General features: G+C 41.9%; 1 protein-coding gene across 6 annotated transcripts; it reads right to left on the reverse strand.

The window, feature by feature from the left end:
• Positions 1–1,662: 1,662 nt before the first annotated feature.
• Positions 1,663–81,226, reverse strand: RAB2A (RAB2A, member RAS oncogene family). 6 transcript variants are annotated; one of them, XR_012157203.1, is made up of 9 exons: positions 71,190–71,290; positions 64,361–64,432; positions 56,734–56,801; positions 33,535–33,617; positions 29,995–30,087; positions 23,248–23,359; positions 9,751–9,819; positions 2,187–3,284; positions 1,663–1,873 (listed from the first exon to the last, which is right to left on the reverse strand). XR_012157203.1 is itself a non-coding variant. In XM_073331080.1 (9 exons), exons 3-9 carry the CDS (start codon positions 58,223–58,225, stop codon positions 3,189–3,191), a joined length of 597 nt encoding a protein of 198 aa, XP_073187181.1. In that variant the 5' UTR covers positions 58,226–60,177; positions 61,241–61,779; positions 64,361–64,436; the 3' UTR covers positions 1,663–3,188. The 6 variants fall into 6 exon arrangements, 5 of the variants coding, with proteins under 5 accessions (XP_073187181.1, XP_073187180.1, XP_073187179.1 ...); XM_073331080.1 differs by lacking the exon at positions 71,190–71,290 and adding exons at positions 58,150–60,177; positions 61,241–61,779 and having other exon boundaries at positions 1,663–3,284; positions 64,361–64,436; XM_073331079.1 differs by lacking the exon at positions 71,190–71,290 and adding an exon at positions 80,881–81,226 and having other exon boundaries at positions 1,663–3,284.
• Between the last annotated feature and the right edge of the window lie 33,443 nt (positions 81,227–114,669).

A 114,669-nucleotide genomic window follows, 5' to 3' on the forward strand; every position in this document is an offset into this window, starting at 1 on the left:
CTTTAAGTGAGTGTTCCTAGATTCCGGGAGATTGGTTACTATTCACATTAGGAATGATACAGAAAAGCCTAGAAGTTTCTTGAGGGAATTTGCCATCCTGAATTTACCATTTCTGTACTCAGCAGTATTTTTACTCCATATTGTAAGTTACGAGAGGGACAGAAACAGTTAGCAAGTTGCATAATAGTGTACCTTGATATGACTTTTCCATTGCTAGTAGTGGCTTTTCATGAGACTACAGCAGCTGTGTAAGTCCCTGATGTACACAAATATTTAAATTCCATTGTCATCCAAGCAATTTCCTGGCCATAAAAATGCAGTGTGTTTCTTGAATGCAACTAGGAAATTAGACAAATTATCACAGCTAGTAAGGTGTAAATAAAGTTGTAATATTTGCCACAGAATTGTCATAACCTTGGTAAAGTGTGCCGTGTAATTACAACCACCCTAGTCCAGCCTGCTGCTGGTGGGAGTGTTGAATATCCACGAAAAAAATTGGTAATTCCTCAAAACACAAAAGCAACAAAAGGATGCAGATGGTATGTTACAGTGAAAAGTATTTGCTTTAAAGATAAGTTTCACACTAAGCTGGTGGCCGAAGTAGGGCAGCAGGACACCCCCCAGGAACTAACATTAGGCCTGTTCTAGCTCCTCCTTGAAAGCACCAGATTATGACCAGTAACAGGACTAGGACAGCAGTGGATTCTGTAGCAGAACTCCTACTACATTCTTCTACTGGAGTAGGATTAGCAGCATGATCAAAGTCAAGATTTTATTCCAATCTGCAGACTTCTGAACAATACTAGTATAGTCTGAAAACTAAGGTTGGCTCTCTGCTAGAGACGCTCAGATTTCCAATTCTATAAAATGTAGAGTCCACCAAGCCTTCAGCAGGTGAAATGGTTGTCAGATGCTTCTTTAGTTCTACCCCAAAACCTATCACTCATACAGGACATGATCACCCCCTGCCCTTTTCCTGGGGGTGAGGCTGTATTGGAGAAGGGGAAGCTCTTGTCCATTAGACTTCTTATACTGACAATTGCTATGGCCAAGGAAGGCTGGCTCCAATTTCCAAAATGGCCTGAGTTTACTATGGAGCACTGTATTCCTTTCTCACAGCTCCAGGATCAAGCACTTTATCTTTGCAGCACTGCCAGCCCCCAATATCCTGGGCTCTTGGCTCACATAAGGTAAAAAAGACTCTTGGCTCACATAAGGTAGCAAGTTGTATTGCTAGACTACCACTCAGATCCAAGGTAGATTTTTATTCTTAGCTTTGTTTTTACCACCACTACCCACCCATGTAACTGATTAGAATGGATTCAAGCGGTGTAGCACCATACTCTTCAAACCTCTGAGTCAGCACAAGGGAAACCCTTTTGTTTTTGTACTTTATAAATGTTTCAAGTTGTACACAGTTTTGGCTTCAAATGATGTTATATTACAAATAATTAATATTCATAACAGATAAATATTGAATTACATTATAATGGTCTCACAATGTTCACTAGTTGAAAATATAGGTGAAGGATATAATGTATTACAGACAGATTCCAATACTTCTACAACCATAACTGGGTAGGAAGAGGTCTAAAATTAGAATCGGTGATGATCATTTGCTCATTAATAACACCCCCCCTTTATAAAAATTGCAAAAGATACTTTTATCTCACATACTTTTAAACTTTATTTAATCTCAGAACCATTGCTATGTTACACTTCTCAGAGTGAGCTTTATCACTTTTGATGTTAACGTTCCCTTTTGTAGCTTGACAGTAAGTGTGGATGAATTGAGGGGGGAGTCCACGTCCCCAGATTTATGCCTCAGTCTCTGCTGGTCCATTAAGACAAAACTTGTGGCTGAAATTCTTTCCTTTAGAGAGATATATGAAGCGTGAGCTAGCATCAGTGTCACCCCTTTATTTTTGAATGTATAAATATGAAAAATAATTGGAAGTTTTCCTCATTTGCAGTCAGACCAATATTAATATTCTGCACTTTAACAAGTTTAAATACTTAAACACAGAATTTTATTTTGCACTGTTAACTATTTCATTATGAGAAAAAATAAAATAAACCACCATATTGAGTAAAGTACCAAAGCATTTCCAGTTTTGGCTTTTATCAAGATTTTCAATCTGGCAGATTTATTGTCACACCCCTTTCACAACAGACAAGATGCTTACCATATATTTAGGATTACAAGTTGCCACTGAAAGAAAACTTTACACGGTCACTGTACAACTAGGTTGAAAAACTGTCCTGCATGAAAAATATACTGAGAAATCAAGCGGTAAACAAGAAAAAAATATAAGAAAAGATCAGTCTTCATAATGTGCCATCTTAAAAGGGTATCGATTCCTCCTGTATTTTTCATTCATTATACTGTGTTTTTACCTACAGTATTCATTAAGGCAAACTGCTAATCCATTTCTGAAGAGGTGCTGTGGAAATTGTGGACAAACAGCAAACATTTGGCATTAAAATAGTTAACACATATGTAGCTTCCAGTAATATACATTAAGCATTTTTCTTGGACTTGAAGATAATGGCAGGAGAGGATGAACATGCTAACAATGTCAAAAAGGTTTAAAATTCAGCATCCAAGCAATTTCTAATAATGTTTCTGTAGTTTTCAAGCTCTAAATAGTATAGAATTTATGCAAATGCATTAAAGAATTCTAGCTTGGCAAATACACCCAAGCAGGTTATTAAACTATATATACAGAAAGTAAATGATAAATACAGAATTAAAAGAGTCCTTCTGCTTTTCTTTATAGCCTTGAAAATTGACAAAAACTTGGACAGCTCTACAATATTAAACATTAGGTAACCACAGTAGTTGGAAACCTAACTACACAAACTGATTAAAATACTCAGATGACTTCGTAGTGTTTAATACAATTCAGTTTGTAGTCAAGGGCACAAGACAACATTTAACAAAAATAATCACATCAACTGAACTAGAAATCAAATGTAAATAGATATGAATACAATCTCCAAAATCTGTCTTTAAGTGAACATTAACCATTTATTCAAAGTTATACAAGAAGTTGAAGGATAAAGTCTTCTTCTGCCGCATGAAACCAACTTACAATAGTTTCATGTCTCAGTTGAGCTGCAGTGGGGGGAGGGTGAAAGAACAAGTTAGTGGGCCCTAGTCGGGCAGCTAGAAAGTAAAAATAGGTTCAACAGCAGCCTCCACCAGCTTGTTGTCCTCCCTGATTGCCTGCAAGTGTTGCATTAGTGGCAGCGTGCTGAGGTCCAATTTTAATACCGTTTGCCTGAAATAAAAAAGTTGAATACACAGCAATTACTATTTTAAAACGTTTTAATATGCTGGAAAAGACTAAAATTAGTCCATTAATTTTTGTTTATGCACATGTCTAAAAGAAGTTCTCCTTTTACTTTCATATACAATAAACCTCAGAAAAAACTCCTATTTAAAACTGTGCCTGGATACAAATAAGGAAGTAAAATTAAGGGAAAGACGTTTTCCTTCTTGTTTCAGTTTTTCTCCATTTCACTGCTATAAAACAGAACTCTGCCTGTTATCAAACTGTTAACATAAACACACAGGAAGAATAGTATTTAAATGCTATTCCACATAAAGTAGCAAACTTTTAAAAATACATATATACATTTCTAATGCACACTTAAAAGAGATGCAAAACCTCCACTGGTTTAATACAATGTACAACTTTTCCTCTCTAGACAGCATTTATTTCCATGTTGAATCAGCTGTACAGGCTAAGGGCATACGAGTGTTCTGTGTCATCAATAATTTCTATGATCCCCAAAGACATGGCAACTTGCCAAGAACCCACACACAGCGTAGCTCTTTCATTCATCAAACTCACACTTGTATCTTAACCCTCACTCCCTCAAGTGGATTTTACCTAAAAATACAGCACTTTGAGAAAAGTAATACAGTAGCTTCAGAAATTAAGCTCTTAAGGAAACTTTGCGTCACAGTAAATCTCAGATTTATAGTGCTTGGCAGTTGTTCTGCAACAGTAGTAGCCTTGGGGTTTCTGGCACTAGCTCAGTATTGACAGCAGCTGATGTGGTTTCTTTTCGCTCTTTGACTCCTCTTTAATAAAAAGCATGCCCTATGGCTCATTGGTTTTGCCCCCTCTGGGCTGGTAGCAACTTCTTGAGGAATCAAGGAGCCAGACTTGGCATTAAGCCAAATAAATAGCACGGACTGTTGGCTCTTGACAGCATATTGCAATCAAAGCTCCATAAGGCACAGTAAAGCAGTCAGCTAGTATATGAAACTCGACAGATACAATGAGCATGCCTCTTCAGACGCCCTGATTACTGTCCAATTTATAAAGCATCAGTTTCTAACTGAATGGCATCTCCTTTAAACCAACTCAAGATTTTCTGCTATATTAACCCTGAAGAATTTTGAAAAACTGAACAAGCTGCATGAAAAAAAGGATATCAACATAATGAAATATTAATTAAAATTTACAAATAATTTTTGAGACGCTGGGATCTTTGTTTTAAGAACCTATGCTTAAGACTGAAGTCCTATTTAGCTACAGGTCACACAGTTCAAGCAGCTGGAGTGGTAGTGAAGCTTCTCTCTAATGCCTTACTAATAACGTCTATTACTATAACTAGAAATAACTTTTTACTTTTTAAGCTTCCATGTGCTGAAACAACTTAATGCAGTTCTGCTAATTCCTTTGTGCCATCATCCCCAACAGTTCAGTGACTTTCATGTCCATTAAAAGCAGTCAGAAAATGACTAGAAAATGAAAGCCCTATCCACAGAACAGGTACAGAATGGTTGGTGGCAGTGCACAATCCTCCATGTGGTTCCAACCAACTGGCCTTAGCACTGATCTCAAGGGACATCTCTACGGGTGAAAGAAAGGCTATGTGCCAAGGACATCCCAGACTGCCAACAAGGGTGCCAATTAGTGCTGATTGTGCTGCTGCTTTGTGATGTGGACATTAGTCCACCGAGAACGTGACTGATCCCACCAACTTACTTCAATAGGGCAATGAAGAGCTATATTAGATGATAACTTTGATTACTAACCTGTACTGAATTTGAACCAGTGATCAGATGTGAAAGGCTCTCTCTCCCTGAGCTACCCAGAGCCCTCTCACATAGTCATATTCAATATAAGGGCATATGATGTACTTGAGAATTTAAGGACATACATCACAGAGATCTACTCTGAGACAGTACACGTTGATCCAGAGAAGAAATTTTCAGTTGTTCCAAGACATACGGGTTTTTTTGGCTTTAAGAATTTCTTTACTACAGAATAAGAACAAGCCATAATCTTTACTTTGCCTACAGAAATTCCTAACAGTGGGCAGTATTTTACTCCCTATAGTAACCAGCTATGTAAATCTGGATTATTTAGTCATATTTCATGTAATTCTCAAAGTTAATTCTTCCCCCCTCAGTCTGGGAATACATGTAATTACTGGACAATTATAGGAAGGTGCCATTTGATTTATAAAAATCTAAAGAATCAGTTTCAGTGGTGTCACCCTATCTGGAGTGAATGGGTGTACTTGCTAATCCCCTGGTTGGTGGAAATTTTGATAATATGTCATCATGGTCAAGCTGGATATCATTCAAAAACCCTTTCTCCCACGAACACAATGGTACCAAACATGACAACCCTAGAATAATTCTGTAGATAACATTTGAGAAAATGTTTAAAAATCAAAGCTTTTTAAATTATACTCTAACAGAGGTACGTCAAACATGCAGGCCTCTCAAAGTTAAATTGTTGCTCTCGACTAACAGTACTCTGTTATCAGTTAATGCTCAGAACATAATACCTGATTAAATTTTTTAATGTCACAGATTACTATAAATGGAAGAAGTACCTCAAATTTATTTGCCATTATTGTTAAAAAAGAAGCAGCTCAGTGGTATTGATTATCAGCTTGGTTTATTATGCCAAAAGAGTTGTAATGAGTAAGGCTCCATGTTTGTCACGGATTCTGTGACTTTCCATGACCTCCGTGACTTCTGCAGCAGCTGGTGCGCCTGGCCCGAGGGCCGCCTGGCCACCTTGGGCAGGCCCCGGTACAGGTGCACTGGTCACTGCTGGGGCAGTCTTGGGCTCTCCCGCCCCCCAGCAGCAGGAGTTTGGGTGTGGGGCACTCAAGGCTGGGAGATAGGGTGCGGGTCAGTGCTTGGGGAGGGGGAGGGAGGGCGCCTCGCCAGAAGGGTAACAGGAACTCCCCATCCTCAGCTCCTAGCTCCATGTGCTGCCTCCGCCCGCAGGCACCGCCCCTGCAACTCCCATTGGCCGGAGTTCCCAGCCAATGGGAGCTGCAGAACCAAGGCTTGGGGGGGAGGCAGCACATGGAGCTAGGGTCGCTGCTTCCCAGGAGCTGGGTCGGGAGTCTGCCCCACCCCACTCCCACAGGCCATTCCCCCCAGCCCCCGTGGGGCCCCCACCCCAGGTTTTAGTTAGGGGTATATAGCAAAAGTCATGGACAGGTCACGGGCCATGAATTTTTGTTTACTGCCCGTGATACAGCCATGACTTTTACTAAAAATACCTGTGACTAAAGTGTAGCCTTAGTAATGAAGTACTGGTTAAGAAGTCAGCATCCAGCCAGAAATTACTGGAATCCGTCCGGAAACAGTATGCACATAATTATATAACATAATTAATTACATTCCTAGAGTAATTTATTACAAAATCCTTGTTTTTACTTTGGTCTTGATAATTTTTAGGCATCAATTGGGAGACGAAGAGTAGCTGACTCTTTGGAGAATACCACTGCAGAGTTAAACACGATGCTCGGTGGCACCTTACTATATAAGGCTATAAGAAGTGCACCCATAAACTGAATCTGACAATGTTGGAGAGGAAGTACGTTGAGCAACAGGAAAAAGTTGAGGATTCTGGGACAAGTGTCAGCTATGGGCGAGACACCTAATAGTAGGTCCCAAAACATACATTTTGAGAACAACAACTGCTTCTTCTGCAGTAAGCTCAAAGGCAACCATTAAGCACGTTTCAACAGGTGAGAAACTACATGAAGCAGTCACTTTTAGCAAGAGCACTGCAGGGAAAGTAAAGTGGGTACATTGACCCAAAAGACACCCACGTACATGACATTGCATATCACATCCTACGCCAGAAATGTATGTAATGTGTTACACCAAGCCTTACGCCAGTAACGTATACAATGTGTTATGTCAAAAGGGCAAAGCAACAGAAACCAACACTGATTTTACGACTGCAAACTGTGCGACTCAGCTCATAAATTGCCTCAAAAGCGCTCTAATGGATGGGAAAGTGGTGGTGATGGCCAACGCAGAACTAAGTACAGTGTGCTTTGAAGGGATTGAAGAGGAACAAATGCTTAGCAGAAAGGCTCTTAAACTTATTGAAGATGAACTGTGGGATATGGATGTAGCTTTTTCAATCCTATCTGCAGAAATGCATCATAGCACCACAACTTTTTGCAGCTTTTAAGGATACCAAAAGCAGAAGAAAGCACTGATGTTAATAGTAATATTAAGACTGTTTGCAGCTGCTAAATTTATATGGAAAACTATTCTGTCCTGGAGTATATGGGAGTTTCAGGGATCCATAATGGAGGACAAACCTAAAAAAATATATATATATATATACTGTGTGACCTGTTCTACCTCTTTAAGAAGTGCATCAGTAGTTTCAATGACTTCAGAACGAGTATATTAATAAGCAAGAATAGCACAAGCCTCATGTACATGTGTTTGAGTGACAGGCAGGTTTCCAACACATGCATGACAACTGTGAGACATGTAGTGGTAGATTACACATAAGTAGCTGTTGGTTTATCAATTCATTCCAAAACAGAGTACTCCACCTGGAGACTGCAATTGAAAATTAGGTTCTTTGCCATCTGCTGTATCTTAAAAGAAGTCCAAGTTCTCAACAGCACTAAATATAAAACTATCCTAGACAGGGTCTGGAGGAAGACACAATTCTTCATTCAGTTCCATGTGGCAAAGGTATCCTTTATGTCAATGTGATGGTCTGCTATTAGAAGTGAATTAATGGGGTCAGTCCCTTCCTCAAGAGCTATCTGAACCAGCAAAAAACTCGGTCCTTGAAGGAGCTTACTAACTTCATAACTCAGTCATTTTCCTATCAAGATCCAAAAATTCTGAAGCCAAGAAGTCCAGTTTTCAATGAAGTAGCAGTTACATAAACTACAGTAGAGCTTTCTACATTCACTAACCTTGACCTCACTTGGTTTGTGCAAAAGTCAGATGCACTTCAGAGGCAAAAAAAAATAATTGAGTATGGTTTCAGTTGAAGAGATAGAACACACCCTCAAATGAGTTGGAAACCCAGGACACAGCATACCACAACATTCCAGGAGAAAGGTACATTCTCCAATATGGTCAGCCTTTAATACAACATTACAAATGGTGCCAGAGCAGAAGACCCATGTATGCATCCTGCCAGTCATACCTGCTAGTTAACATTCTTTATGCAGCTGGAACACATGAACAAATATATCTGCATAACTGAATCAAATATGTCATGACACTAGACATGGTCCTTTACAGGTCTGTTCAACAGCAAACAACATCCTGTGATGATCTTTGTGGATGGTGGAGTCTATGTCCTGGTGAACTGTACATATTCTTTACAGCGATACATATAATTGGATCCTTTGTTGATGGCACTGGTGTTCCTGAGATCTGGGGGGGATTCTGAACAGTGATAGTACTGTAAACCAAATTCTTGAAAAGAAAATGATGTGACGCGCTATGGAAGCCCACAACTGAATGCTTGTTGCCCTTCAAAAATGCTACCTACATGTCTTCTTTGACAAGCATACTGATGTGTCTAAAGTAATTTCCCAAAGGGTTCAGGACTTGCAAGACCAGTTCCACAAATCCAATGTACATTCTGCTCATAATGATCTATTGAGCATGATGGAGAGCTGCATCATCATCATCACAGAACAGATGAAGCAATTCAATGAGGTTGAAATGATGACAAAGCCAACTTTCGGGATGGTGCAGCAATACATGTAGATCAGTGGTTCCCAAACTTGTTCCGCCACTTGTGCAGGAAAAGCCCCTGCCGGGCCGGTTTGTTTACCTGCCGCATCCGCAGGTTTGGCTGATCGCGGCTCCCAGTGACCGCGCTTCGCTGCTTCAGGCCAACACTGTCCTATCAAAATTTCCACAAATCGGAGGACGAGGAGCTGGGAGGGCGGTAAGTCCCCATGACATGCCACAAAGGGCAATATCATTGAAATTATGATTCTGTAAGATTTTTATAAATCAAATGACACCTCTCCCTTATTTTTCCAATCACTAATTTGCCCACGGAATGAGATTTTACTACATTATGCTCCCACACCACCTCTTCCACACTGGACAGCTCATGTAGTACATCTGGCACATTAACATGGTCTCCCCATTTACACAGTGGAAAATTATCTTTGAAAGCAGATGACACCATATGGGGAAGTGAATGGAAGTGGATTTTCTTCTCCCTTTTGGGGATTTATATGGTTTTGTGATGTTTCATCAATGGATAGGGCCACTTAATTCTAATCTGTTTAAATCACAATAGTAAGAGAATCTATATAAAAACGGGATGTACAAATGTTTTACTGCAGTGTGTGCAGAATACTGTAATACACGGGTTACCAAAAGTGATCCAAGGTCTTGTAAGTTTTGTGCTTTCTAAAAAAAATAAAGTAACTCACTAGAACATGCTATCAGAATACTATAAATGTTACCTCATTATTAATATCAAAGACTCCTTCTTGGATTTTCTCATAGATTTCTTTTGCTGTATTAATAAATGCCTGAAATGGAAACAATATACAATTAGATCATATTAATGAGACAAAACAAATATGGACATAACAAGATACTCTACAAAGCCCAATACTCACATGAAAGGTCAAATTCTGCTCCCACTAAAGTCAGTGGGAGTTTTACCACAGATCTCAATAAGGTATGAAGATTAGGGCTGTCAAGTGATTAAAAAAATTAACCATGAGTAATCTCACTGTTAATAATAGAATACCATTTATTTCAATATTTTTGGATGTTTTCTACATTTTCAAATATATTGATTTCAATTACAACATAGAACACAAAGAGTACAGTGCTTACTTATTTATTTTTGATTACAAGTATTTGCACTGTAAAAAACCCAAAGAAATAGTATTTTTCAATTCACCTAATACAAGTACTGTACTGCAATCTCGATCATGAAAATTGAACTTACAAATGTAGAATTATGTACAAAAAACTGCATTCAAAAATAAAACAATGTAATATTGTAGAGCCTGCAAGTCCACTCAGTCCTACTTCTTGTTAAGCCAATCACTCAGACAATCAAGTTTGTTTACGTTTGCAGGAGATAATGCTGCCCGCTTCTTGTTTACAATGTCACCTGAAAGTGAGAACAGGCGTTCTCATGGCACTGTTGCCGGCGTTGCAAGATATTTATGTGCAAGATGTGCTAAAGATTCATATGTCCTTTCATGCTTCAACCACCATTCCAGAGGACATGCGTCCATGCTGATGATGGGTTCTGCTTGGTAACAATCCAAAGGAGTGCGGACCAACGCATGTTCATTTTCATCATCTGAGTCAGATGTCACCAGCAGAAGGTTGATTTTCTTTTTTGGTGGTTTGGGTTCTGTAGTTTCCACATCGGAGTGTTGCTCTCTTAAGACTTTTGAAAGGCACTTCAGATTCTTAAAGCTTGGGTCAAGTGCTGTAGCTATCTTTAGAAATCTCACACTTGTACCTTCTTTGTGTTTTGTCAAATCTGCAGCGAAAGTGTTCTTAAAATGAACATGTGCTGGGTCATCATCCGAGACTGCTATAACATGAAATATAGGGCAGAATGCAGGTAAAACAGAGCAGGAGATATACTACTCTAGCCCAAGGAGTTCAGTCACAAATTTAATCAACACATTTTTTTAATGAGCATCATCAGCATGGAAGCATGTCCTCTGGAATGGTGGCCGAAGCATGAAGGGGCATACAAATGTTTAGCATACCTGGCACGTAAATACCTTGCAATGCCGGCTACAAAAGTGCCATGCAAATGCCTGTTCTCACTTTCTGGTGACATTGTGAAGAAGACAGTAGCATTACCTCCTGTAAATGGAAACAAACTTGTTTGTCTTAGCAATTGGTTGAACAAGGAGGAGGACTGAGTGGACTTGTAGGCTCTGAAATTTTACATTTTTGTTACATAACTGCACTCAAAAACAAAACAAAGAAAATCTACATTTGTAAGTTGCACTTTCATGACAAAGAGATTGCACTACAGTACTTGTATGAGGTGAACTGAAAAATACTATTTCTTTTGTTTATCATTTTACAGTGCAAATATTTGTAATAAAAATAATGTACACCTTGATTTCAATTACAGCACAGAACACAGTATATATGAAAATGTAGAAAAACACCCAAAATCTTTAATAAATTTCAATTGGTATTCTATTGTTTAACAGTCCGATTAAAACTGCAATTAATTGCGATTAATTTTTTAATCGCAATTATTTTTTGAGTTAACTGCGATTAATCGACAGCCCTAATGAAGATCATGTCCATTAACACATCCGAAATAGCATGTATCACACACAGCTTACAAAAACAGTGTTTTTTGTAGTAGCATATGTAGCCCAAAATCTGTCGTCCAGTAATTACTGAGAAAAGTGGTTTTTAAAATATGTATAAATTACTCTTAAATAATTTATTTCTGACCCTTATGGACAGATAATGTGGCAGATGGTTCTCCCATCCTTAATATCTTTGTAATATTCCATTCTAGATTAGAGTGCTTAGCAATGTAAAACTACAGGGTGCTTACAATATGATGTAAGGATGCTCTGCCTGTTGTACAAAACCTTATACTATCATTTAATATTCACCCAATTTTAATTTTTTTCTCTTAATTAATCTTTTACTTGGGAGGCTACAGGCAGTCATCTGAAGAGTAAAAAGCCAAAGACCTGGGCTTTTTATACTGTCTTCAGAAAACGTATCTTTGAATTCAAAGTAACGATTTAGCTATACTACACTTAAGGTCAGAACTAACACATTAGTCAAATGAAAGGAAGTTACTGGAGAAAGATTAGCATTAGTATTGAGATACAAAATGTAATCTTGCCCTATTTAGCTTTATAGGGCAAGTAACTCTTGAAAGACAATGTATAATTTAAGGTTTGATTGACAATAGATAATATCTATAATCAATATTACAAATCAAATTCTCTTCAGATTGAAACACCATCTCTGTATAATCATAAAAGGGATTCTATCTTCTGCACAAGCCCACCACAGCTGATGTGGATCTAATTCAAATATAAAAAAGTAAACAGGGTTCATGGAGAGGAACAAATCATACCTTTCCTCATTTCTACACTGGAAGCATTTGACTGCTGAACTTGCCACCAGAGCTTTGTTTCCTAATTAACAGGACTGATATGTTTTCACCTTTAAAGGCCTTACAGCTCCCCAGAGTAATCAATCTACTGCAGCTCAATTACTGCACCAAGCACACACCACAGCCAGTGAAGGAGACTTGAACGACTGCAGCAGGAGCGGAAAGATATGAATATGCATAAACTCTAAGTGGGTGATCGAATCATCACAGAGGGTCATGAGAATTTGCAGCAAAATAATGAGAAGAATTAATCATTGCAGATTCACAGGCACTTAGGAAGAGAGTACGTTTTTCAACCGTGTGTTAGAGTTGAGGAGGAGAAGAAACTGGCTTTCAGCCAACTACGAATTGATTCACATTCCTCAGAAATTGAAGTTTTCAATATAAAGAAGAAACTTATCTTTGTTTCTGATAACGGACTAATTATTGCAATGGCCCTATACACTGGACTAATTGAAAACTATGGTCAAAGCTTGTGAATTTCACACAGCTGGAAGCTCTTATGTGGATATTCACTTGTTTCCATTAAACTAGAACATTAAACAGAACCATGAAGTCCTGAAAATGTGTTATGATAACTTCATGTAAACAAGCACTTAACAATTGGCACATACAAGACGACTAGTCCTAGAAGTCACTGTCTGAGCATGCCTACCTCTTACTGTTAATTCTATTAAAATAAAAGGTAAACTATCAAAATAAGTTCCAAGGGCTTTGTTTATTTTAGACAAAGAAAACGGCATTGTAATTTATGAGCATAAATGTTACAAAATACAGTGGTAAGTCTCTCTAAAGAAAATATAGGTATTTCAAACTTAATATTCAGCAGATAACCGTTTTAGGAGTACTTCAGTCACTCATATGAAATAATCAAATGTAAAACATTTTTGTTCAGTGACCTTGGAACCCGGATCACAACCAGGGCTCCTACTCTTCAAGGTACTTAAGCATGTGCCTAACATTAAGAATGCGAATAGTCCTTTTGACTTCAATGTGACTACTCATGTGCTTCATGTTAGGCACACACTTACTGAACTGAGGCCTACAAAAGTGTGTGATTAACAATGGTAGGAAAAAGTAATAAAAATATTCTAATTCAACTGGTTATCTTTAGAAAACTTAAGTAACAGATTAACCACTTGACACCGGTGGTTCTGCAGCACCAACTATTAGTGGTAATGCACTGTGCATTAGCCTGCTGCACTGGGAAATAACCACTTCTATGAAGTTATATATTAACTTTAATCCTGATTTCAAAAAAAGTTGGATTTTCATGTACTATAACAATACTTGGTAAGTTTACTTTTTAAAATTTTCTTCGCTGGCACTGATTCTGAAAGAACTAGTCAGCTATGGAAGTGAAACACTTCATATCTACCACTAAAAAATAAAGAAACCTACAATTTTCAGTTAATTTCCTAGAAATTCATACTTTAAGTCAGCCCATGGTTCAAACCATCAGGAGACTTAAAAATATGAGTCTTAAGAAAACTAACTAAAAATTGTAGTTGACTCACATTAAGAGCTCTATACCAATTTCAGGATTCTATAGTGCCCCAATTAGCAAAAGAAAGTGGGTGAATTCAGCATAACTGACTTTCTACCAAAAGTCATTTATATGCTGATTGTACTATGTGAAACATTCGATATATATTTTGAAATTTCATGTGTTTATGTGACCTCCATTTAACTAAAATGTCCCACCACTATTACAAAAAATAATTACAACCAGGGATCTCCTTGTGCAAGTTTAAGCCTCAGTTTTTCATCTTCATAATTAAGCATAAAGTGATCAGTGAGATTATATGAACGGTGTTAGATCAGTCTGTACTGGAAAATTATCTGGGGGTGAAAATAAAAATAACATATCTCATGAATTTATGGAGCACACTGACCTTCTGATTCCCTTAAAGCAAACACACATGAATGCTTACTGGATAAGCAATATGAGAGCAGTATTTCCAACAATCCAACTCACCTCAATAATCATCTAGGATATCAACTGCAGTAAGTATCTACACTACCAAACAAGCAAGACAGGTAGCCTTTGCTCACTGGACCCTACCACTAACAAGCAGGAAGAATGAACTCGCTCTGCCTGTTACTACTGGGAGTCCAGATCTGGAGTAAGTGAATCGCTTGCATGCAGCTGTCTTAATACTTCACGAGTCCACAAATAAAGAAGAATCGATTCCTTGAGATATCTTGAGGTTAAGGCAGTAGACTGGGACTCAGGAAATCTGGATTTTATTCCTAACTTTGCTGCAGGCTGAGACACACATTGGTCAGGTCACTTAAAAGAGTGGCTTGCTTTTCCAATTTGTAAAGTGGAGATAACATCACCTCTCTACCCTAGAAGTTGATGGCAAGGCTAAATCCTGCATAGTGTTTGTGAGGGTCTCAGATGCTAAGATGAGAGCTACAGAAAAGCCTATAAATAAATGAATCAATCACTGCTGATTTTTGAAGCTTCATGAACACAAAAGTAGTGGAAAAATTAAACAAATACAGCAATAAAAGGAAACAAACTCTTCCTTTGCTTAAAACTAAAAAACATCAAACTGTTTTCTGTTCATGTAACATGCTGCCATCTGGTGGCCACATTAAAGTTATCAATTGTTAATTCAAATTTTCAGCTGACCGGGTCAACAATCTGAAATACTGTCAAAAAATTTATAGGTAATGTGCTATAACAATTTGAGGATAAATAATCAAGAAAATTTAAAAATAAGTTGGAATTTTAGTTAGCCAGAAATAAATGTCAGATATGATATTCATCTCTATTCAGCCAATTCCTGGAATTAAATGTTCATTCTTATTTTCCACCATTAAATAATAAGATGCAATTGAGCACAGACTGTCATACATTAATTCTAAAACAAACTAAAGGGTGTGCTTGGAAGCAGAAGTGAAGCTAAATATATCTTCATATTAGAAACAGAGATAACTTGTCAGTGAACATGCATCTAAGCATTGTCACTACAAATCTTAAGTGTCCCCTATTCTTTAAAAAGTGAATTTAATATGCCTACTTATGAGGTTTAAGACCCCTAATGTTAGCATGGCGTTCTGCAAGTTATATAAACTAGAATCTCTGCTAGCCAAATCAAGATGTTTAATAGCTGTTTATTACTCTCTGATTAAAGTTTAAAAGACATATCCTATCACCCAACCAAGCAAACTTAACTGGCAGAAGTGCAATATAGTGTGCTTTTAAAAAATAAGTTTACTTTGGAGAAAGGTTGGTCTCTGAGAACAGTTCAGTTTTGTTCAGAGTTTGTCAATTTCCCCCTCTTTTTAAATAATATGCATCACTTCTTAATGGAGAGTTTCTAGGGCCACCTTCCATCCCATTTGTTATCAGATATTATCCTTGTGGAAGCTACACTAATTACTTACATGGATAATTAATATTAGAAAAGAGTAAGTTTTTTTTAGCTTCCTTTAGTGCAATTTAAGAGCTGGAAACAAGAACCAGCACCATGTGACTAGTCAGTTCTCCACTATCAATCTGATAATTACCCAGGTGATTGGTGCCAACATCTGAGTACCTGGGTTAGCCCAGCCTTAGTATGAGCATTCCCACAGCAAAGTCCTCTCCATGTTTCTGTGTCCTTACTGTTTCTACACTTGGTTGTGTGTGTCTGGGGCATATGCAATGGTTTTGTGTGTTGAGATAGTCTAGAATTCTTTCCAGTCAACTGTCAGCTGCAGGAGAACTTGCCTGTGCCCTTGGGGGAGGGGAAACGGTGTGAAGGGCAGTGGAGGACTGGCATTTGCCTGCATCTCACTGCAAAGTGGGCATGTGCTGGCCAATGCTAAAGCGCAGTTTAGGCTTTAACCATACCCCCAGCCATGAAAGCAAGCATGGGTTCAAAACACAAATGAGCACATACCTGAAAGTTGTGTGTGTAGACAGAAGGAAGGTTTGGGCAAATACAGGAAGGAGCGCAGGCTAAGCCTACCGTGTAGACATACCATGAGACTTAATCCTACACAACTAATCCACTAATAAGACGTTACTGATTCAAAACCATTTCTGAAAAGCTAGAACTCAAGGTCTATCCCTTTCCCTTAAACAACTCCTTAATATTAACTTCTTAACACCCTCAAGAGAGAGACAATCCTTTACCTTGGGAGACTTCAATATCCATATTGACAAATCACTTTGCCATTAAATTCTATTCCCACTGGACACCGGGTTCCTCATAGTTTATCTCCAACTCCCCTACCTACTCTAGGAGGAATATATTCCATCTAACAATATCAAATGTTATTCTCATCTTGTCCATCAGCAGTAACTCACTCATATTTAACTAGGGGGGAGGGAAGGAGGAAGAAGGGTACTACCTTAGGATGAACAGTCCCTTTATTGTCCCATAAAATAATGGAACCTAGAATCTGACATCTCCATAATTTTTTAAATATGAATTTAGTACTTGTGAAGACAGTTGAAGCAGCCGCTCTGGAGCCACAAGTACCCATAAAATATGGCCAGCATAGACAACTCTTCAATAAACTTCCCTATTCTACCCTGTCAATGTGCATCAACTCTGTCCCAATATATTTCACCAGAGTGGAAAGACAGTTCAGTCCTCATGACCATAACCTCATGACTGCAACCTCTCTCCCTGCACTCTCCACAAGTGTACTCTACCAAAAGGTGGCGAATGCAATTCATGTGATGACCCTAATAGGAAGTACTGACCATTAATTTATTTCACAGTAGCCACCGTGCAGTAGTAAGATAGTAGCAACTTTGGGATATTAATGAATTAGGTTGTGTTCAAACTAACAACCTAGATTTTGTATGTGTTACTAGGCTACTGAACTATCCATTTCTCCCTCACGGCCCTGCTATTTGTCTCCCAGTGAATCATCTGCTGATCCCTCATTTGCAGATACTAACCCACCATTCAATAGGTCAATAACTGCTGTAAAGCTCTATCCCTTCTTGGGCTCTGCTAACTTTGTCCCTCTTCTTCCTCACCACCTGATCATGGTAACATGGAGACAGGGGCATGAGACAGAACGTACTGTTCATCATTACTTGGGATTGCCCAGTGCACTAACCAATGATTCTCTTGGGAGCAGAAACCCAGTCTCTTGAAAGTTCAAGGTCCAGTTGGTGTGAGAGACTCAGTATGTTCAGAACTAATCTACCCTAACATTTCTCTCTCCATTAGGTGCTAAGAGGAATTTGTTACTTTACCTTTTAAAAGGAGAGGATATTTAGTTCTTATAAAACACTTTTTACCTATAACTCTCAAAAAGTTTCAAAGCAGGGTAAAGCATTATCTCCATTTTACATATGAAGAAACTGAAACACAGAGAGGTGAAGCAACTTGCTCAAGATCACACAGCAGGTCAGTAGCAGACCAGGAGATATAATCAAAGTCTCCTGATTCCTAATCTAATGGACCATGCTGCTTCCCATTAAAATGAGACTATTACTGCTTACAGCCAACACCAACAACTCAACCTGGTGCTCCCTTTATCCAAAATGTTTTTGTCACCTATTAAATGCGTAATGCCATGCTAATTCAAGATTATGGCTGTACAGTGCACATTCAAGAAATATATAGGTTGAAGTTAAATTTTACCCCTTTGTACATGTGCATTATATACATGTTCACACACAAAGATCACAATACATATCTAAGATAATGTGATCAAGAATTGAAAGATCCAGTTGTAATGCATGTATAAGGGAGGAAAAGTTAAGGATTCACAATACAATTTAACACCCAACTGTATGACCTTAATGTGGCATTAGTGCATCTTTCTTTCTTTTTCAAAAAGGAAAAACAGAAAACTCCCCGGCTCTATAACTAGACAAAGGACAACTAGTGCATTAGTATAGTGGACTAACTGTGCATTTCCATACCTATGTAAATATCTGCTATTATAAAATAGCATAAGCATCTCCCAATCCCTCTTGCCAGCTTCCTAGGACACTTTTTGTGCCCTCAGTTTTTAACTGCTTTTTGTCTTTTAAATTGAGCTACGGTCTGTAAAATATATGATGTAAGTTTAAAATGCAAAAAGCCTCCACAAACTGGGATACAAAAAAGGGTCTAGTGGGCTGGCAGGTGCTTATGCTGCTTTAAATATTTCTTAAATTGCATAATTCATATACCTATTAGCTACATAAATACATGGCTTGTGGGTTTTTTTTGGATACTTATAGCACTAAGATCAGGGTTCCCAACCTGGAGGTTACAACCACCCTGTTCTTTCCATATTGCTAAATGGGAAGGGACAGAAGGCAGGGGACCACCTACATGGAAAAGATAGTGAACCACCTCTGTAGGGGCTATGATAGCTCTTGGCATAGTTATGGTTAATTAAGTAAAAACGTATCTTGGTTCAATAGTCATTTTGACAATGTCTCTGATAGACAAAAAGTAGAAAGTAGTATAAATGTGTTTTGATGCTTATTTGATGAGAGTTAATTTGGAAATATTCGATGTGTAACAATCCAGACACTTAAAGAAGTTAAATATGGAAAATCTGTTAGGTCATCACATCCATCTCCCTGTCAATGCAGAACTGTTCCAAACAGTACATATACTAAGGCATTTTATAGTCCAAATTTATTTTTCAAGCAATGATGTTTCTTTCCACTATTCCCTTTGGAAAAATAATCTGTAAGTCACCATTAAGATAAACATTCCTGATATCTGACCCACATGACTTTTGCTTTGTTTCATCTCATTAATTCTAGTTGGATTATCTTCAAATACACGTAAACTATCATTTCACCACCTTTCGGTTGTGAAGTCAACTGAAGTCAATGGGAGCTTTGAGTAAAGAGGGCTAGCAAGACCATGTCCCTCTAGTTCTTTATAATTCCTTCCTCATAAATTAATCCCTCCAGGCCAGAAATAACCTCTTTTTGGACACCCTCCAATTTCTTGACATCTTTTTGTTACTGACTGGTATCCAGAATTGAATGCAGGTAAGTGCAGCCTCAACAATGTTTTATGGAAAGCCATTATTCACCTCACTTCTTCACAATGTGACACCTTTTGCCTGTGCAGCTCAAAACAGCACTGCCTGCCCATCCCTCAACGTAAAATCAAATTTTACTTGTGTTCACCATCTCACCTAGGCTTCTTTTAGCATCATGCTTTCTTAAGTATTTCCCTCATTTTTCCCATACCCATTATCTCGTGTGTTATAAGCCAAAGCTCGTTATTTCCTGCTTACAGTTTTAACTTCTCTAGATCCCTTTGATTATTTCCTGTTCATGCCACCTCTTAACTTAGTACTGCCTGAAAAGATAATTAAAAAGTGCTCTTTACCTCTTTTAGAAAACTCTGCAAAGCCTTCCTATTTCATAAAGCTTTCCTATTATAACTAGGGCTGTCAAGCAATTAAAAAAATTAATCATGATTAATCTCACTGTTAACCAATAACAGAATACCATTTATTTAAATATTTTTGGATGTTTTCTACATTTTCAAATATATTGATTTCAATCACAACACATAACACAAAGTGTACAGTACTCACTTTATATTTATTTTTGATTACAAATATTTATGCTACAAAAAACAAAAGAAATAGTATTTTTCATTTCACCTCATACAAGTCCTGTAATACAATCTCTATCATGAAAGTTGAACTTACAAATGTAGAATTATGTACAAAAAAAACCTGCATTCAAAAATAAAACAATGTAAAACTTTACAGCCTACAAGTCCACTCAGTCCTACTTCTTGTTCAGCCAATCGCTCAGACAAACAAGTTTGTTTACATTTCAGGAGATAACGTTGCCCACTTCTTGTTTATAATGTCACCTGAAAGTGAGAACAGGCGTTCACATGGTACAGTTGTAGCCAGCGTCACAAGATATTTTGATGCCAGATTCATATGTCCCTTCATGATTCAACTACCATTCCAGGGGACACGCGTCCATGCTGATGATGGGTTCTGTGCAATAACAATCCAAAGCAGTGTGGACTGACATGTTCATTTTCATCATCTGAGTCAGATGCCACCAGCAGAAGGTTGATTTTCTTTTTGGTGGTTTGGGTTCTGTAGTTTCGGCATCGGAGTGTTGCTCTTCAGTGATTTCTGAAAGCGTGCTCCACACCTCGTCCCGCTCAGATTTTGGAAGGCACTTCAGATTCTTAAACCTTGGGTCAAGTGCTGTAGCTATCTTTAGAAATCTCACACTGGTACCTTCTTTACATTTTATCAAACCTGTAGCGAAAGTGTTCTTAAAATGAACATGTGCTGGGTCATCATCCGAGACTGCTATAACATGAAATATATGGCAGAATGCAGGTAAAACAGAGCAGGGGATATTGAACTCTTTGGGAGAGAATTGTGTCACAAATTTAATTAGCACATTTTTTTTAACAAGCGTCATCAGCATGGAAGCATGTCCTCTGGAATGGTGGCCGAAGCATGATGGGGCATACAAATGTTTAGCATATCTGGCATGTAAATACCTTGCAATGCCGGCTACAAAAGTGCCATGCAAATGCCTGTTCTCACTTTCTGGTGACATTGTAAATAAGAAGCGGGCAGCATTACCTTCTGTAAATGGAAACAAAACTTTTCTGTCTTAGCGACTGGTTGAACAAGGAGAAGGACTGAGTGGACTTGTAGGCTCTGAAGTTTTACATTGTTTTGGTTTTGAGTGCAGTTATGTAACAAAAAAGAAAATCTACATTTGTAAGTTGCACTTTCAAGACAAAGAGATTGCATTACAGTACTTGTATAAGGTGAACTGAAAAATACTATTTCTTTTATCATTTTTACAGTGCAAATATTTGTAATAAAAAATAATGTACACCTTGATTTCAATTACAACACAGAATACAATATATATCAAAATGTAGAAAAACATCCAAAATCTTTAATAAATTTCAATTGGTATTCTATTGTTTAACAGTGCGATTAAAACTGCGATTAATCATGATTAATTTTTTTTAATTAATCGCATGAGTTAACTGCAATTAATTGACAGTCCTACTAAATTCACTAGGGACCATCAATAGCCTAATTCTGTTCAAAAAAGTGAGATGATGTCTATTTTATGAATGCATGCTGTTTATTGTTCATGGTACCATTATCCCCTAGAGGCTTATTGATCTCAATATTTCTTCCATTATGTTACTAGCAACTGAAATTGGATTTCCTGGATGGTTATCATCAGGCTCACTGCCCCAAAATTCTTCTGAGGGATTACGTGGGGATGGAGAAGAATATCAGTGTCACACTACTTCCCCCACATTCTTCTAATGCCTCCCCATTTTTAGAAATTCTTGCCACTGATGAGGTAAATACATTACAAAATTTGCTTATCTTGGGATGCACATACTCTATACCAGCATATTATGAAGATATGTCGGCTTAGTTAAAGCTGAGCAAGTCTTCACTTATAACCCTCATTTAACACTCACCCTCATACCCAATTTTGCCACTGTGAAACCAAGTCACCTGAAATTTCACAGGCACTGAATTTGCACCATTGTGAAAGTTTCAGTAAATTTAAAGTTTATTTTGGTGAATACATGTGCCTTAGACCAGTAATACTCAAAGTGGTGGTCCGCGGACTGGTGCCGGTCCGCAAGCCATCGGCTGCCGGTCTGTGCGCACATTGGGAAAAAAAATTGCCGGTACCCCACATCAGATAGCTTGAGCAATACTGCTTTAGACCACATGAAACATTGACCAGTCTGGGAAAATATAAGTAGGAGCCTGTTCAGTGACTCTAGATGTGAGCTTGACTCATACAAAGTATGGATCCCTCCAGCAGGCAGAGAGAATTTATATCTTACATAGCTCAGGAAGCTTGTATTCAACTTCCCTAGACAGAATTGGACTACTTCTGATTGCAGCACATGAAAGCCCTATGCCTCAACTGGGAGTAAGAAGGCTGTAATTCTATTTCCAGCTTCCTTTTACGAGAAGTAGTTTTACCTTGTTTTTCCTTTTGATATCTGACAGCTAATGGGCAACAAATCCACTATCAAAAGTGAACACAGTATGAAAAGTGCCAAAATCAGACTTAACAGTCAGAAATACATACTAGAACAGAAGAGTCTGAGCATCGTCCATCTTGCCCAGTATCCTGTCTCCAACAACGGCCTATATCAGAACTTCAGGGGGAACATACTGATCAGGACAAGTATAGAGTGATCCATTCCCAGCTTCCACTCCCAGATTCTGGTAATCAGAGGTTTAGGGTCATCACTGACCATCTTGGCTACTAGCCATTGATGGATCCATGAACTTATCCAGTTCTTTTTTTAACCCAATTATACTCTGGGCCATCACTAAATCCCATGGCAATGAGTTCCACGGATTAGCTGAGAGTTGTGTGAAAAAGTACTTCCTCTGGTTTGTATTAAACCTGCTGCTTATTAATTTCATCGGGTGACCAATGATTTTTTGCTAACAAAAACTCGAGAAAGAGGCATATGGCAAACTAGGTTTACGACACTCAGTATTTTGACACTATATTTGAAATGCTGTAAATGTACATCTTAGCTTTCTTAAACTGATAAATATCTGTCAATTCTTGTAGAAAGGTAGCATAGCAGGAAAGTTAAACACTGCAATCTCAGCAATTTACTCAGTCTGATGTGTCCACTACATTTTACTGAACTTTGTCTCAGAATATTAAAAAAAACAAAATAGAAAAATGAAGAGTAGGGTTCAAGTCATATTTCTAAAAGGGAGAGTAAAATGAGATTCCAAAAAATTTCAGGATAAAGGAGTGGGAAAATATGTTAAAAGATTAAAAGCTTAAAACCAACTGTTTAATTAAAAGGTTATCAAGAACAATTATAAGAGCAGTTACCTCCTCGACATTAGAAGCAGTTTTGGCAGATGTCTCCATAAAAATAAGTCCATGCTCTCGTGCAAATGCTTCACCTTCTTCTTTTTTCACTTCTCTTCTAGACTCTAAGTCACTAAGATGACCAAAGAAGAGACAGAGTTACTTACCTGGACAAGTAAAAAGACTCCAGAAGCAGTTTCTTTAGAGACGTACCTCACATGGCTTTCATGTGCTTCCCATCAAGGGAACTATTCATATCTATCAGTTAGATCTTTACCTCAAATAAGATATGCAGTAGTGGTACCATAAGGGATAGTCATACCACATCTGTTTGAAGTAATAAGTTATTTTTGACCCAGACTTTAACCATAGCATGAACCGTAATAAACCAACTTCCAGAAGGAAAATATAGGGGAGCATGCATGCATAGACACTAACTTCAGAGAACTATTGTTAGAGGCAAGTATCTCTCCTCTCAAATGTAGCATCATCAATTGATCCACCCTCCAGAAATTTAAACTGGTAAAAAGCATGTATTTATACAAATAAGAGACTTTTTGTGAAATAAAAAGGGACCAGTCATCTTCATTTTCTGGTTCACATGCAGTAACACAACATTGCCATGTGGGGTTTGCAAATGAAACAAAAGAAAGCTTATATTCAGACAAAAAATTATTACAAATCATAAAGAGAAACATTTCTAAATGATTCTATGTTGCCCTAAACCTTGTTTCTTACAAAATCTAATTGTTGGTCTTGAAGTTGCATACCCATAAAGACTCCTTTACAACAGACAGGTGAGCTTGAGTGATTGATATACAAAACTACTCGTTTTCGACTTCCTCAGAAGTTTAGGTGAAAATTTATTATTGTAGGTTAGGAAATAGTGTATTTGGATTGGACAACTAAAAAAATGACATCATATTTTGTGAGTTACATAAGGTAATTGTAATAGCTGGGGCTATTTCATTCTTAACTCGGATTTTGTTACATGTGCAGAGTGATATATTTATTTCCTGTCCATTCTGCTTACCTTCATTTTGGACAGGAGGGATTACACTTTCAAAAAGTTGTACCTAAACTGTGCATGCAAAATATGTATTTGCAAACAGCGTTCCAAGTAAAATAGCTAACTGTAAACTGAACAAACATTTAAAAAGATAAGATCTTGTAGTGGTCAGCCACAGATATTAGTGCCATATTGACTTTATAATGACAGTTCTCATGAACACAATGTATACCAGAGTGAAGTATCTGTATAATATTTTATTTACATGTTTACTTTTTAATCACAGCAACTGCACTTCAATTTTGCATCATAAGACAGGTATCTGGTATTTTGATGGTCTTGTGTGAATATAACAATTTTGACTGTATACTTTGGCTTAGTATATATACTATGACTATAGCTGCATTTATAAAAGATATTAAGAGATACTGTGTAATGAATAACCAATTTATTTGAGCATAAGCTTTCGTGAGCTACAGCTCACTTCATCGGATGCATTCAGTGGAAAATACAGTGAGGAGATTTATATACACACAACATGAAAAAATGGGTGTTATTGTACACACCGTAAGGAGAGTGATCACTTAAGATGAGCTACTACCAGCAGGAGAGCGGGGGGGGGGGGGGGGGGGAAGAGAACCTTTTGTAGTGATAATCAAGGTGGGCCATTTCCAGCAGTTAACAAGAACGTCTGAGGAACAGTGGGCGGGGGAATTAACATGGGGAAATAGTTTTACTTTGTATAATGACTCATCCACTCCCAGTCTCTATTCAAACCTGAGTTAATTGTATCCAGTTTGCAAATTAATTCCAATTCCGCAGTCTCTCTTTGGAGTCTGTTTTTGAAGTCTTTTTGTTGTAATATTGCGACTTTTAGGTCAGAGATCGAGTGACCAGAGAGATTGAAGTGATCTCCGACTGGTTTACGAATGTTATAATTCTTGACATCTGATTTGTGTCCATTTATTCTTTTACGCAGAGACTGTCCAGTTTGACCAATGTACATGGCAGACGGGCACTGCTGGCACATGATGGCATATATCACATTGGTAGATGTGTAGGTGAACGAGTCTCTGATAGTGTGGCTGATGTGATTAGGCCCTATGATGGTGTCCCCTGAATAGCTATGTGGACACAGTTGGCAACGGGCTTTGTTGCAAGGATAGGTTCTTGGGTTAGTGGTTCTGTGGTGCGGTGTGTGGCTGTTGGTGAGTATTTGCTTCAGGTTGGGGAGCTGTCTGTAGGCAAGGACTGGCCTGTCTCCCAAGATTTGTGAGAGTGATGGGTCAACCTTCAGGATAGGTTGTAGATCCTTGATGATGTGTTGGAGAGGTTTTAGTTGGGGGCTGAAAGTCGCAATATTACAACAAAAAGACTTCAAAACCAGACTCCAATGAGAGACTGCTGAATTGGAATTAATTTGCAAACTGGATACAATTAACTCAGGCCTGAATAGAGACTGAAGTGGATGAGTCATTACACAAAGTAAAACTATTTCCCCATGTTTATTCCCCCGCCCACTGTTCCTCAGACGTTCTTATTAACTGCTGGAAATGGCCCACCTTGATTATCACTACAAAAGGTTTTCTCCCCCCGCCCCCGGTAATAGCTCATCTTAAGTGATCACTCTCCTTACAGTGTGTACGATAACACCCATTTTTTCATGTTCTGTGTGTATATAAATCTCCTCTCTGTATTTTCCACTGAATGCATCCGATGAAGTGAGCTGTAGCTCACGAAAGGTTATGCTCAAATAAATTGGTTAGTCTCTAAGGTGCCACAAGTCCTCCTTTTCTTTTTGTGAATACAGACTAACACGGCTGCTACTCTGAAACTAGTGTAATGAATATGACTTAAGAAAAAAATTTTCATCATATTAAACATTTGACTCAAAGTTTGGGGCAAGTTAGCAGGGTGTTTGTTCTGGAAGACCTGCCCTGATAATGACTTTGAGGCTTGAGCTAATATGCATATGCAGTGTGTCTGTCAGTCAGTTGAGATCTGCAAGTTTCAAAAGTGGTCTAGAATTTGTAGGCTATTTTAAAATGTCCTTACAATTAATGTGTTAAAACACAAATGCAGAACAAAGCTCTAAATTTAAGTAACCATTTCAAATATTCATGCAAATATCTGACAGAACAGGTTGCTGCCTTGATATTACACACCCACCCACACGCACGCACCCCTGCGTGTGCATCATTATAAAAATAATTATAAAAACTGAAAATTCTCCTGTACTTCGTTTTCTTAACTTAATGAGTTAAGGCTTCTTTGTTTCCAACTTAATCTTCCTAAGGAGATGTCAGAGTTATTCCCCAAAATTCTACTTATTCACTTTTTTGAAGAGCTAAAGTAAAGGAACATTTCCTAAAATCTGAGGAGTGGGGAGGAGAAAGGGGTAAAGAAAAGAAATGCTGGGTATTAAGTCTCAGCCACTATAAGATTAACCCATGACAGCGTTATGCCAGTTTTAAACTACTACAACAACTCCATTGATTTCAATGCAGTTGCACCAGTTTAAAATTGGAGTAAGCTGAGGGGTGAATCCAGTCCAAACCCACTATTTCTCAACTTTTTTTTTTTTTTTTGAGGGGGGGCAGGAGGTAAAGTCTTATCTGTATCTTCTGGTACCCCAGGTTGCAATCCTATCCCTACCCACCCATTCCAGTAATTTAAAGTATTTGGTCTTGTCAGAATAGTATAGCTATAATGGTTTGCCATTATTTCTTCTTTTGAAAGGATTAAGTGATAGGAACTGTATTGTTTTGGTGCTTTGTTATTGTGCAGATGTAACAATGCAGTTTGCACTGTACAGTCTTATTCTGACTATATTATTTGCACATACTTTATCAAATGTTTACAATGAAACATCAATTTAAGCAATATCTTGGATTGTGGTGTTAGGGACACTTACATATCTTAAGTAATCTTCCCCATTACCAGAATTCAATAAAACAAAACTACTGCTGTAGTATATACATTTTAGCTGGGTGTATTTTTTCCTTTAAAGCGTAGTGAAATCTAAAGAAAAATTAGAAAGGTTGTTTCTTGGAGATTACTGCTCCTTTTGCTTCAGGATTGTAGCTTTCTAAAGGCATTTAAAAAAATCTCACCACATTGTAAAGTAACAAAGTTATGAGATTTCTGTACATTAACAGATTATGTTTAAGCAATAGGAGTTCTAAGTGTGATATTAATTATTGTGGCACGCAAACTAACAGATCATCACACTCCTAGTTGTGTGTTATAGTAAACATATCAGCATAACTGCAAAATAATACATTCAAAATATGCAGTATATCTTAGCAGAAGAGAAACAGATGAGTCCCCTAGCAGCTTGGGAAAACATGCTCATGGTAGCCTTCATGCAGGAGGTCTTTATCTTGCTGGTCGGTGGAAAAGGGATGCTGCCCCTTTAAGGGATCTCCCTACAATGGGTGGGAAGGAGGCAGAAAGTTTACATGGATGGGCAGGAAGCAGCTGAGGCCAGGTCAGGGTCAGGTCACTGGTTTTCCTGCTGATGAGATGGGGGTTATTTATACCCCAGGCAGCTCCAAAGAAGCACTTTTTACCAGGATTGAACTGGTAGCACCCATCCACAACTATGCAAAAGGACCAGGTGTTTTTCTCATGACCAGCTGTGGGGATTGCAATATTGACCCTTTTCTTTGGGGGCTGGGAAGGAATTTTTTCCTCACTGCCGGACTGGCTGGGACAGGATGTTCTCCTTCGCCTTCCCCATCAGCAGGTCTGGGACCCAGTGAGGTAAAGCACGGGATTCATGGCATAATATTTTGCAACACAGTACATAAAACTCATGGCAGATGTCTAGTGCAGGTCTTTGGTATGCAAGGGATATGGCTATCTGATAAAATGGACTGGAAAAAGGATTTGATGGAAAGCATCCCTTACGGGACCTGAGAAAGGGGTTTTAGGGCTCCTATGACTTGAACAGCAGGGAGCTGATCTTTTATAGCCTCCATTTCATCTTATATGAGGTGACAGAAGAAGGGTCCCAGCAATGGGATGGCTGGGACAATGTTGGGTATTACGTGGAAATTATTAAGAAAATGATGATGACCTGCACTGTACCGTTTATTGCCAGGTACTCCCAGATATTTTAAGTGAATGAAATTGCAGCCTACCACATTTATCATCTCTTGTCTTTCTTCTAACACGGCTGGACAAAGAGAAAATGTATTATGCAAACTGATGTGGTATTTATATCTCAAATACACACAATACAGATCTAATTTGCCACAAGATATGCTGTTTCCCCCACGGCCATATTTTAGCTCACATGACCGGAAGAATGTGTGACCACTCATTTAAGTAAAACAGGTGTAGTTTGTACATTTCATTCAGTAATGTTAGCATTTGCCAGTTTGACTACTCAATCCATTTCACTGGCTAATGGAAAATTGTCAGTTAGCCATACAGTCCTTTTCCAAATTATATGCATTATGAAATTTTTAGGCAGCTTTCACAATTACTTGACTTCAGAGCATGTTAAAAGTTAACTTTACAGGGAAATAAGATTTCATGGAAAAATATTAGATGAATGAGCCAGATTGTGAAATGAGCTGGTAGTCAGTTCAATTGAGTGGACAGGTATCCACATTACAAAAATCACCATTACAACTGACACCTTTGTAGAATTGCTCAGGCATGGAGATAGCTTGAGCTCAGACCAGGAAAAGGCAACTATAATATAGCTGACAGATCACTTAAATCCTGAAATTCTACCTTCTCCTTTAGTATTTGAAATTGAAGTTCCAGATTTTTACCAAAAAATCTGTTTGCTAATATGTTTTGTCAGTTTGCTGAATCAAAATGGTAGAAAACTCAAGATGAGAGTTGATTTAATAATTGTCATTGTTCTAAAGACCTAAGTTCCTAAGTTATGTTCAACCGTTTCAGAATCAAGAGAGCATTTTTAGTACATTTGGATTGCTTTTGCTGAAAATTAATAGGCTAGGTGTTGAAAATGCAAGTAAGTAGGATAAAAAGTATATCGGTATCTAAGGCCAGACACAAAAAAAATAGGTCTAGATAATCAGTTACTGTCAGTTTGTTGCAAACATTTTTTATTTTTCCAACTAGTTTATAGAGATGTACAAGCTTTTTAAAAATGTAACCAGATCTACTTTAGTTTCACTTAGTGAACACACTTTTCATTTTGGACAGTGTGTGTGTCTTTTTAATTTTTTCAGAAGAAATGTGCTTATGAAGTGAATCACATAGTATGAGTTTTGAGTTTTATATATAAAAATGCTTCTTCTCCCCCTCCTCACCATTCTTTCAGGAAAAGGCACAGATTTTTGTCAAATTTAGGGAAAAACTGTAACCACTCTGGCATAAACATGCAAAAATTTGCATTTCCAGTAGTATTAGAAACAGAAAGAGATGCATATAATCTTAGAAGATTAATAAACAGCATCAAAAACTAAACCTAAACAAATTACTGGATTTTGTCTTTTTAAATTAAAATGACTTCTGAATGATCTAGCCAGAGCAGGAGTGCATATAGCTCATCCACGTATGAGGTTATTACATCCAGACTATTTAAAAAAGGGTTGGGTTTTTTTGTGCACTGAAAAATCTTTATGTTCATTAAAGATTAAAAATGATCTAAAATTACTACATTGATTACAAAGAACCACAAATATCAGAGGAGAACTATTACCTAAACAAGCAGGTCATAAAGCTTTATTACCTGAAAACTCATTAGCTTCTATTTCATAAAGGTTTATTTTTACCTTTTATTTCCAATAAGCATAATGACCATGTTGGAATTGGAATGCTGGCGAGCATCTTCTAACCAGGTTGTCAAGTGATTGAAAGTATCTCTCCTGAGTTTGAACAAGAATGAAAATTAAGAGTGATGCTTCAAGAAAGAAAAGTATTTGCTCAAATGCGATCACCCACAGATTTTTCTTTAGTAATTTACTTCAGTGATAAAATATCTTACATTAAGTTCACACACAAGCCAATATCCTGTAAGCATAATCAAAGCTCAATATACTCTGTGACACATAAGACATAAAGGGTGAAATCCTGGCCCCGATGAAGTCAATAGCAAAGCTTCCACTGACTTCAATGGAGCCAAGATTTCACCCATATTCCGTGGCAAGTACATCTTGGCAGTCTGAAAAATAAAATAAAGTTTTATAATAGCATGAAATGCATTGAAAAGGATGCAGAAAATGAAGATTTGTTAAACTAATATATATGTATTGATTGTGTTATTCATGTAATTTTAATGAAGATTTCCAGTTTGAGTTATGCCACAGGCTGCTGCTCCATTTTGCTGCAAGATCCACTATTTGCCATACCTCCCTCTTCCTTTTCTTGGCCACAAGGAGTATGGGAGGTTTTAACTGCATCTTTCCTTCTTTCTGATAGCTAGGATGTTATCAGCTTAAAGGAGTCAGGGGTAAAGGGATGGGTGAAGGAGGTGGGTGATGGGAAGGAAAGCTCATCAAGTTCAAAGACACCTCAAGTTCAGCGTTCCAGGGTTTTTGTTGTTTCATTATCAGCAGAGAGAGTCAGCATGCAAGGTTCAGAGTGCCAGTCAGAAGACATGCTGCCTCAGAAGCTCCACCTCATGACTCAAGCAGTGAACTCACTGAGCTCTAAAACATGCCTGCTAACAACAGCTAGCCCCCTGGGGGAAAGGAACAGGCAGACAAGCAGCAGTAAACAGTGAAGCAAGGACAAAATGGTGGTTGTCTTCACCTAAAAATCAGCAAGTTTGCTACTAAGTAAGTTCAAACAAGATGCTTTCACCAATATAACTGTAGATTTCATGACTATAACTTTCATTAAGAGTAATCAATAAAAGGCTCCACACATTGTAAAGAATTCTTCTAAATTACCTAAATAATTCAAACTTTAAAAACAAAACACACCAATGCAGTGGATACAATAGCAACTGCTACAGTCAAGATAAAAGATTTCTATTCTACCCCCCATTTTCTGGTGATCAATTTTCCAGGTTTAGTGTCTGCCTAAAAGAATATATATTTTAGGAAGTTTAAGTTTTAAAAATTTTACATAGTCTTCACTCTCCTTGTACTAAAACCCACCCCAAAAACAGTTTCTGCACAAAGATGCTTGTTCCATTATAAACAAAATCACAAAAAAATTACAACTCTTTTTGAACAGATGTACAATTGAGGCTGCAAAAGATGAAACTTAGAATGGAAATAGCCCTTATTGAGAAAGCTGCTACCTATTCTGATGAAATTTGTTTTAACTCAGTAGTTATAATCCTTGAAAAAAAATTATACACTGCACTTTTCACCTTTTTGTTAGCTTGTAAATGTGAATAAGTTAGATATGTAATGAAAAACTGTAATGAAAACATGCATGAACCACGGCAAGGATTCGGCAAACGTTGTAAGGTGCAAAGGGAGGTCTGCTGCACACTTTGAAAACACTAATGCTTTAATCCTGAATTCAGAACCTCATGTCTACCTACACAGTTTTCAAGCCAGGAGCAGGGGCTAATGGTGTAAGCCCTTCAGAAGCCTCCGATGTGTCTTAGGGTATGTCTACACTGCAACTGGGAGGTGTATAGGTTGACTTGACAATGGACGCAGAGAGCAGCGGTAAAGTTCTGCTTTCAGCATGAACTCTGGTATTTTCTTAGTGTTTACCCGTGCAGCTGCAACAACTTTTAAAAGATCTTGTGCAGAATTTCCTATAGGGCTGTCATAATATTAAAAAAAATAATTGCAATTAATAGAAGCTTTAATCATATTGTTAAACAATAGAATACCAATTAAAATTTATTAAATATTTTTGGATATTTTTCTACATTTTCAAATATATTTATATCAATTACAACACAGAATACAAGTGTGCAATTCTCACTTTATATTATTTTTATTACAAATATTTGCACTGTAAAAAAGATAAACAAAAATTGTATTTTTCAGTTCATCTCATTCATGTACTGCAGTGCAATCTCTATTGTGAAAGTGCAACTTACAAATGTAAAATTATTTATTTATTTGTTTTTACACAATTGCACTTACAAATTAAGTACAGTTGTGCAGTGTAAAACTTTAGAGCCTACAAGTAGAAGCATGAAGGGGTGTACGAATGTTTAGCATATCTGGTATGTAAATACGTTGCACTGCCAGCTATAACAGTGCCATGCGAATGACTGTTCTCACTTTCAGGTGACCTTGTAAATAAGATCTTGTAAATAAGAAGTGGGCAGTATTATCTTCCATAAGACTTGTTTGTCTTAGCGATTGGCCGAACAAGAAATAGGACTGAATGGACTTGTAGGCTCTAAAGTTTTATGCTGTTTTGGTTTTGAGTGCAGTTATGTAAAAAAAAATCATTCTAAATTTGAAAGTTGCGCTTTCAGGATAAAGAGACTGCACTACAGCACTTGTATGAAGTGAACTGAAAAATACTATTTATTTTGTTTATCTTTTTTACAGTGCAAATATTTGTAATAAAAAAAATAATAGAAAGTAAGCACCATACACTTTGTATTCTGTGTTGTAATCAAAATCAATATATTTGAAAATGTAGTAAAACATCCAAAAATTTTTATAATAAATTTAAATTGGTATTCTATTAACAGTGTGATTAAAACTGTGATTAATCACAACTATTTTTTTAATCTAGTTAATTTGTTTTTAGTTAATCACTTGCGTTAACTGTGATTGACAGTCCTAATTTCCTAGTTTTCTGGGTTAAAAAAAGAAATGGGCAAAAGAAAAGCTACTGACAAGCACTTTACTCTCCCTAACTTGGAAACTCCATTGGTTTGCAATAAATGAGCACACAGCATATGTAAATTCCATAATTGGAAATTATTTGATTATACATCCTGCGGGGCTTCTAAGGATATACTGCATAGGAGACATGATTGCAACACATGCAGGTATACCTGAGCTAGTTTTGATTGTGATAGCTCACTAAAAATAGGCGTAAAGTTGTGGCAACACAGATGGCAACAAAGGTTAGCCACCCAAGTACAAGCCCACCTAGGATCCCAGGTGCATACGTGTTGTATTTGAGGAAAAAAAAGTAAATCATGAAATTAAAGACCATATGGTACAGAGATAAGGTTCAACCTTCACTTGACATTTCTTAACTTTTCAACATTTAAACCAGGTGACATTAATACTCCATTTATTACAGTTTTTGCGTGGCTTGTATTTCAGTTTATTTTACTCACTGACATCTAAACGTATCAATAACATTTCTACAGACAAAAAAAATCTAATTGTACATTCTAAAATATTTCTGATGTCCTTCAGTAAGTTTCCCACCTTGTAATGTCATATACTAGTAAAGCCCCTGCTGCCCCTCTGTAGTATGACCTTGTGATGGAACGGAAGGACTCTTGCCCTGCCTGTAGGAAAACAAAGTACAGTTATTTCATTTATTAAATTACCATCTGTGACGAAAGCTACCAACTTATTAATTACATTGAGGGTTTTTTTGGGGTGGGAGTGGGGAGGGCTTGGGGAACAAAACCTCACTAGTTCTGGAAAGAAAAAAGTCACATATAAGAAGATGACTACAGCAGAATGTCATTAATAAAAAAAGAAAGAGAGAGAAAGAAAGATCAGGAACAAGACCTCTAAACCTTTTTTGGCAATCCCTGACAACCCAATTTACTGAATGGCTTCACAATACATGAATCATTATTAGAACACAGAATGGACTCCTAGCAACTAAGCTCTGAAGACAAATTTGAAAGGAAGCAAATAACCCAGAGCTTCACATTTGAATTCAATAACCCGCTCCCTGGGGCAGCTGTTGACACTAGAATAAATAAAGCCCATTGTAAATAAATGATGAATGACATCTTTACGCCCACCATCTGCTGGTGTAAAGGTTGTTGGAAGGCCAAGGATGCAGATTTTATCCGTTATATCATAAACTGCAGCCAGCTTTCAACAGTCTTCAGATGGAATTCTTTCAGTAATCATTTTATTATGAAAAACAGAAAATGGTTCAGAATTTAATTTCATATCATTCTGCTCTCCACTTAATCAGTTTCCTTTCTATTTGATATATAATGCTTGCCAAAAGGCAACAGGATGTAAGAGTCATCTTCATACCCACTGGTGAAACAAACACCAGAGATCCTGCATATATTAGGCAGTTTCTCTTTTTTGTAGATAAGAATTTCTGTTACAAAGGTATCTCTGCACAAGTGATGTGGCCCACCGATTGATATTTGTGGTCATCGTGAAAGATTCTCCAGTTTATTTTTACCCCTTTGCGCAGACCAAAATGTCCCTAACCCCTTGGGAGTGTCATCATGCAGCTTTCAGAGAAGATTCACCTGTACTATTTCTATTTGTAGAGATCCATTTCTGCATATATGACAGTATTAAATTCTTCAGGGCAAGGGAACTAATGACAAATGTAGTTAGTCAACTGTACAGTAAGTAAACAATTTACAGAAAGTTAAACAGGTTCAGTGGACAGAAGAGTAGGCCTAATCAAGATTCAGCTCCTGGAAAATGCAGAAATTCACAGCAGCAGACTCTGAGCTCCCTTCCCCCATTTCCCAAGAGAAATGCTCACCAGCATCTGACAACCATGTTATTATAAATACTGAGATGTGAAACGTTCACCTCTAATTCTAAGCCACATAGTACAATATGTCTTCCAGTGATGTCAGAAAATGCCACTGAGTAGGATTAGGACATACTAACGTTTATGTGGAGAAGGCCCCACAGGTAGTAAAATATTGTTACTCAGTTGAAATTAAGATAATGATTTTTGAAAAATGAAAACAATATTAAGCATACATGATATTTTATCGAAAAAGAGAGGCTTCTGCCAGATATGCCTACTGGATCTGCAAGGAACTTACTCCCATTGAATAAGCTTATCTTCCAAGAAAGGCCCTCTTGAATCAGGAAGAGTTCACTAGCAAGAGTGACATAGGCCATATCTACTCTACAAAAGAATCCATAATATTAAATCTTTAAAGAAAACAAAATCAAAACCCACACACATTGTTAAGAATATTTTGTTTTAGCAGAGTTTTGCTGTGGTGTACATGGGTTTCTCGAATAACATTATGACCTTCCAGGCTAACCAGTAACAAACAGTTTATTAAAAGCTTATGCCCTAAGCACACTGGGGAAAACACACACACACAGACACACACTTAAAATTATACTTTTTAAATTGCTTTCTTGGAACACTTGTATCAAACAGAACTCTAGCCACTTTTCAGGTGCTATGCCCACACATACATCTTTACAAAGTTAAAAACTGCTACTCTCCGTACGCTGTTCAAGTTTATATGTACTACAGACAGGATGCCAATAAGGTTTTACAACTCTGTCCTTAGTTCCAAAACCCAGACGCTCCATGAATTCTACAAATATAATTTTTGTTTTTCCGAGCAAGTGAATAGTTTTCAAACTCTCACACTGGTAAAAAATGGGTTACTTACTGTAACTGATTCTTCGAGATGTGACGTAGACGTTTATTCCACTGAGGTGTGTTCGTGCCAGTGTGCCGAGTAGGAGACTTTTGCCTAGCAGTGCCCTTTGAGGAGTAGTGCTTGCACCACATGCCTGTAGCTCCTCCCCTGGCTATATGAGGTGGTGCCACTCTGATCCCCCTCAGTTGCTTCGCACCAAAAGCCTGAGAGGAGACTCCACACAGATGGATGGAGGGTGGGTCATGGAGTACATCTTGAAGAACCACAGTTACAGTTAGCAACCATTTATTTTTCTTTGAGTAGATGCAGGCGTGTATTTCAACTAGGTGAGTTGCGAGCAGTACCCGAATCCAGAGAGGTTTGGAGTTTATTGCAATTGGAAGGGCAGCCCTGCAATCCCTACACCTGGATCAGCATGGAAGATGCAGAAATAGCATAATGGTCCCTAAACGGATGCATGGATGACCACGTGGCTGCTCAGCAAGTGTCCAGTATGAAAACGTCACTGAGGAACGCTATTGATGTGCTCTTGTGGAGTGAGCCCGTGTGCAATGAGGAGGCATAGCCAAAGCTATCTCATATGCAGCCTTGATACAAGACAGTATCCATCTAGAGATTGTCTGTGCAGAGATCGCTTGCCTCTTCATGCGGTCTGCATCTGCCACAAACAAGCAAGGAGAAACACAAAATGGTTTGCTCCTGTCTAGGTAAAAGGCTAGATATCCCCTGACATCCAGAGCATGAAGGCATTGTTCTTCTGGGGAAGAGTCCATCTTAGGGAAAAACACAGGTAAATACAATGCTTGATTCAGATGCAACTGAGAGACTGCCTTGGATAAAAATTTTGGGTGTGGTCATCACATTATCTTGTCTTTGGGGAAATGAGTATAAGGTGCCTCAGCCATTAGGGCCTGCAACTCTCACACCATTCTTTCCAAAGTGATAGCAATCAGGAACATGGTTTTCTGAGACAGGAGGGAAAGTGGGCAGGCCGCAAGGGGCCTGGAGGAAGGGCCCATCAGAGCTGCCAGGACTGTGTTCATGTCTCACAAGGGAACTGTTTCTTAGACTGGAGGATGTGAGGAGAGAAGCCCCTTCAGCAGGGTGGATAAAAAATCAATGATAAAAAAAATAAAAATAAAAAAATCCCACAGATTTTTTTAATTTAAATCAGATTTTTTTGATAAAATGCTTTTTGAGGGGGGGAAAAAAACCCTATCTAAAGACAGTTTTAATTAAGATACATTATAGCTCAAAGATATCTCATCATGGAATATGGATTATACATTCTAATTCTATAGTATGAGACAATATATTCATGTAATGTTTAAGAAAAGTTTTGTAAATGAATTCCAATAGTTAATGGATTAGGGGGGACCCAATCTTATGGGGTTCCAGCGGCTTGTGTATAGATTAACCTAAATAATCTTTCTATCTACTCAATGGGACTCAGTGCTAAGTCTAGAAGATACCATCAGAGAGGCTTAGCTTTGCAGTTCTCAAACTGTGGATTTGTGTCTCCAGAGAGAACATGCTTGTTAACAGCAAAAATGTTTTAAAATAAATAAAAAAAAAGATATATAGAGGTGACAAATAACAGACCTCAACCCTATAGTCCCTCTGCAAATTTGCATACACACAGTCAGTCCCTTACCTCTCTCTGAGGGCATGTCTACTCTATGAGATTAGGTCGAATTTATAGAAGTTGATTTTTAGGAAACGATTTTGTACAGTCGACTGTGTTGTCGTCCCACCCCCCAGAGCATTAAGTTGGCAGAGTGCGTCCACAGTACTATGGTGTGCGTTGACTTTCCGAGTGTTGCACTGTGGGTAGCTATCCCACAGTTCCCGCAGTCTCCGCTGCCCAATGGAATTCTGGGTCGAGCTCCCAATGCCTGATGGGGCAAAAACATTGTCGCGGGTGGTTTGGGGTACCTGTCGTCAGTCGCCCCTCCTTCCGTGAAAGCAATGGCAGACAATCATTTCATGCCTTTTTCCGTGCAGATGCCATACTGCGGTTAGCAGACGGTGCAGTAGGACTGCTAACCATCATAGTCATCCACCGCTTCCACTGCAACTCTGCCCTCCTGGTGCCATGAATCCACCTTGCAGGTCCTCTCGTCGTTCTGTATAAATATCTATTCTCGTGGCATCTGTCATCATCCACCACTTCCGCTGTAACTCTGCTCTCCTGCAGACAACATACCCCAGCAAGCACGGAGCCCGCTCAGCTCACCGCTCCTGTTGTGAGCATTGTAAACACCTCATGCATTATCCTGCAGTACGTGCAGAACCTGCAAAAGCAGGCAAGGAGATGACAACAGCGCGATCACGATAGTGATGAGGACATGGACACAGACTTCTCTCAAAGCACGAGCCCTGGCAATTTGGACATCATGCTGGTAATGGGGCAGATTCCTGCCGTGGAAAATCGATTCTGGGCCCGGGAAACAAGCAGACTGGTGGGACCACATAGTGTTGCGGGTCTGGGATGATTCCCAGTGGCTGCCAAACTTTCGCATGAGTAAGGGCACTTTCATGGAACTTTGTGACTTGCTTTCCCTTGCCCTGAAGTGCAAGAATACCAAGATGAGAGCAGCCCTCACAGTTGAAAAGCGAGTGGCGATAGCCCTCTGGAAGCTTGCAACGCCAGACAGCTACCGGTCAGTTGGGAATCAATTTGGAGTGGACAGATCTATTGTGGGGGCTGCTGTGATCCAAGTAGCCAACGCAGTCACTGAGCTGCTGGTATCAAGGGTAGTGACTCTGGGAAATGTGGTCATAGAGGATGGCTTTGCTGCAATAGGGTTCCCTAACTGTGGGGGGGATAGACGGAACGCATATCCCTATCTTGAAACCAGACCACCAAGGCAGCCAGTATATAAACCGCAAGGGGTACTTTTCAATGGTGCTGCAAGCACAGGTGGATCACAAGGGATGTTTCACCGACATCAATGTGGGATGGCTGGGAAAGGTGCATGACGCTCGCATCTTCAGGAATTCTGGTCTGTTTGAACAGCTGCAGGAAGGAACTTACTTTCCAGACCAGAAAATTACCACTGGGGATGTTGAAATCCCTATAGTTATCCTTGGGGACCCAGCCTACCCCTTAATACCGTGGCTCATGAAGCCATACACAGGCACCCTGGACAGTAGTAAGGAGTTCAACCATAGACTGAGCAAGTGCAGAATGGTGGTAGAATGTGCATTTGGAAGTTTAAAAGCTTGCTGGCGCAGTTTATTGACTAGGTTAGACCTCAGCAAAACCAGTATTCCCATTGTTATTGCTGCTTGCTGTGTGCTCCACAATCTCTGTGAGAGTAAGGGGAGATGTTTATGGAGGGGTCGGAAAATCCCTTGGCAGCCAGACACCAGGGCGATTAGAAGAGCACAGCTGGGCGCCCTGCACATCAGAGAAGCTTTGAAAACCAGTTTCATGACTGGTCAGGCTACAGTGTGACAGTTCTGTTTGTTTCTCCTTCATGAAAACCCACCCCCTTGGGTTGACTCTACTTTCTTGTAAGCCAACCAACCTCCCCCCTTTGATCACTGCTTTCAGAGGCAATAAAGTCATTATTGTTTCAAAATCATGCATTCTTTATTAATTCATCACACAAATAGGGGGAAAACTGGCAAGGTAGCCCAGGAGGAGCGGGTGAGGAGGGAAGCACCGGGTGGGGTGATGGATGAGGGGAGGGGAGGAGAGAAGGACAAGGCCACACTACAGTTCAAAACTTATTGAATGCCAGCCTTCTGTTGCTTGGGCAATGCTCTGGAGTGAAGTGGCCGGGTGCCCATAGCCTCCCCCCATGTTCTTGTGCGTCGGGATGAGGAGGATATGGAACTTGGGGAGGAGGGCAGGTGGTTATAGAGGGGCTGCAGCGGCGGTCTGTGCTCCTGCTGCCTTTCCTGCAGCTCCACCAGATACCTAAGCACGTCAGTTTGCTCCCCCATTAGAATCAGCATTGCATCCTGCCTCCTCTTAGTGTGCTCCTCCCTCCTCTCAACATGTTCATTTAACGCTTTCCTGGACTCTGCCATTGTCTGTCTCCACGCATTCTGCTGAGCTCTTTCAGTGCAAAAGGACTGCATGAGCTCTGAGAACATGTCATCGTGAGTGCGTTTTTTTCACCTTCTAATCTGCCCTAGCCTCTGGGACGGAGATGATAGGGGGAGCGTAGAAACATTTACAGCTATGGGAGGAAAAAAAAGGGAGAGTAGTATTTAAAAAGATACATTTTAGAGAACAAAGGGAAGACTACTTCACACTAAATCAAGCAATTCACATTACATAGCACATGTGCTTCACCACGCCCCACCCCCCCACCCCAACTGCGTGGCTAGTATCAGGGAAGATCCCTCTCAGCCAAACGTGAACAGCTCAGCATGAATAGGCCTCCCTCCACTGCATGGCAAAGGCTTTTAGAGTACCTCCAGGAGAGCTTCATGGAGATGTCCCTGGAGGATTTCCACTCCATCCCCAGACACGTTAACAGACTTTTCCAGTAGCTATACTTTCCGCAAATGCATCACAAGTCTTCAGGGCAAATTAATCATTAAACACGCTTTTAAACCCTGTATTATATTTACAAAGGTACACTCACCAGAGGTGCCTTCTCCGGTTTCATGGTCCGTGTCAAGGTTCCTCCCCCACTCTGAACTCTAGGGTACAGATGTGGGGACCTGCATGAAAAACCTCCTAAGCTTATCTTTACCAGCTTAGGTCAAAACTTCCCCAAGGTACAAAATATTACACCCGTTGTCCTTGGACTGGCCGCTACCACCACCAAACTAATACTGGTTACTGGGGAAGAGCTGTTTGGACGCGTCCTTCCCCCCAAAATACTTCCCAAAACCTTGCACCCCACTTCCTGGACAAGGTTTGGTAAAAAGCCTCACCAATTTGCCTAGGTGACCACAGACCCAGACCCTTGGATCTGAGAACAATGAAAGAGCATTCAGTTTTCTTACAAGAAGACTTTTAATAAAAATAGAAGTCAATAGAAATAAAGAAATCCCCCCTGTAAAATCAGGATGGTAGATACCTTACAGGGTAATTAGATTAAAAAAAATAGAGAACCCCTCTAGGCAAAACCTTAAGTTACAAAAAAGATACACAGACAGAAATAGTTATTCTATTCAGCACAGTTCTTTTCTCAGCCATTTAAAGAAATCATAATCTAACACGTACCTAGCTAGATTACTTACTAAAACTTCTAAGACTCCATTCCTGGTCTATCCCTGGCCAAGACAGAATATAGACAGACACACAGACCCTTTGTTTCTCTCCCTCCTCCCAGCTTTTGAAAGTATCTTGTCTCCTCACTGGTCATTTGGTCAGGTGCCAGCGAGGTTACCTTTAGCTTCTTAACCCTTTACAGGTGAGAGGAGCTTTCCCCTGGCCAGGAGGGATTTCCAAGGGGTTTACCCTTCCCTTTATATTTATGACAGTCCGGGAGCCCACCCTGGGAGAGTATTGGCTCCAGGGTGATAAACAGTTCCTGGCTGCCAGGGAGAAGGGATTCTCTGCTTGCTTGCTGTGCACTATCCTCAACCTCCTCCTCATCCACAAAATCCTCATCCCTGTTGCATGAGACTCCCTGCTTACAGAGGTCCATGGACAGTGATGGGGTAGTGGTAGGGGCCCACCCTACAACTGCATGCAGCTCATTATAGAAGCGGCATGTATGGGGCTCTGACCCAGAGAGATCGTTTGCATCCTTTGTTTTTTGGTAGGCTTGCCTCAGCTCTTTAACTTTCACGCAGCACTGCTGAGTGTCCCTGTTATAGCCTCTTTCCAACATGCCTGTGGAGATTTTGGCAAATATATTGGCATTTCGTCTTTTGGAATGGAATTCTGCCTGCACAGATTCCTCTCCCCATACAGCGATCAGATCCAGTACCACCATGCTGGAGCTCTTTTGCAATTCTGGGACTCCACGGTCACTTGTGTTGATCTGCTCGCCATGCTGGCCAAACAGGAAATGAAATTCAAAAATTCCTGGGGCTTTTCCTGTCTACCTGGCCAGTACATCCGAGTTGAGAGTGCTGTACAGAGTGGTCACAATGGAACACTGTGGGAAAGCTCCCAGAGGCCAATACTATCGAGTTGCATCCACATTAACCAAATTTGACCCAGCGAGGTCCATTTTAGCGTTAAACTCCTCGCCAGGGAGGAGTACAGAAATTGATTTTAAGAGCCCTTTAAGTCGACAAAACAGGCTTGGTCGTGTGGATGGGTGCAGGGTTAAATCAACCTACTGCTGCTAAATTCGACCTAAACTCGTAGTGTAGACCAGGGCTAAAAGCGCAAACTTCCAGAAAGTTCAGTTAATAAAAGATTGTTGGGGGCGGAATAGATCTGGACAATGAGAAGAAGACTGGAGATAAATGTGAGAGGGGAGGGACAGGCAGTAGAAACAAAAAGGAAACTGTCTGAGCAGCATATTCCAGAAGTCTTGAGGTCTTTCTGAGTGTAGCCTTCACTGATTTGAGATCTACCATACCATTCTCTCACTAGAAGGGAAAACTATAATGGAAGCAGGCCATAAAAGAGACCCAGGTTTGGGTCTCATCTATCTCGGAGTTGTGAAGAATATGTATTAAGGTTATAACAACCAACAAGAATACACTTTTATATAGAAATCCATGATTAAATCGAGTCTTCCTGACTAGTGATTTAAATCAAATCCACTCTGCCCTTCAGAAATCTTGTCCACATGGCATGGAAAAAAAAAATAAGTCGAGGGTGGAACACAGATACCGCTGTCAAATGCGCTCTCAGTAAACTGAGAGCAAGGCCCGATTTCTGAAGACATAGCAGGTACTCCAATATGTCCTGGATGGGAGCCCTGTCAGTTGGATCCCACAGGTCAAGACCACACCAAAAACCTCTTCCACTTCACTAAGTAGACCGTCCTACTGTTGAGGAGAACTTATCGGAAAGCCACCCAGCACTGCTGCTCCTCTTCATTCAACCATGTAGCATACATGCCATAAGGTGCAGGGAGCTGATCGCAGGATGGAGAGTGCAGTCATGGTCCTGAGTGAGGAGGTTGGGACGGACAGGAAGCAGTACGGGAGGCTGAACTGATAGAGCAAGGAGGTCTGAGAACCAGTACTGTCTTGGCCACACTTGAGCAACGAGGATGACCTTTGGCCTGATCCGCCTTGAGCTTGAGGATGACCTGTAGAATGATCGGAATAGGGGGAAAGGCATACAAAAGAGCCCACTGCCAGCTGCAGTGGAAGCTGTTGGAGAGGGAGCCTGGACTGAGACCTCTCCGGGAGCAGAATAGATGACTTTGTTTTCCCTCGTCACAAACAGGTTGATGATGGGGATGCCCCACGTTGCAAAGACGACCCAGAGAACACTTCAAGGACCACTCGTGGCTGAGATGGTTTGCAAGATGATTTTACATTCCTGGCAAACGGATTGCTACTGGAATGTTGTCATCTTTGATGCAAAAACATTGACACAGGTTGACTGCCTCCAGACACAGTAACATGGAATGTTATCCCTGCTTGTTCACATGGTACATTGTTTTGATAGTTTGTGAGTATGCGAACCACTGAGTGTATGATGTAGTCCCAGAAGGCACAACGTGCACTGTGGATGGCCCAAGGTTCCAACACGTTGGTATGGAGTTAGGCTTCCTGTTCTGGACACAAGCCCTGCACCCTCAACGAGTCCAGATGTGCCCCATTTCCCCCAAACCCAGAAGAGAAATGTTGGTAGTCACTGACTTGGTTGGAGAGAGCTGAGTGAAAAAGACTCCTTAGCAACATTGTGTGAGAGTGTGTGTGCGCCACCCTGAGGGGAATCAGTGTCGCACTGCCTCATATATACCCAGGGGAGGGGCCACAGCCACGAGGTACGAGTGCTGACCCTCTCCAGGTAGTGCTAGGCAAAAGTCTCTGGCTCCTGTGTGCTGGGCACACGCATCCTTAAGTGAAATACATGTCTGTATCTACTCAAAAAAATTTTCCTCACAAACAGAAATATCAGTGTTCCAAAGTACTGCATGCGATATGCTGAAATCACATCAGACCGTATTTATGCTATTCTGATATGGTTAGGCATTTGCCACAGATACTACTACATTAAGGTTGCCTGTTTGCCACGATCATAAATGCCATCACAAAAAACATGACAGGTTTTTCCCCCCCACCCCCCTGAAAAATCGTAGTCTTGGTCACCCTGTCTAGCCTGCTACTGAGCAAGTGGCTCTATGAAGTTTTACAAATTTGGCTCCATGTACATACAGCACATGGGTTTTGAAGTTATTGTAAACATTTATTGTCAAATATCTGATGTAGTATCATAATTTCCCTTCATGAAAAATATCATGCACCAGGACTTCCCCTTAGAAAAAAGCCACAATAGTCTATACTTTTATTTTATTGCCAGAATAGTCATCACTTTTGCCATTTTTTGCCACAAATAATCAACCCTAGTTATTACCACCACCACCTGACAGAGGTGATGAGTGAATTTACAGCTCAGTACTTAATACTTGTTTGAGGGCACAATAATCAGCATTACATCAAGCATGCCCTCATATATATGTTCTCAACACTCTACCTAAATGTAGTTTCTTTTCACCCTACATAGAATAAGAGAGTGGATACATAAGTTTCTATAGAGAAGACAATTAATTGCATATAAATCTAAATGTATGATTTTGCTCTTTAATAAGTAATGTCTTTTATTCTAAAAAAAGCGTGTATCAAATATCGTACTTTTTGAAATGTGTTTCTGCAGAAGGCCAAAATAGCAGGTAGATACACATAGAATACCAAATAAAATGGTCTACAATTGATTTTTAAATATGCATAATTTTAAGCCCTGCTAATCAAACACATACATGTTAAGGCTTCCTGATACCAGCAAAAAAAAAAAAAAAAAAAAAGTAAAGAGAAAAGCAGTGTTTATTAAGCAGCCATAAAATAAGCTTTACATTTTTCCAATAACCTTATATTAAATACATTGATTCAGACATTTATAAAAAAGACTTCATGTTACTACTTTGCAAGTCTGATCTGGTGGGACCAATTTGAGTTTAACTATTTATGATGCCACGAATGACATTTATGAAAACAGCAGACTGGAAGCTGAATCCAAAATTAAAAACGGGTCTGACACTATATTATACATTCATATAGAATAGACAAAGAAATAGGATTAATCAGGCTCCTTGTAAAAGCCAATACAGTATATTCCCATTTATCCAAAACCCTATTATCTAAACCTCCACAGCACGTATCTCATGCTGGAGTACAAGGAAGGGATTTGAATAATACAGAGGTTCGGATAGAGCTGAGATCCCTGGCTAGGACTGCGAGGACGACCCCCCAGCCATGGGGGAAGCTACCCTGCTTCTGAAAGGCTCTAGGTGCAGCACAGGGAACCCTTTGCAGCCTTGCTGTCACAGCCCCACTGACTCAGGCCTTGTCAGTTTTGTCGACAAAAGTCAACAGGGTCATCTGGTGGCATGGCAAATCAGGACCTCTTTTTGATTTCAGAGGAGTCAAGCCAGTCCCAGCACTCCAGCTCTGGTGCACACGATTCAGGAGAAGGGAACTCCAGTAAGTGCTCATTCTACTTTAATACTGCATAGTGTATGGAGATTGAGCTCTCATTTACTTTGTTACATGGAAGAGGAGGGATAAGGGTCAGAAATTAACAATACAGCCGGTGGGAGCCAGGCAGAAAAGTTTGTTAATGTACACTGGGATGTCCTGGGAATCCTCCATAGTAATCTCTAGGAAACTTTCCCATAGGTATTCTGCAATCCTTTGCCGAAAGCTCCTTGGCAGAGCTGCCTTGTTTCTCCCCCACGCTGTAGGAACTTTACCACGCTGTGACGCTCTGTACCTCGGGGAAACACCCAGCATCCCCATGTTCATCCTTGTAAAATGACTGTGTGGTATCCAATGCAAAGTTTGTCATCTTGGGTGTCTGCGGAAGGCTCATGATGCACCAAGCATTGTTGCTATCGTGATATTATAGTAATTGTTGTTATAGTAATGTTACAAGTTATAATTTCATATATATAGTTATGAGGCTGAAAATGTATCCTCATGGCTTAAAATAAGCCCAGGCAAAAACTCTCCAAGAGCAGGGTTAAATTCACCACTGCGCAGAAGGCCTGCACAACACCTACTCATAGATTCCAAGCTCAGAGAGGACCACTGTGATCATCTAGTCTCACCTCCTGCATAGTACAGCCACTGAACTTCCCCAACATAATTCCAAGAGTATATCTTTTAGAAAAACATCCAATCTGGATTTAAAAATTGGCAGTGATGGAGAATCCACAATGTACCTTGATGAATTGTTCCAATGGTTAATTACTCTCAGTTAAAAAAATAAAATAAAAAATTAAGCCTTATTTCCAGACTGAATTTGTCTAGCTTCAACTCCTAGCCAGTGGACCATGTTATACCTTTATCTGCTAGACTGAAGACCCCATTATTAAATATTTGTTCCCACATACATATCTACAGACTATTATCAAGTCACCCCTTAACCTTCTCTTTGTTAAATTAAACAGATTGAGCTCCTTGAGTCTATCATTATAAGGAATATTTTCTAATTCTTTAATCGTTGTCATGGCTCTTCTCTGAACCCTCTCCAATTTATCAACATCTTTCTTGATTTGTGGACGCTGCAATTGGAATCAGTATTCCAACTGCAACTGCACCAGTGCCAAGTAGAGGGATACCCTCTCTACTCATATTCGAGATTCCCCTGTTTATTCATCCAAGGACTGGATTAGCCCTTTTGGCCATAGTGTTGCATTACAAGATCACGTTCAGCTGATTATCCACCTCAACTCCCAAATCTTTTTCAGAATCACTGCTTCTGAGGATAGAGTCCTCCATCATGTAAGTATGGCCTACATTTTTTGTTCCTAGATATATACATTTACATTTGGCCATGTTAAAATATATACTGTTTGCTTGTATCCAATTTTCCAAGCAATCCAGATCACTTTGAATCAGTGATCTGTCCTCTTCATTTTTTACCAACCCACCAATGTGTGTGTCATCTGCAAACTTTATCAGTGATGGTTTTATGTTTTCTTCCAGGTCACTAATAAGGATGTTAAATAGCATAGGACCAAGAACCACAATCCCTGCAGGACCCCTCTAGTAATACACTCATTCGATGATGATTCCCCATTTACATTTTGAGACCTATCAGTTAGCCAGCTTTTATCCATTTAATGTGTGGCATCTTGCCTGAAAAAATGCTTTTTTACCCACGAAAACTTATGCCGAAATAAATCTGCTAGTCTTTAAGTTCCACCGGACTCCTTGCTGTTTTAGTGGAATAGAAAGAGTGCTATCATATAGGACAACATGATCTGTTTCTCCCTGCCCCCCCAACACAGAACAGAAATATTTATTGAACACTTCAGCCTTTTTTGCATTACTATTGATAATTCTACCTTATCCTTATGGCAATGGACCAATACCATAGTTAGGATTCTTTTTGTTCCTAATATACTTAAAGGAACTCCTCCTTTTTGTCCTCAAAGCTGCTGGCCATAGATTTCTCGTTGTGTCCCTTTGCTTCTCTTATCAATTTCCCACAATTTCTAGCTTCTGATTTATATTTATTATAATCAACTTCCCCTTTCTTCCATTTGTTATTTTTTAAAAATATTTTTTATAGCTTTCTTTATTTCCCGATTACACCTGGCCGCCTAGCTTGATTTTGGGATTATGGCTTTTTGGATATCTAGTAAAGTGTTCTTAAACAATTCAAATTGTCATTCACTAATCCTTCCCTAAGTCCCACCTAAGTTCTATTTTGAAAATTTAAGTGGGATATAAGTGGTGCACTAGACATATGCTGGCCCTCTGCTCAGCGGTGAAACTTAACCTTCCTATTGCCCCAGAAAGATGCTTGTCGTCAACCATACTGCACAGTGCATAATGCATACTGCACGGAGACTATAAATGGATCTTATTGCTTGGCCTTATATGTGCAAACAAGCCTATGCTACTTCCAATCAGACTGCTGTCAGTAAGGATCAAAGACCCTTTTCTTCTCAGTAATCAAGTTTTTGGACACTAGAAATACAAGATGCTGGACACACTCAAATTACTAGTTTCCTCAGTAAATTTAAATTGTGCCACTGCTATATTTTTTTTCTTGTGTAGAAAGCTTTATCTTCTGATTTGTGGCATATAATGCATAAAAAAATTATATTGGACATAAGTGACTTACTTGTTTGTACTACAGTAGCGAAGTGGCCCCATTCAGTAGTGGGGTCCCTTTGTGCTACAAGTTATACAAACTTTACAAGACATAGTGAAAGTTCGTGACCTTTAACTGCAAATATTATCTATTCGTAACTGAGATTTTATCATTAATTTAATTTACACACATTTTATAAGCTCTCAGTTCACTTGTGTGTGTAAATCTAAAGATAAGCACTAGCCCATGAAATTTGGGCAAAAGGATATCCAAGTTGGCTGCCACTTTGGAACAGTTCTTAAAGTATGATCTGTGCAATACAATATTTTAGATGGAGTGAAAGGGGAGACAAATATGTGCCCTTAAACTGTAGTTCTGCAATATTTTCTGAAATTTTACACCCAAGATGTGTAAATAAATTATAGAATCCAACCACACACAAGCCCACACTTTCATGCAATGACTACTCCTGGGGGAATTCTGACCTCTGCGCATGCACAGAATTCATGTTCAGCGCAGATTTTCTGGGCAGAAAATAGATTCTGCCAAAGAAGTGCTGCAATTCTGCCTTTCTCCCACTAGAGGCTGCTGTGGTGCCAGAACAGCCAGCAGCCAGTTGACTGGCAGTAACGGCCAGCAGCCAGCTATGGCCATTACAGCACCCTGCTTGTGGAACCAGGTTAGGTGGCACAGGCTGGGGTTCAGAAGGGCTAGTGGGGCAATAAACTGGGGCATGGACTCAGGAGCTATTGGGGTGACAGCATTGAGCCAAGGGCTGAATGGAAGGGGGGCTGCAGGGCCACATGGGGACAGGGGCAAATGTGCCTGACTGAATGGGAGAAGCTAGAAGTCAGTCAGGTCAGCATGGGCAAGGCTCCCCAACTCCCTAACAATCGCTCCCTCCCCTGCAAAAAACCTGTTCCATACTTCCCACCCACACCCAACAATCCTCTAGGTTCATTCCCTTTCCCTCAGGTTCTCCATTACCCCGGACTACCCCAAGCCTTTGCACTGCTTCTGAGGGGTGTGGGGAATACCTTTCGATATTGTAGTTTAAATGAATTACTCAAAGTTCTTTATTAATTTGCCTAGTAAGGAATCTATTTGTCAAAAAACATTTCCTGAATCTTTTTTTTTTTGGTCTGTATTGTTACAGATATACTTGCTGACAGGTATTCTGAAATAAATTACGAAAATAATTGAAACTGCCATGATTATATTATGTTAATTTTGACAAATAAAATATGCAAAATTTTAAAATATTGTGCACAGAATTTTTAATTTTTTGGCACAGAATTCCACCAGGAGTAAATGACTGATCCACCTTGCAATTATTTATTCCAGAAAAACTTGATTCACTTCCAACTAATTCAGGGCATTCTCAGAAAACCTATGTAAAAGCAATTTAACTTACCTGCAAAGTTATTCAAGACACACATTTATCATAAGAGTGAGCTTTTTCCTAAAGATTTGTAAAACAAATAGCTGCTGAATTGTCCACAGATAAAGTTATCTTTTTAGGACACTTTTTAGTACCTAGAAAGTAACATATGATTTCAGAATAATCCTCAGCATTCTCAGGTTTCAGAGTAGCAGCCGTGTTAGTCTGTATCTGCAAAAAGAACAGGAGTATTTGTGGCATTTTAGGGTATGTCTACACTACCCGCCAAATCGAGGGGGGGGGGAAGGGGCGGCGATTTATCTTGTCTAGTGTAGACATGATAAATTGATCCCCGAGCACTCTCCCGTCAACTCCTGTACTCCACCACCTTGAGAGGAGCAGGCAGAGTCAACGGGGGAGCGGCAGCAGTCGACTTATCGTAGCGAAGACACCGCAATGAGTAGGTCTAAGTATGTTGACTTCAGCTACATTATTCAAATAGCTGAAGTTGCGTAACTTAGATTAATCCCCCCAGTGTAGACCAGGGCTTAGAGACTAAAATTTATTATAGCATAAGCTTTCATGGGCTACAGCCCACTTCATCGGATGAATAGAATGGAACGTATAGTAATATATATATATATATATATATACACACACACACACACACAGAAGGTGGAAGTTTCCATACAAACTGTAAGAGGCTAATTAAGATGAGCTATTCTCAGCCGGAGGAAAAAAAATAAATAAATCTGAGATCCTTATCTCAAAAAAACAGTTTGGATTTCTAGAGGGATAAAGATATCCAAGTGCAAAATCCAGTCCCCATTCTTCCCATCCTAAATTAGATACACTTGTGCTTATTATGTTGAGGTTGTGAAATTAAAATCCATCCTTTTGAACATATTAAAGAGATCTCCTTTAAGTCACAGAAACCAAAAGCTTTTCCTGTTTACTACTGAGATCACTGTGTGAAAACATGAACACTGTTGAGGTCTTCAGGTTTTAAATAAAGCCTACACTTATCTGCAGAAGCAATTTTAGCTTCCTTAAAGGTCATGAAGTCCTGATAAGGGCAACAGGAAACATTTTCCCCTCTTCTTCCACCTAAAGCCACATCTTAAGCAAGGACCTGGTTTAATTCTATTGCTGCCACATACAAGGGAACTTTGGAGAAATTCCTGATGAACACAAGAAGATACAACACCACTGAAGGAATTGGAAAGAATCTTCTTTCATTGTGGAGGTGTACAGCCAGTTTCTGAAACAGGAACATCTGCTCTCTCAGACACTGAACCTATATTACAACTACAGTGGATGCCAGTTATTAGCAACCTCTCGGTTGCCAGCAAAAAGTTGCCATTCTCTGAAAGTTGCCATTAAGTGAAAGCCTGGAGGCAGGGCAACAGCACAGAAGGTGGCTGCAGCCCAAATGCCAGGAGAGCCCCTGACGGAGATCCAGCATTACAGACTGGAAGGGGAGGCTGCCGGCAAGGGCTCCCAGGGCTTTCCATTGTCTCTCTCTCTGGAGTACAGGTATTGAAGGGTATGTGCTGTTTAGGAAAGAGAGAACTAAAGGCAAAGGTGGTGGAGTAGCATTGTATATCAATGATGAGGTAGACTGTAAAGAAATGAGAAGCAATGGAATGGATAAGACAGAGTCTGTCTTAATCACATTGGTGAAGAAAATCACAGACTCCCCTGTGACAGCAAAAATCACATTTGGGAAGAAAGCTATCACAGACTCCACTGGAACAGCACTTGAGGTGTGCTATAGACCACTGGGATCCGATTTGGATACGGATAGAGACCTCCAATGTTTTTAATGAAGTAAATACTAATGGTAATTGTGTGATCATGGGAGACTAACTTCCCAGATATAGACTGGAGGACAAGTGCTCGTAATAATAATATGGCTCAGATTTTCCTGGATGCGATAGCTGATGGATTCCTTCACCAAGTAGTTGCTGAACCAACAAGAGGGGATGCCATTTGAGATTTGGTTTTGGTGAATAGGGAGGACCTCATAGAAGAAATGGTTGTAGGGGACTACCTTGGTTCAAGCGATCATGAGCTAATTCAGTTCAAACTAAATGGAAGGATAAGCAAAAATAGATCTGTGACTAGGTTTTTGATTTCAAAAGGGCTAACTTTAAAAAATTAAGGAAATTAGTTAGGGAAGTGGATTGAAGAACTTGTGGATCTAAAGGCAGAGGAGACCTGGAGTTACTTCAAGTCAAGGTTGCAGAAACTATCAGAAGCCTGCATCCCAAGAAAGGGGAAAAAACTCATAGGCAGGAATTGTAGACCAAGCTGGATGAGCAAGCATCTCAGAGAGGTGATTAAGAAAAAGCAGAAAGCCTACAAGGAGTGGAAGATGGGAGGGATCAGCAAGGAAAGCTACCTTATTGAGGTCAGAACATGTAGGGATAAAGTGAGAAAGGCCAAAAGCCATGTAGAGTTGGACCTTGCAAAGGGAATTAAAACCAATAGTAAAAGGTTCCATAGCCATATAAATAAGAAGAAAACAAAAAGAAAAAGTGGGACCGCTAAACACTGAGGATGGAGTGGAGGTTAAGGATAATTTAGGCATGGCCCAATATCTAAACAAATACTTTGCCTCAGTCTTTAATGAGGCTAATGAGGAGCTTAGGGATAATGGTAGGATGATAAATGGGAATGAGGATATGGAGGTAGATATTACGGCATCCGAGGTAGAAGCCAAACTCGAACAGCTTAATGGGACTAAACTGGGGGGCCCTGATAATCTTCATCCAAGACTATTAAAGGAACTGGCACATAAAATTGCAAGCTCATTAGCAAGAGTTTTTAACGAATCTGTAAACTCAGGGGTTGTACCGTATAACTGGAGAATTGCTAACACAGTTCCCATTTTTAAAAAAGAGAAAAAAAAAGCGATCCGGGTAACTACGGGCCTGTTAGTTTGACATCTGTAGCATGCAAGGTCTTGGAAAAAATTTTGAAGGAGAAAGTAGATAAGGACATTGAGGTCAATGGTAATTGGGACAAAATACAACATGGCTTTACAAAAGGTAGACTGTCAAAAAATGTTACCTTCTCAAAAGGAGGAGATCAGGTTGGTTTGGCACAAAGAAACGCAGTGGATCTAATTTACGTCGATTTCAGTAAGGCATCTGATATGGTTCCACATGGGGAATTATTTAGCTAAACTGGAAAAGATGGGGATCAATATGAAAATTGAAAGGTTGATAAGGAACTGGTTAAAGGGGAGACTACGTGTCATACTGAAAGGTGAACTGTCAGGCTGGAAGGAGGTTAGTAGTGGAGTTCCTCAGGGATTGGTTTTGGGACCAATATTATTTAATTTATTACTGACCTTGGCATAAAAAATGGGAATGTTCTAATAAAGTTTGCAGATGACATGATGCTGGGAGATATTGCCAATACAGAGAGAGACTGGGATATCCTACAGGAAGATCTGGATAACCTTGTAAACTGGAGTAATAGTAATTGGATGAAATTTAATAGTGAAAAGTGCAAGGTCATGCATTTAGGGATTAATACCAAGAATTTCTGTTACAAACTGGAGACGCATCACTTGGAAGTAACAGAGGAGGAGAAGGACCTCTGAGTATTGGTTAATCACAGGATGACTAGGAGCCGCCAATGTGATACGGATGTGAAAAAAGCTAATGTGGCCTTGGGATGCATCAGGCGACGTATTTCTAGTAGAGATGAGGAGGTGTTAATACCGTTATACAAGGCACTGGTGAGACCTCATCTGGAATATTGTGTGCAGTTCTGGTCTCCCATCTTTAAGAAGCATGAATTCAAACTGGAACAGGTATAGAGAAGGGCTACTAGGATGATCCAAGGAATGGAAAATCTGTTTTATGAAAGGAGACTCAAAGAGCTTGGCTTGTTTAGCCTAACCAAAAGAAGGCCGAGGACAGATATGATTGCTGTCTATAAATATATTAGGGAAGGAGAGGAATTATTTAAGCTCAGTACCAATGTGGACACAAGAACAAATGGATATAATCTGGCCATCAGGAAGTTTAGACTTGAAATTATACGAAGGTTTCTAACCATCAGAGGAGTGAAGTTCTGGAATAGCCTTCCAAGGGAAGCATGGGAGACAAAAGACATATCTAGCTTCAAGATTAAGCTTCATAAGTTTATGGAGGAGATGGTATGATGAGATAGCCTTATTTTTGCAATTAACTGATCTTTGACTATTAGCAGTAAATATGCCCAATGGCCTGTGATGGGACACTAGATAGGGTGGGATCTGAGTTACTACAGAGAATTATTTCCTGGGTGCCTGGACGGTGAGTCTTGCCCACATGCTCAGGGTTTAGCTGATCACCATATTTGGGGTCGGGAAGGAATTTTCCTCCAGGGCAGACTGGCAGAGGCCCTGGGGGTTTTTCGCCTTCCTCTGCAGAGTGAGGCGGGTCACTTGCTGGAGGATTCTCTGCACCTTGAAGTCTTTAAACCACGAGTTGAGGACTTCAATAGCTTAGACATAGGTCAGGGGTTTGTTACAGGAGTGGGTGGGTGAGAATCGGTGGCCTGTGTTGTGCAGGAGGTCAGACTAGAAGATCATAATGGTCCCTTCTGACCTTAAAGTCTATGCGTCTCTCTGCACTCTCTGGAATGCACCCTGCCCTGGCACTGACGGGCCCAGCTTGGCATGTCCCAGTGCTTTCTTTGCTGGCTGCAGCCCTGTAAACCTGCCTGCAGCTAGGACTTTCCATGGGGAACGAGGACACTGAGGGGGGGCCACAAGGCTGCACAGTTCCTCTTCTTGCCATCTCCAGGCTGCAGACTCAGAGACAATTAATTAATTGCTAGTGGAACCCCTCTTCCAAAGAAGTTGTCAATAAGCAGCACGACAGTTGCTAATATCCAAACTCTATTAATGTTCAAGTCAATGGGACAGAATTGGTTCTTGGGAAAACGTTGCTAATAACCAAAAGTTGTCTTCATCAGGATGGCATCCACTGTATAACCAAAACATATGTGAATGCAAAGTTAGAGGCTCTCTCAAAAGATAGCTGGGATGGAGATACTTATAGGTGAAATGTGGATTACAACTTAGCTGTAAACCCTCATTGTGGTTCAGACACTGGTCCTTGCACACAGGCTGTGTGTTGGGAAAAAAAACACTATTTGAAGGTATAGACTACTCCCCTTTTGAACTCAGGTTAAAGACAAAATAAACTTACAGTTAGGGCCCTACCAAATTCACAGTCTATTTTGGTCAATTTCACAGTCGTAGGATTTAAAAAATTATAAATTTCATGATTTCAGCTATTTAAATCTGAAATTTCATGGTGTTGTAATTGTAGGGATCCTGACCAAAAAGGAGTTGGGGGGGGGGGGGTCGCAAGGTTATTGTGTGTGTGTCTGTGTGTGCACGTGTGTGTGTGCGCACGCGCAAGCAGGGACTGGGGGAGGTGGTAGTGCTACCCTTACTTGTGCACTGTTGCTGGTGCTACCTTCGGAGCTGGGCAGCTGCAGAGCAGCAGCTGCTGGCCAGAAGCCCAGCTCTGAAGGCAGAGCCACCCCCAGCAGCAGTGCAGAAGGAAGGATGGCATGGTATGGTATGGTAGTGCCACCCTTACTTCTGCGCTGCTGCCTGCAGAGCTGGGCCCTCAGTCAGCAACCGCAACTCTCCAACTGCCCAGCTCTGAAGTCAGCACAGAAGTAAGGATGGCAATACCGCAACCCCCCTAAAATGATCCTGTGACCCCCCCCCCGCAACTTCCTTTTGGGTCAGGACCCTCAATTTGATCAATACTGGTCTCCCCCTTGAAATCTATATAGTATAGGGTAAAAGTACACAGACAACCAGATTTCATGGGAGGAGACCAGATTTCACAGTCCGTGACACATTTTTCATGGCCATGAATTTGGTAGGGCCCTAATAGCCAGTGGATTCACAACTATACCTGTCCCCTGGCCTAAGCCTGCCCCACTCCAAACTCTCAGTGTAGTTTCTTTATACCGACTGTATAAGTTATAAAGCAGAATTACACTAACTAAATTCAGAGCCTTCTACAGCCATAACTTGAGCCAGAATATTTAGATATAAACCTGTAGCTACCCAAGTTCAGAAGTAAGTCCAAGGCAATAGAGTAGGAGTTCTCATACTATGGTCTACAGAACACTTTCTGGTAGTCCATAGTACCAACAGAAGAGGAAGAAAATAACACAAAATAGGTGAAGAATTTTAAGGAGGTATTTACAGGAAGATCACAAAAACTGGTTCACAGAATGAAGACGCTTATATGTGTGTTAACTTAGTCTTTTTGTTGGTGAACTTTATCTAATGCTACTAAAAAACTAAAGTGTTACTAATTGATTTTAAGAAACTAGAACTTGAATTAACTGACCTGTCAAAGCCAGCACAGGCATTTCCATCCAAACCCAGAGCATTTGCAAAGTATATTAAGAAAAAAAATCCCACTATGGGTCCCATGAATGGAGACATTTGTGGTGGTTATGCTTTCTCTTGCAGAAATTCACTGTTTTTTTAAAAAGGTGATAAATACATACAACACTATTCAGTTGGAGAGTCTCTATTTGGAAATACAGGAAAATGTTGGGTTTGATGCCACAAGCTCCAAGAACAGGAGGGGATTTATTAAAAGAAAGATGTTTTTCTCATTATCTAGTTTATGCAACAAAGATTCTCAAATCACTTATTTCTTACAGACTTAGAAAAATATGGGACCTTAAACTGAGTGCAGTTTTTAACTCACTGTCACCATAAATAAACCCCTGAACAACACAAATTCAGGAAAAAGTAACTGAAGTTATATTTTGACAAATTTCAAATAGAAAATAAAAAAAATAAACATATGAATGCTGGAAATATTCACATTTAACAAAAAGTTTAACCAAATGAGGAAACTTGAACTTAGTAAGGGCCACGTGTCTGGCCATCACAAATATGAGAGGTGGGAAAGGAAGGAGACAGAAAAATCCATTATCAGTAGTAAGTATAAGTTTAAAAAAAAATTGTTGAGCACCTCCTGGACACAATCAAGCAGTGGAGGAAACTCCACAGTTAAAAAACAAACACTCAGTTGTAATTAAATTGGTTATTCTCATAATGAAATAAAATTGAATATTAAAAATGCAGCATCTCTCCTTAAATACACAGGAAAAATATATTTCATGTCCATGAAAGGTTCACAACACCACAACATGCTTCAGCGGTACAGCTAGAGATACATTTTATACCTAACACAAGTACTTATTACAGATTTCTATTCCTTCCCATCTTCTCACAGCATTTTGACTTTGTTCCTGAGAGTTACAGTGCTAAATTCATTTAACAGAAGAAACGGCACAATTTTTAAGAAGTACTTTGAATATAAACATTTAGAGGAACCAGTGAATATTTAATCTTTACAGAAAATAAATACATTTAAATGTATATACAAAGAACTCATTTTTATTTTGCTTACCGTATCCCATATCTGAAGTTTTATCTGTTTTCCATCAATTGTTATCATTCGAGCACCAAATTCTACACCTGAAGAGGAGATTTTAAGAGTTACAGTGTTACTACCCAAATGGGAAAAATCTATCCAACATGAAATTAGAACAGGTGGGGTAGACTTAACTCAACTTTGTAACCATAGGAGGCAACCTTGCAGTGCACTTTTACTTTATATTATACTCTTGTTCAGTGGTTCTTAACACATGGCCCAATCAGCACACAGCTATAGCTCATCGGACATTCTCAGGGCCACACAGAGAGCTGCATATACAGCCCACAATAGGTTGAGAACCACTGCTCTAATTGTTTTCCTATATTGCCTTTACTGCTTTAAATGTACACTGCTTTTTCTAAATCTTCCAAAAGACTTAATAAAAAGGTGTTTGTTTCCTTAGTTCAAGTGGGTGAAAAAAACAAACAAACAAAAAAAACACACCTATGTGTCTGTTTAGGCTTACAGAGGAAATTAAAGATAAACATACAACCGTACTCAAAAATGAATATACACAAGATTGTTATTGGAATGCTATAATGTTGATTTTCATTATTTTCTCAAAATATAGATTTATACATGTTTTACATAAGCAAGAAATTCAAACAGACTGAAAGTAAAAATTCTGACCATTTGCAGTTAGTACAGCAATAAAAGCATGAAGTAAATATTGCTACCACTGTATAATCAATATCTGTAAAGAATTTCATAGTTTCTCACCTGTAAATAGCATTTTTTGATGGATAGGGTCAATTTTTAACTAGAGAAGTTTGTGCTTATATTAGAATTTAATACCTTGATGCGTCAAAGTAAAATTGTAGAATTTTTGAGCACTAATCAAAGTATCTCAAGGCTGCCATTAGCTTCCTCAACTGTAAGTGCTAAGCAGGGATTTGGAGCAATTACATTTTTGAATTGCTCCATTCCAGGTCTGCTCCGGCACCAATAGTGACTGCTCCGACTCCGCTCCGCACTCCGACTCAAATTAATTTTTAACTAAATAAAAAAAAAAAGTGCATACTGTAATTTTGAAAAGAACATTTTTATTCAGACTTTTAAAACAATTTAAATATCCACAATGGTACAAACTAGAATCATTCATAATTCATTCTGTAAAAAGTTATTGAAGCAATCAAGTTGTCTTTCATAACCTGCAGCAGATCATTTAAAATGAACTTTAAAGCCGAAAACAGTCACTCTACACTAGCTTGAGTTGTTAGCATGCTTGAAGCAATTCTACAGGCAGCCTGAATGCGGTGTGGGTAGCTGTGAATGGCCTCAAAAACAGACTTAACTTTTAGCCTACCAATAGGCTCCATCCCCTCTCAATCTTCCCTAAAGTTTCTCTCGAATAATGCTTCATTACAATTATGAATCGCAGAAACTCGCCAGTGTCTTTCTTGTCTATCCAATTCCTTTTCGAAGGCGTCATCTTCTGAAGAATTGGTGCTTGAATTATCTCCATTTCCCTGTGATGGTTGAAGACGTCTCAGGGATGGACACTCCAACAAATTCAGAGTGGAGACGGAAGCCTACTATTTCTGAAGGATGTGAACTTCCTGAAACTGCAAATTCGATTGTTGATGACTCCTTTTGCTGTATTTCATTTTCTTCAACCTCTTTCACTGAGTTCAAATGTAGCAACAGATTTTGTTTTTCGAGTCAAGCAATATCAAGGAGCCCTTCCTTTGCCTTTAGTATTTCCCTTGAGGTAAGAAGAATCCAATACCATGGGTCAACAAACTCCAGCAAGGAAATGAATATTGTCAAAAAGCTTCTCTTCGTGTTTCTGCATGGAGGATAGAATTCCTTCTGCAATTTGTCCACCATTTTCTTGCAAGAATTTTGACAGTTTTCGCCATTCCTTCATTAAAACTCCCAGGGTTACATCAACAGCTTGAAGATTCATGGTTGTTTGGTTTGGCTTTGCCAAGAGGTCTCGCAGGTTCTTCACTTCGTCCCATTCAGCTTTTGTGAACTTGAGTTCTCTTGTTCCAGCAGCAGCCACTTGTTCACCGTAAGATTGAAAAACAAGACGCCGATCAATCATCGCAAATGTTGAACCCCAGGTGAATCACAGTATCCAAAGATTGAGTTACCCCATGTAGATCAAGCAGAACACTTCGAATACTTGGGGTTCGTAGTTTGACAACAACTTGTTGAATTTTTGCCAGAAATTTCTTATGTTCTTTGTTCAGTCCATCCCAGATTGCCAACTGAAGAGCATGAATACCACACGTCATCAGTTGGACTTTTGAGTCGTCCTCATGAAGCCATGTTGGAAGTATGAGGCTAGGGTCATTAACCCATTGCGCAGCAGCATCCATGTTGAGTTCAATTTAATCCATTCCTTTAGTTCCTTCATCAGGCAAAATAGCTTCAGTTCTGTCCACATCCCTGTTCTCAGAGGCAGAAATGGTTTCATTGTCCTTGCTGAAATTTTTGACGGCACACGTCCCGTTTGCTGCATTGTCAACGCAGATGATCAGCACTTCCATTTCACTGTTCCCAATTTTTTTTAAAATAGCTTTTACTTGACTTTTCATGTACGAAGAATTGTGATGCTCTTCAGTGTCGATTATGTCCAAGGTTTTTACCACAGCTTTATCTTTTCCTTCTTCGTAGTACTGAGCATTGATTGCAAGGAAATTTCTGTTTCCATGGGTTGCCACATCCATTTTCAGGTAGCACAATTTTTGCTCCAAAGCTTTCTTGAGCTCTTCGCATCCAGACTCAGCTGTGCTGACAAGTAAATGACGAACCGCATTGTGCCCCATCGAAACGCCAAGCTGCCGACCCATTTCGCCTGCAATTTTTTGGAACCCTTTGTTCTTTAGCCTGAAGGTAGTGAGCGGTGTTGAACTCAAGCAAACCATTTCCATCAGCCCTTCACGGAAAGTACTGGCATCCATAGTGACTGTAACCTTTGAGGACTTCAAATATGAGTCAAATTTTGTTTGCTCAATTTTGAGTTTCTTTTCAGATGAAGCTCTGCAAAAAATCTTTTCTCCAGGTTTCAAAGAGCCAGATGAACGTCGTTTAGCTGTGCCAGCTTTCTGTTTTGCCTCATCTTCCTGGTCCCTTTTTGTAACCAGAGCCGCATAGTTTTCAGGATGGTTAAGTTTTACATGCCGCCAAAGGCTGAAACTTTTCACGGCACTTGCTTCACTTGTCTTGAAGCTACATGGTTTGAGCTCGCCATTCATTTCCTTTTCCACCTTGCATGTTGCTGATTGCTTCTTTGCTTTTCCCAAAAGCCCAAATTTGGGCTTTTCAAATTCAAAAGTAAAGATGTCATTGAGATCCTTTTCCGTAAATCTGCTATCAATTATGGGGGGCAGATTTGAATTTTTTTTGTTGAAGCCATGGCCAAATCTTCTTGTGCTGCTACTGCATCCAAATGTTTCTTGTTATGATCTTTAAAAAGCAATGAACAAAAGCATTACATTTTTTTATAAATGTACCTGCTTGTGATATCTTAATCACTTAAGGTACTTCTAATTTATTTTGGATTTTCTGGACAAAAATGATTGCATTTTCTTTTTACACAAAATTATTATTAAAGTATATTTTAACATGTTTCTTGCAGTTTTAATGAAGTATTTTTAATATACATAATATAAATGTTTATTTATAAATTGCAAGTTAGGTTTTCTTATGAAATTTTGAGGTAAAATATTAGAAATATTTTCCAAGTTTTTAATATCTCAAAAACGCTTTAATATAGATATATCAATGAAATTTGGTATGTGCTGTAGCGTTAGTATGTGCTATCGCTGTTCTACAACATTAATTGTTGGGAAGTAACGAGGCTACACGTTACAAGGTTGAAAATAAACTTTAACGGGGAACAAAATATTACCACTTGTAGCCAGGGGCAGCCAACAACAAGTCTTTCTTGAAATATGAAATAAAAATGACCAACCACCAGTTTGGGATGCCTATGGTTTAAATAATTTTGGATAATGTAATACGGTAGTACATACTAACGCTAAGATACAGACATAAAGTAATGGAATTATATTAAAAGCATTTTTGAGATATTAATCAGAAATTAACTTTTCATCACCTCCTTGAAGGGACTGTAGCTCCTTTAAGCAGAATTTTAGGACATGTGTTCACAGAAACCTTTTTTTCTTAAAATGACCTAAGGATTCACCCCCAAAGTTGTGCTAGACATTTTCCACTCACTCTGGATATATCACAAAAATCACTCCTAATTTATGCAAAATGTTTACTGTATATTTATATGCCTGCTGCATGTGACTTTTCCAGTAAATTTAAAATTACGAACAGTGTTACCAAAAGACCATTGAACAGATGACATATAAAATAAGTCTGCCAGAGTGATACGGGAGCATGTACAAATGAACAAACGTACCAGTAACGGGAGCCCATATGAGAAATGAGCTTAAGTTGTTAATATCTCTTGCAATATCTTAATATATCAATAAATAAAAACATTTTTTTTGCAATATACCTGTTTGTGATATCTTAAATGTTGCATCTTGCGTCACACTTCTCCGTAATCGCAGCACTCAGGGCGTCTCATTGATAAATCCTTACAAAAGAAGTATCAACACATACTAATCCAACTATCTAACTAATCTATGTGAGTATATACTCGCCTAACCTTGGCACAAGGGTGGGAGCAGTCTGCAGTGTTGCCGGATGTCTGATAATTATCTGATTCTTTAATATATTTATTAATAAACATATCTCAAAAAAATTTTGTATCTGTACGTTAAATCTTGATTTCGGCCGAAGTGAAAACAACTGTGACACATTACGTAAAGTGGTAAAGTAGATGTTAATATCAATTGTTATACAATCTGAAACTTTTTGGCACCTTTAAGACTTTTGTGCTAAATATAATTCATTTTGGATTGAAAATGGGAAAAAAACAAAACTGGAGCAGTCAAGATTTTCTGTGCTCTGGCTCTGCTCCAGCTCCAGGCAAAAACTTGCAGCTCCACTGCTCTGCGCTCCAGCTCCAGGCTCCGCTCCAAAGCCCTGGTGCTAAGTACCCAAAATAAAAACAAAAAAAAACAACCTTGGTGAGACAGTGGTAAAAATGAGATTAGTCTGAAAAAGAAATGAATTCTACTCAAGGTTGGATTAAATTGGCAATGTTTATTGGTGAGTGTAAGGTATAGTGAAAGCGACCATAGTCAAGGAGATATATTTCACTAACAGGCCAGTTTAACAAACACTATAAACTATACCAATAGTACTAACACATCATAACAGCAAAAGATTGATGCTGCCCATCCGAGCAGAGCTATTTACATATAAAAGAGACTTGTTGAGTGGACATGGCACATCAACAGGATGGGATCTGGGGCATTTCTTCAGTACATAAGCACAGGACTATTTCTTAAGAACAGATGCTTCAACAGTTTTGGTAAATACTGTGGGCAAAGTTTTCAAACTTGGGTGTGAAATTATGCTCCTCAACTCAGGGTTAGGCACCTAAACAGAAGTGACCTTATTTTTAAAGCTGCTGAACTCTCCCTGTCATAACAAAGTCAATGGGTTCTGCAGGTACTCACTACTACTGGAAAATAAGGATTTAATAGTTTAGTTTTAGGAACTTAATTTGAAAATTTTGGCTAGTGTCTGCAGACATGCAAGGGTGGGATTTTCAAAGGAGCTTAAGGAAGTTATACACCAAATCCCACTGAAAGTTGGAACTGTAATACCCAGAGGTACATTTGAAAACCCAGCCTAAGTGTCTTTCTATAGCAGTGATATTCAGACCTCAGTGGTTCAGGAGCCAAATTAGTGATCAACCTCACCCCAAAGAGCCAAGCAGTGTGAAGTCCTTGTTTCATTTACTATATTACTAGATGTTCATATTTAAACAGTATGACAGGGGAAATATTTTTTTTTATAAATATATTGCTATTTTATTAATTACAATTGGTTAACAACATAGTAAAAGCATGCTGGGAGAAAGTACATGTGGGTGGCACAGCCTGAAAATTGTGGTGGGTGGGTAGAGTACCTGGGGCAAACTTTTCCCATTCTTTCCTTTCCCCGCCATGCTCCTAAATTCTGTTCCTATCCCCCATTTTGTCCTTGGATAGGCCCAAACCTTTTAACAACTCCAGATCCCAACCCCCGCCCCCCTCCTGCCAGCAACTGCCTTCCCTCAGGTCTCCAATGCTGGCTGCTGGTGAGATAGGCAGAGCAGGCACTGTAGTCATCATAGGAACCGCAGCTCTTTACCATCACCCAGACAGATACAGGAGAATCCAGCTAGCTGCAGAAATACGTGACAGTGTGGCAAATGTGTGAATCTTATTCACGATTTGACATACTTGACAGCCCTGGTCTTGAAAGAAAGATGACAAGAAATCTGCCTCCAAAGACCAAGTCCCGGTTCCTTATTCAACCAGCCTACCTGGTTCCAAAACTAGGGGGAACAAAGCTGCTGCTAAGGCTGACAGTTTGAAGTACTTCAGAGACAGCTGCGTACAATGTCTGGGAGGTCTGTCAAGAGACAGACCATCTTGCACTCTTCTGCTAAAAGAGAAACGATTGTTTGTTTTGCACACGTCAATTTTAAGTACTCCCACAGGAGAGGAGCTTCATTAATCTACGAGAAACTATACAAGAGGGTGGGAAGCAAAAGTGGGTACAGCCTCATGTTGTCCATCCTGTGGAAGGCTGAGCATAATTGGGGAGGCTACCTTAACAGGGACCTTGAAATAACCTGAATTGTAGTTAAAAGATTCTGCAATGTCATTGTTGGCTGGTGCCTGTTCAAGCATAGCCTAAGTAAAACTCATCTGAAGATCAGCCTTGACCACAAGAGAAAAATGTGGTCATTTTTTACCATGCATCAGAAGTATCCATCTGCTTCACAGCAGAAAGTAAAAATTTGCACATTTGTTTCATACAAAAAAAGAAAAAAAAAAGTCAGGTCATAGCTAATACATTCCCTCCCAGCTCACTCATTTCATCTAGCTCTCCCACCAACAGACACACCTCACACACACACGCAACCCCCCCATCATGCCAGTCCAGCTGCACAACCAGGCCTCAAACCTTGCCCTTCCAGGTGATAATCATATCCACAATTCAACCTTTCACCATCAGGAAACTCTATACAATTTCTCATCTAGTAAACAAAGGTGTCTATTTGTTGAAGTCTGCTTTATTTTTAATCTTAATTTTATGCTCATGGCAAATGGCAGAGACCCCTGGAGACTGAAGTCTAACCCACTGAGCAAATGCAAGCTCTCCACAGCATTCTACTAATGTGCTTCAAGCCTGATCAGTTTCTGTGCCCACTCAATCTATGGCCTTCCTACAGAGGCAACCAAGGAGGTTGCAAATTATGATTGTGGAGCACTTCTGTGATGTGAATATTTACTCACTAGGAACTGGATTATCTTATTTCACATCAGTTATGATACAGGCAGCAGACAGCAAAGACATATGATTTGTGCCACAATAAAACAAATGGCAATTAAGTGAAAGGATATACAACCTGTAACCAACATGCTGAGGCATCTAGCTGTCCATCACCTTTAAAAATAGATCCTTATTTTTAAATACTTTTTCAATAGAATATTTAATAGGAAGAACTTACCAATAGTAAGGTCATGCACTGGTTGAAACCTCTTGTCTGTAAACTGTAACAATAAACATGATTTCCCAACACCTGAAAGAGAGAATATTTTCTTCAAGCAAATTCAAAAACTTTACTTAAGCTGCAGCAATTAAAACCTAAATTATAACTCATTTAAAACAATATATATCAGACAATTTATCATTAGACCCATTTTGATATACAGGCCCTGACATTTGTTTATCCTTGTAATATTATATTATTATATCCTTGTCTTACATATTTTAAGACAATTTCACAAGTGTCTGGAAAGTGACAACCACAATTCGAAGATTAACAGTTAAAATAATACACTTTATCTTTCATTCTCTCACTCTGTAATGTGAACGGCACTTTTCCCTCTCAGTACCCAACGAACAGTTTCTCTATCACTTCCACTTGTACTTTTACCTTTCTCTCTTCCATATCCCTTCCTTCATGCTGCTTACACACTGCCAGATACATGCCTGCTACCTTTAAAAATGTGGCCAGAATAATCTGATCATCAACCTACCAAACAGAGAAAAAGCAGAGCGCACCAGGGAACTCCAATCCTACAGTGATTTTTGGGGTGTCTGGGATAGCAATCTTGGTGGTGGGGTCAGAACAGAGAGAATGTAATTGAACAGCCTACATGAATGTGACAGCAAAACCACTAGGACTCTTACAAGATTTTGTTGCATTATGGCAGAACAAGGCCATAAGAATGGCACCACAAAGTAGAAGGTCCATAAAAAAAAAAAATGTACTTAAGTTATATGAAGACATAATGTCATCAGCAGACAGAACTGCTGCCTGCCAACAGTATAGAACACTGACCTTTCAGCTTCCTTTTCTTTAACTTTTACGCATGTCTAGGAAATGTGGTATTTTGCTTTAGTTACATAATTCAGCGAGTTATAACCAAAAATATCAGAAGTATGTAAATAGGTTTGTATAAAACTGAGGCAAATTTAAATGTAAGAGGATTGAAGTCTCTCAGAAAGGGATAGAGGGAGACAGTTAAGAGGCAAGATTCCCTAGTTAACACTTGGTTGCAGTTTTTCATTAAATTAGTAGTTCATCTTTCCAGCTGGCTAGGGAAAAATATTTTTATTAATAGATTTATAGAGTCATCTGAAATCCTCCAAGCATTTTGCATGTAGGAATCACTTCCTGTTTCCCACCAATTAAACACAACCACCTCTGGCAAGAACGTTTCATCTCACTGACAAAAGCAAATGTACGCATCAGGGTAGAGTAAAGTATCTTGTCTAATTAAAGCCACAGGAAGACTTTTGGTAGAGTATCCTTGTTGGAAACATAACCCCTCTATGAAATTAATGCAAGCTTAAGATGCAACAGTCCAAAGATTTGAGTCGTTGTCTATATCGCTGAACAAGCTTTCACAAAAGTCTTGTCCTTGTTTCTTTGTAGCAATGTATTTAGACTGAAAATTAATTCAGACTTAGCTAAACAAAGTGACACTATTAGGCAGTTTAAACCATAGCTTGAAAAAAAAATCATTTATGGTAAGTGGGAAGTTTTTCCTGGAGAACATAGGAGGCTCAAGCCATCAATTTCTGCTGAATTTGAGATTACATTTCAAATTAATTAAGTTTCTGAACCTAACAGTTAAGATATCCTTCCAAATTGAATCTAATATAAAACCATGTAGTTTTGTCTTCCTAAATCTGCAGACAGCTGTAGCCACTCTGCTACTGCTCAGACTTACTAAGGAGCAGGAGAATGAAACTAAAGCCTTGTCTACACTGGCAAGTTTGTGCGCAGTAAAACAGCTTTGAGCGCTGTAACTCCCGAGGTGTACACACTGCCAAGCCACTTAGTGCGCAGAAACTGTGCAATTGTAGCACTCTAAAAAAATCACCCCAATGAGAGGCGTCCAGCTTTCTGCACCGGGACCACAGCGCTGCAGCGCCAGCATAGACACTGGCAATTACAGCGCTGCGATTGGCCTCCAGGAGATGTCCCACAGTGCATGTTCTCACCTCTCTGGTCATCATTTTGAACTCTACTGCCCTGCCCTCAGATGACCAGCTGTCATCCCCACCCTGTACATTCCTTTTCAAATTTGAAAGTCCCCTTCCTGTTTGCTCGGTGATGTGTGCAGTGGTCTTAGCGCATCTTTCCAGGTGGCCATGCCTGCTCCACGCACCAGGCAATCCCCCCACTGGCAGCAATGCTGAGCTGCTGGACCTTATCAGCATTTGGAGAGAGGAGGCTGTGCAGTCCCAGCTGTGCTCCAGCCATAGGAATGATGATGCCTGCAGACAGATTTCACAATGCATGATAGAAAGGGACCGTGACCAGGAAACATTCCAGTGTAGGGTAAAAGTGAAGGAGCTGCGGAACGCCTATCACAAGGCACATGAGGCAAACCACGGCTCCGGTGCTGCGCCCATGAGCTCCCAGTTCTACAAAGAGCTGGATGCAATACTTGGTGGCAACCCCATCTCCACTGCAAACTGCGGATACTTTGTTGGCTCGCATGCCAGTCGAGTGTGGACAGAGCCAGGAGGAGGAAATCTTGGATGAAGAGGGGGAGAGGGACCCAGAGGCAGAGGATGACTCGGAGACCAGAAATGCATACATTCAGGAGCTCTCTTCTACCCCGGAGGAGCCTGGCCAATTACAGCAGTCGGATCTTGGCAAAGCACAAACAGGAGAGGAGGCCCCTGGTAAGTGGATCTGATTTTGTGAACTACTTAAGTGAGTCGTTGAGGGCAGGAGGGTTGCAGAAAGCAGGCTTGTATCCCACCGCATGCCTAGTCTGAGCAGCGGAACAGGCTATTTATAGACTCCCTCACTTCACAGGAATCTTCCTCAGAGATCTCCAGGAAACTCTAGTGGAGATAGTGGGCAATCCACTGCTGCAGGTTCCTTGCCCCATTAATGGTAACTTTCCCACGCCACTGTGCCATCACGGGGCGGCGGGGGTGGGGGTGGGAGAGAGAAAAGAGAATTGCTACACACAGGTGAGCCACATAGGCACCAGGCGGGAGCCGCAGGCTTGGGGAAGACCCTCCCCTGATTCACTGCTCACCCTCGCTAGCGAGATATCTTCCATAATGATCACCTCCTGTGGAAAGTGTGGGGACAGGAATGATTATCAGGCCCCCCCCCATACAGTGTTGGTTCTCCCCAAGAGCCACGTGCCCAGTGTACAGCAGGGTATGGGAAGAGTAATTTACCCTGCCCCTGCAACTACTCACCATTTTGTGGGTCTTGTGGCTAATGTGTGCTTTCCCGCGGTCAGCCAGTTAGTGACAAGTGTGAGTACTGGCTGTGTTTTAAACCACTGAATCAGTGTTGTCTGTGTTGCAAACAATACTGCTTCTGTAAAAGGTTGCATTTAAACTTCACAGAGATGACCTTGGGAGCCCGGCCTCCCTCTTTGTTACTGGCAGCAGAACAGCTGCACAGAATTAGAAAGCGGCCAAGAAGAACTAAGGAGGACTTTCTCAGTGAGGTTATGATGCACTCCGCTGCCAAGAAAAAGGAATTGAGGAAGTGGCGGGACAACAAGAAGAGGGACCGAAAGGAGAACGCAGCACACCAGAAAGAAGCCACGGAACGACTCTTAAATGTTATGGAGCGCCAAGTGGACAGGCTCCAGGAGATACTAGCTCTTCAAACCTAGCAGCTTCGAGCCCACCCTCCCCTGCAGCCACAGAACTCTTTCCCATGCATCCTCAACACACTGCCAACACACTTACCAACCTCCTGGCTCCACTCTCTACCCACAGCATTCCACTCCTCCCTCCTCACAGTCCAGCACTGTGGACTCGCACTACACTCAACACCCATCCCTCTACAGTTTGGCCCTGCTGAAGTACAGTACCTGCTGCATTGCACTCCAAAGGAGAAGGCTGGGTATGATCTGTAGCCGTCCCGGGATCCCTCCTCCTCTTGAGACCTTCCCTTCCCCCACCCCGTCCCCCTCCCTGCTGATGAATGTTTTCGTGTGACTCTCCCCTTCGGTTGTTGTCTTTTAATAAAAGATTTGTGTTGGTTTGAAAGCAATCTTTATTCTATTAAGTGAAAGCAAAAAGAGCACTGCAAAGCAACATACAATAATGTCAAGCCCCCTTCTTGCATCATGTGTACCAATCACCTCCTAGAATTACAAGCACTGCAATCCCAAGCATAGCAACAAATATCAGTGGCTTTCAGCTTCAAATTGCTGCATCAAGGCATCCCTGATCCTTACGGCTCCACGCTTTGCCCCTCTAATAGCCCTGGTCTCTAGCTGTTCAAACTCAGCCTCCAGGCACTGAGCCTCTGCGGTTCAGCCCTGAGTGAAGCTTTCACCCGTCCCTTCACAAGTATTACGGTGTGTATAGCACCCAGCTGTAAGCATAGGAATATTGTCATCAGCCATGTCCAACTTCCCATAGAGGCACTGTCAGCGGAATTTTAAACAGCCAAATGCACACTCAACAGTCATTCTGCACTTGCTCAGCCTGCTGTTGAACCGCTCCTTGCTGCTCTCAAGTTGCCCATGTATGGCTTCATGAGCTACGGCATTAAGGGGTAGGCGGTGTCTCCCAGGATCACAATGGGCATTTCAACTTCCCCTACAGTGATCTCCTGGTCAGGGAAGAAAGTCCCTGCTTGCAGCTTCTTGAACAGGTCAGTGTTCTGAAAGATGCATGCATCATGCACCTTTCTGGACCAGCCTGCGTTAATGTCTGTGAAATGCCCACAGTGATCCACAAGCACCTGGAGAAACACTGAGAAATACCCTTTCCCATTAATGTACTCATGGCTAGGTGGTCTGGTGGCAGAATTGGAATCGCCATTTATTGCCTCTAGGCATTAGGGAAGCCCATTTGTGCAAAGCCATCCACGTCACGCACGCTGCCCTGAGTCACGGTCTTTCGGAGCGGGATGGGATTAATGGCCCTGCACACTTCCATCAACACAACTTCAATGGTCAACTTTCCCACTCTGAACTGGTTAGTGACCGATCGGTAACAGTGTGGAGTAGCCAGCTTCCACAGTGCAATTGCCACGTGCTTCTCCAGCAACAGGGCAGCTCTCATTCTCGTGTCCTAGCACCGCAGGGCTGGGATGAGCTCATCACAGTCCCATGAATGTGGCTTTCCTCATGCGAAAGTTCTGCAGCCACTGCTCGTCATCCCAGACTTGTATCACAATGTGATCCCACCACTCAGTGCTTGTTTCCCAAGCCCAAAAGTGGCGTTTCACTGTGGTCAGCACCTCTGGGAATGCCACAAGCAATCTCATGTCGTAGCTGCTATGTATGGCAAGATCAATGTCGCACTCCTCTTGCCTTTGTAGTTTAAGGAATAACTCCACTGCCACTCGTGACGTGTTGCTCAGTGCGAGCAGCATACTGGTCAACAGCTCGGGATCCATTCCTGCAGCCCGAAAGAGGCAAGGCGCACAGTACACAAACTGCTGAAAGATGGTGCCAAATGCAGATGGAAGCACAAGGATTGCTGGGATGGGAAGCAATGCATCACAGGGCACTGGGACAGGACCCAGGATGCTATGCGACCCCCTCCGCCTTCCCACAACTCTTAGCTGCAAAAGAGAAAAAGGGGCTCTGTGGGATAAGTGCCCAGAGTGCACCCTCCAAATAGCGCTGCAAGTGCCGGAAGTGTGAACATGCTATTGCGCAGGCAATTGTCAGTGTGAACATACAACAGTGGTTTTCCTTCTGTGCTCTCTAAGCAGCGCTGTAACTGCCGTCGCTGTAACTTTGCCAGTGTAGACATGCCCTAACAAAACTCTGGTTAGTTCCACTCTTGCTATTCAAAACCCTGTGAACAGCAGTGAAACTGTCAAAAATCACATCAAACAACAGTCACAAGGGTGAAATGCCTGCAAGGAAACTATTTAAAAACACCATAGTATAGGCTCAAACTAAACACATACCCCAAATTTAAAACAAAAAACAGTAAGAGGAGCAAAAAAAAAAAAATGCAATCGTAAGTAAGATACATACAGCAGAGTGAACAAGGCGGTTAAGGCAAAAAGGCATCCTTTAAAAATTGGAAGTCATATACTACTGAGAAAAATAGAAAGGACCACACTCTGGCAAGTCAAGCATAGAAGTATAATTAGGCAGGTCAAAAAAATTTGAAGAGCAAATACCAAAAAACACAAAAACTAACAGGTGGTTGTTTTGCTTTATTTTTTTTTTTTTTTAAAAGTGCACCAGAAGCAGGAAGCCTGCCAAACAATCAGTTGGGGCACTAAAGGTGCTAACAGAAAACTTAAGGAAGACAAGGCCATTGAGAAGCTAAATGAAATCTTCGCATCAGTCTTCATTGCAGAGGATGTGAGGGAGATCCCCACATACATGAACCATTCTTTTCAGGTGACAATCCTGAGCAACTATCCCAAATTGAGGTGTCAATACAGGAAATTTTGGAACAAAATGATTAAACAAACAGTAATGAGTCACCAGGACCAAATAGTATTCACTCAAGAGTTCTGAAGAAACTCAAATATGAAATCACAGAACTACAGTATGTAACCTATTGCTTAAATCAGCCCCTGTACCAGATGACAGGCAGATAACTAATGTAACTCTGTTTTTTAAAAAGAATCCAGAGTTAATTCTGGCAATTACAGGCCAGTAAGCCTAACTTTAGCATCAGACAAATTAGCTGAAACTGTAGTACAGAACAAAATTATCAGACACACAGATGAACATGATATGTTGGGGAAGAGTTAACATGGCTCTTATAAAGGGAAATCATGCCTCACCAATCTATTACAGTTCTTTCAGAGTGTCAACAAGCATGTGGACAAATGTGATTCAGCTGATATAATGTACCTGGACTTTCAGAAAGCCTGTCATAAGGTCCCACACCAAAAGCTCTTAAGCAAAGTAAGCAGTCATGGGACAAGACAGAAGATCCTCTCATGCATCAGTATCTGGTTAAAAGATAGGAAAGAGAGGGTAGGAACAAATGGTCAGTTTTCAAACTAGAAAGTGATAAATAGGATCTGCACTGGGACCAGTACCGTTCAACATGTTCATAAATGATCTGGAAAAAGAGTAAACAGCGCAGATGACACTAACTTATGCAGGATCATTAAGTCCAAAGCTGACTGCAAAGAATTACAAAGGGATCTCACAAAACTGGGTGACTGGACAACAAAATGGCAGATGAGATTCAGTGTTGATAAGTGCAAAGTAGTGCACGTTGGAAAACAATCCAAACTCTACATGCAAAAATGATGGGTTCTAAAAAGATCTCGGCGTCATCATGGATAGTTCTCTGAGAACATCTGCTCAATGTCCAGCGGCAGTCAAAAAAACTAACTATGTTAGGAACCATTAGGAAAGAGAAACTAAGACAGAAAATATCAGAATGCCATGTCTTGAATGCAATCTAAACATTGTAGCATTAATCTATCCCATGAAGACAAGAAAGTGAAACTAACTAGTGTGTGTTTTTATTGTCAAACTGATTGAAAGGCAAATCACCAACAGCATAAATAATGAAAAGTAAATAAGTTTTCAACATAGTCATTCCATTTTAACTATAGGAAATTTTAGAGGTGATGAATCCTCCCCCCTTTATGTCTTTGAAGTATAAAGACAACATGAAAGGTTGGTGGGAGGAGGGGGCCCTACTTGTTTTGATGGAAGACTTGGAGACATCATTTGTTCTGCCACCTCAACTAAAAGGGCAAGTGTGTTGAATCTTCAGCCAAGACTTCCTTTTTTACCATATTAGTCACTCAATCAAGTAGGTGTTTACATTTTTTTAATTTTTTTTTAAGTCTGACTAAAAATCTCTTTCCCTCAACTGCTCAGTTTCCACTCTTGGCTCTTGTGGAGACATCTGACTAGCTCTCCAGTCAGAGAATTTTAGACTACACTGTACCTAAATTTACAATGTAAAACAAGCAGACCACATTTAAAAAAAACAGCCTTTCAGGTGTCTGCCCTTTTTTGTTTATGATGTATCTCAGTGGTGGGCAACCTGCAGTGGCCACAAGACTGTTTGTTTACATTGACTGTCCACAGGCACGGCTGCCCACAGCTCCCAGTGGCTGCAGTTCGCCCTTCCTGGCCAATGGTATGATATGGTATTTTTGGTACAGAATTCCCTCAAAAGTATCAGGGTTCTGTGTGGTGCAACATGGGTGCACGCAGCTGGGGGGGGGTTCCAGGGGGATCTGGATGCACAAGGGCTTCTTGGGTTGTTCTGGGTGCAGGGAGAATGGGCCCCTGCAGGGAAGTCCAGATGAAGGTGGTTAGGGCTCAGCAGGGGGTGGGGGGCTCAGGGTGCAGCTGGTTGGGACTAAATGGGATGGGGGACTCCCTATGCCGGGATGAGGTGGGGTTCTGGAGCAGCCAAAGGCTCCTGATGCAGGGGTGAGGCTCGGCAGGGGGATTCTGGTTGCAGGGGGAGGTGAGGCTCGGCAGGAGGGGCTGGGTGGATAGGAGGAGCAGCTCCCCGTACAGTGACCCCTCCTTCCGTAGTTGAGGCGCAATAGGGTAAGAAAGTGGGGGAAGGGGTCAATGTAGGGGAACTGTTCGCGCTGTCTGCCCAACCCGTGCATCTGGATTTCCCCCCTCCACCAAGTCTCTCCCCCTGCACCCAAAACCCCCACCCCACCAAGCCTCACCCCTTGCACTCAGATCCCCCTGACAAATCCCCACCAATGCAGAGTTTCCTGCAGCTGGCAGAGGTTTTTGGGGGTTGATATGACCCAGCCCCGCCTGCTCTGTGCAGGGGAGAGGGAACTCCATTTCCCTCGTCTTCCTACTCCCATCTCCCCACAGCTGGGACTAATATCCCTGGTCAGCTGGGGCATCCCCAGACCCTCCTTCCTTCCATTTCCTCCCCCACGGTGACTTACCTCTCCCCTGCCTGTGCTTCCCAGAAAGGGTGAATGAGCACTGGTGCAGCTTCTCTTTGCTTCCCTACAGAAACCATTTTTCTGCAGGGAAGCAAAGAGAATTTAAGGAAGCAGGGGCTGTCCTGCATGTGCACAGTGGCGCAGAATTCCCCCAGGAGTAACAATACCATCAAGCCTATGGAAAGGACACTGGACAAGTGGAAGTCCACTGAGATGAAGCATTTCTTCTGTAAAGATATACAAGTAATTCTCTTCTCTCAAGAAAAGAAACCAATCTCAGTGGATTCCTCATCTTCAAGATTAAAGTGTACACTATGTTAATAATTACTTTGCTACAGTAATGCCTAGATGCCCCAGCTTAGATCAGGCCTCATTATGCCAGGCACTATTCAGATGCAGAGTCAAAAACAGTTGCTACTCCATAGATTAGGGATCAGCAACCTTTGGCAAGTGGCCCATCAGGGAAATCTGCTGGCAGGCCGGGATGGTTTACTTGCACCGTCCACAGGTTTGGCCGATCACAGCTCCCACTGGCCACGGTTCGCCATTCCAGGCCAATGGTGGCTGCAGAAAGCGGCAGCCAGCACATTCCTTGGCCCACGCCGCACCCTGCAGCCCTCATTGGCCTGGAACGGCGAACCCCCGCAGCCAGTGGGAGCTGCAATCAGCTGAACCTGCGGATGGTGCAGGTAAACAAACTGTCCCGGACCGCCAGCAGATTTCCCTGACACGCCACATGCCAAAGGTTGCCGATCCCTGCCATAGATGGACAAGACAGACAAAAGATGGGGAAAATAGTATCTTTATAGATAGGAAGCAGACACAGAGATGTGAGTGACTTATCCAAGGTCACACAATGAGTCTGTAGCAGAGCCAGGAATTGAACTCAGATCTCCTGAGTCCCAGTCCAGAGTCTTAACTACAAGACAGTTCTTCCTCTCATTATTCTCCTTTCTATTAGTCAGTGACACATATAATTAAAGTTGCACAAGCATTTCTATTCTGAGGGATCACTTACATTTTCAATTGCTTATAACTTTAAAAAAATCAAAGTTTGAACAAAAGTGGAGTAAAAATATACCTTTCCAAGTTATCAAGTATATTTTGCTACTTTGGTTTTTTTGTGTGGGAGGTGGAGAGGGAGGATGACAGCTATAGTGACTTGGCAATTTGAAAAAAATTTGAATTTGTATAAGACTGTCTATGGGGCATATATGCCTTTCTGTAGTCTAGGAAAAGTAAATTGTGATTTTTGAAAATCATAAAGGTTTCTAAGAAGGCTGTTGCACATACTCACTAGATCAATGGTACTAGATCACTGGTGGGCAACCTGCAGCCCATCAGGGTAATCTCATTGCGGGCTGCGAGACATTTTGCTGACGTTGCCCATCCACAGGCATGACCTTCTGCAGCTTCCAGTGGCCACAGTTCGCCGTTCTCGGCCAATGGGAGCTGCAGGAAGGGGGGGCTGCAGGGACACTGGGAACTGTGGGGAAACATGCCTGCAGATGGTCAATGTTAGCAAAACGTCTTGTGGCCCGCAATGAGATTACCCTGATGGGCTGCAGGTTGCCCACCACTGCACTAGATTTTATAATACACCTCCTAGTGATTTGTCAACATTCTATGCAAATATTGTTTAAGCAAATTTGAATGAAGACATGGAGGGAGGAAGGCAGATCTCAAATGAGAATTGGTGCAGAAAGGTGTGTATGAATCAAGATAAAGTCTTTTGCCTTATTAACTGCACAGCTAGATATGGTAAACCCCACAAAATTTTATACCCAAAGAGCTCAAATGAACATTAAGTTTGCAAAATGAAGCAATCAAAAGTCAGGACATAACAAAGATAAGGTGGCCTACCCAAACTTAACTATGCCCTCTTGTATGTATACACAATGACACAATCTTTAATTACATAATCATATTAGACCAAGAATTAGGCAGAGCTATATAGTGAATTGTTCCAAGATGCAGAGCATGCCTACCACATTTGTTGCAGTTGTATTGTGGATACAAGAGGTTGAGAACAATCCAGGGATGATATGCTAGACTGGAACCCAGAAAAATCATGTTCTATCCCTGCCGCTGCAACAGACTCCCCATGCAACTTGGGAGTCAATTTTCCTGTACCTCAGTTAAGCATCTCTAAAATGATGTTTGCATTTCATGACCTCACAGGGGTGTCGTGAGGATAGATTCATTAGTGTTTGCGAGGCAGCAAACTATATGGCCCTGCAATGTTTGAAACAGCTGTCTCATTCATTCAGCAGTGTTATTTTGTATGTGAAATGAGGCAGAGGTTCTGGGGAAAAAAATAGTATGTGATCTTGTAATAAATTACTATCATAATACATAAAAACAAAGGGGCAGATTTAAAAGTGCACAGGCCTTAACTCTTATTTCCTAATTGGTGTGCTCTTCACTTTGTTGCCATAACATTCTTTTAATGCTGTTATACATATTTGGTTAAGACACATCCTGAAGGGGTGTGAACATTTGAGATATCCTGAGTTCCCGCTTAATTCAAGACAGAGACCAACAGTTTGGACACACCTTGCCAAGAAAGAAAGTAAACCTGAACTCTTGTTTATAAACCAAATCTAAACAATAATGCTTGGTTACATACTAAGAGTTTACCATTTGGCATCTCTGAAATCTATTGAACAACAGACTTGGGGCTGGCAGCTGAAGCATATTCAATCATGTTCTTCCACTAGTCCCTCAATAGTGAGGGCAGAAGGAAATTCCAACTAACCTTATAGCTTGCAGTTCTAGTGTCAAACCCTGAATTCAAGGCAACAGTCTTGATTTGTTCCCTAAATTCTCCTGCCTGCCTACAACTACTTCCTCCTCCTCAGTCTCTGCTTCTCTTGGTCTCTGTCCCACAGTATGTGTAACTTGAAATGTTGTTTCAGCGCATTTGTTTTCTTCTTCAGAACAAGTAAAAAGTATTGAATCAGGCAGCAGTCTTTGTATTGCCTCTTCTAGAAAGAGAGAAAACAAAACTTTCAAAGACTACCAAACAAAACAGTTCATAAAAAACCCTAAACTGCCTTTAAACAAAACCAGATTAGTAGTGTTATCTTCATGAAAAGTAGATTTCCAGTCCAGCTGCTGAGGCTTGGTCTACACTTAAAAGTTATGTCAGCAGGTATGTCTGTCAGAGGTGTGAAAAAAACCACACCCTGGACCAACACAGGTATGCCGACAAAACCTCTAGTGTAGACGCAGTTATGTTGATGGAAGGACTTCTGTCAGTATAGCAAATGTCATTCAGGGATCTGAATGAGGGTTACCAAAAAAACCTACACCATTTGCTCAAGAAACTCCCTAAAAAAGCATAAGTACAAATCCGCACAGACACACCCCTGGAACTCTGACCTGGGGTATTCTATCTGCTACCCAAGATCCATAAACCTGGAAATCCTGGACGCCCCATCATCTCAGGCATTTGCACCCTGACAGCAGGATTGTCTCGATATGTAGACTCCCTCAGGCCCTACGCTACCAGCACTCGCAGCTATCTTCGAGACACCACTGACTTCCTGACGAAACTACAATCCATTGGTGATCTTCCTGAAAACACCATCCTGGCCACTATGGATGTAGAAGCCCTCTACACCAACATTCAACATAAAGATGGACTACAAGCCGTCAGGAACAGTATCCCCGATAATGTCACAGCAAACCTGGTGGCTGAACTTTGTGTCTTTGTCCTCACCCGTAACTATTTCACATTTGGGGACAATGCATACCTTCAAATCAGCGGCACTGCTATGGGTACCCGCATGGCCCCACAGTATGCCAACATTTTTATGGCTGACTTAGAACAACGTTTCCTCAGCTCTCGTCCACTAATGCCACTACTCTACTTGTGCTACATTGATGACATCTTCATCATCTGGACCCATGGAAAAGAAGCCCTTGAGGAATTCCACCATGATTTCAACAATTTCCATCCCACCATCAACCTCAGCCTGGACCAATCCACACAAGAGATCCACTTCCTGGACATTACGGTGCTAGTAAGCGATAGTCACATAAACACCACCCTATACCGGAAACCTATAGACCACTATTCCTACCTACATGCCTCCAGCTTTCATCCAGATCACACCACACGATCCATTGTCTACAGCCAAGCTCTATGATACAACTGCATTTGCTCCAACCCCTCAGACAGAGGCAAACACCTATAAGATCTCTATCAAGCATTCTTACAACTACAATACCCACCTGCTGAAGCGAAGAAACAGATTGACAGAGCCAGAAGACTATCCAGAAGTCACCTACTACAGGACAGGCCCAACAAAGAAAATCACAGAACGCCACTAGCCGTCACCTTCAGCCCCCAACTAAAACCCCTCCAACACATCATCAAGGATCTCTACACTCTATCATGAAGGACGACCCATCACTCTCGCAGATCTCGGGAGACGGGCCAGTCCTTGCTTACAGACAGTCCCCCAACCGGAAGCAAATACTCACCAGCAACCACACACCACACCACAGAACCACTAACCAAGGAACCTATCATGGCAACAAAGCCTGCTGCCAACTGTGTCCACATATCTATTCAGGGGACACCATCATAGGGCCTAATCACATCAGCCACACTATCAGAGACTCGTTCACCTGCACATCTACCAATGTGATATATGCCATCATGTGCCAGCAATGCCCCCCTGCCATGCACATTGGTCAAACTGGACAGTCTCTACGTAAAAGAATCAATGGACACAAATCAGACGTCAAGAATTATAACATTCAAAAACCAGTCGAAGAACACTTCAATCTCTTTGGTCACTCGATTACAGACCTAAAAGTTGCAATTCTTCAATGAAAAAACTTCAAAAAACAGACTCCAACGAGAGACTGCTGAATTGGAATTAATTTGCAAACTGGATACAATTAACTTAGGCTTGAATAGAGACTGGGAGTGGATGGGTCATTACACAAAGTAAAACTATTTTCCCATGTTTATTTCACAAGATATATTATTTTTGGCATGTGCCTCACCCACAACAGAAACTCTGCAACTGGACATTAACAATTCTGTCTGAGATATGATCTAGAACAGAATCCATATCACTCTACCAAAACTGTTCTTGTCTGAAGCTAACAGAAGGAAGAAGTCACTAGAGTAAGGCGAACACACAAACCAATGAGATCGGTTGAGTAAAAAGTGCCAACTTTACAATCAATTTTCTGTAGCTACAATTTCAATTTTTTTTTTTTTTAAAAAAAAGCACTTATGATACCTGCACTTCAGTGAATAAAAGCACTCGGCATCGTGATTCAGATCAGAGACATGCAGTTTTGGTATAACCGCATACCATTTTTGTTACTACTTGCATAACCTGCTTTCTGTTAAAAAGTAATGAGCAATGGAGATCAACTTAATTTCAGTCTTTTGGGAGGGTTCAATAACGTCTCCCTTTAGTTTTTCTTTTTACAACACATTGAAAAATAATTGCCGAATCACCATCCAACTCTGAAGACTCTACATGGAAATCCCTGAAATAATCTCTGGATCAGTATGAAAACACTAGTGCAGATAAGCCGGTTCCTTGATGGCATACTAGAATTCTTAAAGTGTTCACAAGAGGTCTAAACACCACAAACTCTCAAAAGGTTTTCCACAATACACCTATTTCAGCCATGTACAGAAATATGACTCTCCTTCCTTTACAAACAGAACCCCTCATTTTAAAAGTAAATTTATTTTAGCCATGATTTTGTCTCCTTTATAAGCTTCCATCAGAAATTCTGAATCCTGAAACTGAAATTATAATAAATAGTTTTAAATTAATAACTTGTTTCTATCACAGGTATTTTCCTCCATCTTAGACTTTTGTCATATTGTGCCACATTCAGCATTTAAAGTTAAAATAGACTCAGGATCGGGTGGGCTCAGGCTTCAGTCCCCCCTTTTGGGGTCATGTAGTAATTTTAATGGTCAGACAGGGGTTGCAGTGCAATGAAGTTTGAGAATCCCTGGTCTAAATGCCTTTTTATATTTAGTAAAGTATTTTAAAGCACTTACACATTTGTTAAAATATCTTAAAGAAAATCTTGCCAGATAGATACACCATAGATTTTTTTTTTTTTTTAAAGTTAGCCACAATCAAAATACGATACCTTACCATGCCAAATAATTGTGTGGAATTTTGATTAGCTGTAGGCCCTGCCCACACTGGGGAGGAAAGCACATTCACTTGGGAAGCTTGATATTAACACCCATGGCTAGCTGTTTTCAGCCCTAACATGGAGAGCGGCCTCATATATTAAAGCCTCTCAAAGCTCGAGATGAGCCCACACCGGCCACAGCAGTGCCATTGGGCTATGGAAAGGAGCCAGGGTGTGCCTGACCAAGAGAAAGGAACCAAGTCAGATGGTGATCTGGCAGAAGGCAACACCTGAAGTCTATAAATAGGAAGATTTGGTGACAGAAGCAGAGGTGGAACTAAAATGATTAGGGGTTTGGAACAGGTCCCATATGAGGAGAGATTAAAGAGGCTAGGACTTTTCAGCTTGGAAAAGAGATTACGGGGGGATATGATAGAGGCATATAAAATCATGTGTGGTGTGGAGAAAGTGAATAAGGAAGTTATGTACTTGTTCCCATAATATAAGAACTAGAGACCACTAAATGTAATTAATGGGTACCAGGTTTAAAACAAACAAAAGGAAGTTCATCTTCACTCAGCGCACAGTCAACCTGTGGAACTCCTTGCCTGAGGAGGTTGTGAAGGCTAGGACTATAACAGGGTTTAAAAGAGAACTGGATAAATTCATGGAGATTAAGTCCATTAATGGCTATTAGCCAGGATGGGTAAGGCATGGTGTCCCCTAGCCTCTGTTCGTTAGAGGGTGGAGATGGAGGGCAGGAGATCACTAGATCATTAACTCTTAAGTTCACTCCCTCTGGGGCACCTGGTATTGGCCACTGTCAGTAGACAGGCTACTGGGCTGGATGGATCTTTGGTCTGACCCAGTGTGGCCGTTCTTACATTCTTAGGTGCATTTTAGCTCCCTGAAGTAGCTGGACTAGGTGCTTATTGGTGCCAGGTGGAAAAAAACAACACACCTGGTTAAATGGCAGGTGCTGTTACACTGCATGGGGGAGGGGAGGGTGCTAGTGCCCTGGAGCGCCATGGCTCTTGCACATGGAGCCTCGTTGGGGCAGGGGCCTTGCCACAGGCTTCTGCAAGGCCCCTGGGAGCCGAACAGCATCAGGCAGCTCCCGTGTCGTATGTTTCCGGCGTGACACCCTTCCCTCCCCTAGCACTCGGGTTTCCAGCGCCCCAGGCCTGACCCCGGCCGGGCCGCCTCCCCACCACGAAGGGCCGGGCCCGGAGCAGAGTCAGGCCCTGCACACGCCTCGGAGAGGCAGCAGGCCCCAGCGCCTGCGACCGCGGACTCCTGCGGGGCTGGGGCAGCCGGGTGCGGGGCCGATCAGCACAGGCCAAAGGCACGTCGGGCGGGGCCCGCTGCCGAGCGCAGGGCGGGGGAAGTCACCACGTCGGCGACGCCACCACTGCGGAAATGGGACAGCCGGGGTCGGGCTTAGCGCGGACGCTCTCCCCGCCTCGCAACCCTCCCCCATTTCCGCAGTAAAGGTCTCCGCTCCCCTGCCCTCTTACCTGTGTCCCCAATGATGATATATTTGAAGAGATACGCGTAGGCCATGGCCGCCCAATCCCCGCCCTCGCCGCCGCCGCCTCTCGGTCTCTCTCTCGCTCCTCAGTGACGCGCACTCTGCCCCCACCCGCGCTGTCAGGGCTCGCGCAGCGGAGAGTTCGAAACCGTTAACAGCCACCTAACGGAGCCCGCTCCCCTCTTCTCAAGCGCCCCGTGCGCTGTCCCCCCTCTCGAGCTGCTCCGCGTCCGGAGGCGGCAACCCGCAAGAGCAGGAACAATAACAGGCAGCGGCGGCAGCAGCCCGAACCCTTCAGCAACGTCACGCAAGGCGACCTCCTCCTCCGCCCCGCCCCCGCCGACCCGGAAGTGCTGAGGCAGCCGGTGTTTGGGGAGGTCCCGTGTGACAGGCAGCTCTTACCCCTGCCCTACCCGCGAGGAGTCCTGCAGCTGCCTGAGGCTCGGAGAGAAAAACTTCTGGTGGGGCTGCCCCCCTCCCCCCCCAGTGCCTGAGGGGAGAGAGAATCCTTCGGGGGGGGGGGCCCTCCGTGACTGAGGCAGGTGCCCTGTCTGGCTGTCCCTCCCCCACTCCCTCCTGCCCTCCCGGTGACTGGGGTCGGGAGCGAGGCTGTGGTGCCCTACCGCCCTGTGGCATGCCCGGCGCTGCCCTTCGCTGTGCAGGGGGCGAGCGTGGCAGCCCCCTCCCGGGAGTGGAGAGAAGGGGCCGTGGATGTCGGTGTCCCTCCCGCTCGGGAATGTCGCTGTTTGGTCTGACGGCTAAGATCCGTTGTGGGATGTTGTTTGTGTTGCTGCGGCGGCCTGGGACACTGTGCGGGGGGCCAGGACCCCGCCGTGCTAGGCGCTGGCCAAACACAGACCAAAAAGATGGTTCTTGCCCCAGAGTCTCTACGCGCGATGGCCTGGTCTACACCTGAAACTTAGATCAGCCTGCGCTGTGAAAATCCTGTGCCCTGTGTGATGTAGGTGGGCGATCTAATGGGCAAATTTTTCCCCTCAAGGGGGTGGGTTAACTACAGTGATGGAAAAACCCTTTCCGGCCCTGTAGCAATGGACTAAGTTAGGGTGGCGGAGCTGCAGCTGGGCTGCTATAGCACACATAATGTAGGCGTATCCTAAGTGGCCGTTTGTTTTAATTTTGCTATCAGGAAGTAAAGAGTCAAACCCCTTTCCTTGGTCTTGCAGTTGGATTTTTCCTACGACTTTTATGTGGAGGAGGGTGTCACTGTCTGGAGGTGCTCACAGTTGTGAGTGCCTACATCAGGGCAGACAGCCCAAACTGGTAGTGTGTTTTATAATTGGATTTCACAAAGCCAGTGATAAATGTGAACGCTTGGATCGCTATAACAATCTTACCATCACAGACAGTCCCTACACTCTCCTGTCTAGCTTGCCACCCATACAAACTGGATTTAGTGATAAATGGTCACTTACACCAAAAATCGCACCACATTTAGGTTACTTCCAGTCCCAAGAGACCAGTCACTTGCACCGGATTAGTTGATACTGTAGATCCTACACCAAAGACAATGCCTGTAGAAATCCTGTAATAAGCTGTCTAAAGGCTTATTAACAAGAAAAAAGGAAGAAGAGAGTTATTTACAGGTTAAAGCAAGTAAACATATACACACAAATGAGTTATCATTTAAATCCTAAGAGTGACAGAGTTGTAGTGTTCTGTCTATTCAAAGTGGCTTTCAGGGCAGACCCAGGAGGCAAACTCTGGGGATCTCTGGCCCTTCAGAGTTCAAACAGCCAAAAAAGATGCAGTTCCTTCTAGTCAGGATTTTTTATTCCCTTCTCCCAGAATTCAAGATGATGGGATGAGTTCATGTGCACATCTCTTCTTCATGGGGCATGGTGGGGGAGGGTGGGAGCAATCAACAAAATCTTTTGTCCTCTGATGTTCCACAATGGTTTGTCTGATGTTTATGGGCCTTCTTTTGTTCAGCGGGAGATAACACCTCTTGTGGCAAACGAGTATTTCACATTTGGTAATGGTTCTCTCCTGACTATGGGGGTTTATAGTTTCAGAGCAAACACTTAAATATTACCTTATAACATGGGATATAGAATTATAAGTGAGATTAATACATGCAGCAACATACAAGTTTTCATAGAGTCTAAACACTAAATACATTCTTATAAGGCTAATACCCATTTTGAGCAAAACTAACATAACAGGTGACCTGGTCTGGTCTCCAGCTACAAGTCAGTTCTTAATGCCTGCAGCCTAGGCAAGATCTGGCATCTGGCTTGCCAGCATTACAGAGGGGTAAAATATCCCCTAGCATCAGCTCATGAGAGGGATCCCTGAAAAGGGGCAGCAAGGAACATCATGGTGTGAATAACAATGTCCTTCTCTGTGATTTTCAAGGTTCATGGGTTCATAATAATTCCATTCCATGTCACAAGGGGGAAAAAAAGATGGTTGCCAAAGGTGGAGGAAAGGAAAGTGTCTGTCTCTAAGGTCAGTTTGAGGCTCTCAAGCAGTTTGATAAATCTGGTATCTTGTACCAACTGCAGAAGACTCTGACTGAATTATAGTAGTTTATGGAAGACTTTGTATTTCTGCTTCAGGAAGGTAGCTTGCTTTGGGGTGTGTTTCTAGCCTAGTGTCTGGGTTCTGATGACATTAGGCCATCTCCTAGCCTGAGAAAATAGAGATGACTTTTGAGTCCTTCAGCTTTTGCATAAACTCACTTGTTTTTCCCAGTTAACAGATATGAGTCCTTGAATGGTGTTGGGGTTCCCCTGAGACCTCTTCCACTCGGTTCCCTAAGGACTCAGTTCAGCTCCATCCTCATCACTCAGGTTTCTTTATTGGCATACAATTAAACTACACTTGAGTTGACCAGGCTCAGCGTAGGGGATGGATACAGGGTATACCACAGATCCAAAATTATACAGCAAACCTCTTATTTTCTCCAAATGTACACATTGCATTGTATTTATTGTACATTGCATCACAAGCTTTGGGATTGGCTTTGTTACTTTATAGGAACTAATTCCTGTACAGCATGCTCTGTCCACACGCTGTTGCTGCATGACTTACTCTCTACCTCATCTTTACATTCCTGACTTATGTTGTCCATTGTTATCTTACATATTGTAAATGGATCCCTGGGTGTTCCTCCTTAATCTAGCTAGTATAGACATTCTGTTTTGAGACTGCTGATTTATTTACGTCTTAGTCCTGTCTCCCAACAAATGGGGCCTCACTCATGTCCAATTACTCACGTCAATCCATGCCTACATTCCACTGCTTTTGTTTTTCTTATTTATGTTAGCATTTCTTTCATTTGCATCATATTAATGTCTTTCTGTGCTTTCTTTTTTAAGTTAATTACCCAGAAACATATTCCCAAGACCATAGTAGTTGTAATCATTTGAACCACCATTAATACTATATTAGATGGCACTCCATCATATAGTTTTGTTTTTACCCTCTTAGTAACATTTATTTTACCCTGAAGTTAAACAGAACTTTTCAATGGTTGGGGGTTTTGTTATTTTTTTGAATGGCCACTGCACCATTCAAAGTAGCTTCATCATTCATAATTAATAACCTGTTAAAAGAAAATAGAATTTAGATGGCACTTTTGAATAGGATTTTGGTGGTTGGGCTTTACTCCTTATATTTGCTGGGTTGGTTTCTGCTCTTAAAGTACACTGCCACCAGAAAAAGAATACACAAACTGTCATAGCTCCTCTTTGGAAACCTTATAGGATTTTAATTAAATAGCATGTCTTGTTTACCTTTCTTTTACCCTTTTTATTTATTTATACCCACTGCATGGTCAATAGGAATGCACACTCCTTGCTTGATTTAACTTCCACTTTTTATTTGCTATAACATTACATTGGCCATGTACATTTACATAATTATATATTATATGTTATTAATATTTATTTTTCTTTTGAAGCTCTTAGCTGTTGCTTTACTGATCTCCCTACTGTCCTGGTTCCGGCCACCCTTTAGTCCTAATTTTCATTTACTAATCCAAAATACCAAAGCTGCCTAATTGTATTGTGAGCTCCCTCGAAGGAACACCGCCCATAGCCAGGAATGATCAGTTCCTATTGTCTAGCCTGAATAAAACAACTTTGGTGTACTCCTTTGAGCTATCAGTTTGCCCATAAACAAATCTAGTGTTTTCCCTTGAACCATTGATGTATCCCTACAAAAAACCCCTACCCATGCTCAAGTAAGTGTTCTGATGTTTGGATCCAAAATCTGCATCAGTTCCATTAGGACTTCATCTGCTCCTGACTGATCATGATCACTGCTCCTCACTGATCACTCCAGACTCAGCTACTATTACCACCTAGCAACCCTGACTGGTTCAAGCTTCCCAGAGTGATGAGAACCCAACTCTCTCTCTCTCTTTTTTTTTTTCTATTCTAGGTATAGCTTTTTAACCCTGACTTGTGTGATCAGGTATAGTTTTCTAAACCTGACTTTTGTAATCAAATTAAAGATAGATTTAATATTGTAACTGTTTTGTTTGTTTGGCTCTCCTTGTATGGTTATTACCTGGCAATAAATAACTTTTATGGTTAAACTGGTTGCTTCCCTCCCTCTCTCTTTTTTGTGTTTTTGACTTCTCCATTTGCTCTGCAGCAATGCTCCTCTTACTTAAGCTAAAGATCCCCGTAGCGCCCAAAAATCCTGTGGGGATTGCTCATCAAGTGGGTTACTACCAGAACAATTGTAATGTGAAAGTGGGGATAGGGACGTGCTGAACCTGTAGAATAGGAGGGTGGCAGCTTGGAAGTGCTGCTCGACCCAACCTGCGGAGTCAGGGGCATATAAGGGTGGCACTTGAAGGTGCTGCTTGACTAAGCCTTCTCAAGCATACTCTGTTCTGGTGCGGTGCCCATGGCATATGAAGGTGGCAGCTTGGAAGTGCTGCTTGACCCAGCCTGCTGTGTCCAGAGACATATAAGGGGTCAGCTTGGGAGTGCTGATTGATCTGGTCTGCTCAGACGTGCTCTGTTAATGTGTGTGTGTGTTCATCTGATTCTGCAGCTGGAAGAACCCAGCCCTGGGGAACCTAGGTCCTGCAGGATAGCTCTGTTGAACTTGCAGAAGGGAGAAGTAGAGCTCCCTATGAAAACACAAGTGACACAAGCAATACATTGATAGAATTACAGAACACCCCCCCCCCAGAAAAGTAACCCTAATAAATGAGCGTACCCCAAAGTAATGGACAAATCTGGTAACAAATTGGTGGAGAGCGTGGGTAGCACATGACCCTAATCATGTGCTAATTGTTGAGTAGTTGCTGCTGAGTGGGGAAACTGAGGCACAGATCTGAGCAAACTGTCTCTTCCTTTTTCAGATTAAGCACCTTTAGCAAGGTCTCTCTCTCATAGAATATTTGGTAACGTCCTGTAACTTTTAAGTTAAGAATCGTGCTTAGAATAGCTGTAGGACCATGCAATAAGGAGTTAAGAATTGTGCCTTAAAAATAAAGAAGATTTTAGAGCAATACTGTGACTGCGTGAAAGGGCTTTTGGTAGGGATCATTAGTGAGCTAAGGAGGTAGAGATGGCTGAAAAAAAACCCTTGGCTGCTTGTTTGAGACAGGAGAAAACCAACATGTTAGAGAGATGGGTAATGAAGAAGGGGAAATGCCCCTGGGAAATGGGGTGCTTTACGGGTGAGAATCCCCTGCTTGAAGCAAGTCTGAGCTTTGAACAACATTGCACAACCATTATGCCACGTGGTAGAGGAAAAGATGCGGCTGCTGCATGAGCATTATTTTATGCATGTCTGGACATGGTTGAAATGGTAAAGGGAAGGCTGGAGCTGGAGAAAAAACAGTTACAACAGTGTTTGAACAAATGTGAGACAGACAAGTGTGAATTTATAGCAGAAAAGCTTAAAATGAAGACTGTATTTAGAAATATGCAAGAAGAGAGAGACAAGGCAAGCAGGAATGAAGAATAGTATAAGAGCTAACACACACAAAAATTTTGTTAGAATAAGTGAGAGCAGCAACTTGCTTCCTGGCAGATGAGAATAAGGCAGCCAAAGCAGCAACAGGCCATCAGGAGTGTGAGGCAGAGATCAGTAAATTGTGTGCCCAATTTAGCGCCCATAAGGGGGTGGTAGCAGCTGTAAGGTTGAGAGAGGATTGCGATTTGGAGCCCCCTGGGAAAGTAGAGATACCCCCTGATGTTGGCCCCAAAAACCCATTCAACCCCGATAGGCCACACATGCATAATGTTTTCCCTGTTTCCACCAGGGAGGTTAAACACATAGTTGCAGGAGCAATCTTCCCACAACGGAGCTGGTCACAGATGTAGTAAGATGGTCTCCTAGTCAAGACAAGGCTATTGCTGAGAGAATGGGGCCACTGAACCATGACACTGTCATTGCGTAGCTGGCTCGCATTTGGCAAATGTATGCCTCTGCTGACGGCATGGACTTAACCCAGTTGGCTCAGTTATGTGCATCTCCTTGTGATGCAGATGCTCTGGACATAGGCACAGGTTCTTGGGAGCAGACTGCTGCTGGGCCCCGGGAATGGATGATAAGTGCTCTTAAAATATTACTGCCTGCTTCTTCCCTTAAGAAACTATATATAATAGAAGAGCAGAAACCAGAAGAGGCCCCAGAAGCTTACCTAATTTGAAAGAAGATGCTGGCAGTTCTCTCTGATTCATTACCCAAGACAGAAGAGAATGGGATTAACACTTCCCATTATCAGGGACCTGAATTAATACAGAGTATTTATGGACATAGGCGCCAACTCCGTGGGTGCTCCGGGGCTGGAGCACCCATGGGGAAAAATTGATGGGTGCTTTGCACCCAGCGGCAGCTCTCCACCCTGCCCCCCACCCCAGCTCACCTCTGCCTCCACTCCGCCTCCTCCCCTGAGCACGCCGCTGGGTCCTGCTTCTCCCCGCTCCCTCCCAGCGCTTGCTCCGCAAAACAACTGTTTCACGCGGCAAGCCTGGGAGGGAGGGGGAGGAGGCGGAATGCGGCGAGCTTGGGGGAGGAGGCGGGGCTGGGGTGGGGATTTAGGGAGGGATGCGGGAGGGGTGGAGTTGGGGCGGAGGTGGGGGGACACAAGCACCCATCGGCGCTGACAAAAGTTGGCGCCTGTGCTTATGGAGGACTAAATTCTCAGACAAAAATGACCTTGGGGGCTGTGGATGTAGAACACCTAACCTGGAATGAACTAGTGGCAAAAATCAAGCAGGCTTCAAGACTACCTCAGAATCTGTGCAGGCTCTCACATTTGCAAGTAATGGTCCTCACTCTGCCAGTCGCCCTCCCAATTCTAATCCCTCTGCCTCCCACAACCCTGGGCAACGCTGACCCAAGGAGACCCTTAGAAACATGATTTGGACGGAGCTGCTGAACTTAGGGGAGGATATGGGAAAATATGATCACCAGCCCCTCAGCATCCTGATTAATGCTTTATCTCAGGTCATGCAGAGAACAGAGTTAATGCAGGGAGCCCCCACTCAGCCCACTGCCCTGGTATGAGTGCGTCTCCCATGTCCACTCCCTGTCAAAACCAGATCCCTGCCCCTTTTCTGAGTGGAGGCTCTCGAGGGAGTCTGCTGATCAGTAGGGGTGCCCAGTGGGCCTCCCCAGCTGATTGCAAGACTTCAGTGCGACATATGAGGGAGACCCACAGTGAGGGCTACAGTGGGGAACCCAGGGATGTTAGCCCAATTGCTAGTGGAACTGGAGCATAAGTAAATATTCTAAGTCACCAGTGGATCTCTGGAGGGAGACCCACCGCTAAACAGGTTCAGCTCAGCAAGTATGGGGGAGAAATCCAGGAAGCTCCGGTCTGGCAGGGTGTTCCCTTGCAAATTGACAGACTATAGGGACAAGTAGAATTCTGTGCTCACAAGGGAAACGAGAAGGGAATCTTAGGTGTTCCTTTCCTCCAAACATTTCAGCTAACTGTGGATCTAGCTAATGGTGTGTTATGGCAGTTAGAAGGGGCGCCTGCAGAGATCTCTGCTATGCATCATTGTGCTGCTATAAAGGCACCCACAGCCACCCTGACCTCCGTTAGTGATCCATGGGTATAAGAATTTCCCAGTGTACGGACTGAAAATAAGAAGGAGTGTGGAAAAATAGTTGCTGAAGTTTTGATTGAGGAAAAAAATCCCCCTCTTCAAAGGCAATATAAATACCCAGCCGCAGCAGAGGAGGGCATTAAAAATACTGTGGACTGTCTCTCGGAACAAGGGGTGCTCATGCCTATGCAAAGTATCTGCAATTCACCAGTATAGCCAGTCCTTAAGGCGGATGGGGTCACATACAGAATGACAGTAGACTTCTGTGCATTTAATGCAGCCACCCCTGCAGCAGCCCCTGTGGTAGCTAAATTCAATGAAATCATAGCAGCGGTAGCAGCTGGCTCAAAATGGTTCTCTGTGATCCATTTGGCTAATGCTTTCATGGCCATACTCCTCCATCCTTCATGTTCGTATAAGTTTGCTTTTACCTATGTGACAACAATATGCTTTCAGCCGGATTCCCCAAGATTTCCATTCTTCCCCTTGTATTTGTCATGCCCACATCACTAAGATGTGGAACCATTTGTGCCCTGACCACCACCCACACGGAATTTCATACATGGATGACATTTTAATACACACCCCCACTTCGGAAATGAACAAGTAAATCACCAGGTGTTGACTATAGTGCAGGAAACCAGATTTAAGGTAAATCGAAAAAAGGCTCAGTTAGTACAGCAACAAGGGAAATACCTGGGGGTGTGCCTTGGGGAGGATGGCCGGACTCCTGATCAATAAAGGGTAGGAATGATAGGAAAGCTACTTGTTCCCACTGACACACACACCCTACAAGCTCTCTTGGGAACTTTTAATTTCTCCAGAGAGTTAATTGAAATGTTCTCTGACAAAGCCAAGCCTCTGTACCAATTATTAAAGAAATACAGGATTTGGGAATGGGGACCAGACCAACAGACTGCCCTGGCCACCTTGAAACAAGGTTTGGCTAGTGCTCCTGCTCTGGTTTATCTGGACTCTGCCCTGCCCTTTGTGATTCAATTGGCCTCCTCAGAGACAAGCGTTGGAGCTATTCTCAACCAAAGGCAATGCGACAAGTTCAGAGTCATCACATATGCCTCCAGGCTCCTGGATCAAACAGAGCAAGGCTTTACCTCCTGTGAAAAAGAGTGTCTTGCATTGGTCTGGAGCCTCACGGATTGGAAATTTATTATTGTAGGGTCAAAGGTCATTGTTCAGACTGTGCATTCCCCACTCAAATACATCACATTGAGGAAAATACAGGATGGCCAGGTCTCTAACCCCTGCATTGCTCAATGGACCCTCAGCCTAGTAAACTGAGGAGTCGAGTTTAAAAAAGAGCAAGCCGTTTTGCCACCCCCGTATGGGCTAGAAGGAGAGGAGCATACCTGTGCCCTCCCCCTTGTAAAACACCTGGAGTGGCCAGTCAAGAGAGGCATGAGGCTTGCAGATGCTAAACAGAAGGGGTTTGCAATTTGGTTTACAGATGGCTCAAGTTTCTACCATATGGGTCATCCCCAAACAGGGTATGGAGCCATCTGCATAAATGAGAGAGAGATGCTCCAAAGACCAGCTCGCCCCCATTCTGCCCAAGCAGCTGAGGTGGAGGCAGTTAGAGCAGTCCTAGCTTATGAATCTCGGGACACTTCTGTTACTATTTATACTGACTCTGACTGGCCAGCCAGAGCCATCATTGTGTAGCTCCTCCTTTGGTTGAGTAGAAAAATGGTAGCCACAGATGGGCGCTCCATTTCTCATTCAGACAAATTGCAAATCTGATCAAGGAAAGAACTGGAGACACCTGGGTGACTCACACAAAGGGGCATCAGAAAAGCACACTGGAACAATAGAGCTGATGTCTTAGCCAAAGTTGCTGCTACTAGTAACCACACTAGAGACATGGACCAGGTAGAACAAATAGAGGCAGTAACTGGAGAAAAACTTTAGGCAAAGGAATAGATACCTTGGACTTAAGTACCCTTCAAGATGGGGATTCAGAAATCCAGTCCTTAACCAAGACAGGGAAAGATCCCACAGGAAAATATAGGATTGAGCAGGTTGGAGATGTCTGGTGGGTAGTGGATACAGATGGTCAAAGGCACTGGATAGTCCCCAGCCAGGTACAGTGGGGACCTGATTCAGTTTGTGCATGAGGAAGGGCATAGAGGATAACAGGATACTTTAAATAGGGTTAATGATACAGGGTGGTGGCCAGGCATGAAAGCGGATATAGATCAGTCGTGTGATAATTGTTTGCAGTACGCCCTGGTTAATACTGATCGCCAGGTTCAAAAAAATGCATTGGGGCACCAAATAATAGAGGGTCCCTGGTCCCGGATTCAGATAGATTACATGAGCCCTTTACCCACCACCAGCAGAGGGAATAAATACTGCCTGGTAATAGTAGATCCCTTCTCCAAAAGGGTGGAAGCCATCCCTACTAAAACCAACACTGCCTCTGTCACTGCTAAGCAGCTCTTTAACATGGTTTTCTCAAGAATGGGACTTCCCAGAGCAATTTATTCAGATTTGGGACCCCATTTTGTGGGAGATGTTATGCAACAGCTATGTAAGGCTTTAGGCATTAAGTGATGTTTCCACATAGCTGGACACCCTGAGTCTTCTGGACAAGTTGAATGAACCAATTACACGCTAAAGGAAGCTTTGAGAAAACAAGTAAAGAGGGATTGGGATGAAAAGCTTCCAATCATCTTAATGGCTGTATGATGCTTCATACAATCACCACCAACAAAGCTTGCAGTTATTCTTGATAACTGGCAGGCAAAAAAATTAGAGTAATCCACCCAGTAGTCCTACTGCGATTACAGATTAATGGTAACTCAGTAATGTACTCCAGAGATCCTAACCCTTGGGCCTGGCGGAAAGATAATGCGTGGAACACAGTAAATATAAAAGGGTGTAGGAAAAAAGAAGGTTTGAGCTGTATTTGTGAAGACCAAGCATTGGAGGAACATGATGAATGCTTCTTCCCACAACCTGGGAATAAGTCTCTCTGTTCCTTCAATGTTATCCCGGAAGAGGGGTCTGTTATTGTCTATGTTGGTAAAGCATACGTGTGTGTGAGAACAAGATGTAATATTGTATTGATTAATGGACATTGGATTCAACCCATGGTGCCTTACGTTAATTCCTGTTTCTGTAGTGTAAACACCATGGTTAGTTGTGATATTAAGTGTGCTGTACCTGTATGGACTGTACAACGTTTGAATGCCTATCCCAGAGCTCTACAAGGGGGTTTCCCCCATTTCACTGGGAATGGGTCTCACTCCCATTAAGGGACAATTAACTCATCCCTCCTTACAAGCTGAGCTGCAAAGGCTCCAAACTTAGGGGGAGAATGGCCTCCGTTAGTGATCCATGGGTACAAGAATTTCCCAGTGTATGGACTAAACATAAGCCACAAGCGCCGGCTGCCGCAGCTCCCATTAGCCAGGAACCACAGCCAATGGGAGCTGGAGGGGTGGGGCCTGCAGGCATGGGCAGCGTGTGGCATGGCACTCCCCCAGCCCCTCTGTTGCCTAGGAGCTACAGAGCCATGCCAGTGGGAGCCAGGGGGCACCCTACCCCGAGGTAAGTGCCCCCCCTGCACCTTTTAACCCCCTGCCCCTGCCCTGAGCCCCCTCCCACACACCCAAACTGCTACTGCTGGCCCAGGGGTTGCTCAGCTCCGGCTGCCCCTGAGCCAGCACCAGCTGGTGCCGAAGTCACGGAGGTCATGGAATCTGTGACCTCCATGACAGACTTGCAGCCTTAATCAAAAGTGGCTCAGAGTATATATTTCTTGACTTGTTGACCTACAATCATAATGACTTTGGCCTCCTTAAAGCAGCTCATCATATAAAGAGGGCAGCTTTTTCCAAGTCATTAAGTCATACTTGCCCAGGACAGCTTGGTAATTGGCTATGTGAAACTGAAGAGTTCAAAGTACAGCTTCCTGTCCAGGAGAACCAGGCACTTTGTTGGATCATATTAAAGAAGTTCTGTATTAAAATCACAAATGAGTTTGATTCCCCAGAGTTTAAATTCCAGGGTATTACTAATTAAGAGGTCTCTTGGTTTTTGGTACTGTTTCTCTCCCTCTCTGTGTGAAACTTGCAAGCTGCTAATTGTGTTAGTACATTCTAAGACAGAGTCTGTTCTCAAAGCAATTCTTTGTAACAACAACTACTCACACAGAGAGAGACTCAAAGCAATACTCTGTAACAACAGAAACAGCACACAGAGACTCCCCGCCCTTTTGTGGTATTCATCTCGCTTTGTTAACAATTGTGATTAAAATAGAGATAGAGGATGTATGTGGATGGATGCTTGGTGTGGATAATAACTGAATGATCAGGGAGGTGCCAGCCTAAGAATCCAGTGTCCATCGGCTGAAGAAGGCGTCAAGTGGAAATAACCAGAGGACCCCCGGAGGGCAGACTGGAATCCACCCAACAGCCTCAAGGATGAGAGAACCAAAGAACAAGATAACATCTGGCAGCACGGAGCCGTCAGGAATGTGGTATCTGCTGATTGATTCAGCAACAGCATGATGAAGCAATTCCCATCGACTGGCATAGGAAGAAATTCCTATAAAAATGGACTCTAGAAAGTGAGAACTTTGGGGTCTGATTCTGCAAACCAACTTCCAGGAGCATCAGACGAGCATTTGACAAGGCCCTGCTCCCTCCTCATGTCCACGCCACCTGGCCAGTGGCTTAGCATGAGCAACTCTAAGGCTGGTAACTATGATAAAAACCTTGCAGAACCTGTGTGTGTGTGTGTTTATGAATGAATGTGTGAATAAATATGAAATTGAATGGAATGTGATAGCTATAACTAACTGCTTACTATGATTCCTTCTGTATTCACAATAAATGTGGCATTTTGCCTTTTCCCTTTTAATAAGATCCTGCTGGTTTTTATTTTTTTGGTATAACAACTTTGCTTTGTTGAGAGGGGTGAGCTAAGATGACTATTTCGTCTTGACGTCTCATGAGCTACCAGAAAACAAGTGGTGTGACAAAATACTCAAACTCCTTCTGTGAGAGCTGGTAGAGAAATAGAGAGCTGCCTTCCTGGAAATGGGAGTACTGGGTGCCAGAGTCAGCTAAAAGTCCTTTCTTTGCTTTTTATAAAATGCCCTCACTTGATAGGAAGGACCACTTTCCAAATTGCTTGAACTACAGGATGTTGAAGAGTCAGTACTATTTTTCAATCATTACTGACAATTTCTACCCCAGAATATGCCTCTTCTGAAGATCCTGGACTTTTTCTTTAAGTATTTCAGGACAGATTTCAGACCGTGTGTCATAAATATAAAGGGAAGGGTAAACCCCTTTAAAATCCCTCCTGGCCAGGGGAAAGCTCCTCTCACCTGTAAAGGGTTAAGAAGCTAAAGGTAACCTCGCTGGCACCGGACCAAAATGACCAATGAGGAGACAAGATACTTTCAAAAGCTGGGAGGAGGGAGAGAAACAAAGGGTCTGTGTGTCTGTCTATATGCTGGTCTTTACCGGGGATAGACCAGGAATGGAGTCTTAGAACTTTTAGTAAGTAATCTAGCTAGGTATGTGTTAGCTTATGATTTCTTTAAATGGCTGAGAAAAGAATTGTGCTGAATAGAATAACTATTTCTGTCTGTGTATCTTTTTTGTAACTTAAGGTTTTGCCTAGAGGGGTTCTCTATGTTTTGAATCTAATTACCCTGTAAGATATCTACCATCCTGATTTTACAGGGGGGATTTCTTTATTTCTATTTACTTCTATTTTTTATTAAAAGTCTTCTTGTAAGAAACTGAATGCTTTTTCATTGTTCTCAGATCCAAGGGTTTGGGTCTGTGGTCACCTATGCAAATTGGTGAGGCTTTTTATCCAACATTTCCCCCCTTTCCCCCAACACTTGCACCGATTGTTCATTGTTCTCAGATCCAAGGGTCTGGGTCTGTAGTCACCTAGGCAAATTGGTGAGGCTTTTTACCAAACCTTGTCCAGGAAGTGGGGTGCAAGGTTTTGGGAAGTATTTTGGGGGGAAGGACACGTCCAAACAGCTCTTCCCCAGTAACCAGTATTAGTTTGGTGGTGGTAGCGGCCAGTCCAAGGACAACGGTTGGAATATTTTGTACCTTGGGGAAGTTTTGACCTAAGCTGGTAAAGATAAGCTTAGGAGGTTTTTCATGCAGGTCCCCACATCTGTACCCTAGAGCTCAGAGTCGGGGAGGAACCTTGACACCGTGTAACAGCCTTTGGGGAGGAAGGTGGTGGCACTGACTCATGTGTTGTGGCCTCTTCCACCACATCATAAGAACATGAAAATGGCCATACTGGATCAAACCAATCGTCCATCTAGCCTAGTACCTTGTCATTCAACAGTGGCCAGTGCCAGAAGCTTCAGGGAATGAACAGAATACGGCAATTATCAACTGTTGTCCAGACCTAGCTTTGGGCAATCAGAGGTTTAGGGACACCCAGAGCATGGGATTGCACCCCTCATCATCTTGGCTAATAGCCATGGATGGACTTATTTTTCATGAACTTATCTAATACTTTTTTGAACCCAGCTATACTTTTGGCCTTCACCACATCCCCTGGCAATGAGTTCCACAGGTGGACTGTGTATTGTGTGAAGAATGACTTCCTTATATTTGTTTTAACCCTACTGCCTATTAAATCGACATCCTAATTCTCCAAGTAGTTACAAGGAGACAGCTCTCAAGGGACCTTGACTTCAAGATGAAATTGACATGGAAGTGGTCTCCTAGTTGCCTTTCCTGGGGAACTGTCTCTGCACATCAGGCTGGTGAGTCTACTTTGGCTAGTAGGACAGGAGAGCTAGTGATGCATAGGATGAAGCTAACCTATTCTGATTCCCATTTACAGATATAAACTTGAAGTCAAAGCTTGTTTTCTTGGTTGACATTGGGGAATACTTTAGGCATCAGCTCCTTTTAGAGCAATAAAGTTGCCCATTACCAGCATCAGACTCAGGGGACCAGAATAGGTCTCTGGACATTGAAACACCTTAGTATTCAACATGATGGGTAAGTGGGAAATGAAGTCTTCATAGTGATGTCAAACAGGTGAAGTTTGAGGCAGATTTCTTAAGGACTTTGTGCGGTTAGAGAAGGCCTCACATGAAGCATCAATTGGCAATATGCCCCTCCCTTGGGCAGAACAATACAAGTGCGCTGGTCCATTTTGGACATAGGTTCCTCACAGGAGAGGCATGGCTGACTTGGTATCAGCCATCCCAACAAGAGTAGGTTCACAATGGAGAGACTGAGGCTCAGCAGGGCCCCAAACAATGAAAAAGGAAAGCCCATTAGGGCAAAAACTTGGGAAAATGGAGGCAAAGTTTGTGAACTAGAGCTGGCTGGAAAAGGGAATTTCCATTTCACTGGAAATTCTGGGTTCTCAACGTTTTGTTTTACATTGGAACAAAACATCAACATAGCAGAATTTCCCACAGACTAGAAGGATCCATTTTGGCATATGCCTGTCTGCCAGCTGGGAAACTAACCATCTTGCCTGCTGACTGGCTGCCCAGCAAGGTAGCCAGGCAGCTCACATGCCAGCCAAGAGGCCATGGCTGGGGAGCCAGGAAGCCTGCCTAGTCAGCTGCCAGGGAGCAGGGCAGTTGGCCAGCTTGCTGGCTCTCTGGCAAGCCAGCCAGGGAGCCAAGTGAGGTGCTGGCCAATTAGCTGGCTCACCAGCCATCAAGTCAGGCAGTTGCCTGCTCATTGGGTGGATAGCTTGGGGAGGCAGCAAGCCAAGCAGCCCACCTGCCATGCAGGTAGCTGGGGAGCAGGCCACCTCGAGTCAGGCTGCCTAGAAAACCAGCTTGGCAAGGAGGTGGGCTGGCCAGCCTGCCTGATTTCTGTCAAAAGGTTCAGCAGAATCAACACATTCCTGTGAAACTTTTCAATTCTGTCAAATCAGTATTTTCCAATGGAAAATTTCCAGTCTGGTGTATTCTGACTTGCTGAGGACATGGATGGTGAACAGGAGTTCTCTGACCCGAGGACCCAGTCTAAGAGTAGGATGAACTGCAGGACTCTGCCCCAAGAGAAGTCCATGTGTGGGCCTGTCATTTGGACAGGTTGCCCACAGAGAGACTAAGCAAGAGGGATCAAAGGTAGACCTCTCCATAGAACCATAAAAGTGAATATGTAATTGAAGACATACTGAATACATACAAGGGGGCAGAATTAAGATTGCATGGGCAACTGTAAATATGGCATTTGCTAACATTTAAATACATTGACTTTGCAATCTAAATATCATTCTTTTAAAATAGGGTTTTAAAATGTAATTCTTCAATGTGTGTAGTTGTGTGGGAGGGGAGTTGTTTTAAGGAAAAAGGTACACAGTCCTATTCTCTTCTGCATGTGAGGGTCATATTCTGTTCAACTGTAGCAGTCCCCCATCATCACCACTTGGTGTTAACCAGGAATAATCTCTGCTTATATCTTGCCAGTGGTTAACTGGATGCCCTAGGTTCCACACCTTAAAGCCCCACCCAGCAGACTCATTCCCCCAACCCATATCTATCATCGGCGAGAAACTACAGACAGGCCTAACTATGAAACAGATTGATTTATTTAACAAAGACTAAAACAGTAACTAATAGGACCCCCAAATAAGAGAGTACACAAAGGGTATTCAGGTACAGGTTGGCTTAACAAGCTGACATGAAGTCAAGGTCCCAAACTCACAAGACAAGGAAGTTTACCATAGATAAGGTACAGACATACTACACCAGGTTCAGAGGAATGGTCCCATGACAATGGACTTCATGGACCAGGTACAACAGGATTCTTGAACACAGGTAAGACAGGAACTAATCAGGAACAGGTAACTGGAACAGGAGTTTGGATCTTCTTCTGGGATCTTCTGTAGATCCCTCGTAATCTTGGCTACAACATGCATTATGCTGCCACCAGGAAGGACAGCCCCTTCTCTCAGGTGCACCAGTCTTTTATGTTCTCCTGTTACTAGGCAGAACACATACCATGTGACCCTTGCTCTTTTCCCACCTCAGAGGGAAAAAGGTGTCAATTGTCTCAAGAAGAAAGTCATCAACATGGTGGACAAACAACAACTATTCACAAACAAAATGGAGAAGTGCCTAAACAAAATGGAACTTGTAGATTTCCCCCTACGTTTCGTTTGAAGTCTGAACTTTCATCATTACGGAACAGACTGCTACCATATGAGGTACAACAGAGACTGCTTTAGATGGTAGCAGGATAAGACTCTCTCAGTCGGGGTGTAGGCCATTTGGTGCAGGGACAGAGAGGGAGTTGTGCCCCCATGGGAAGCCATGGGCCTCTGAGGCTATGGGCAAGTCTGGGAGGGGAGCTACAGAATGGTGGCAACACCCCACCATCCTCAGTAAGTATGCTATCATCATCATCATAATGAGCCCAATCTTAGAATGATCATGTGTTTAGTTATTTTGGTATTGTGCCAAAGTTTTCCCAAGGAATGTATGTCAGAGATGAGCAGTGGCAATTTATAACATTTTTATATCAGTAAAAAATGAAAAGTGTGTCATACAACAAAAAAAACAACTAAAAATCCCAACACATTTCTGTAGCTTCAGGGCATTCTCCTTCCTGAATGATCAAAGGTCTACTACAACAATAGAGGTGAGAGCTTTTCAAAGGAAAGGTTGTAAGAATCCCAGTATATAGACTTCTACTACCTCCCCTATAATATTGTTTAAATATATTATTTTAACCTTCTAAAAAAATCTTACACTTCAATTCCTCACATGGTTGTAGCCAACGGACCTCTTGTCATCCATCACAGGCTTCTGTAATTCATTATATATTTGATGCATTATATATGTTTCTATTTTCCAGTTGTATTTCTAAGATGTTTAGTTCCATCAGTAGTCTCCACACATTTCAAACCCTTCCAACCAGAAACTAATGAAAAGGGCATTAATTGACTCCCCTGAAAATATGCATTTTCAAAATGCAAAAATGCATTGAATTTGCTTCCTTTTTACCTCTGGTTCAAGTTTCTGCTAGAGAAATAAGGTGGGTGAGGTAATATCTTTTAGTGAGCCAACTTCTGTTGGTGAAAGAAACAGGCTTCCAAGCTTTGTGAAGCTGTTTCACTCTGAATAAACATGTTAATAATCATTGGCCCAGAGAGAGTGAGCAGAATGATGCTATAGCCTGGTGGTTAGGGGACCTACCTGGGAGGCTGGAAACCCAGAGTCTTGTTCTCCTGCTCCAATGACTTTATCTAGAGTTCAACAGCAGAGATTGAGGGAACCCCATACCAGAATATTTCATATCCAAATGGCTAGGGTATTCCTCTGAGAGATGAGAGACACCTGTTAAAATCCCTTCTTCCCATCAAGCAGTGGGGAGGATTGAAATGGGGTCTCCTGCAATCTGGTGAGTGCTCTAACTCCTAGGCTAAGAGTTTGAATCAAGTCCCCTTCAGAAAGTGTGTGAAGCAGTGAACATACCCAGAGGCAAAAACTTAGATATCTAGAGGACTCTTAGAACAAAAATTTAGGCACCAAGTGGCACATATAGGGTTCAGCAATAGCCAAGCAGGGTCTTTCTGGATTGTAGTAGTGCCTAAAATTGGTACTTATGTGCCTTAATGTGGGGTTTAGGCATCTAAGTGTTCTTGCAGATCTGGGCCCATGTAACTATAGTTTATATAAGGACCATGATAGTAGCTCTTCACATGTGTATCATGGTTTCATGTTCAAGGTAAAATCAGTGATGGGCCAGTGAAAGTGCAGTTCTCTGAAATGTGACTATGAAAAAAACCAAAATCCTGCTATCTTCTTATTCAAGTGCTCTGTTCCTGTGTGTGCACGTACAGAGCACGGGCGGCCAAACTTACTGTCCAAATCACATACAGCAATCTTCAGAAGTTTGAAAGCTGAGGCACACCTGCTGGGGCTCGGGGCTTCAGCCCCACTCCTGATGAAGCCCCAAGCCATGGCAAGTGTGCCCCATGGGGCTAAAACCCCAAGACCCCTCTCCCCTCTGGACAGAAGCCAGAGGTGACACGTGGGGGGGCACATGTGGTAATGTGCCCCCCCAGATTTTTGCTAGGGCTTGCTGGCCTCGCTTAGTCACATGGTGCTGGCTGCCAGGTCCCCTCCCTGCACAGAAGCTGCTGGAGGTGGCAAACTGGGAGCTGTGGCTGTGGGGAGAGGGAGTGGCAAACAGCTGGGAGTTGCAGGGAGAAATTTGTTGCTGTCTCTCCCCACTGAACTAAAGCAGTAGCCGCTTCCTGCGGCTCCCTCCTCTTTCCTGCTACCTCTCCACAAGGAGCTAACACCTGGGAGCTGCAGGGAGGCACCGCTGAGGGTAAGAAGGGGTGTGTGCCTTGGGGGGCATGATTCAATCTGTGGGGGTAGTGAACCTTTAAATCGTGTCTCCCACTCTCCAGCAGACTTCCAGACTCTCCACTTTCTCAGCAGACACCAGCCGTCTCTGGCAAAAGCCCATAGCTCCACCACCCTGCTGCAGGGCAGAAGCTCCGAGCCTCCCCCCAGTCTGGTAGGTGGAGAATAGGCGGGGGGCTCCGTGAGCTGCACTTTAACTGTAAAAGAGCCACAGTTTGGCCACCCCTGGTATAGAGTTTTATTTCTTAAGAGAAGTTTCCTTCTTAAGTGAAGAAATGAGATTTTACTGGTTAGTGTTGCAGAATCAACACTGCTGAGAAAACTCAATTCTGTTCTTCCATGTGTATCAACGTAATTCTCTTCTAAATTCCAATCATTTACAAATGTGCAAAACTTATTCAGAGGACGAGGCTGGGCTGGTGTAGATAAGGATCTAGTTTGGCTTGCAGAGCCTTTGCTAGAGGTGATGCTCAAGAGAGAACCTAATGTAACTTTCAGAGCTGAAGCTGATTTTGCAGAGCAAGCACTTAGAAGAAATCATGTGTACACTTAGTTCATTTGTTATGGAAATTTCAAACACAACTGGAACCTGATTATGACACTTCAAAATCTAACCACACTAACTGCAATTTCTGTGGCACCAGCAGTTAGAGGTCAATCGTCACCTGCTTTACAAATAAGCTTAAACATTTCAAAATAATTCTCTTTAAGCTATTAATCTATTTTACCAGGTATTGAGCACAAAGTGTTATTGTGCAGTGACTAATTGATCTATGAGCTATTTCTACATTTTAAATATTAAGTGTTCGCTTAATGATCGTTAAACAAATTTCACAAAGATATATGAGAATAGGTTCATCTTCTGCCTAAGCAATAAGGCAACAACTTGACTTACTCATTCATTATTAAATTTCAAGAGGAGGACCATGCCCGAGATGGAAATGTGTACAGTAGCCACTGTGGGAGGAGACCACTGTAGAAAAGGGTGGGAGTATAATCACATATTTGAGGAAGCACTGCCTCCTGATAGGTGGTGCTTTCAAAGGTCACCATTTAGGGAGGCTAGCCCCTTGCCCTGCCTCTTTCCGCTCAAGGCCCTGCCCTTTCCCCCCCGCTCTCATTAGCACAGCCCCGTACCTCGACCAGTTCCCAGAACACCCCTGAGCTCAGCCCAGCCCACTGGCACCCGGAGCAGCCCCGAGCCCCGGTCAGCACATGGAGCAGCCCCAGGTTGGCCTGCCAGTGCCTGAATAGCCCTGAACCCTGGATGGCCAGTATCCAGAGCAGCCCTGAACCCGAGCTGGGCCGCCGGCACCCGGAATAGTCCAGAGGAGCCCTGGCCAGCTGGTCAGCCAACTAGGGCTGAGCCCTGAGCCCAGGCTGCTCAGAGGAGCTCTGAGCTTCACCGTGGCCTGGCCTCAAGGCTGCGGCAGGGAGCATTAGGGGAGGTTTGGGGAGGCTTAGCCTCCCCCAGCCTCATGGTTGGCAGGTGAAGCTTCCCCTCAGGGAGGCTAGCTCCCCATCCCGCCTCTTCCACTTGTGGCCCCGCCCACACTCCACCCCAGGCCCAACCCTGCTCTACTCCAGGCCCCACTCCATTCCCCGCTTGGCTCCCTCCCTGCTCACAGCGTGCGTCCCTCCTCTTCTCCCCCCACCTCCCCACTCGAGTGGCACATCCCTAAGTGACTTACCTTACATCGACTTAAACGGTAGTGTAGACAAGCCCTTACTCAGAGAATCATAGAATCATAGAAGATTAGGGTTGGAAGAGACCTCAGGAGGTCATCTAGTCCAGCCCCCTGCTCAAAGCAGGACCAACCCCAACTAAATCATCCCAGCCAGGGCTTTGTCAAGCCAGGCCTTAAAAACCTCTAAGGATGGAGATTCCTCCATCTCCCTAGGTAACGCATTCCAGTGTTTCACCACCCTTATAGTAAAAAAGTTTTTCCTAATATCCAACCTAAACCTCCTCCACTGCAACTTGAGACCATTACTCCTTGTCCTGTCATCAGCTACCACTGAGAACAGTCTAGATCCATCCTCTTTGGAACCCCCTTTCGGGTAGTTGAAAGCAGTTATCAAATCCTCCCTCATTCTTCTCTTCCGCAGACTAAACAATCCCAGTTCCCTCAGCCTCTCCTCATAAATCATGTGTTCCAGTCCCCTAATCATTTTTGTTGCCCTCCGCTGGACTCTTTTCAATTTTTCCACATTCTTCTTGTAGTGTGGGGCCCAAAACTGGACACAGTACTCCAGATGAGGCCTCATCAATGTCGAATAGAGGGGAACGATCACATCCCTCAATCTGCTGGCAATGCCCCTACTTATACATCCCAAAATTCCATTGGTCTTCTTGGCAACAAGGACACAATGTAGACTCATATCCAGCTTCTCGTCCACTGTAATCCCCAGGTCCTTTTCTGCAGAACTGCTGCTTAGCCAGTCGGTCCCCAGCCTGTAGCAGCGCATGGGATTCTTCCGTCCTAAGTGCAGGACTCTGCACGTGTCCTTGTTGAACCTAATCAATTTCTTTTGGCTGAATCCTCCAATTTGTCTAGATCACTCTCGAGCCTGTCCCTACCCTTCAGCTTATCTACCTCTCTCCCCAGCTTAGCGTAATCTGCAAACTTGCTGAGGGTGCAGTCCATCCCATCATCCAGATCATTAATAACGACGTTGAACAAAACCAGCCCCAGGACTGACCCCTGGGGTACTCTGCTTGATACTGGCTGCCAACTAGACTAGAGCCGTTGATCATTACCCTTTGAGCCTGACAATCTAGCCAGCTTTCTATCCACCTTATAGTCCAGTCATCCAATCCATACTTGTTTAACTTGCTGGGAAGAATACGGTGGGAAACGGTATCAAAAGCTATGCTAAAGTCAAGATATATCACTTCCACAGCTTTCCTCATATCCACAGAGCCAGTTATCTCATCATAGAAGGCAATAAGGTTGGTCAGGCATGACTTTCCCTTGGTGAATCCATGTTGACTGTTCCTGATCACCTTCCTCTCCTCCAAGTGCTTCAAAATGGTTTCCTTGAGGACCTGCTCCATGATTTTTCCAGGGACTGAGGTGAGGCTTACCCATCTGTAGTTCCCCAGGTTCTCCTTCTTCCCCTTTTTAAAGATGGGCACTATATTTGCCTTTTTCCAATAGTCCGGGACCACCCCCGATCGCCATGAGTTTTCAAAGATAATGGCCAATGGCTCTGCAATCACATCAGCCAATTCCCTCAGCACCCTTGGATGCATTAGATCTGGACCAATGGACTTGTGCACATCCAGATTTTCTAAATAGTCCTTAATCTGTTCTTTTACCACTGAGGGCTGCTCACCTCCTCCCCATACTGTGTTGCCCAGGACAGCAGTGTGGGAGCTGACCTTGTCTGTGAAGACCAAGGCAAAAAAAGCATTGAGTACTTCAGCTTTTTCCACATCATCTGTCATTAGGTTGCCTCCCCCATTCATTAAGGGTCCTACACTTTCTCTGACCTTTTTCTTGTTGCTAACATACCTGTAGAAACCCCTCTCATTACCCTTCACATTCCTTGCTAGCTGCAACTTCAGTTGTGTTTTGGCCTTCCTGGTTACACCCCTGCATGCTTGAGCAATATTTTTATACTCCTCCCTAGTCATCTGTCCAAGTTTCCACTTCTTGTAAGCTTCCTTTCTGTGTTTAAGCTCACTGAAGATTTCACTGTTAAGTCAAGCTGGTCGCCTGCCATATTTGCTACTCTTTCTGTACGTTGGGATGGTTTGTTCCTGCACCCTCAATAAGGCTTCTTTAAAATACAGCCAGCTCTCCTGGACTCCTTTCCCCCCTCATATTAGCCTCCCAGGGGATCCTGCCCATCAGTTCCCTAAGTAACTGAACAATTCTCCAGAAGAGACAGAGGAATAATATTTGAAGAATTCCATGAAGAATTGACCTCTTTCAAAAAGGCTGCCAAGTTCCTGTCTCAGTGAGACTCAGGCCAGAGGCTGCCTTTAGAAAAATGGTCATTGACTCTATTCACCTCCTCCTCATAATGTTCTTTTTGACTTCCTGACAGCATCCAGTGCTACCATCTTTCCCACAAACAGCTTGAATTCACTTCTATTTGGAACAATGGGAGGTGCTGTCCTTTTTGAAAGAGGGCATCATCACAGGACAGCCTGTGGTCTATGTTTAGAGCACAAAGCTGATTTTAAAACTACAATGATGTCATAGATGTCTCCACACAAGTACTGGATGTCTCCCCACTTATCCACTGGATTTGTAGAGGGTTAATTTGGTATATTACAAACACCTGTTTTATTATTCTCTCAGAGCAATCTCACCTCAGATATCATCCTTGTGCTTCTTTCTTTAATGTATGGAAGCATGTCTGTAAATTAGGCTCAATTTCACCACATATAACTTGTCACAACAGCTTTTAGTTTATATTAACACTTTCAAACATTAAAAGAAGAGGCAACATATAAAACCATAGATAGATTAAAACAGATATTTATTAAAGTTTTCATATATTTATCTAAATTCATAAGAAAAAAATCTCTTCAGTTCTCTTAAACTTACAGCTAATGTAGATATTTTCAGTAACCTGTTTCTTCTAGAGATTGCTCAGTCAATAGACCTCTCAATCAAGACTGTGGCAAGGCGAAGAGTTACAATATTCAAGGCACAATAGTCTATGGTAAGCTGCCACATCTTTTTGTCCACCTTCAAGACAGGCCATATGGATGTGTTTCAGATGCTCTCAGCTGGGATCAGCAACCCTTGTGCCTTTAGGGCCTCTATGGTTGACCTGATGCCTTCCTTGGCCTCCAGCGGATATTTATACTGCCGCTGGGGCTTAGGGTCTAAGCCTAATAGCAGGATCTATCTTTCCACAGTCCATTTCGTCTCATGTAAAAACTTTCCTATGTCTATTTGTGATCAGCATCACATGTTTTTCCCAGGTTGGAAAGTTCAGTTTAGTTGGCACCTTTAGGGCATTTACCCTGTGTGCCTTGGGAATGACCATTCCGTGTTCTTCACTAGGATTCCTGCACAGCATTTTATTGGGTAGGTCTACGATGACTTTTAAATCCTTTAGGATGTTGGATCCCAGGATCCCATACCCGTCTAAAGCTTTCCGTCCTAATGAAGCTTTAGTCATCAGAGGGCCTACTGTGCAAAACAGTGGCACAGTGAATGGTACCACTCTCTTTCTTATTGTAGCTCTCCAGGGTCTTAATTTCCCTGACAGGGAACTTTCCTGCTTGTGGAGCAGCTCGGGTACATATTAAGGACATAGAGGCTCCAGTGTCCACCAGTATGTTTTGCTCTAACTGTCCAAACTCCCCTGCCAGTATGATGGATGGAGACCTCCCCCACTTATCGTTGTTAAGTGGAGCCACAAATCCAGGGGGAGGGAGAGCTTGGCCTCCTCAAAAGGCATGCTGGGGTGGTGCTCCTGGGTTAAACTGGGCACCTGTTCCTGGCTGTCCACTCCCGTTGTGTCTGGAGAATCTCTGGAAAAGCTCCTCGGTTGACAAACCATTTATTTGAGCTTTTGGCTCATACTTCACCAGCCTTTTCCAGAGCATGTTTCAAAACACTCAGTTCCTCTGCAGTGCTCTGGTATGGGCCAACTGCTTTCCAGTTTGCAGGCTTGGTGACTATCTCCTTATTGAAAGACCTTTTTCCCTTGTAATTGGGACTAGAACTGCTGCTGTTCTGGTTCTTGTTCCTGGAATCATTAGGCCTTTTGGCAACAGAGGTGTTAAAAGCTGCTATTTTTTTCTTGCCACCTTGTCCAGGGTAAGCTTCTTTGTTTAACCCATAGGCCTCATGGGCCCTGTCCTCTAGTTCTTTAAGACCCACAACCCGTGGGTTTATTGGACCCATTGATAGTCTCAAAGCAGGTAGCTGTCCCTGCATATATAGTTCTCTAAACTCAGGAGTGTCATGCGTCACCACCCTGTTTACTACAGGCGCCAGTCCAGTAAGCCAACACAAGAGCCTTTTCCTGGCTAGATATCTTTCTGGGTGTTCGGAGGGCTTCTGCCTCTCCAGTTATAGTTTCCCCATCAATTTCTTGTGTGGGAAGTATAGTTTGACTATGACCAAGTAAATGTCCACCATCTCAGTTACATTGCCCATTGGTATCTCATGAGGCAGTGCATTAAAATCCTCACTCCCAATACATTCCTTTACCACGGTGACCACATCCTCTTTGCTGAGACCCAGGGTGCTGCCTAGTCGGGCAAGCCAATCGAGTGCACTTTCTCTGTTGAGAGGGCCCATCTGCTTCCCAACCGCTCTTGCTTGTTCAGGAGACAGCAATTTAATTTTGTACCTGGTGTCAGGTGGCCGATTTGGGCCAAATTGCACTACCGTGGTAGTGATTGGGGCAAACGGAGGGCATCACCTCCCCTCCTGGCTTTCCTCATGACTAACAGGGGCTGATGGTATCGAGCCAATGCCATGGATAGGTGGTGAATAGCCAGGTGGTGATCTTTAACTCTTAGAGTCCTCTCTCTCTGACTCCTACCCATCTGTGGTGAACCCAGCTCGAGGACTAGCCTTGGTAGCATGGATCACCCCCTGTTTTCTCTGAAGCTGCTCTTTCAACTTCTGTAGCCTTTTCAGGCAGACCTTGTGGTTGGTGATGCCTTCCCAGACCACTTAGCTTTCTTAAGCAGCTGTCTCACAGCGGCTTGTGACTCCTTCAGCTTCTTGCTGAGGATGAAACCTTCCAACTCAGATGACAGCAATCTCTCATTCAATTCATGCACCTGTGTCAGCTGCAGAGTCTGATTAGTAAACCGTGCAGCTGCTGCTCTGTACTTTACTGACAGCTTTAGTTCTAGATCTTTAGCCTTTAATTGGGCTTGGGTAGTTGACTTTTTAAGCAGCTTCACCTGCTTCTCTAGCTCTTTCCCAGCCATCGTGAGCCTGTATAACAGAGCTCTCTTCTGAACCCTCATTTTGGGCGGCGGTTTACAGATCGTGTACTGCTCCCATGCCCTTCCCAGTTTCTGAAGGGCATCCTCCCTGCAAAATAACGCCCCCCCAGGGGTTGTGCCCTTTACCAAATAAAGAAACACAATACTCTAAAGATGTTTTGAGCTGCTGTGTCCAACCTGATAGTCCGAAGACCTTCTCCATTGCAGGTGGTTGACTCACCATCAACCAGTACAGTCCCAAATAGGTAGCTCCCTAGCAGGCGAGCCTACCTTAGCCCACCACACTGCTTACGGTCAGGGCTTTTGCTGCCAACTCCCTGGACCTTGATGAGGACCCTTGTTGCAGCCACGTCCCATGGACCCCCTTCGGCTGGGACACATTAACGGCACTACGTGGGGGGCCTCACTTAATCTGTGCTGCTGCTTGCAAGCTCCTATGGGCAGACAGGCCGGTCATGCCTTCTCCCTGGAACCCAAGCCTTCACTTAAAAAAAAAAAAAACAGACCAATGCCTGCTTCTCTGCCACCTAGGCTGATGGGACTGGTTCCTCAACACCTTGTGTGGTTAGCCAGATCCCTGGGACTGCTCTCCAGCCAAGGGGTCACAGCCCCCAATTGCCAAACTGTAGAAGGGTGGTAGCAACCTTAGCCACCCAGCAGCTTGTCGTTGACTGCTGACCCCTCTTGGGATTTCCCTCCCTGAGTTGATGGACTGATGCAACCACAAAGCAAAACTAAAAGGGACAAAACAAAACCAAGCAGACTGGCAGATGCTAGGACTTACTCTTCTGCCAGTCCTGCCGCGGTTGCCACAACTGTTACATGGTCTCAGGTAACAGGGCCAGGTTCTTTTTCTGGCAATAACAGTATCTAATCACCTGCGGAGTAAATTAACTAAAATCTTCCCACTGACCACCAGGTAGGTAACAGAAGACCAGAGAGCAAAATTCTTCAAAAACAAACAGGAAATTTATTAAAAGCGTTATTAACAATGTCAGGGAGAAGAGGGGTGGGGAAAGAATAAAACAGACTAAAACCATAAAACGGCAATGTGGTTGCCCAACGATGGGTCTGAAGCCCGGTCCCCAATACAACCCTTGGCAATTTACACTTCTAACAAAACAAATGAAACCAAGGTACCCCAGAATTTTACTGTATTTGAAAGGATGGATCTCAAGTGGGAGCAGGTGTGGGTGTTAAGTGACAGTCTCTCTGTTGCTTGGGTTCGTAGGGACCTGGACCTGCAACTGTGCACGCAGTGGTTACTGCGGACAGGAGGAGCTCAGGACCGTCACTGGGTTGGAACCAGGAGACCACTGGTGTTGGCAATCACTGGAAACAGGAACAAGGTAAGTAGATTCAGGTGGAAGATACCCAGATTGGTGAGATAGATAAGGTAAGATGGAGAAGGAAGTTCTCAATGCCCACACAGACATGACAATCACTGGCTGCCTCTCAGATGCACAGCCCCACTGACAGGGTGTGCAGCCCTTTTATGCCTTCTGTGTCATGAAAGTTCTAGTCCAGACCGGTTTGATCCAGTCTCCTCAGAGGCAGTTTCTGTGGCAAACCCTGTTTCCCACGCCAAATGAAAAGGTGTGAAAGTGAATTGTAAACAACCAAAACTGGACTTCATTTTAAAAGATGGATTCCATTTCCAAAATGCTTTGTAACTAATTATTTTAATACAAATGTACAGTAAATTCAAATGTGAACAGTGAAACAAGCATAAGTAAGCATGACTAAACATATATAGGGAACTCCGCCCTACACCAGGGCCTTTTCACTCAGCTGAAGCTCTAAGTTACGGGACATCTTCAATTCTTTTAATAGCTCTTTTTGAGTTGTAGTTAAACTTGAGTTTTCTGTCCAACAGACTTTAACAGTTTATCCTGTGCCAGGCCAACTCCCTTCTTCTAAAACATATTTGGCAAAAAATAGTCAGAAATGCAGACTTGGTAGTTGACATGACAATTCCCGGTGTTGCCCCTAGAATGGAAAGACCAGGTGATTCATAAGGAGCATTGTTAGCACCCTGAATACATATATAGTTTCAGCTTGTTAGAGCACGTCCAAGCTACTGTATAATGTTGGTACTTTTAGTCTGGAGATAAAAATATGCCTGAATAAAGTGTTTGTACTTAAAGTTTCCATCCAGAATAATTTGTCTTTGTGTTAAATTGCTAAAAATAAGAGAAATGCATTCTGAGATACCCTTTAAATATTCTAGCACCAGTGTAATTACTGGCTTTTATGTTTTGTATAATCCATTACTGTTAATAAATTATAGTTTAGAAAGCAAGTCACTTTATTAAAATATGTTGCTTTAAAAATATAATTTGAAGACCACAATCTCAAGCCAGTGCAATGAGAGAGCGCAGTGTAAAAGTATAGTTTTTCCTACTTTTATGTTTATAATTTTATGTTTCCTAGCCATTTGAAGCTGCGGAACAACTCTCGAGAGCAACATTAAGCCTACTTATTTACTAATGGATCTTTGAATGTAGTCAGTACATTCCCTTTATCCCTTCAAGTAACCATGTGATTTACTGCCTTGAGATCTAAAAACAAACAGTTTGATAAAACAGCAAAGGAGACATATACTTTAATATTTTCCCCTCTCAAACAGTGGGAAAACATGACAGTCCTTGGAATAATCTTGAGATGGCTAAAGCACCAATTGGAAAGGATAGCCTGAGGCTTGGAAACTTAAGATATTTTACTCACAATAGTGTAAGAAAATGATGTGTATTCACATCTTTTAAAAAAATCACAAGAATATGCAGGATTAGTGTTATGCAGGAGAAACCAGAGATCAATACAATAATCTACCTACACATTAATCAGAGCAGGCATTCAATTCTTTATTTCCAAACCTTAAGATCTCTTGTCAAGGTTCCTCCCCCACTCTGAACTCTAGGGTACAAGAGATGAGGACCTGCATGAAAAACCTCCTCAGCTTATCTTTACCAGCTTAGGTCAAAACTTCCCCAAGGTACAAAATATTCCACCCTTTGTCCTTGGATTGGCCGCTACCACCACCAAACTAATACTGGTTACTGGGGAAGAGCTGTTTGGACGCGTCTTTCCCCCACAAATACTTCCCAAAACCTTGCACCCCACTTCCTGGACAAGGTTTGGTAAAAAGCCTCACCAATTTGCATAGGTGACCACAGACCCAAACCCTTGGATCTGAGAACAATGAAAGAGCATTCAGTTTTCTTACAAGAAGACTTTTAATAAAAATAGAAGTCAATAGAAATAAAGAAATCCCCCCTGTAAAATCAGGATGGTAGATACCTTACAAGGTAATTAGATTCAAAAACATAGAGAACCCCTCTAGGCAAAACCTTAAGTTACAAAAAAGATACACAGACAGAAATAGTTATTCTATTCAGCACAGTTCTTTTCTCAGCCATTTAAAGAAATCATAATCTAACACGTACCTAGCTAGATTACTTACTAAAAGTTCTAAGACTCCATTCCTGGTCTATCCCCAGCCAAGATAGAATATAGACAGATAGACAGACCCTTTGTTTCTCTCCCTCCTCCCAGCTTTTGAAAGTATCTTGTCTCCTCATTGGTCATTTTGGTCAGGTGCCAGCGAGGTTACCTTTAGCTTGTTAACCCTTTACAGGTGAGAGGAATTTTCCTCTGGCCAGGAGGGATTTCAAAGGGGTTTACCCTTCCCTTTATATTTATGACATCTCTAATTTCCTTTTTAATATTGTCCTGGCAAGTCTATGTAAAAGAGTGTGGTGAGGGAGAGCGAACAAAAGGACCAAAAGTCACACACATGGTTTGCACAAAGTGGAGTGACCAAAACATGGTGATTCAGCCATGGAAGGAGCAAGAAGTCTCTAGGGACCTGGTAGCATAGATTTAAATGAGAAAAGGAAAACTGGTTGTGGGTCTGAAGGGAGTTTGCTTGCATTATAAGGGAGTAGGAGTAACTGGGAAGAAACTGGATGGGATAAAGATAATTGAAAATGGCAAAGGGCTTCAAAGTTTGCTGCAAGAGAGTGGAGAGTTGCACAAAACTTTTTTGGTTAAAAAATGGCTTTTAATATTTTGTGAAACTGGATTTGAACTTTTTTCCCCTCAGTTTTTTTTTTTTTTTTTTTTTTGCTCATACCAAAAATGCTATCAAGGCTTTCTGTTTACAAAATCCACCTATTTTCAGTACAGTAAACTTTTTAAAAATAGAAAAAAACCTTCCAAAATGGATCTGTTTTGGAAAATGAAAGTTTCAGCATTTTTTCCCTTCATTTTTCTGCATCTCTATTGAGTGAGTGGATGTGGTTGCTGCACAAGGAGTAAGGAATTGTCTAGACTAAGATTTGGGGAATCAATTGAGTTGGTAGAGAACTTGGGACAGGACAATTTTAGGGTGTGAATGGGGAAAGTGGCAGTGAAGGGAAGTGACAGGTGCCGCTTTTGTGGACTTACAAGAGGATCTGGATGGGGAAATTTGGCGACTATCTGGTGGATGCATGGTGAAGTAAAATCGGAAATATTTCTGATAACTATGGTACAGTGATAAAAGCACCATACTTAAGATTGCATAGCAAAGTTCTGTTCTGGCAGGAGCTTTCTACCTTTATTCTGTAAAAATCTCATTGAAATTGCCAAAACCAGAACATAGGATTATGTTTAACACTATTTGAATTTTTCATAGTGATTTCATGGAAAAAAAATTGATAGAGAATAATAAATTTTAACATCACTATTTATGGCAGTTTTTCACTGGATTGATCAAAAGGGGTACAAAGAAAAGTGAGACACTTTCCCAAACTGCAAAATGGGGGTAATGAAACTGACCTCCTTTGTAAACCACTGAGATCTGCTGATAAAAAGAGTGGCTTGTAGGTGTTATTATTGCAAGAAATGTAAGACACTCTTGACCTCTCCTTTACCATATTGGGACTCCTTGCAGAATTGCACTTGCTCTCTACAGCAAACTCCTTGTCTACACAAGGATAAAAAAACCCATGGCTGGCCCAGGTCAGCTGACTCAGGCTTTCAGGGCTCAGGCTCTGGGGCTGAAAACTGCTGTGTAGACTTTTGGGCTTGCACTGGAGCCCAAGTTCTGGGACCCTCCAGTCCAAGCCTGAACATCTACAGAGTGATTTTTAGCCCTGCAGCCCAAGGCCCGCAAGCCTGAGTCAACTGACCCAAGCCAGCCGTGACTGTGCCACAGGGCTTTTATCCCTGGGTAGACCTACCCAAACAGGGACTTCAGTAGTGGTGAGGAAGAACATGTCCCCAAATGCATGGAAGGTATGTTAATAAGATGTGCTGATCTGTGTATAGCTGATACCAAAGTATATGAGGGCACTGTTAATGTTTTGCGCTGGGATGTTACTTTTTGGTATCTGTTGGAGATGGAACTGAAAGCCAGAGGGGGTGTTGGACTGAGTTACTGATATACTGACGGCAGTACAAAGATGGAAAGGAATACACGTCTTTCCCGTTAACTTATCTCCATTCTTTTAAAGTGTTGGGTGGATGGAATGTATCCTGCCTCAATCTTCTCTGCTACCACATACAATTTTAGTTCACCAGTGTGTATTAAGAATTCTAATTAACTCTATTTCCTCATTCATATCTCTGCATTTATAATGTAGCAACTTGCAACATTTCAAAGTGTACTTGTGGCACCTTAGAGACTAACCAATTTATTTGAGCATGAGCTTTCGTGAGCTACAGCTCACTTCATCAGATGTTTACCGTGGAAACTGCAGCAGACTTTATATACACACAGAAATCATGAAACAATACCTCCTCCCACCCCACTGTCCTGCTGGTAATAGCTTATCTAAAGTGATCAACAGGTGGGCCATTTCCAGCACAAATCCAGGTTTTCTCACCCTCCACCCCCCCACACAAATTCACTCTCCTGCTGGTGCTAGCCCATCCAAAGTGACAACTCTTTACATTATGTTACATTATGTTATTATGTTACATTACATTTACTCATTATGTAAAGAGTTGTCACTTTGGATGGGCTAGCACCAGCAGGAGAGTGAATTTGTGTGGGGGGGTGGAGGGTGAGAAAACCTGGATTTGTGCTGGAAATGGCCCACCTGTTGATCACTTTAGATAAGCTATTACCAGCAGGACAGTGGGGTGGGAGGAGGTATTGTTTCATGATTTCTGTGTGTATATAAAGTCTGCTGCAGTTTCCACGGTAAACATCTGATGAAGTGAGCTGTAGCTCACGAAAGCTCATGCTCAAATAAATTGGTTAGTCTCTAAGGTGCCACAAGTACTCCTTTTCTTTTTGCGAATACAGACTAACACGGCTGTTCCTCTGAAACATTTCAAAGTGTGTCACGTACTATTTCTTTTGAGTGTGAAAGGAAAAAGTGCTCATAAGTTTACAGAGCACTGAATGAGTGTGATGATGCATCCTGTGGTTGCACGAGCAGCAAATACATCAGCTTCTACATATGGTTCTTATTTAAACATTGACAATGACCACTAGACTTAATAGTTCCTCATAAATTAATCCTCATAGCATTCTATTATTTATATGACCAATTATTTGCCGCTCTTCTCTGAATTACCTCCAAGTTTGTCAGTATCTTTCTTGCAAAGTAGTGCCCTGACATAAATGTAATATTCAAGATGCGATTGCTCCAATACCAATGTCCTCTGATGGACGATATCTTTGTGTTTTCAGCCCAAGTTTGCTTCCCTTCCACCACCCGCCCCCCACCCCTAGCCATATTGCATCTTAAACCCATGTCTAATTAAATGTGTATGCTCAGAACCAATCATTCCACACACAGAAACACTTCATCCTTAAGTCTCTTTTCAGCACTTCAGCTTTTTAGGGGTCTCCCTTCCGTTGCATATACTTTCTTTGGATTATTTTTCCTTTTCTAAAGTTGAATCTCATTTTTAAAATTGCAAAACTTTTTTAAAGTGAAAGATGACTTTTCAGGCAAAACAAAGTTTTTCCACAGAAAATTTTCATTTTGGTTAAAGTTTAACAATATTTTTGTATGAAAAACTGAAAACCAAAAGTTTCAGTAAATGTTTTTGGTTAAAAATAGGGTTTTGGTAGGTTTGTCTTTCAGCAAAACAGTTTTTGTAGGACATTTAGAAAAAAACATGTTTATCACAAAAAAAGGATGTTGTGACCAGCTACACTCATTTGTTATTTTTGCCCATATTTCTCGCTAGTGACCAGAAAATAAAATTCAGTCTCTGATAAAAAAACAGAACTCTGTTGTATCACATGAAAATAGTAGGGCTATCAAGCTATTTAAAAAATTAATTGTGATTAATTGTACTTTTAAACAATAACAGAATACCATTTATTTAAATATTTTTGGATGTTTTCTACATTTTCAAATATATTGATTTCTATTGTATTCAAAACAGAATACAAAGTGTACAGTGTTCACTTTATAT

Source organism: Lepidochelys kempii, chromosome 2 (genome assembly GCF_965140265.1).
Source record: "Lepidochelys kempii isolate rLepKem1 chromosome 2, rLepKem1.hap2, whole genome shotgun sequence".
Classification (NCBI taxonomy): Eukaryota; Metazoa; Chordata; order Testudines; family Cheloniidae; genus Lepidochelys; species Lepidochelys kempii.

Coding starts and splice junctions, on each gene's coding strand:
- RAB2A (XM_073331077.1), bottom strand. CDS start 59,966: ATGAATGGCGAGCTCAAACCATGTAGCTTCAAGACAAGTGAAGCAAGT.